The 144179-nt window shown below is 34.1% G+C and overlaps 1 protein-coding gene across 3 annotated transcripts; it reads right to left on the reverse strand.

Moving 5' to 3' along the window:
• Positions 1-5284: 5284 nt before the first annotated feature.
• Positions 5285-68753, reverse strand: Srfbp1 (serum response factor binding protein 1). Of its 3 annotated transcripts, none has more exons than XM_078048447.1 (9): positions 68585-68753; positions 47889-47977; positions 47068-47140; positions 42755-42799; positions 23229-23300; positions 16361-16442; positions 14955-15666; positions 6470-6510; positions 5285-5994 (listed from the first exon to the last, which is right to left on the reverse strand). In XM_078048447.1, exons 1-9 carry the CDS (start codon positions 68645-68647, stop codon positions 5810-5812), a joined length of 1362 nt encoding a protein of 453 aa, XP_077904573.1. In that variant the 5' UTR covers positions 68648-68753; the 3' UTR covers positions 5285-5809. The 3 variants fall into 3 exon arrangements, with proteins under 3 accessions (XP_077904573.1, XP_077904592.1, XP_077904584.1); XM_078048466.1 differs by lacking the exon at positions 68585-68753 and adding an exon at positions 54343-56124; XM_078048458.1 differs by lacking the exons at positions 42755-42799; positions 68585-68753 and adding exons at positions 50898-50975; positions 54343-56123.
• Positions 68754-144179: the final 75426 nt, after the last annotated feature.

The raw sequence follows: 144179 nt of genomic DNA on the forward strand, positions 1-144179 counted from the left end.
TAAGAAGAAATTGTTCTGGTACATGCAGTGAAGGGGAATTGAAAGCATTAATTCCAAATTGACCATATCACATAAATTCAGCCAAATATGAGTCTAACATACAACAAACTCCACTCCTGGTCCTGCACTTTGCTTTATTTGTTCAATGAGACTTGAGGTTTGGGGTATATGAGTAACCAAAATACCTAAATAAGATATACTTAGAGAAGGAAAAGTTTACTTTGGGCTCATGGTTTCAGAGATTCAGTACACGGTTGGCTGTCCCCATTTCTTTGGGCCCAAGGTGAGGCACAACATCATGGCAGAAGTGGGGGAAAACTCCTCAGTTCAAGGCAGTCAGAAAAGCTGAGAGCAAGGTGCTGGGGACAAAATGTAAACCCCACAGGCATAGCTCCAATGACCACTCCAGCTACACCCTACTTGCTCACAGTTACCACCCAGTATAGCTGTCCTTTCAAATCATTAGTCCATCAAATAGATTAACCCACTGCATAGGCTATAGCTCTCATAATCTAAACACGATCTTTCTGGTGACACTTCGTATCTTAGCCATAGAGTATGCATGATGCCAAGAGGTGATACAAAATGTAAGCTGGGATAATTACAGTTAATCTGAGAAAACTGAAAACCAAGAAGAGGCCGAAAGTTGTATAACCACCCATGATTTAGAAGATATTGTAGAATCAGAATGAAATATGCACTGTAAAATAGGCAGCAAAAAGTTTGGGCAGAATGGTGCTAATGACTTCCAAATAACCAATAGCTAGTTGATTGGTAGTGTATAATACAAAAAAAACCCTAGAATTTGACCTGCTGGGACAAAAAGTTTAACTGATCCAATAAAACTTCCCTTGATGGTGCAGGCCTAAGAGAGGAGGGGGATGTTTTGCAAAATATACAAATTCCTCCGGGAATCTACCCACTGAAAATAACCTTATGTCACAGGAAGGAAATCAAACACCATCACCCAGGAAGCAGGTGAAGATTCGCTCACTGTGCCCAGAGTATTAGTTAGGTTTTGTAACTGGAAGAGGAGTAAGAAACTTCTGAAAAAAAGACTTAAGGGAGGTTTAGCTGCCACAAAGAAAAGGGGTAGAATCGGTGAGAAGCTATGATCCAAAGATTCAGCCACAATTCTATATGTTTCAAAACTACAGAGAATGTTTTAAGCACCAAGAGCTCAAAAAATTCTTAACATGAGTTCTTTTCTGAGAAATCTGTTAGAAAACTAACTTCATCCAAACAAGACCAGGGATACTTTACAGAAATTTAGAATTTAACACTCTCAATCACAAATCTAATATTAAAACCAAGGTGGTGACAGGGTAGAATAACATGTGATAATGTTCTGTCATGTTAAATTATTATGATGAAGTAAAAATAATGCAACTAAAAATTGGAAAATGGAGGTGTTAAAAGGAAAGCTGACAAAATACATTAACTAATATTTAGGTGATAATAAAAAATGTCATTAAAAGTAGATAATTCAGATGCCAAATTTTGAAAAGAGGGGACTAAGGGCATTAAAAAAGGTACAAGCACAAAAACAACCATGAGAACAGAAATAGAAATCTTCCTATATACCAAATTAAAGATAAAATTTCAAAAAGGAAGCCCAACAAACACTTAGCCAGGAAGATGACAACTTCCCCTTAGCCTTCACATGTTGCTTGTGAAGCACCTTAAAGTCAGACAGCATCTGCTGAGCTCTTTCATGAGTTCAGCATCTTCTCAGCTCTTTCCTGAGTCTGTGCACAGTCCTATGAATCTGCAGTCATCTCTCTGATTCCAAGGACTATGTCTGAATTGTCAAAGTACCAATAGATATTAATTTCCCAGATTTTTATACACACACACATATAAATATATACGTGTATATATTTAATTGTTGATAGACCTCTATTTTTTATTTATTTATATGCAGTGCTGAGAAATGAACCCAGTGCCTCACACATGCCAGGCAAATGCACCACCACCAAGCCACAGCCTCAGAACCCCCAGATTTCCTTTTAAGCTTTTTGGTTAACTTAGGTTTTACCTCAATTATTATCTGCTGAGACGAAGTTGATGTTGCACAATTGCCACTAATTGTTTCTGAAAAGCTGTCTTAAGGAAAAGGGTTATCAATCTGAGCAAGCTTTAACTACTTCAAATAAGACAGCCTTGCAAGTGGTAGTCTTCCAGGACACAACCAAGCAGGTCAAAATAATGATAATTCTTAAGGAATGTGTCTTTGGAGAAATTCCAACTATTTCTTCCCCTCTGGTATCTGCCTTTTTTTTTTTCTTAAACTGATTCTGGGCTTTTATTTTCAAGGCCATAATGGAAGAAAGTAGGAAATAGAAATGTGACAAGGTAAGACACTGTTACAATCATTGTTTTTATAGAGAGATTCAGTCATTTTCCTGAATAAATACTCCTTGAATTGATGCAAGCCTTGGATTAATTTCTGAGTTCTGATCTAATAGTTTGGACAGTTTTCTTATTGCTTTTAAAGAGAGAAGAATTTTTGGATTTTCTTATTCTGCTATTCTGGCTGTTAATACTCTAGGTAACTGTCAAAGAGTTTTAAGATCAAGCTAGATGTGGCAGTACATGCCTGTAATCCCAGCTACTGGGGAGGTTAAGGAGGATAAATTGCAAATTTGAAGTAAATCTGGGTAATTTAGTAAGATTTTGTCTCAAAAATAAATAAAACTGGCTGAGGATGTAGCTAGTAGTTTTATAATGACTGACTAGCATGTACAAGGCCCTAGGTTCAATTTCCCAGGACCAAAAACCAAAACCAAACAAAACACCAATATGTTTTCAGGTTAAAGGAAAAACTCTAAACAAATACTGAACTTTGGCTAGTTGATTTCTCTTTTAAAGAGGAATCTGCTAGCAAGCAATTCTGAGATGGACTACTGTGTATTCAAGGGTTGAGTAAATATGTAAATATATTGCAGAAAATGAGGACTGGCTTTCTCACTGTTAGATTAAGGACTTACATGTCAAAAGGACAGAGGTGATAGTTGACAAAACTCCCGTTAGCCAAATTAAGTACAATATGAGTATCAAAATAAATAATGAAGGACTTCTATTTCTTATTAACTATGGAAAAACACCAAATTAAAGATAAAATTTCAAAAAGGAAGCCCAACAAACACTTAGCCAGGAAGGTGACAACGTCCCCTTAGCCTTTCTATATTAAACTAGAAAACTATAAAATATATGAAAAAATGTGTTTTAGACAATGGACGATGGGCAGCACAAGATAGCAGTTCTGAGAGAAGGAAAACAAATGAATCCAGTGCCACAAGTATATCAGCTGACTGTTTGAAGAGTTTCCAAACTACAGAGAAAAAAGAAAGAAACCCCAAAGAACTTGATGGCTTCACAGAATTGAAAAGAAGAGTTCAGGGTTTAGGCAGAACAATGTAATTGAAATTTATGAAGGCAAAGTATATTGCAGAAGAAGATGCCAAGAAAGAGAGGATGTGCTCCTGATATCTCTAGAGGGGTCCCCTCAAGTAAGTGGTAGAAAACTGATTTGTGCAATGAATGTGAAGAATCCACCAAAGTCAGAAGAAAACAAACAAATAAACAAAGACATTAGAAGGAAGTGAGGAGAACAATCCCAGGAGCTTATAAAAAGCTAGGAATAGTTTTCTGTGTACTTATTAAGCACAACAGAAACATTTCTCAATATACAAATTACCAGGGTAGAATTATTAAAAGGTAATGTTCCCAAATAAGTGGGGTCAAATGTGCCCCAGATTAGGGATTCTCAACCTCTGCATTGCTAAAATTTTGAGCTGGAAAGTTCTACCTTTTATGTACTATAGAAAGTTTAGCAGCATACGTGGCCTGTATTTATTAGATGTGGTATGTTCTCTTGCATCCCTACCCTCTGGTGACAACACAAACTATTTTCAGATGCTGCCAGATGTCCCCTAATGTCTGTTCTAGACCTCCTCAAAAAGGACAAATGTGATTTTAAGTAACTTCACCGCATTCCAGAAGAAAGATCCACAGTATTTTCCATGTAACAAAATCTAGCAGCCAACAAATGGAAAACTCTTCCCTCCAACTTTTCAGTTGGACCCTAATTCTTAGCTACTTCCAATGGGGTAAGAAGTTTTGGGCAGACTTGGCAGTCTGGAAGATAGTGCTCTCAACCTCACAGTTTATAAAAACTACAGTAGGCAGGCACAAAGACATTTTTCTTTTACTTATTTTTTGTCATTATAAAATTAAAATAAAAATTTAAAAGAAGTGAAATAATTTTTGCACTCAATAAAGTAAAAAAAAAATTCTTACATGATGTCTTAAATTCTATTGTTCTAGTTACCTAAATTCTTAAGCTTTTAAAATTGGAAGACATTACTCTTGAGACAAATAATTCAGGCTAACCAGATGATCTTCCCTGTCATTAAAAGCATTAACATGCAGGAAACATGGAATTTAGGCTTCAAGAAAATCTACCAAATCAGGTGAGGTGGCACATGCCTGTAATCTCAGTGATTTGGGAGGCTGAAACAAGAGGATTATAAGTTTGAGCACAACCTCAGCAACTTGGCAAGACCCTTAGCAATTTAACTTAGTGAGACCCTGCCTCTAAATAAAAAGGGCTAAGGATGTGGCTCAGTGGTAAAGTGCCCTTGGATTATATCCCCAGTACCAAAAAACCAAACCAAAACATTGAAGCATTATTTAGTTAAATAATAACCTTTCATTTCTTTCAGAGTAGCAAAAAGTGAAACATTTGAAGGAATATTTTAAATTATTTTCTTTTAAAATATCAGTACTGTAATGTACAAATTAGCCACTCTTAACTCTGCTCAGCCATAAGAAGAAATGCTCTTCCTTCTAGAATTTATTCTTATAAATTATAATCTACACCAGGTGGACGGAGCATGCTTATAATTCCAGCGGCTCGGGAGGCTGAGACAGAAGGACTGAGTTCTAAGCCAGCCTCAGCAATGATGAGGCACTAAGCAACCCTGTGAGACCCTGTCTCTAAATGAAATACAAAATAGGACTGGGGATGTGGCTCAGTGGTTGAGTGCCCCTGACTTCAATCTCTGGTACCAAAAAAGAAGAAGAAAAAAAAAGCTATTATAAGAGTAAATAAATAAATAGTATACATTCTTGATTTAATAGAAATATTTATATGAATATAAAAATGACCTTTGGTTTTGTTGCTACATTTAAACAATTTGCCTTAGTAACTAAAATATAACTTAAAAACCCCAAATTAATTCTGAAAAACTATTTTAGAACAGAAGTACATGACAAGTCATTAGTAATAAGTATAATAAAAAATTAATGTTTATTTATATAATTTATTTTTTGTACGTCCATAATAAAGTAACTACTTTTGTTTTGCTCAAAAGAATAACTTCTAACAAAATATTTTAAATAACTAAGAGGTTCTCAAATTTTTCCATTACTATTTTAAATATACCCTGACATTTATTTTCATGACAAAAAAAACAAACAAAAAAAAAGCTGAACCAGGGAAACATACTTCATGATATGAACAAATAAGAAATCCTAACATTACTATAATTCCCAAATTCTTTTACAGAAGAAATAATCCAAGGAGTATTATTAAAAATTAATTTAAGTGTGCACTTGATTTCTGAAAGATATATATAAACATAACTTGAACTCTCACTTAGCATTTCTATGACCCCTTCAATAAGACTTACTTAGATTTAATGTAAAATAAGTTATATTATTAAATTAAAAAAAAAATTCCCCCCAGGGGGTGGGAAAGACAGGAAAATAACTTTTAGATGGAAAGTCCAAAAAGAAGCACTGATCAATCATCAAATGTAATTTTTTTCCCCTGAAACACAGCAATTTTAGACTGTTGTTCTTTACGCCTCCTGCTTGCTTCCCAAGAAGGATGAAGAGGCAGGTGTAACTGTTGCTTTGTATTTGTAGGTCCTTTTGGTACATTCTTTTTAAATAGATTCTCAGTCTGAGGTTTGTTTTCCAGAAAATCTTGGAAAAGAAAGCAAAAATAATAAAAAAAAATTATTTTTAAATAGCATACATAAGAAACAGATATTTTTCCTTTATCAAACCATTTTTTAAAGGAGAAATTTTGCTTTATTTAAAGTCAATATTTCAGAATTAACTGAAGTCCAATTTGAAGTTAAAATTTTTCATATGAACAATTAATTTTGGAACATGGTTTCTAATCTTTGTAGACTGCTGTTTATTGAGTGTCTCCCAATAAATACTGTGCTGTCTTATTTAAATAGAAACACAGTCTTGCTAACATGGAAGGCTAAAACACAACAACAACAAAAACCCAATAAAATTAAAAATTATATAATTATAAGATGTTCGGTTTCCATTTATGTGGGTGCATAAATTCATTGAGGCCAGTAAGCAATTATAATTTTTCATTCTTCAACTTTGGTAAAGCACTGCTCATTTGCATTTTGGAAGTCAAGTAGACACTGATACATACCTGGGGTGGTTTTGCTCTTTGGAGCTTGTTCTCTATAATCCCTAAAAAAGAAACACATCATTATGATTTTTAAAAGATTTTTTTAAAGGATTTATTTAAATCCTCATGAGGACAACATAATAAAATGGATGATAAAACTTATGCATGGGACTATCATATTCAATTATCCCACAACAATCAATAAAAGAACCCAGGTTTTAGGTACATCAAAGGTTTGCAAGATTCCAACATAAATACAGATACATAAGGGATTTTTATGCTCTCTATCCTTATAGGCCCTTCAGTTTATAACTGAAAAATGTTCTAGTCTGGTTATCTTGCCTCTACTCTTGGGGCTATTTAAAGAATTCCAAGTCTTATTACAGGGAGAAATAAAACAAATATAAAAAAAATTAAGATTTATATTTTGTGGGAAGAGATAGTGATATGTTATTTTCAAACAAGAAAAAAATATACATTTTTGAGGCAGGACTGGGGTGTAAGTAAATATTAATTATTTTCAAGGGTCCAAAAGTGGTTGTGTGTCTGTTCAATATTCTTACTTCTTTGTAAAATTTTTATATCACATTTTCCTAATCTATTAAAGAATGATCTCTAACCTATAAATATACAAAAATAGTTTACTGAAGATAATAGTTACTGAACAAAGTAGCTATTATTGAAGCTAACTGAACTTTAAAATGTGAAGATATACTCTATCAGGTTAGAAAGATAAATGAATTTATTGATTTTTAACAGAACAGTTGTGAAAAGCAGGGATGAAGAAGACGCAGGGATGAAGAAGACGTCATCAAACAGAAAGTAGCTGGGGGCAACTGGTAGGGCAAGTGTTTCCCAACAGCACTACACAGTAAAATTAGTTTACAACGGCAGTCCTAGGCCTTCAAGAAAATCCACCAAGCCAGGTGAGGTGGCACATGCATGTAATCCCAGGGACTTGGGAGGCTGAAACAAGAAGATTGCAAGTTTGAGCACAGCCTCAGCAACTTAGCAATGCCCTTAGCAACTTTTTTTTTCTTTCTTTCTTTTTTTTGAGAGAGAGAGAGAGAGAGAATTTCTTTAATATTTATTCTTTAGTTATCGGCAGACACAACATCTTTGTTTTGTATGTGGTGCTGAGGTTCGAACCCGGGCCGCACACATGCCAGGGAAACGCACTACCGCTTGAGCCACATCCCCAGCCCGCCCTTAGCAACTTATTGAGACCCTGCCTCTAAATAAAAAATGAAAAGAGTTAAGGATATGGCTCAGTGGTAAAGTACCCCTGAGTTAAATCTCCAGTACCAAAACAAAACAAAACAAAACAAAACAAAACAGCAACAAACAACCCTCACCAAAAAAACCCCACAAACAACAAACCCCCCACCATATTCTTTTCAGAAAGTTCTATTTAAATAGAGAGAGAGATGTGCAACATTTTCAAAAGTTTTTCATGAAAGACTAAGTTCAAGTTTCAAAATCTTGATAACTGAATGAATTAGGTAGGCATATTATTTGGCTACAATGAGTTAGGTAGGCATATTATTTGGCTATAATATCTCATTTAATTTTAATGATGAAACTGGACAAATGTGGCATTGCCATGAGTATATCTATTTGTTACCCTATTATAAAAGCGAATCAAGTCTAAAAACAGGATGGATTGAACAAACTAAAATTATTCATGGGAGATGGTCTCTTCCCTCACTGTTATTTGATATTCATTATTATTTTTTAAGGTAAGGATTAGAATCCAGAAGATGGTGAAATAAAGGAAGATGTATCCCATGTTATGGCATGGCAGTAGATGTACAGCCTCTCAGCAAGGTCGCTGAAAGTGGGATTTCACTAAATTTTAATATTGTACACTCAAAGCCATTTAAAGGACTTAGAAATTTGGGTACAATAAATAAAGAAGAAAGAGTTCATCAAAGATAACCAGCAAGCGCTAGTGCAATTTCCCAAGACTAGCAGGGGGGAATCAAAGTCTTGGTACAGAGAAACCTGAGATAAAAAATGTTGCCTAGTCTTAACTGATCCAGAGGCTGCACTGCACATTGATACTCGAAAAGCACGTTATGTATCTTAACTGGACACAGAGAGATGAGGCAGAAGCCATCTGGGGTAAGTGTAGGGCTGCCGTGACTACTGGACCAGGGAGATCAGGAAAAAACAAAAAACTGCAGCCAGAATATCCTGGGAGGTGCCTATGGAGGGGCCTAGGCTGGGTGTAATAGAATATGAAACAGGCACAGAGTAGACTATATCTCGGGGGGATTCCATATGGAAGGGCAAATGGGAATCCAACTTGCTTTTCCTTTGTGTTGCTGAAGCAGGCTGATGCATTTGAGAGGGGTGATGGGGTGGGGTGGAGGGTCCTATGGGCGGTGATGAATACACTCAGGGTCTAAGCCCAGGAAGACCAGGCTCCTGGGAAGCAGTGAGTGAAGCATTGGCCCTCTGCCCCACGAGTGGATTTCTTGGGAGGCTTCTGAGAACCGGACCCAAAGAAGAGATCAGCTACTATCTAGCCCTAGGAGTGGGTTGATTCAGCCTCTCTAAAGCAGGGACCACCCAACAAAGCTCCTGAGGCCTGATTAGACCTCAGCCCCACCTGCTGGAACTCTTCTCACAGAATGCTGCAGAAGCAGAACCCTGGGAGTGCACCACTGTGAACTGGTCCAAATGGATAAAACTCCAAGTGTTAATACTTCCTAATCCATCCCACCTTAAACTGGTGAGAAGGGAAACTGAGTCTTGTATCAAACAGCGTCAATCTTTGTCCATTCCAACTAGCAGCACCTCAAAGAGCAATGCAAAAACAGGAAGGGATTAAAATCCCCTAACCCTTGCTCTATCAGTACATAACTCAAGAAGAATTAGACTGGTGGATGTATGCAGTGACCACCCAGTCTGGTCAACTATTTTGTCCACCTCAGTTAAGAAGGTTCCTTCATTTTAAAACATAAATAAAAAATTTTATATTATTTTTAAAATTCTTTCTGTGTATGTGTGAGTATATATGTGTGTGGAATTCTGGCTGTGCTGACTGCATAAGGAATATATAAACATACACTTATTTCTTTTTCTCTCATTTTTAATTGTAATTATTTTTCCTAGCATTATATTTTGAGGGTTTGGGTTTATTGGATTGTATATTTTTATTTGGTTTTGTATTGTTTGCATTTGTTTATTTCTCTTTCTTCTCCTGTTAACTGCCAAATTCTTTTGTTCTCTCTTTCCCAATACACTGCTGCCTCTATTTTTCCCTTCCTTCCGTATAAACGTCAGTTCCTACATGTCTTCTGAATTCTCTGTTCACTTTTGAAAATGTAGTCTTTACTAACTTCCTGACACATTTCCTTTTCCCCTAAATAACTATATTTCTGCCATCTTTCAGAACTAATTGGTCTATTTAATTCCTGTGCCTATCATTAATGGTCATATAATCATTACTACTGTGAATGATATAGTTGATACCTGCTATTTGCTGTAAAGCCAGTTCTAGTTCATGGTTGTTACCATTATTCTTTAATGGTGGCAAATTTAACAATGTATTGTTTGTTGTTTGCAATGACTGGTACTACTGTTTATTTTGCCCTGCTCTGTGAGGTGTTGGGAACCTAATGGGACATTTAAAGTTCAAAGGTATAAAGACTGCTGTTGAACTAAACATTCTCTCACATTACCCCAATTCAAGTGAGGAGACAAAAAGCCTCAAACCAACAACAAAGACCCAAGGAGGAACAATCAGAGAGGAAACTCAGGTCCCAGCATTTGGCATCTATGCATACATCAAAAACACAGATAAATCTCAGAACAAATAAAATAATTACACACTGAAGAACATGCCCAAAGGAAGAGGTAAAGAAATTGCCTCAGTCAATGCACCAGTCCAAGACTTCTGAAAACCTAAGAAAACAGGGAAACAAATCTTCCCCCAAATTTCATAATGCCTCAACAAAGGATCCCACTGATAATGAGGCAGACAAAGCCTACAGGTAGATTATAAAAAACTGATTATTGAAATGTTCAACAAATAAAAGAAGATCTAAGAAAGGAATTAGGAGAACAATTACAGAATATGAAAGACCATTTTAAAAAAGAAACAGAAACAGTAAAAAGAAACCAAGCAGAACTTCTAGAAATGAAAGTAAAAATTTGATTGAAGGCATCACTAACAGATGAGAAAACAGAACTTCAGCCCTTCTGAAGACAGAACTTCAAGACAGGGTATATGGTCTTGAGTAAAATAAAGGGGAAAAAGTTATAGAACATGACTAGAATATACAAGAAATTTGGGACAATTTTAAAAGACCAAACCTGAGACTCACTGGGATAGAAAAGAATATGGAGACACAAACTGAAGGCACAAAGAACATTTTCAATGAGATAGTTACAGAAAACCTTTCCCATATCAGAAATGAGATAAACATCCACATAAAGGAGGCTTACAGGACTCCAAATAAGAAGCTTACCAAGATATACCATAATCAAAATGCCTAATACAGAAAATAAGGAAAGAATATTAAAAGCTGCAAGAGAGAAACACCAGGCCACATTTAGAGGCAAACCAATAAGCCTCACTTTCAATTTCATAGCTCAGATGCTAAAATCAAGGAGGGCATGGAATGAGATATTCCAAACCCTAAAAGGAAACAACTGCCAGCAAAGTTACTATACCAAGCAAAGCTCAGTTTCAAATTAAAAGGGGGAAATAAAAACTTTCCATGACAAGAATAAACTAAAAGAATTCATGAGTACCAATCCAACTACAAAGAATACTTAGACAAACTGCAAAAAAGGACCTGAAAATCAATTTCCAAAGCTCCAAAACACAGAAAGTTCAATAGACAAATAATCCACTAAATGAGAATTAAAACAGGATAAAATATAGCAAAAAACCAACCAACCAAACAAACAAAAAAACAAAATGGAAGAAAATCACAAACACAAATCTACACTAATGCTGAAAGTTCATGATTTCAACTCTCCAAATAAAAGACACAGGTAGGAGAATGGATCAGAAAACAAGATCTAACAATAACAATATGCTGTCTATAAGAGACTCATCTTATAGGCAAAGACATCCACAGGCTGAAGGTACTAGGATGGCAACATATATTTCGTACATAAGGACCAAGAAAATAAGCAGGAACAGCTAGTCTCATAGGTGACAAAGTAGATTTCAGGCAAATATTAATTAGAAGAGACAAGAAGGCTACTATATCCTAGTCCTAATCAAGGGAATAACCAACAAGAAGATAATAGTACACATTTATGTCCCAAATGTCAACATACTCAATTACATGTCATTAAATCTACAAAGACCCCAATACAATACTGGGTGATTTCAACACACCCATCACCAACAGACAGGTCATTAAAACATAAAAATCAATACAGATATCTCCAACCTAAACAATATAAATCAAATGGACCTAATGAACCGCTACATAATATTCTACCCCCAAACAGCTGAATTCACCTTCTCAGCTGTACATGAAACTTTCTCCAAAATAGGTCACATCCTAGACCACAAAGCAAATCTTAGCAAAACAACAACATTAATCCCACGTATCCTATCAGATCATAATGAAATGAAGCAAGAGATCAACAGCAAGAAAAATAATAGAAACCACTTGGACACATGGAGATCAAACAACACTCATTTAAATGAAGACTAGATCAAAGAAGAAAGGAGACTAGAAATCAAAAATTCTCAGAAATGAATAAGTACATACATACAATGTATCAAAATCTCTGGGACAGTAGTGAAAGCAGCTCTAGGAGGAAAATTGATGGCACTGAGTGCTTACATTAAAAAAATTAAATCCCAAATAAGTAATTTTATGGTCCACTTCAAGTCCTTAGAAAAGGAAGAACAAAGTAATTTCCAAACCAGGAAAAGGCAGGAAATAATTAAAACCAGAGTAAAAATCAAATGAGTTGGTTCCTTAAAAATATGAACAAGATTGAGAAACTCTTAACCAAACTAACCAAAAGAAAGAGTGAGAAGAAGCAAATCAACAAAATCAGAGATGAAAACAGACTGTTTATCACCATAGACCCCTCTGAAATCCAAAGGATTATAAAAACCTATTTTGAAAATTTATACTACAATAAACTGGAAAATCTGGAAAGCACTGATCAATTTCAAGACACATATGACCTGCCCAAATTGAATCAGAAGATACAGAAAATCTAAACAGACCAATATTAAATAATAAAATTCAAAGAGAAATTAAAAGCCTTCCAAAAAAGCAAAGCCCAGGACCTGATGGATTCTCAGCTCAGTTCTACCAAACCTTTACAGAAGACCTAACACAAGTCTTTCTCAAATTATTCCATGAAAATGGGAGAGAACACTCCCAAATACATTATAATGAAGCCATTATAACCCTGATACCAAAACTATACAAGATGCAACAGGAAAGAATATTACAGATCAATGATGAACATAGATGCAAAATACTTAATAAAATATTAGCAAACTGCATTCAAAAACACATCAAAAAGATAATACATCATGATCAAGTTGTTTTCATTCCAGGGATGCAAGGTTGGTTCAATATATGCAAATTAATAAATGTAATTCATCACTTAAACAAATTATGGACAAAAATCACATGATCATCTCAATAGAGGCAGAAAGAGGCCTCTGAATGGTCAAAGAGGTCATACTACCAAAAGCAATACACAGATTCACTGCAATCCCCATAATATTCTTCATGGGATTAGAACAAACAATTCTTAATTGGAAGAGTAAGAGAATCAGAGTAGCCTAAGCAATAATAAGCAAAAAAGTGAAGCAGGAGGCATTACAGTACCTGATGTGAAATTATACTACATAGCTATTGTAACAAAAATCAGCATTGTAATGGCATCAAAATAGACATGAAGAACAATGGAATAGAATAGAAGACAAAGAGACAAATACACATACTTTTAGCCATCTTTTAAAAAATGGTGCTGGGAAAACAGGATAGATGTATGTATAAAAATGAAAACAGACCTCCCTCCCAACAAAACTCAAACTGAAATGGATGAAAAACTTAGGAATTCCATCAGAAACTTCACAACTGCTAGAAGAAAACATAGAGTGATCAACACTTCATCATGTAGGTGCTGGTACTAACTTCCTTAAGATCTCCAAAGTGCAAGAAATAAAACCAAGAATCACTAAGTGGGATGCCTTCAAATTAAAACATATTTGTACAGCAAAGGAAATGATTAAAAGAGCATGAGCGTGAAAAAAGAGCCTACAGAATGGGGGAAAAAATCTTGGCCAGCTACCACTTCCATAGGGGACTAATAACCAGAATATACAGAACTCAGAAAAGTTAATGCCAAAAAACCAAATAACTCAACCAATAAATGGACAAAGAATTGAACAGAAACTTCTCAAAAGAAGAAACACAAATGGACAACAAAATAAATGAAAAAATGTTTAACATCTACAGCAATCAGGAGAATGAAAATCAAAACTAATAAAATTTCATCTTATTGCAGTTCAGAATGTCAATGATCAAGAATAATAATAAGTGCTAGTGAGGTTGCGGGAAAAAGAAACATTTGTACATAGTTGGTGCAGATTAGCCTAACCACTCTGGAAAGCAGTATAGAGATTCCTCAAAAAACTAGGAACAGAATTACCATAAGACGCAACTATCGCACTTGGTATATTCCTAAAAGATCTAAAGTCAGCATATTACAGCTATACAGCCACCTCAATGTTTACAGATGCACAATAGCTAAATTATGGAATCAAACCAAATGCCCATTAATAGATGAATGAAGAAAGAAATTGGGATATATGTGTACACAAACACACACACACACACACTATGGAGTTATACTTAGCCATCAAAAAGAATGAAATTACAGGGGCTGGGGTTGTGGCTCAGAAGTAGAGTGCTTGCCTAGCATGCATGAGGCACTGGGCTCAATCCTCAGCACCACATAAAAATAAAATAATTTATTGGTGCACTAATCTGTGTCCACCTATAACTAAAAAATAAATATTAAAAAAAGAATGAAATTACAGTATTTGCTGGTAAATGGATAGAAGCAGAAAATATCATGCCAAGTGAAATAAGCCAAACTCAGAAACTCAACTGAATGTTTTCTCTCACATAAGGAAGTTAGAGCAAAACAAAGAGGAGGAGGAAGGAAGGATAGGCTAATACAAAGAACTAATCAAATACACTAATGGATGAGTGAAAGGAAGTCAAGTAGAGGAAGGAAAATGGGAGAGGGAAGGAGGGACAGGACAGAAAAGGGCGGTGGCTGGGTGTGTGTGTGTGTGTGTGTGTGTGTGTGTGTGCATGGCGGTGGCTGGGTGTGTGTGTGTGTGTGCATGTGTGTGCCATAAACTGATATCAATTTCCATGCATGTGTGAGTTTGTCAGGATGAACCCAACTACAATGTATAACTATAAAGTTCTAATTAAAAAAATAAAAAATAAGTACTAATAATTATTTCAGAATAAAAAAATAACCTTACCTTCTAGAGCTTTTAGATTCAGACAAAGAATGGAAAAACACTGATTCTAACTTCCTGGCTTCTGTACTTGGCTTGTTTTTGTCATTTCTTACATTCAAATGGGTTTCATGAGTCTCTTCCTTGGGTAAAAACTGGAGGGGTTTTTGTTCCTTAGCTGAAGAATGGCAACTACTTTCTTTCCTTCGTGTCCGCCTGGCTTTCCCAATGAAAAAGTCATCACCGCTATCACTATCCTCGGACATGGAAGACTGTTTGTAGAACCTTTCTTCTGTGCTGTCATCAAAATATACCTTTTCCTCTTCATGTAATTCTTCTTCGATATCACTGTTACCATCAACTGAGCTATCAGGCACCTTCATTATTTTTGTTTGATTTAATGTTTTCATTTTTGTTTCAGCAGGTGTGTGCTCAGGTTGACAAAGGACTACAGAATCCTCTCCCAAACGCTTTGACAGAGACTCTGTAATGTTTACTGCTTTGGATCCATGTTCTACCTTGGCTATTTTTTCCTTTGAATTATTTGTTGGTTTCTTTGCCTGTATTTTGGCTTCTTTCACTTTCTGCTCACTGGTGATAGTTTCTTCAGGCTGTAATTTCCTTGCATCATCATTTGAACACAAAGTATCTTTATAATGATTTTCTTCTGAAGTATTCTTTGATGAGTCAACTTTGGTAGCATTTTGTCTTGCATCTTTAAAGGCTTGCACAGCAGCTGCAAGAAAAACAGTACATGACTTATTTCAGCATTGAAACATATAAAACATCACTGTTTTAGGACAGAAATTCTTAAATTATTTGGAAACATTTAAGAGGAAAACTTGAATTTATAATTAAATATTTAAAATGAGATAATTAACAAAAAAATCTTTTGATTTCTTAAAAATATAACTCATGACAGGCTCAGATGCATCCATTTCTAAGCTGCCAAATAAAAGAAGAATCACCCTTTCTTCATATTTTGGAGTTACAAAGAACAGTAAAAATGTCACTGAATATAAATAAAGGAAAACGGCGACTTTAATTTCTGTATTCATAATGCATTAAATAATTTCAACTGTGCTTTCAAACAAAAATAAATCTCATCTAACCTGTGGCAAAAGTATTTAATTCTCTATATTTGATAATGCATTTAAATATTATGTGAAATGGCTAAATAAAAAATATTATGAGTTTAATCAGCATTTAGAACAGCAAATATATTCAACTTGATCATGTATATTTAAATGCACTGAATATAATATACATAATATGTATATTATATTAAAATTTAAGAAAAAACAGATTTAGTTTTTCTTCAGAATCAGATACTTTTTATATTTGCAGGTACCTTCCACATTTTTAAATATTTGAAAGGAACTCATGCTTATATTATAAAATACTCAAGAGTTAAATCATTTCATTCATACCTTTAAGCACATCTATTTTTTTCTTCAGAAGAGGGTGTACTGCTAGTCTGGCAACTGCTCTTTCAGATGCTGTAGAATCTGGCTGCAAATTGAAAAAAATACATATATGGGAATAAAATCAAATCTTTTAAAATTAGGAAACAATTTAGTTAATAATCAATAGATAACTTATCTATGCTAAAGGTATACATCATGCTGGCAAAAAATATTATTACTTTGGAACAATTAAAATAATAATGTAATCAATAAAAAGTACTATTTACTTATTATAATAATTATTTTTGGAACATGGACTGTTCCAGATAAATATCTGGAAATGTAGATAATGCAACAAATATCTGAAAATTGAATAAATTTTGGAAACAATGTTTTCAGAATTATACTCCTCATCAAATGTGAAATAGACACCTAGGAATTACCAAATATTATATATTTATATTTTGAAAGTGAGTATCACCACTGTATCCTTAGAATTTGAAACATTGCCTAATTTAAAGTCAACCTTGATAAAAATCTGATGATGACTGAATTTAAAAAGATCATACATATATTGTTGTTTTATTAATTTAGAAAATTCATACTATTGGTTAATTGCTTTAAATATCTTATGTGAACCAACAACTTCCAAATTACTACCTCCAATTCTAACATGAGCTCAGATTCATATATTTAACTACCTACTTGATTCATTTACTTGACATATCAAGACAAAACTCTTTGATTTTCTTTTCCAAATAAACCCCTTCTCCTATTGTTTCTACCATCTTATTGAACTTTCTATTTTTCTGAGTGCTCAGCCCTAAAACTAAGGATTCTTTCACCATATTTCTTCTTCCCTCACATCTCACAATAAATCCTTTAGCAAATCTTGTGGCTCTATCTGCAAAATATATCCAGAAGCAATCACCTCTCAACATTTTTACTCTTTCTGCCTTTGACAGAATCACCAGTATCTGAAGTGAACCAAGTTAATAAGCCCATAGTGAATTGGTCTTCTTTGGATTTTGCTCTCATAGATAATGCTTAAGCCATTTCATTGCAAACTCCTCTCTACCTGGAATGTTCTACTCACAAACACATAAATAGCTGTTCATTTCATTGTATTCAGGTTCACGTTCCAAAGCTATCTCAACTAGCAAAATATTTTCCATCACTATTTACTTCACAGAACTTAACACTGTATGCCATTGCAAATATATTCATACCTACGAAACATGGTGTAGATCTGGTGACTTAACAGTGTCTGCAAGAGCAGGTACTAAATAAACAAATCAAGCCAGTGATTAAATTTCATCATTATGTGAAACTAGAGCTACAAGCTTCAAATGTCTTTGTCCTAAAGTTATCCTTCATTGTTTTAGCCAAATATGTTGGCTTTTCTCTCCCAGTGATATAAACATATGAACACCTAAACAAAAGCAGGATAATGGCAGTTTAAAGTTATGTTCTCTTTGGAGTACTTAGCTGAATAATGTTAAGTCAAAAAACTTAACATTATTTTTTGGCCCCGCCCACGTGACTCAGCCAATCGGCCTCAAGAGCAGGTGTCAATCCTGTGCTAGGACAACCTGCTAATTGTCTCCTTAACTGAGGCTGAAGTGTCCCCACAAAATTCATGTCCACCTGGAAACTCAAAATGTGACCTTGATAAAAATATTTGCAAAGAAAATTAAAATGAGACTATAGTATAAAAAACCAGCTTTAGTGACAGCTGCTCTAAATCCAAGAAAGTTGAATCTTGTGTATCAAGGAAAAAAGGAAAAAACTTTTTAGCTTTTCAGTAAACATTAAGGTTTAAAATAAAAGCTCTGCTATAATAGACCTTTGTTGCCAAAGCCAATCAACATGTTAGAGAACTAAATGTGTATCCAGAATGGTGGCATTCTTTGAGATTTTTGCATTATAGAAACAGAAGAAGTGATATTTCGAATAGAAGAAGTAAATTTAATCTCAGGATTAATCCCAGAAGATTAAAACATAAAAACAAGAACAACAACAACAACAACAAAAAAAAAACAATTAATGCTGATAAATGTTATACATTTCCCAGGAAATTACCCTTCACATTATAAGGGAAAAGAGGACACTCCAGGAGAAGCTTTTACATTTGACTGCTTATTTCAATGTATTTCCCCTTTGAAACTAAGTTCACTTCAAAGATAATCTGTAATATTTGAATATCAGTGTCTTTAAAAAACAAGTAAGTTAGAAAGCACCTGTTCTCATTATGTAAATTAATCTCATACATTTTATATAAGAAATTCTAAGAATCCTAAAGAAATCTTAATTAAAATGTATTCATACCCGATTGCTCAAAAACTATTGCCACTCTCAAATCCCTGCTTTAACAAAGTGCTAACATCTTTGCTGAGCTGGGTATTTTTCTTTCTAGAGATAACTATATCTTTTCATGGTAGTTATAAAAGCTGTAGAATTGACTGTCTAGTGTAAACTTGGGGTATTATTTATTAATCATATTATTTTTAAATTTATTCAATTTTATTTCTCTGCCCCAGAAAATTGTCCCAGATGATAACTGTGATTTAGTAATATGATAGTAAATTCTTTTTTAAAAAACTGTCTCTACAGTATTATTTACAATTATATAATTATGTAAATGAAGGAGAGTTTTCTTCTAATTTCTTTTAAATGTTTCCCTCTATTATAGAATTATAATAGCATTAAAGTTAATAATCAAACATAATTTGTTTTCAGGATGCAACTTTGTGCGGGGGCTTACTTGGGGGAGAATATCAAATTAATAAAAAGGTAGAATGATTTGAAAAGAGGCATTGTGTTGTGTAATTCCAGAACTGCTACTCATGCTGTAGTCATCAAATTTGAACTGCACAGTCAAATGCAGCAGCAGTGAGTTCAGCCAACTAAGAACTTTGGGTCTGCAACTTATGTTTGCATATAAAATTGAGCAGTTAAGAAGAACTCTGAATACCACAACCTATGTTGTACAGTCACGTGTAATTTTTGTTTTAAAAGCAAAAGTTCATGATAACCTAAAAGTTGTTGAGAGCCATAGCCGAAGGGGCCCCAGCAAACTTCCAGCTGATTGGCTCCTTTGCAGTGATGCTCATTGGAGATGCTCATTGAGCTGTTTCCCTGCCCTTTCAGACTGCCAGCTGATGATTGGCTCACAGCAGCCCCAGCAACATCTAGCTGATTGGCTCCTCTGCGGTGATGCTCTTTGGGCTGTTTCCCTGCCCTTTCAGACCACAGAGCTGCTCATTGGGGGGACTTTTTTGGCCCCGCCCACGTGACTCAGCCAATCGGCCTCAAGAGCAGGAGGATTGTGGGAGGTGGAGAGAGGCTTGTGGGGAGCTGGTGGTAGGAGTTGGGCTCTGAGGGTTTTTCCTGAGGAGGTGTTTTGTTTGGCATGTGTGGTTCTAAAAATAGAGTTAGTTTCTTTTGACAAGTGGCTCCTGATTGTGCCAAGCCAGACTGCGGCACAAAGTACTTATTATTGTAATAATAAGTACTTTAAATGAGGACATAAAACATTCTGATGCTGTATGTATTTTAGCTCATTAGCTAATAATTGAGGAAAATGTGGCTTATATAGGAAAAGGAAAAGGTGTTAGCGTAAGACTTCTTGTAATAACTCTAAACCTGAGAAAACATTTTGTGTCTCTGGTCTATAAATGGACAATCCACTTATAATATGCAGTAGTACCCATGTCCTTAACATTGGCTAAAATTTCACTGTTGCATAGTTAGGAATATATTACTGCTTTAGAACAATGGGTTGAAATTAAATGGCTTCTGGAGTTCTTTTTAGTTATCAGCCTAGAAGGAAAAGGTCAAATTATGTTTGGGTATTAATTTATAGTTATTTGTTATATAAATTTATAATTATTATATATAATTATATATTATTATAACAAATTAAAACAATTAAAAATTATATAATAAATTAAAATAATGATAATTGAAGTTTTCACTGAATTGAAAATATTTAATCAAGGTATTCAGAAACATCAGAATTCATTGCAGAGAATCAATCTATCTCTCCTCTGTATATATATTTAACTACTAGTTATTTTTATTTATTCATATTTGTATTTTTGGGAGTAGGAAAAACAGTGCAGTTGGAAAAATTTCTTGACTTAAACATTAGTTTTTATAGACAGGAATGATTAAATTATCTGTTATTAAAAGACCAATAAAATATTATATTATACACTTTTTAAAATGTTTTTATGTCTTAGAAATGTCAATTTCATAAATTATATCAATAATTTAGATAACCTTAAATTATTTCTAAGTAAAAAAGGTACAATTTTATATGTTTCTTAAATTTTATTCTTTTTTAAAAATATTTATTTTTTAGTTGTCGTTAGACACAATACCTTTATTTTATTTACTTTTTTGTGGTGCGGAGGTTCAAACCCAGGGCCTCACATGTACTAGGCTAGCGCTCTAGGCTGAGCCACAACCCCAGCCCCTTTAATTTTATTTTTAAAACCTTGTTTATAGAAAGCCCTTCATTGAAATTTTTGAAGCTCAAATTCTAACAAGAGCTAAAGGTCAGACATTTTATTCATCAATTGACTAACAATCCAGAACTCAAAATCTCAAGCTTCTGAATTCAGTCTAATATTCCTAACAATTTTATTTTTTTCTAAAAAGACTGAAGATAACTTTCATTTGTGACTCAATCCAAATGCTTTTTAACACTAAATTGTGTGTCAAGAATCTTTCAAATCTTTCTGGAAAGAAATGAAATATAAATATTAAAAAAAAACTAGTGAAGCAAGTAGATACATATTTCTTCTTTTGGCAGAGTTTTGTGTCTGCTGTATTGAGATAATGTCTGCCTGCATCTTGATTGCCACCAGGAACTCACAAGAATGAGTAGGGCAATCTATCTTCTTTCCTTTCTCACTACCTCCTTCTTTAGTTTTACTAAGCCATTATTACATAAAGGCATTATCCTACATGTGAAGACACAAAATCCGTCTTTTTAGGCTCACAATGTTGCTCTAATTTAAAAAGCTAAGAAAAATACCCAAATGTCTTACCCAAGGCAGAATATGATAAATTTCATTTGAGAGAGAGAAATGTTGTGGAAATAAATAAAAGGAACATAAATAAGAGTGATACATATTATATTTAAAGAAAAAAATTTTGAAACTTAGCAGGCTACTGAGTAGACTCTAAGAACAAAAAGTTTTTACACCTGCATGAAAAAAAAACCTCATAATATTTGGAGGATGAAGGAAATCACAGTTTTCCTTATTTAAAATGGACACAATGTTTGCTATGGAAAATTCTCAGGAAATTGTGGTTTTTACACACCTCCACAGTTTCTTCCATTTCAAATAAATTACATAAAAAAGTGGAAAACACCTCATTTTTTAATGGAAAAATTTTATTTTGGCACATGGGTATTTATTGTGAGCACAAAAAGTATTTGGTATTCAACTTTGAAAATGTACCTCTGAATGTAAACAACAGTCTAAAAATATCTCCTAGGTGTAAAATTAATCCTTGGAAATGTTGCACACAACAAAGTGACTGCGGATTAACTGGCAGAGGTAAAATGCTAGTAAGAGTGCTTTTAATAATAAGGCGGGTGTATTTCAATTCCAGGTTTTCTTTAAAGATATAAACAACAAATTAATGGTGAAAATATATTAAGTCCTAATTCATCTTCCTTGGATCCTATTTCCTGGAGTGGACTAATCTCTAAATTTAAAGACTTCACATCACAGAATGTATATGTCCTATAGACAACTAAGGAAGAACAATCACCTTAAAAGAAAGTAAAACAACAATGAAAAAACTTGAAAATGAAGTTGAACTCATGTATTTATGAAGAATTCTAGATAAGCAGAGGCCAAGATGAGCCTTCCTCTAATAAGAAAAGAGCTTTAAAAAAAAAAGCTCTTTTAATAACCATAGGGAGACAATAATATGACAGGAAGAAATGAAGAAAATCAAGAGTACAAAGTATTGAAATGGAAAAGATTATTACTATGGATCTTGTCTTAGGAGATAGTGTTCTCTTTTAATTAAACATATGGTTGTATTTAAAACTAAGGCAATAAATGAATTGGCTTAAAATATGATGAACTGTAAGTAAAATTTAAACCATCCAAATACATCTAGATTTTACTTAGTTTTAAGCTAAATATTTAATTCTTGGCATTACTTATTGTACATGGTGTTTATACAAATAATACAGTATAACTGATTAATTTATAGTGTAAAATCAACAGGAGATAAAACGAAATGTAGGTTAGAGCAAAAATCAAATTAAAAAATGAAAAGCAGAGAGAAAAAAATTCAATTAATACAAAATCTGTTCTCAAGGTAAACTGTCTAGTATAGGTATTAGCAAAGTTGGTAGGAAAAAAAGGAGAAATAGTAAGGAAGAAGCAAGAGTGACACATCTAAACAGCAGTGACAAATCCAAATGGATAAAAGCACTGACTGTGCCACGTAATAGAGGAATAACCTTAATCAGCTCATTTAACTCACTTTTGAGCTCCACTGTCCTCATTTGTAAAAAGGGAAAAATAAAAGCTTTACAAGGTGGGTGCAGAAATTACATAAGATATTCATGAAAATGATTTATAAATTTAAAAAAATAGATTCTTACTTGTAACCAATAGGTTAATTATTCTACAAAACATGAAATGCTGTATTAAGGACTTTGCAAGTGTGACATTACAGCAAAGTGAAACAGTTAAATTCCCTTAAAAATCCTTTCAGTGGTGATACTGAAACTCAGTGAGAAAGACACCATATACTAATAGTTGATAGATCTTCTATTCAATGAATACATGACATGCAAAAGTAAGCATAAAATAAAGAGCTTTTCATAAACAAATGCCATCCACTACAGATATACCTTCTTGCAGATTTTTTCAAAGTCAATATCATCGCCAAGAGCAGATTTAGTTACCATATCAGGTTTTAATTCCTGTTGAAGAATAAAAAAACAAAAATTTCAGTTAGGAGTTTACATTTAAACAACCATTGTTATGATTTAAATTTCTTCCCATGTCTTGATTTAAGAAAGTTGACATTAATTAAAATCTTAATTTTTAGAAAAGAATAACTCTTACCACAGTAAGAAATTATCTTGCTACTAAGGAAGTCACAAGAAAACAATTTTAAGAGTTAATTTTCTTAAGAACAATATGCAAAGCAAATAAGAATAGTATTTTAACTTCAGAAAATGTTACATATTCCCTCAGTGACCTACTTCTTCCAGCTATAACCTACCAAGAGTTACCACCCATTTCAATCATGCAAGTGAATTAATGAGCTGACTAGGTTAAGGCTCTCATTAACTCAATCATTTTACCTCTAAAGTTTCTTTCTTTGTCTCATACATGAGCTTCTGAGGGACACCTCATATCTAAACCATAAAAGATGGGGTCAGAAAATACAAAATATATCATGCAATTAGGAAAAATTAGGAAGCAAGTATTGATAAGTTGTTCAAAAAAATTTAGACAAAGAAGAAAACAAGAAAAGAACACAAGACATGACTATATTATCTAGTATCAGATAAATACAGTAACTATTTGTATAAAGGAAAAACTATAGGAAATCAAGAAATAGAAATACTACTAACAAGAGACTTTGATACATCACTTGTAGCTCAAGAAAGGTCACAATATAAAAAAAATCAATAACTTGACAGTTATGTTACATAATAATGTTTCCATCAATGATGGACTACACACATAATAGTGATCCCAAAAGATTTTATTACTTAGCAGTGTCCCAACTATCTTTGTTTGTTTGCATTAAGTACATTCTAAGATGCTCTCATGATGACAAAATTTCCTAATGACCCACTTCTTGAAACATGTCCTCATAGTTAAGTACACATGACCATAATTAATAAGGTAGATCTGCATTATAAGGTAGATCTGACTTATGAATTTATTTAGAATATACTCTAATAACACAAATTAAATCTTCAAATGCATATGGAATATTCATAAAACTTTCAGTTAAAAAAAAAGAACTAATTAAAAAATGGACAAGTGATCTGAATAGACATTTTTAAATAGAAGAGTTAACAAATGGACAAACTTTAGGATTTGCAAATCAAACCATAATGAGATATTACTGTCTCCCTAGTTAGGTCTGTTATGACTTAGATAGGAGGTGTCCCCCAAGAGCGAAAGTGTGAGACAGTCCAAGAAAGTTTAAAGGTGAAACTTTAAATGATTGAGTTATGAGAGCCTTAATGTAATGAGTACATTAATCCACTGATATGAATTAACTGGGCAGTTATTGTGGGCAATTAGCATGTGACTAGAAGAAGTAGGTCAATGGGAGCATGCCTGTGGGGTTTACATTTTATTCCTCATGAGCAAAACTCTCTCTTCCTGATCATTATGTCCTGAGCTGCTTTCTTCTCCACACATTTTCACCCATGATGCTCTGCCTCACCTCAAACAGATCAGTCAAATCAGCCATCTATGGACTGAGACCTCTGAAAGTGCGAGCACCAAATAACTATTCTCTCCTCTAAAAATGTTCTGAACAGGTCTTTTGGTCACAGCAATGAAAAAGTTGACTTTTATAGAATAAGGTTTATCATTAAGAAGGAAAAATATAATAAATGGTGGTGAAGATGTGGAGATGGGGGATCTTTTATACAATCTCGGTGGAGACAAATTAGTACAGCTAATGAGTAAAACAGTTTGGAGATTCCTCAAAAAACTACAAACAGAACTATCATACGATCAAATAATCCAGTAATCCCATTACTGGGTATATCTCCAAAGGAAAAGCAATGGATATACTGAAGAGATGCCTATTCACCTACGTTTATTTCAACACTATGAGCAATGGCCAAACCCTGGAATCAACTAAGGTGTTCATCTACAGAAGAACAGATAGAAAATATGGCATTTTCTTTATGGAATATATTGCAGCAATAAAAAAAAATCTTATCATTTGTGGCAATAAGGATGAAACTAGAAGACATTAAATGAAACAGGCCAACTACAAAAAGTCAAATGCTGCATATACTCACCCACTCATGTATAAAAGTCAAAAAAGTTTATCTCAAAGAAGTTGAGAGTAGAACAGTGGTTACTAGAGACTGAGAACAACAGTAAGAAGGGAGAATAGAATGAGGTTGGATAACAAGTACCAAAATACATTTAAAGACAGGAGGAATTAGCTCTAGTGTTCCATAGCACATCAGACAGAAGAAGCTTTTTAACAATTTATTCTATATTTTAAAATAATGAGTAGAGCTCAAAGGGGCCCAACATAGGGAAATCATAAAAATTTAAGAAGGAAATGCTAACTAACCTGATTTTATCATTAACATTATATGCATGTCACATTGACAAAGTCCTCCATAAATATGTCCAATAAAACAAAATAATTTTGAATTAACTGGACTAATTATTGGTAATACACAATGTCACAAGACCTGTGAAGGGTCTGAAACTTTACCAAATTTGCAATCTAACATGTTATCCTGGTAGTATCATGGATGTTGGTAGAAGACACACGATTTGTGGATTAGAGACGAAAAGGCAGTTTAGTATCCATAGCAAAATACATTTAAAATACATAGCAGGACTCAGAGTACCCGTGTATTTTAAAATCTCAATCTTTTCTTCTTTTTGCAAACACCTAAACCCCCAGATACATGGTAGACATTAAATGCAACAAATTAACTCCATGCAATCTTTAGGAATATATTATTTCTATGATAGAATGTTAAGTGGAAAATATCTTCGTAGATTGAGGAAGGGAAAATTATCCTCTGTAGACATTAGTTTTGAGGCTTTCACAAGCCAACATGAACTAATTACAAAAACTCTACTTTTAGAACATAAATAACAATGTATTGGGCTGAACTGCTCCCCAGGATGCCTGCATCTGCATTCCAGAATCTGTGAGGAAAAAATTACCTTAAATGGAGAAAGGGACTTTGTGATATAACCAAATTAAGAGATAATCAGATTATTATCCTGGATTATCCAGGTAAACCCAATATAGTCAAAAGTTTCCTTAAAAGAGGGAAATAGTAAGGTCAGAGAGAAAATACAAAATCAAAAGCAGAAATCTTGAGAGGAGAGGGAAGGAAAAAAAGATATCTGAAAATGTTGAGTTGCTGGTCTTAAAAAATGGGTGAAGGAGACATGAGTCAAGAAATGCTTATGATCTTTAGAATCTGAAAAGGCAGGAAACAGATTCTCCCATACAGCCTACAGAAGAAATACATTCCAAAGTCACCTTGATTTCAAGACTTCTGACCTACAGAACTATATGATAATAAACCTGTATTGTTTTAAGCCATGAAATTTGTTTCTGCGGCACTAGTAAACTACTATGCATTATTCTACCAATCTTTATGTGATAAAATAAGTAATTTATCCTATACTTTTTGGATATGCACATCTACTACAAATCACAACAAAAAGTAGAAATCTAGTTTCATTCTTCTACATATGGATATCCAGTTTTCTCAGCACCATTTGTTAAAAAGGCTATCTTTTCGTGAATTTAAGCACCACTGTAGAGTGTCAAATGACTGTATCTATATGGATTTGTCTGTTTCTTCTATTTTATTCCATAGGTCTTCATGTCTGTCTTGATGCCAATACCATGCTGTTTTTGTTACTACAGCTCTGTAGTATAATTGGAGACCAGGTACTGTTCTGCTATCATAATCATTATTTTTTGTTCAATATTGCCTTGACTATTCTGGGTCTTTTATTTTTTTCATATAAAGCTTAAAACTGTTTTTTCTAGTTTCATGAAGAATGCTTTTGGTATTTTGATGGGTATTACACCGACTATGTGGATTGCTTTTAATAATATGGCAATTTTGACAATATTAATTCTGCCTATCCACAAGCATGGTAGGTCTTCCTATCTTCTAAGGTTTTCTTCAATTTCTTTCTTCAGGGTTCTATAATTTTTGTTGTAGTTATTTTACCTCCTTAGTTAGATTTATTCCCAAGCATTTTATTTATTTATTTATTTATTTGAGATTAATATGAATGGAATAGTTTTCCTTATTTCCTTCAACAGATTCTTTACTGGAGTATAGAAAAGCTATTTATTGTTATATGTTAACCTTGTAGCTTGCTACTTTCCTAAATTTATCAACTCAAGAATTTTCTAGTGAAATGTATGTATGTGTGTCTTCCAAGTATAGGATCATGTCATTGGCAAAGAGAAATAGTTTGAGTCCTTCTTTTCCTATTTGTATCCTTTTAATTTCTTTTTATTTTTCTAGAGTTTCGAGATTTATACTGAATATGAGTGGTAACAGTGGTCTTTCTTGTATCATCTCTAATTTTAGAGGAAATGCTTTGTTTCTTTCTGTTCAGTACAATGTTGGCTTGGGGTTGCTGTACGTTGTCTTCATGATATTGAGGGAAGTTCCTTCTATCCCTAGTTTCTTCAGTATTTTTAACATGAATGAGCACAGAATTTTATCCAAGACTTTTCTGCACCTATTGAGATTATGTGACTTTTGTCCTTAAATCTATCCATGCAGTAAAATACATTTATTGATGAAACATCCTTGCATCCCTGGGATAAAACTAACTTGATCATGGGTGCAATCTTGTTGTGTTTTTTAGTGCGGGCTGCTAATATTTTGTTAAGGATGCTTTGTGTCTATGTTTTTAAGGGATATTGGTCAGTAGTTTTCCTTTCTTGATGTATCTGGTTTTGATATCAGGGTGATAATGGTTCACAGAATAAATTTAAGAGTGTCCCCTCCTTTTCTATTTCATGGAAAAATTATAGGGGGACTGACATTAGTTCTTTAAAGGTTTGGTAGAACTCAGATGAGAACTCATCTGGTTTTGGGCTTTTCTTTGTTGGAAGGCTTTTTATTACTGCTTTCATAAAACTGATATTGATCTGTTCAGGTTTTTCAGATCCTCTTGGTTCAATCTAGGTGTTCTTACTACTTTGTCAGTGTCTTTTAGATTTTCCATATTTTTTGGAATATGTTTTCAAAAGAGTCCCTAATGCTCATCTGGATTTCTGAAATGTCTGTGGTGATTATCTCCCTCTAACGTTACTGATTTTGGGTCCTTTCTTTTGATTAGTTTGGCTAAAGATTTATTATCAATAATCATTTGTATTAATTCTCTAGCTCATTAATTTCAGCTCTGATCTTATTATATCCTGATTTCTACTGGTTTTGAAGTTAGTCTGCTCTTGCTTTTCTAGGGCCTTGAGATGTGACTTTAGTTATTTGGGATCTTTTATTTATTTATTTTTGTTAAGCATTAAATGCTATAAACTTATACTCTCAGAACTATCTTCATAGTGTCCTATAGATTTTGATATGTTGTCTCTCTCATTTGTTTCTAGCAATTTTAAAAATTCTTTCCTGATTCCTTCTATGAACCATTCCTCATTCAAAAGTGTATTTTTCAATCGCTTGTATTAAAATGGTTTGATTTTTTATCTTATTAATTTCAAGTTTTATTCTATTATGAACTGAGAGATGTAAGGGATTATAATGATTTCTTTGTATTTGCTAAGATTTGACTTCTATTCTAAGTAATAGCCTGTTTTGGAGAAGGTTTCATATGCAGCTAGGAAGAATATGAATTTGATGATTGATTGACAAAACATATTGTAGATTTCTATTAGGCCCATTTCTATTTAGGTCTATAGTATTTTGTAAGTTTGAAAGTATATTAGGTTTATGCCTGGATCACCCATCTGTTGGTGAGAGAGGTGAGCTCAAATCAGCCAGTATTATTGTATCGGGGTCTCAGTGTTTATACTAAGCAGGGTTTGTTTTATTTAAGTAGGTATTCAGCCATTTGGGGGATAAATATTTGCAATCCCTGTATCTTCTTGTTAGACAGTACCCTTCACAAGTATAAAATGACTTTCTTTGTCTCTTATAATCAATTTTGGTTTAAAGTCTACTTTGTCATATATGAGAGTAGCTACTCCTTGTTTTTGTTTTCCATATGCATGGTGTATTTTTTTTCCCCCATTCTTTCACCTTCAGCCTGTGAATGTCTTGGGGCTTGTAAGTATCTTATGAACATTTGTTTTTCAGTCCACTCTGAGTCTATCTTTTAAATGAATAGTTGGGATCATTTGCATTCAGTGTTATTATAGAGGTGATTTTTATTTCCTGCCATTTTGACTTATTTCTAATGTTTAATTCAGACTTGATTCTCCCTTGCTCACTACTTTTTTAGTGAGTTACAAACATTCACTGGCTCTAATGTTTGTTTTCCATGTATTGTACATGTAGTTTTAAGTATTTTTGGTAATGCATTCTGTATTTAGATTTTCATTTGATTTCCAAGGTTTGGATAATTTTCTGGTATTTCACTGCAAAGACCATGCATTCCTTTTATTTGTACCTTGCTAACTTCTTCTAAGCCAATGATTCATAATTTCTTCATGTTGTCCGAGACTTCTTGAATATTTTGGTCAAGGTCTCTTACCACTATTTTTTTATTGTTGACTTTGTTTACAAGATTATATATCTGTTTCAAGCTTGAAATTCTGTCTTTTATGTGGTCTAATCTATTGGTGATGCTTTCAATTGGGTTTTTATTTTGATTTATTGAGTCTTTCATTTCCTGTATTTCTCTTTGGTTGTTTTTCAGAATCTCTATCACTTTCTCAAAGCATTCTTTCACTTCCTGTATTTTTCTCTGGTTTGTTTTTAAGATCCACTTTTAGTTCACTGATCATTTCAACTCTCAATAAAGTCTTTACCCAGCATTTCCTCTACTAAGGTGTCAATAGAGTCCGCTGTTGAAGTGGTCTGAGCTATTTGGGGTATTTTGTTCCTTACTTTTCCATAATGTTTGTATTTATATCCATCTGCCGGGAGGATCATCTCTCCTTTTACAAGGGACTTTTTAGTGAGTTACTTTCTCTTTTAAAGTACCCCAGGCTGAGCAAATAGTTACATGTCAAAACTCCCACTCATCTTGTACCTGCTGCACCACTTTGAGAGATTATATTAATCCCCATGAACTATACTCACATTATAACAAGGCCCAATACTTTGAAAAACCTTATAATGTTCTCCACAATTTCTTTAACCAAGTATAAAATGGAAGTAATGTTCTCGTACAGACTGAGCAATTATGTATTAAGGTAGTAAAATTACTACTTAACTACATATAAGTTGAGGATGAAAAAAGAAGGAATAGACCAAAAGAATAAAAAAGACGAGAGAGAGAGAGAGAGAGAGAGAGAGAGAGAGAGAGAGAGAGAGAAAGAGAGAGAGAATTATGCAAATCTGAAATAAGAAGGAGTAAGGAATGCAAATGGAAACGAGAAACAAGGAGAGCTAGTATAAACCTGGTCTAGGAAAGGAATGATTTAAATAAATGCTTTAAAATATTGTAAGAAATATTCAATCGGGTTGAGGATTAGTATAGCAAATAAAAATACACTGATTTGATACGAAAGATAGTATCTGTGAGATCAAAACAGACATTAAGGTTATTTATGATATTCCATGATGGGCGATTTGAAGTGGGGAAATTTTTTACTGGGTTTTCCCAGTTTGGATTTCATCAGGATTAAGAATCTTTAGAGGATGCCCATTGCTCCTCAGCTGTACATCAGCACTCTTCTGATACATTTTAAGGCAGCCCATCCAATCTTTGCTGTCTCTAGGCACCTATGAGATTTCTGGTAGGTCATAGTAGTTATAGGCCTAATTGCCTATAACTTACAGGTTTCTCCTTGTGACAGACTAACAGTCTTGTGTGCCTTTCTGAAGAAAAGCTCTATGAACCCAGGGTTGTCAAATTCAATGTGGGCTCCCCTGTGTATATTTCAGAGTGTGAGGGGCGTGGTAGTCAAAGGCAGAAATGTGGTGAGGCTGAAGGGACACTGGGTGGTCAGTGACAGGTGCAGTGCTGCTTGCATTGATTTGTAGTGCACAGGCTGGTGGGCTTGAATCTGGGTATGTGGAATGGTGGCTGGTGTCTGTTGCGGTCACTAAGGTTCCCGAGAAAGCCACTGAAGTTGATAGCCAGCCCAAAGGCCCAAGTCTGCGTGCTCAGTGGCCACAGTATCTGCTGCTCATTTTCTGTTGAATGTAGGGGCACAGGGTTCATGTCTTTTGCTGACTGCTGTGAAATACAGATTACCAAAGTTCCTTCTACTGGGCCTAGTTGGCAAGAGCCCATGTCTAAATGGTTGGCAGCTATCTGCAACTGTAAGGACTGTGTGTACAAGCCATCTATGGGTGGTCTGGTCACTATTGTGGCACTGAAGTCTCCACCCTGGCGGTTGCAGATACCAGCAATTTTATATTTGGCGGGTGGGTGGGTGTATGGCAGGTTGTCAGCCTATTTTTGCCTGCTCAGGCAGCCAACAACACTCCCTGGAAATGACTTGTTCTCATATCAGCTCCATTTCACTCCCAGTCTCTGGCTTGGCAAGGGGATTTCTTTAACTTCAGCCAACAGATCCCTCTATAAGGGCTACTGGAATATCCCCTTTCAGAGGCATTCCATATGGCTTTGTTTCTAATCTGTAGATGGGTAGAAGCAGGACAGATTTAATTTCTTCTAGATAAGGCTAGCAATGTGTGGTCTCAAATGGATTCCCTGCCTGGCACAATTTCTGGCAACAATTTGGGCTGAAATGTGCAATCTTCTTCACTGTCTTTGTTTCTGCTATCCTGTTCTAATTTTTTTTTTTTCTTTCTAACTGATGTTAAGGAAGTAAGCTTGTGGGCTTTGCCTCTCCCTCTTTCTCTCTGTTACCCCCCAATCTTGTCAAGGTTCAGGGTCAAGAAATTCTTTTTTAAATTTTGTGCTCCAATAACCAAATTCCCAGGTCCTCAAAGTCTCAAGCTATCCAATATGGAGTTTTAGGGCATTTACTCTGCAATCCTCCTCTCTGATCAGCAGTTCTTTCACTGCTTTGACTCCAGGCTGTGGAGGAGTCAAGAGTTGCTGCTAAGTTAGTTTCCTAAGGATAGTTTTAAAGTGAGAAGTTTTAAAACAACTATCTTTATTATTCTAGGCTTCAAGATAAGTTTCAATAGGTTATAATTTGGGCTAGAAATTTTATTTCATTCACATTAGAAGAAAACAAATGCTCTTCAAATTGTTTATGAAGGTTGGTTATTACAGGAAAATTTAACAGGCTCTACCATATTATTGATATAAACTGTAGGGAATATCATGGGAATTGATTTTTCTAAGATTTGAGGAAATTTTCAATTTTAAAAGAATGCCTGGGATGATGAACAATTTCCTCTGACTGAGGCTGTAGTACTTTATCTGACAATGTATCAACTCCCTTCGTTATAAATGAAGAGTTTTCTACAAAAGTATTGGAAAGCAGGTAAAATCTCAAGTTTTGTAGATAAAACTAAAAAAGCCCTAATTATTTAAAAAATAGACTCTGAAAGACGTGGTAGTTAGAGGCTTCTAGCATCTGTCTAATTTGTTTCTATTAGTTAAGCTTTTAAATTAGGATTACCTAATCTAAAAGTTAAAATAAACAACTATATTTTTTCTTTAAAGTTAACATGCTTAAGAGTTAATATTCTGTTCACAAAACTGTAACAGGCTTTAGCTATCACATAATTCCAAGCCGGCCTGAGTTGTTCAAATTCTGTGCAAATTCTCTCTTCAGGATTGGCCTTTAGCTAGCTCCTGAAAGCTGATCTCTGAGTCCATGGGTTACAGGAGGCCTATCTGACTGAAGGAGTTTAATTAACAATGCATTTTAGGGGTGAATATGTCTTTGTTTTGGGAGGCTAGAGTATGACTGGCTGAGATCAATTGTATAGGAAATTAATTCATGCTTATGGGACTGGTTCCCAGTAAAAATCTTAGGCATGATGGCAACACATCGCACACATTGTCACATCACTGATGGGATTATGTCCACTCTGAGTCCACTGGGAGAAAGCTCTGGTTTTTCATGGACTTTGCTCACATACTTTCCCCTTTTGCTGATTTTAATTTGTATCCTTTGCACAGTAATAAACTGTGAGTATAAGAGTCTTTGCTGAGTCCTCTGAATATTATTACTGAATTACCAAACCTCAGAGTGATCTTGTGAACTCACCACCCACACATTTTATACAAAAGAAAATCATGACGACAGAAAATTGAAGAGATTCATTCAGAGCATCACAGCAGGGGTAGGATAAGAATTTTGGTTTTTGCCATATCCTGTTGCCAGTGATAATCAGAAATTGCTTTAATTCCTTCTATTAATCTAATGTTATTCAAGTAACTTAATTCCTTCCTAATTAATCTAATGTTATTCAAGTTTCCCACACTAAAGATTGTCATCTACTAATAGCAAGATCCATCAGAATTTCAGTTCCCAATTCTACTATGTGCTAGATGCTGTTTTATTAATTTATAAAACAATCAATTTAATTCAAATTAAGTAGTCCATTTTTTTGTTATTTGTTTATATCCATGTCTTTCTTCTGTCTACAGACATTTGTTTGAACATTCTAAAATACTGACTCAAAAATATATAACAGTATGGTGATTTTTCTGGTTCAGTGGGGAAGTATATGTTTCCAATTAAAACTATTTGTACCATACTGTGGGACACATTGGACATTACAAAAAGTAATATGGACATAGTAATAATGTTGACATTTTTAATTTCAAGGAGATCTTCAGGGTCTGGCTTTTAACTTAATAAAACATAAGAGATTTTTGTGTTTACAGCTAAATGGGATGTTTAGATTATGAGAGGTTAACTCCCACCACAAGAAAAAAGATGCTAAGTACGTATTGTACGTTTTTGGTATATTTGGAAATGAGTTAAATAATTTTTCTGAAATGACATGTGAGACAGATATTGACATCCCAATCTTTATGCTTTTCAAAAGACAGTCATTTCATTAAGGTTATTCTTCACTGACAACAAAAACCTTATTTACTAAATATTGTTATACTCTTTGTTAAATCAGCTCTATTAGATGAAACTTTAAGTTATACTCTACTATCATACCACCAAGGGATTTTTCCATATAAGTATCTGTTTTCTTCTTACCCATTTCTGGGTATGCTCTCCTGTGGATAATGGCATCTCCACCTGTAATGGTTTGGATATAAGGTGTCCCCCAAAAGAATGAATATTCAGAGATGAAATGACTAGATCATGAAACTATAACTTAATCAGTTCACCTTAGCTGAATGGACTACAGGAATGGAAACTGCACAATGATGGGGCATTGCTACAGAAAGTCAGTCAATGGGGTCATTTCCAGGAAGGGCTTATTTCCCAGTGGCCCCTTTCCCTTGCCTTCTTTGCCTCCTGGCTGCCTTGAGTAGAACTCAGCTCCTTCTCCACATTCTTTTGTTATGAAGTTCTACCTCACCATGGGCCCATATTGACTAGGGGAATGAACCACAGAAACCATAAGCAAAAATAACTTTTTCCTTCTCTAAGTTGTTCTTGTCAGGTGTTTTGATTAATGATGAAAAGAAGAGTAACATACCACTGTCTGCAGCTCAGATTAGAGAACTCAGAATCATCTGATACTATAAGCCTCTTTATTATGATTCTGTAATACTCCCATTTCTTTTCTGTTTTGTTCAATTTGTTTCTTCCTTTAAATTTATCCTACTCCTACATTCAGAACTTATATTATGAATTGTATGGATTATAATAATTTAACTGGTTTTCTGTCTCCAGAACCAGGAACTTTAAATAAGTCAAAAACCTTCAGATTGACATTCAAAATCTTTCATTACTGGCCAAATGTATCTTTTTTTTTTTTTTAAATGTTATACTTGTTCTAGGAAACTTGTACTCCATGCATTCACAATTTTATGCAGAATCATATACTTTGGCATACAAAACCTAAGACATTTTTCTTGAGCCAAAACAAGGTGTTCCTGAGATGACTAAAAGTGTGTGACCATTTCTGGCAAAGTACAAGATTAAATTATACCAGGTAAAAATGTGTGTTTCTTTTAAGACTCTAACACTAACTAAAATAATAATTTCAGTTTCTGGTCTAAAGTCACCATGAAATCTGGACAAGTAAGGATGAATAATAATACAGTGGATCTCCGAAAGATCTCTGTTCTGGATGTCTCTATATTATTGAATAGTTTTGGAATAATTTTTCATAATGGCATTGAGGACAATGGCCATCTTAATATTTTTACCAATGCATTTAAATCTATTAAAAGAGTTCAGAAATTCAAATTCTTAAAAAATGTATTCAAAGAGTGCTAATGCTAGGAATACTGATATTACATATTTTGTTTAATCACCACAGCAGAGAAATCAAACCAAAGCTGGCACATGCCTGTAATTCCAGTGGCTCAGGAGGCTGAGGCAGACGGATCACAAGGAATACTGGCAAATTCAAAGCTAGCCTCAGCAGTTTAGCAAGGGCCTCAGCAACTTAGTAAGACCTTGGCTGAAAAATAAAAAAGAGCTGGGGATATGGCTCAGTGGGTAAGCACCACTGGGTTCAATTCCAGATTTCTAACAAATCAAAACACATACATACACACACACACACACACACACACACACACACACACACACACACACACTGTTAATAATAGACTTAGTGCTACATATAAAGTAACTAGGGTAATCCGTGTTTAGTATTCTAATTTCTGTTTAGTTCTCAATGGAGGAAACAATTAAAAGATTTCCAATTTATTAGATGAGTTTTCTTAAATTGCATGAAATTCCCATTATGATATATACCCCTACACATGAATTCTCATTCCTATATACCCCATATTACAACAGAATTACTACTTAGAGATTGGTGAAAATTATTATAATGATTCATTCTAGTTTTGAAGAGTATGTGTGAGGGGGCGGTAAGTGTTGCCTTTTTATCACATAAAGCTAAAGAAACTTAAAAACAAGAAGGCACAAGGTGTGTTGACTATCATAGGTGGGCAGAAATGAGGTTAAGAAATAAAGTTAGTCAGAATGAAAGCAGTCAACTGATGAAAGAGCCATTAATATTCATTAAGAACTAGACCCAGGTTGGCAAACAAAAGGGATAATTTAAGTTCTTGAACAGGACAGTGATATAATAAAACAAAGTAAGTTTACTACTAGGAAATTTTACTGATGTCAGGTTTTTGCTGGCAGCCAGTTAAAGAATTACTAAATGTCTACAAATAGTACTGTCTCACTTTACTTCCAAGTTGAATTTCATGTCAGAAGTTGAGTCTTTATATTTTAAAAACTACACTTAATAATTTAAGTATAATTTATTTTCATCACTTTATGGAAATTACTATTTTAGTGGGCAAACCTAAAGGAATACTAGCATAATTCAATAGCACAAAGATTTGCTTTTCATTTAAAAATGGCAATTAATCAAGTATATACATAGCAAATAATTCTGTCAAGTCAAGCTTCAAAACCTTTTGGCTATGTAGTCCTCTCTCAACAGTAGAAATACCTTTTAGAAAACATGGGGAAATAATTTGTTTAATGCAAATGTTCAAACTCGATAACACTTTCTTATGTCAAATAAAAAAATTGAAACCATTCTTGGCACAGAAAATTACTTATTTCTATAGTCATTTTCAAAGAGAAAGGTAGAGAAAATCAGATCTAGCCATTATATTAGTCTGAAGACTACACAGAGAACACCTGTGTATTCTAAAGAATAAACCATAATATACAGAGTCCCCTTACCCCTCAACTTTCATTCTGGAGAAACCCTTCTAACAAAATGGCTGGTATTGGGGAGAATAAGTTATTATTTTTGAAATGGAATCTAATTATTTTAAAGGGGTATAATTCTGTGGCAAATTTATGAAGAGTAAATAAAATACCTGAAACCCCTTTATTTTCACAGGTCTTCTCAGGATAACATGTTAAGAATAAAAATAACAGGGGTCAAAGAAAATATATATTATTTGGTATCATGCATTGTATCAACTGCAGGGAGGGTAAAATTACAGCTTGATACAAACTTATAGCAGCCACATTTCTCCTAAAAAATTTTAACTACATATTTGCAAGCTTAGTTTTCCTTGTCCAACCCCAAAGATTTTAAAGAAAAAAGAAAACTCAACATCTTAAGTTTAATAATTACATAAGCTTATAGCACGTTTCTCCCTCCTCATTAAATCATCTAGAAACCCCATCAAAGGGCTAAAGAAAAATTACATTAGGTTACTGAGATAGTGTTTCTTCTTTTTTTTTTTTTTAATTTTTAGTTGTCAATGGACCTTTATTTTATTTATTTATATGCGGTGCTGAGAATCGAACCCAATGCCTCACATATACTAGGTAAGTGTCTGCCACTAAGCCATAACCCCAGTCTAATAGTGTTTCTTTATAATTTTGAATTCCAAACTAAGATACAGAAATATACTAAAAAGAATATAAAGATGTATTAAAAGAAGTAGTATTTAAGTGAAAGAACAAGAGACAGTTTTATAAAATCCACAAGAGCTCAGTCTGATATTAATATAGAAATATTAATACATGAATGTTAATTAATTTTAATTAAAAATATTAATTAATATTTATATAGAAATTATATTGTTATTTAATATTATTATTTTTTTATGAGAGAGGGGATAGAGAGAGAGAATTTTATATATATATATATATATATATATATATATATATATATATATATATATATATATATATATATTTTTTTTAGTTATTGGAGGACACATTTTTTTTTTGTTTGTATGTGGTGCTGAGGATCGAACCCGGGCCGCACGCATGCCAGGCGAGCGCGCTACCGCTTGAGCCACATCCCCAGCCCTTTATTTAATATTATTATGTAAAATTATATATAAAATTTTTTTAAATCCCATTTCCCCCTTAATACAATGGGGCCAATAAGAAACTTAAACTACCATGAAAATTAATGAGTTAATATATACAGCTCTAGTAAAGAGCTGGCATAGGAAAGAGGCTCAATAATTAATAATTAGAGCTCCTATTATGTTATTTATAGATGGTGCTCTAGATAAGACTAAGCTTCCTAGTATAATGAATAATAGAGAAGACTGATATGTGAAGCCTTGTATAAAACAGTATCCTATCCTTGCTAACAAGCTGGAATCAAAGATCAAGGAAGTTCTCTTGACTTGGAATATTGTATCTGATTTGTGGTTAAACTGTCAAAACTTTTCTATGAAGGTTTCCTTGATTATTATTGGAAACATTCTCTGCTCTTTTAAAAATTTCATAGCACCTATCATAACTTATGCTGGTCTAAAATTATGCAAACCAGACATCCCTTCTGTGATACAGTGAGCTTTTGCAGAGTAGGTATAATGAATCATATGACACACAGCTATACAAAAAGAAAGGTTTAATAAATGTCTGCTCAGCATATAAAAAACATTTAAGTCAGAAGGTGGATCTATAGGCTATGGCTTCTTCTACTTATTTCACCTCCAAACTCTTTTCCTTTTAACCAGTCCTTCTACTCTGTCTTCAGCAGATAACACCAGATGATTACTTAAAATTCTTTTGTGTGTCCATATTCTCTAAATAGCTTTTAAAATGTAACTCCACCTACTATTTTTAGCAAATACTTGAGCTTTTTACTTCTTTCATTCCATATTCTAGCTATGCCATTAACAAACTGAAGAAATACATGCTCAGCACTTGCTTTAGGCTACAACTAGTACACTAAGCATTGAAATAAAAGATATTTTAAAGATTTGATGTTTTAAAAATTTACAATGTGCTACATACTATAATGGAAATACAAGACACCAAATGACCTTCCAAATCAGGCCATGTACTTACAGAGCTGTATGCTTTGTTTATGAAGTGTTCTGTTTAATCAGAAAGCACTTTCCTAGGAATTTCATGTTTATTCCAGTTCTGACTTGGTGCCCTCCAGCTCTGTGCAGTCCACCCAAAGGTGTAAGAAATAAAATCAACTGATCCCTTCTCTAGGTTCCAACATAGTAAAAAAAGACTTGAATGCTTGTTTTTAATACAACGGTATGTTCTTTGAAAGAATAAATAGTTTAGAAGCATTTTTTAAAAGTTGTAGTTGGATTTTATATATTGTAGTTGTATTTATTGATTTTTATGTGGTGCTGAGGCTCGAACCCATGCCTTGCACATGCTAGGTCAGTGCTCTACCACTAAGCCACAGCCCCTGCCCCTGAAAAAATAAATAGAAATGCACTCACCAATACAGTAGGCTTTAAATTAAAATGTACTGAACCTGTGTATATGATATGGAATTTATAATAAATGTTCTGTAAATTCCTAATCTTTCATTTGTACTTTTTATTTTCTATTTTCGAATTCCATGACTAAACAGAAAATACATATAATCATTAATAAACTGTGATGCTATCTTAGATTATAATGAGCAGAACAACTATTATTAAATATGACCCACACTTCCAATTTCTATTTTAATACACTCAGGATCAAAAGAAATCAGGAAATTTGAAGTGAGGATTTCTCTTCCTACTCTACCCATATATAAAATGGAAATACCATGTAGAGTCTGGCTAGATTTTACAGAGGAAAAGGGGAGAATAAAAAAGACATGCAATTTTATTGGAAGTTGCTAAGAAGTATTAATTCTGAAAGCAATCATTTTCTTTTGAGTTGTTTTTATTTTATAATTAGTACCAATCAGAGAAATAGAAAAACCAAAACTTCATATTAAAGAAAAAGTGAAATACTGAGTTTCTCTTGTTATCATAAATATTAATTTTTAATACTGATATTATTTCTCACATATAGAAAAAACAAAAATACATGATTTTTTCCATTACAATAAAAATGTAACAATGTGGGCTGGGGTTGTAGTTCAGTGGCTGAGCACTTGCCTAGCATGTGTGAGACATTGGGTTTGATTCTCAGCACTGCATATAAATAAATAAAAATAAAGTTCTATCAACAACTAAAAAAAAAAAAAGTAAGATGTGTTCAAGTTAATGAGTGTAAATGTTTGAAAATAATTTCTACAATTAACCCAGAGTTGAGGTGACAAACAGCTGGCAAACAAAAATAAAACCCAGAACATTTTGTAAGACTTGATCTTATTCCTGCTTTTCTTTCCTTTAGAGCCCTTTGTCTCCCATTGTGTGTTTCCAACAAAATATGTTGTAATATTTACCTCTTTTTTCAAGCACCACATTATTTCATACTGGAATTATGATAGTAGTATTAGTTGTCCAAAAATTTTGAATAGTTAAGAACTGCCTTGGATACTTTCACAGTTATTAGGAAATATCCTGCCAAGGTTGCAAGTTCAAATTTCCAGAATTACAAAATTTAGAAAATCAAATCAAAACAATAAAAAAATTAAAAACATTAAATAATAAAACTCATGTGACACTCCTTTTTTCCCTACTTTTAAATCATGCTTACATATTCAGTAGTTTTTGAATTAGGGTTTATCCAAATGAAGCAATTCAAGATTCAGTTCTTTGTTAAAAAACTAGAGGTGTTATCACTCAGTAAATGGTACCAGCATTCTCATCAGTTCTGCAAATAAATGCCTGAAACTTGTCCTTTGTTTTCAAGTAGGAGTAATGAGGTTCAAAACAGGATGGATAGCGTTTATCTTTGCCACATCTTCTCTTATTAACACAAAAGAGTATTTTAAGGCCACCACAGATTTATCTTTATATAAACTTGACCTACAACAAAAATCATGACTCTTTTAATATATTAAAAATGCAACACAAGGGTTTAAGGAATATGACCTATTCAAAACACTTAAACCTGTAGGAACTACATGCTAGACAGCAAACTGGGATTTCAATGTGATGATCTGTTTTTGAATGTTGTTGCATGAGTGTGAGAACAGTATACACTGATCTTTTAAAACACCACTAAGATTTCCTGTTTATCCTTTCAAAGGTCACACGTAGAGTACAGAGGGCTATTAAACCAGAGCATCTTGCTCTACTTTAAGAAGCAAGGAAAAGTTCTGCCTTGTAAAATTAAATTAGAAGTTACTTGGCCTTAGGGCACTGGCTTAGGTGACTGTAAAATGTAGAGAATTTTTAGTGTGCCGTTTCTGGTACTTAACATTAAAAATATGAAAACGAAACCTTTCTTATGTACCATTAGTAATGTTCAACAATATTCTACTTAAGTCTAGAGATGGAAAATAACCTCACCATTATAAAAATACCAACACAGTTAAAAAAATTTTGCATTAAAAGTCACTCAGTCAGCTAGACATGTAGCATCCACCATGTATCAGACACATTACCAGGTATTGGGACAATAAACTTGAGTAAAATAATTCATTATCTTAATAAGTTATAAGTTGTAGGAATGGCATGAAAGCAGACCACATAGCAGAAATATGAAGGGTTATGTAGAGTGGATGGTTAATAGTTCTTTTGGAGAGAGAGTGGAGGTGCTGGAGAAAGTTTCCTAGAGCTAGATATGTGAAGAACTAGGTATTGAAGGATGAATAAGTATTGCTTCTGGTGGGAGAGGAATATTATGTTTAAAAAAATCTGATAACGGTCAAGGAGACATAAAAGAGATTCCTATGATTGAGATTCCACATAACTGGTATAAAAAGTATAGAGTAGGTAGAAGACAGAAAAGCAGCAGAGAGATAGCTAAAGCAGAGATTACAAAGGGTCTTGTATGCAAGGTGGGGGAAAACCCCATTTAGATTTGCATTTTAAGTAGAGTCACTGATTTTAGTATAGAACATGATTTGAAGAGGTGAGATGGGGCAGGAAGTTAAGAGTAAGAACCTGAATTAAGAAGCATTTTGTAGTATAAATTTATAAAAGTGAAAATGTTCAGTCAATAATTTTAACATATGTTGTTCTGTCTGAAAAAGGGTATATCCCTTTTAAAGCCCAGAAATAGTGAATAAGACTGCCTGTCCACACACCAACGTTTGTTCCAGTAATAGGTATTCTGATTCATATGAATACAACAGTCATTAAATTTTTTCATGATGTACATTCTTACAAATTATCCATAATCTAAGTTATCTACTTAGCAAATGCCCCACAAAAAAGATTATCAGTAACTGTATCAAGACAAAAGCAAACAATGGGAGAAAAGGGAAGTTAGAGAAAAATGTGACGGGATAAGGAGAACTAAATGAAAAGATTAAATAATCACGTAGATGGAGACATTCTTACTGGAAACTATACTACCTAACCTTATGGAGAAATACATTATTTGTTACCTCTCAGTGAAAACACTATCCTGAGCTGAAAATATTTATTCGGACCTTTAAAGTGACCAGTAAGTTTCATGAAATTATTTATTACTAGTTTCCATAAAGAATTAGAGGGAAATGATCTAAGTAAAAAGGGCATAATTATGAAAGAAACTTAGGGGTCATACTACTGACTTATAGATCCTGTGGCTAGAAAGGGCCCTGATGTGGGTATGCTTGAAGAGTACAGAAACTAAATGAAAAGCAAAAAATAAATAAATAAATAAAAAATACTACACCTCTTCCATATTTGGACCACTGTGTGTAGTTTTCAGGTTACAGACCTGAAGGAAGAAAATATGACTCAGGAAACAACTTAAGGTTTAATTAAATTGTTTTACAGATAAGAAACAGGATTTGGGGGCTAAAAGGAAGAAAAGCATGCCTGACCTACTTAGAACATATGAGCAAGAATAAAAAGTACTTTAGTTATGTAAGCACAGTTCTGTAAAGCAACTCAGACCATACAGAAACTTCTACCTAACAAACTTATAAATCACCACAATCTAATAATAAGTAAATATTTTGAATAAAATGATAGTGTTAATTTTGAAAATACACCTAATTCATCACTCCCTTCCTGAAAGTTTCTTCACTGGTTTTCTAATTACCATACCCTTTTGGGTTCTTTGTCCTTCTCTGGCTACACTTTCTTAAGTTTCCTTTACTTAAACAACTTCATCTACCTAAATATAAAATTTTAAATTGTTATGTCAGAACAAGAGACTAACAGATAATATGGTTAACTGCCCCCTACCCCCAATCCTGAAAACAACCATAAAACCTGGGCTTACAAAAACAAAGCTCTGCATGAAGGTACTAGAAAGTTAATGAAAGTAGACAGACTGAAGAGAAATCCAAACTTAGCATGAAGCAGGTAGCAAGCTATGCATAACCCCAATCACTCTTTGCTTCACTTGTAACTTTTAATTGTTTATATCCTAGAAACTTTTAGTAAAGTTGAATTCTAAGTAAGATTTCTAACAAGTCTGATTTAATAACAGAATTCTTTGTAATGTCTAACAAATAAAAGATAAAACTATCAAAATTAATGATACTTTTAAAATGATTACTTTAGTAGTGTAAGTGAACTAAATGGTAATTAATACATATAATTAACAAAATACTTAAAAAAATATATCTTTTACCCTATGAAGAATTTCATTTTAAGCCAGTGTGGGAAAAAAACACCAAAAACAGAGTATGTAAAATTACAGAAAGCAAAAAGAAAAAGGTCACTGATTTTTAAAAATGCATAACTTGAAATATCAGAAAAATCTAAATAATATATGATTTTACATAAAACTTCTACCAATCACAACCTAAGGTATTTTTCTTATTTGTGATCCACTAATTATACCCCCTCAAAAAAGAAGCATCAGGCAAATTGATCTGAAAAGCTGATGGAAGTATAAAAGGTGGTTTTAATAATCAAGCTGAGCACATAAGATTAAAACAAAAGGAAAAATAGTTTTAAAATAGAGACGTTCAACAGCAGGCAGAACAGTCTCACAGAAGAATACAGAAGTTCTCAATGTACAAGAATTCTCAACATAGGGAGAAGGAACAGACTCAGAATCATAAAAAAAAAAAAAGATAAAGGTAACTGTGTAAGCTTAGTTATGAAGAATTAAAGGATTTGAAACATAATTCACATCTTTGGGCCTTTTTTTTAAAAGAAGGTATCATATCATGTCATTAAATTATCTCATCCAATCTTTAGGAGAATGAGTCTAGATATTTTTTCAGGAGATGCAGTAAGGTGGTTAACTCCCATTTGACCCTGGGAGAGTTACTTACTTTTTCTAAGCTTCGGATTCTTATTCTGTAAGAATAGTATAATAATGATATCTAACTCATGAGACAGAGAATGTAAAACACAATGTCATGTTAGACACATAATAAAAGCTTCGTAAATGCTACTTATTGCCTTTATTATTGAATAAGTGACTTCTTACACTGTTTGAAATGTCATTTTATGTTTTAATTTCATCATCTACTTTTTCAACTAAATAACTTAGGGATTTGATAAGGGTTGATAAGCTAACTTTAGCTCCCAAAGAAAAAGAAACTGTTTCAGATGTCAGTTTTTATGTTGGTAACAAAGTTAAAAGTATGCATAATATTAGGCATCAAAGACTTGGGATTCATACATGATAGTCTATAAAATTAGAGCCTATGATTTTATAGCATCATAAAGATCAGGTCATTCATTTTTTTCTTGGCTAGAAAAAACAAACTCCCATTTCTAAAAATATATTGGGTTTTCTTCATGAGGATGTCATCTTGTAACAAAATACCCTGTTATCATAGAAAGCAAGTATAGGACAGTATGTCATGAATAAGACTATAAAAATCTAGTCGTGTATAAGCCAAGAAAAAAATTTCTCTGGAAAAATGAGTAAGCAGAGGTTTTCCTGCAAATTTAAAAGAGACTGTGAATTTAATGTTTTGTGACTATTTCTGTGATACTCACATAGAAAAACACTTCCTTAGAAAATTAAGAATAAGTGCCTTTCAATTAAGAAAAATTCTAACTGTATTTGCTTCTTTTAGAAAAGACCAATTTTCTAAATGTACCATTCAGAATGAAATTTGACAAGAAAAGCAAACCTATAGTCTTTCTGGTGCTACTTTTATTCTGCTTTTTATATTTAAATTTAATTCAGTGTTCAGAGAGCATTACAAAATAAGCTGAAGTCAGATTAGCCAACCCAGACCACCAACCCCCTACCACAAGCTCAAGGAGTATACATACTATATATTTTATGTCTTTAAAGAACATACTGGCTATGAATTTAGCTTGCTGGGTCAACAAGTTCAGAGTGGTCTTACATCTGAGGGCAAAAAAGAAAAACAACCTATGATAGTGACATAAAACCTTGTAAATAAATGAACTTTTAACACTGGATGTGATTTCCTCTGCTGATGAAACTTAAAAATAACAAAAACCAAGCTTTACATAAAGACCAAGTAGGACAACTTTCCTTTCTAATGAACTAAATCAAATTAATTATTGAGAGTTATAAAAGGGAAGTATTCTAATGATTAATGAGAAATCTTTTGTTCTCAAACTCTTCATACTCTGCATATAAACTTAATATTTATTGTTTTGTTTTCTACCACAAAATAAAATCATATAGTGGATTAAAAATTGAGTAATTTAGGACTACAAAATGAAAGATACTACAGGGAAAAACTTGGGTAGGCACCTTGTTTAAGAGAAAGTGGAAGACAGAGCTACTTTATCATATCCTCTCGCACTATCCTCAAAGTTAAAAATCTCCAAATATTTTTTTGTTTTAGGAATATTATGTAAAAAAAAGGTGTACCAAAAAAAAAAAGGCTAAATGATTCACAAAGTGAAAACAAATAATTAGAAGTCAAATACAATATCCCCCTGCCCCCAAATGACTACATAAAAGGAGATTATTACTTTGAGAAAGAAAAAAATATATCAAATGAATTACATGAATTTCCTGTAGGGAGTAAGGGGTAAATAATAGAAATAACCACATTCACACTGAAAAGTACTTCCAAAACCTGTTTTTATTCAGATTAACTGGATAACTTTATCCTACGCAATACTTTACCATCCTTTTAAAAGGAAGAAAGGGTGAGAAGCTTTGATAATCTAGCTCAATTAAAATACTGTTAGAGAATTCTCTTGCTTTTATCTAACTCAAACTTAGAAGTCATACCAAATTATAACAGTAACATACATACAAAATTACCCTGTAATTAAGATAATTGCTAGTACCAAATGTGTTTTTTAAGTTCTGCAATAAAACAGTCTCCCAGACATTTAATGGTATGTCATTTGGGAAATGAAAGTTTCTATAAATTAAGAGCATGAAGAAGACCTAAAAATTATGCTAGTGAAGAGTCTGGCTGGAAAAAAAAAAATGAATCACGTTGGACTAACAGTAATTTTATTTTAAGTTACTATAGAACTGAATAAAATGCTGACAGTACCACATAAAAAATTTATTGAGTTGGCAAAAGGCAAGGCATAATGTCAGCCACCAATATCACCATCCACATTCCCAAAGACCATGAACATTTTTTTATATTTTTTAATATTTATTTATTATTTATTTATTTATTTTCAGGTAGACACAAGATCTTTATTTTATTTTTATGTGGTGTTGAGGATCGAACCCAGTGCCTTCTGCATGCCAGGCGGGCACGCTACAACTTGAGCCACATCCCCAGCCCAGACCATCAACATTTTAATTCTAGAACTCAATTTAGATTATGTGCTTTAAGTGACACTAAAAATTAAGCCCTCACTCATGAGACATTATTAAGCATACATTAGTTTAGTTTGGTAGTTTTGACTTATATTATTCTAGCACTTTAAAAATTCAGGAAAAAAAAAAACTTGGAAAACACAAGATTAAACATATAATTTTCTAAATGTTCTCTATGCCTCACAAACAGACCTATATAAATAAGCTCTGAGGAATATTCAAATAAATTAATACTACACATATAGAAAATGTAGGTTGATAGGAAACACAGAAAAACACTTATATCCACAAGTCCTTACCTTCATGGCATGGATTTCTTCGAGTAATCGCTGTGCCCGTCTTTGGTTTTTTAATAGCGCATCTTCAGTACCCCTGCCAAAAATATAACTTGTAACCAGGGGAAGTATAAATTTTCATGATGTACCATAATGGAAAGTATTTTAATTTCTTTAAGAAAAGCATATTAAATCTCTAAATGACAAACACTCTATCTTCTATTCTGCTAACTCTTCTTTCTCCCAACATACCTGAATATTATAAACAAACTTAAGTATTTAAAACAGGCAAAAGAAGCATTGTCCTTGTGTTACATTAATGTTTGCCCATAAAATACTTTGTAACTAACATTAGTGATACAGAAAATACAAAATAGTCTCTTTTTAAAAAAAATTACATGGTATAACAGTAAGACAATAAATACTTCCAAGAGGAACAAAGGATTCCAAATTACTTAACATTCAAGAAAAAAGTGATATACAATCTTCATAACTACTTTAGGGTATTTCTAGATTTTTAAAACTTTTTCAACTTCTTAAAATGACTTCTAATAACATAAAACACATAATAACTCTAAGAAATTCCATTCTGAAGTCTAAAAGGAGAATTAAAAAAAAAATCAGAAGAATTCATCCTATGTCTTAAGCAAATATGGTCCAAATCACAGAAGGACATGCTAACACAACACATTCTATCTCAGTCATATCTCTACAAATAAAACAGTGATAAATGAGTAAGATATTGAATTATTTCTCTAGGTTTCACCCTCAAGTTTTGTAAACATCAAATAAAAACAAATTTTGACATTTTATTAGGCATAAGATCATCATTTCAAATGACTAACTTTTTTGATTTCAGTCTGGCAACACTCCTGACAAGTTTTCGGATAACCAAAACTCGGATTCTCTTCACTTCTTTTCTCATCTTCACAACCTTTAAGAAATAAAGTAAAAAAATTAAAAGACCCTTAATCTGGAACAAACATACTTTAAATCTTAATATTATAAACTTTACCACTTTAACCAAATTTTTATCTAATTATATTCAAAGTTTGATTAATTCACATTTCTTCCATAAATAGTGAAGGAATAAATAAACAGTCTAAAAATGTGTGTGAGGGCTTAAGAGAACACAAGGTATGAATTTTTAAGAAGGCAGAATATTCTCAGAAATTACAATTTTAATATCATACTTATATCTTCTAGGGCTTGGAACATAATAGATCATGAGTTCTCTGAGATAAGAGACTGGCATATTAATCATCTTTATATTCTTGTGGTTTAAAGCAAAACTAGAGAAAATCACCATGTGAAATAAGCCAGACTCAGAAAGTGAAGGGTTGAGTATTTTCTCTCATAAAAAGAAATAACAACAACAAAAAAGGGATCTCATAAAAGCAGAAGGAAGACCAAAAGAGTAGAGTAAAAGTGTTAAGAGGGAGGGAGGGAGGAGGATCACACAGGATAATACTGAGAAATCAAATCTACTAAATTATGAACTGTCCATGTATGAAAATATTGCCATGAATTCCATTTATATAGATATAATTATAATGCACTAATTAAAATCATGATAATAAGAATAAAAATAGAAGGGAGATTAGTAGATTAAGCAGATCAGGGAGAGGAAATAGGAGAAGGAAAGGGAAACTATCAGGGGATGAGGCTGATCAAAACTATGTGTATGTACAAATATGGCATAATGAATCCCACTACTGGGTATAATTATAATGAACCAATAAAAATAAATTTTAACTATGTAATACATAAAAAAATTAATGGTAGGAAATTGATTTAATAACTTTGAATTAGCAAAAGCAAACATAAAAATAATTTTATTTTAATATTTAGAAGGTATCTTTTGTTCTTATTCTTTAGTAATACATTATCTCAAACATAATTCTAAAAGAAATCCCCTAAACACAAAGGTATGTTTTGAGTAGGCACATACATACACATAGAGATACATACTTTAAGTCATCCCAGTAGAGAATGATAACAGAATGATAGTTCAAAGACATAAAATATTCTAGTCATGAAAAACGTTTTATAATAGTACAATATTCAGTATAGTAGCATGTTATTACTGAGTTTAAGAGTCACATCTATCCAGGAGGGGTGGCGTATGCCTGTAATCCCAGCAGCTCAGGAGGCTGAGCAGCAAGAAAACTGGGAGTTCAAAGGCAGCCTCAACATCTTAGTGAGGTCCTTAGCAAGACCCTGTCTCAAAATAAAAAAGAAAAAGGGGATGATGCAGCTCAGTTAAGTGCCCTCAGTTAAGCATACCCTAATACAAAAAAAAAAAAAAAAGAGAGAGAGACAGAGACAGATATATATATATATATAGAGAGAGAGAGAGAGTGTGTGTGTGTGTGACACACCCACACATCTTATAATTTCTCCTGAAATGGTCTTCCCTTTTTAAATTTTAGAATTACATAAAATTCAATTCCAGTATAGTCTTTGCTGTGATTCCTTTAATGACTTCTTCAGTTAAGCAATTACGTTCCCATCCCTAGGGTCCTTGTATACTTTATAGGTTCTGTTATTAAATCATCCATCTCACTGTACTGTCAATACTTGCTCAGACAGATGTCTTTTTTTCTAGATTATAAGTTCCCATTAGGCAGAAACCTTGCAATATAATATTTAAATACTGTTTTCTACCCCTTGCAAGAGTGCCTAAAATATTCAACTCCTCAAATTCTTCTTACAAAAATAACAAGATCAACATCACCCTGTTTTTTCAAGGCACTTGAATTTAGCTATGACACCTTCTCTTACTCTTCCAATTAATATCACCCCACCTTTGGCCCCACTCCTTATCTTTGAAGATAATTGTGAGTTTGTAACCAACTCACAACTTCTTTCCATACTGTTTTGCCATTATTCCAGGTAACATACCAGATATTTTTCCTATCAGTATCACATCCTCATTTTTTGACCTTTCCTTTTCTCATGACCTAATCTATTCCACCTCAGCCACCTACTTCCATGGCCACTTCTAAAACCACTAATTCAGGTCACAATGTGATCACAACTTTTGCTATTACTTTGTTTGTTCAACTCCACCTACCAGAGCCATCTTAAATTTATTAGGACCACTGGTTCACAAACCCTTAAACTTTCTTTTCAATGATTAATCCTTTTTAATTTTTCTGCTTTATTATCCAATCTAGGTAAATGATCTACATACATTTGCCAATACCTTAAACTTTTGTTTCCCTGGCAAATAAATCTTGAATGAAAACAACATTCTGAGTTCTTCATGACCTTACATGCACCATTCTATCTACCACAAATTTATCATAACTAACCTCAAATTGACCTTTATCTTTCCTACTTATCTCACTGAATTTTTTTTTCTGGTCAGTTCACTACAAAACTATTTTAAATATTTTCCATTTTAAACCTCTCCTAAAACCTCTGGTCTCTTTGCTCTCCTCTTTCAAGTTCAGAGAAAATAAGCATCATTTGGAAATCATCATCTTTCTATTACTATGAATAAGCACTTACTTACATTACCACTCTCCTTTATTAGTCAAGTTACAATATAAGCCCAAAACATATCTGAGGTTAAACTTTTAGCCACTTCTGGAGACTATCCTCTTCTGTCCTCCTAGAATCTTTATACTAGGGATTATTGATCTACTCTAGCACTGCCATTCTTCTCCTCTCAATGGATTTGTATTCCAATGTTTTTTTTAAAGTTGACTGCATCATTTTCATCAAAAAAGAACTACTGAAGGACTGCCCCTTTAATAAGACAAAGAAATCTCAGTGCCTAGTTCACCAGGACCACCCTTTCTCTAATTGCTAGTAGAGTTAAGCTTCTAGGAAATGTCCAAACTCACCAACTCCATTTCTGAAAGCCACACAAGTTCAGTATGATATTTATTCTCCTCAGTCCGTTTAGGACACTTCCAAAAATCCTAAAATCCAACAGGGATTTTTTTAGACTCCATTTCTCTTGAAATCTCAAGTGTTTGATATTCTTGGCCACTTCCTCCTTCTTCAGAATATTCTCCTCTTGGTTTCCATGACAGAAATCTCTTCTGGTTTTCTTCCTTCCTGTCTAGCCATACCACCTTGGTCTTCTTTGAAGACTTAACCAGTTCTACCCAACTATGAAATGTTAATAACTTCAAGGGACAGTTCTAGACCAATTCTTTTTTTTTTCATGCCATTAACATGTGATTCTATGTCTGAATATTGGTTTAATTTGCTACAAAGGTGATGCCAAAATTTTTACCTTCAGATATAATCTCCCCATTTAGCTCTAGACCCAAATGTGCAACTGGCTTGCTTGATACTTCTTTTTTGAGCATTCCCAGATCAGCTGAAATTCACAATGAAGCCCATGTCTTTATCCTTAACTGGATCCTTTCATGGTCTTTCATTATTTCAGAGATAGAAATCTCCCCTGCTTTTTTTTTTGGTACCAGGGATTGAACTTAGGGGCGCTCAACCACTGAGCCATATCCCTAGCCCTATTTTGTATTTTATTTAGAGACAGGGTCTCACTGAGTTACTTAGTGACTCCCTTTTACTGAGGATGGCTTTGAATTCATGATCTTCCTGCCTTAGCCTTTCAAGCTGCTGGGATTATAGGCATGTGCCATGGAGCCCCGCCAGGAAACCCTTTTAATGATAAACCTAAGGTTCATTATAGGTATCCTTCCCAAACTCTGCACAAAGAATCTACAATTAAGTCCTATTTATTTTATCTCCTAATGATCTTCCAAATTGTACCACCTTTTTGGTTTTTTCCATATTTGGCCTCTTGGCAATCTTATCTGAGTTACTGTACACCAATTCTTGCCCTTCTCCAGTCACTTATACATAATGTAGCCAGAATGAAATTAATTAACATAGATATGTCACACTTGAAATTCTCTTCAGTAGTTTCCAATTGATCTTAGCATGGACATAAGGGTATTCTTTTAGTTCATTGTCCACATCATGCTCACATTACCACAAAGCTTTTACATCTACCCTTTCCTCAAGAGGAAGAAAGATCTCTTTCTAGATTAGTTTAACATCTCTTTATCATGATCTGTCCTAACATGTCATTTTTGAGGGCACTTTTCTGGCTCCCCTGAGAGGGTAAAAAATTCCCTATAACAGAATTTAGGAATACCCAGACCCCTAGAACTTATCATGACCCTTAATATTTTTCTTTTAATCTTATTATGTTTAATGTGTCTTCACCTCTCAGGTAATATATTCCATGAAAGTCAAGTATCTGGTTTAATTCAACAATGCATCTTAATACTTAAAATAGCGCATGGTATATAATGTATGCTCAATAATATTTATTAAATAAAATACTCATCTGTCATTTACTATTTCAAATACATAATTATATATTTTTTATAATATATTAAAAGAACACAGTGTTAATCAGGCTTGCTTTCCCCTAAATATATGTGGGAAATGTTTTTTCAAAGTTAGATCTATTTAGTTAAAAAAAAAATCACATTTTACATAAATGAAAAGCATTTTAGACAAGGTTTAAATGAATCAGAGAAATGCTACATTTCCTAAGGTGAACTACAAGAGTTTTTAATATTCTTTTAAAAAAAGTCATCTATAAAATAAATCAATAAGTGATAGTTATGTGTTAAAACATAGTAAAAAATGTTTCTAACTGCTGAATTTTGGAGGTGGTTAAGATGATGATATATCGTTTACTAACTACTGTTAACCAAACTCAGAAAACTGCAGTTGCAGAGTTGATCCTTGGTTACATTCCAGTCATGGGAAAGCTAGTCTCCAATTTTAAAATTCCAATTTAAGAAGTACTATGTTTGTCATTTCTAGATAAGGAAATTCTAAAAGCAATGAGAATGCTTAATATACGTAGTTTCATGCCAATACATCACAAAAAAATGTTTCCTAACCTCACTTTCTCAGTACTTGTATACTTGTTGAGAAATTTGCAAAGTTTAGTGTATAAGAAATAAGTATATTTACTTTATATAAAAAATGGAATCAAAGTTTTATTTCTTTCACAAATGCCCACTCCAAATGCAGCTTTACTTTAGCAAAACTGATGAGTAATGGCCTTTTGAGTTAGGCTTTAAAGCTTGCCAATTTATTTATCACCCAGGAACTATGAAGTTGGTTGACAGAACCCAGAAGACAGCAGGCAGGCCTAGAACACTCAACCATGCCAGAAGGCCAGTACACTGCTTAAAAGCAGCACACTTGGCAAATTCTCTAGCCAAAAGCAAGCAGTGGTATCTGTTAGAATGATGAAAAAAATTATGGTGTTGTTTGGAAAGGAAAAAGGAATAAAATGAGCAAGGAGAAAATAGAGACATAGTGATGGAAATGAAATATGCTGTAAAGAAAAAAACAAAATCAAAGAAAAATGAAAGGTGTTTAGAGAGAGACAAGGAAGAAAAAACCTGTAGGCTATCACCAAGACTGATAAATTACACTGAGGAATGTCCAACAACAAGAGCATGCACTTTAGATAATCTATCAGTTCAGAAGAAAATTACTTAAAACTTACATTACAGAATGTACATTGCTAATGGTGATATAGCTCTTGGAACTTAGGCATATAGATGCCCTCAGAGTTAATCTGGTAAAACCTACAATTAGGGTAGCCTGGATCAATTTTTGGTTAAACAGTACAAAAATATGATCATAAACAAAGTGGAAACTTAATATGCCTGCTGGGAAATGACCACATGAGCAGAATAAAAAGTCAATTAATCCAAGATGGCGGGCCAGAGGGAAGCAGTAGCTCCATGACCTGGGTCTCAACTAGTGGGAATACTATTGCTCTGAGAGTGATAGAGGAACCCTACACAGCTGCTCTTGCGCAGAAATCACCAGTGCTGTGCCCCCATGCAGGGCTCCAGATCTCAGCATTAGAGCACGACTTAGGCTCCGACGCCCAGCTCCCGACTATTAACGTAGGGCTGGTAAGAGCCTTAGCAGGATCACTGCATCAGCACCTGCACAGAACTCCCAGAGGCTGCTCCACTCCCTCACAGGACACACAGCCCCTACCCACCCACAGGAACGTTGCCACTCCCCTGTGGACCCCCATCTACAAACGTGGGACTCCTCTGGTTGCCTCCATCTTGAAATTTGGCAGCTCCTGCCATATTCCCCTATTGTACAGTAGTAGTTTGCCTGCACCTGGGGACATCCTACAAGCTCTGAAGACAGCCCAAAGCAGTAACACTGCACACAACAAAGCTCATCTCTGAACACATTGGACAATGCCATCAACTGACTCCCCACATTCAAACTGATACCCTGGTGCTGGAAATGGCTCACCTCCATCTTTGGTCACCTTCCTCGCCATCTTTGGTGGGGGCAGCTCCCAGGTTGGAACTCCAGCTGGCCAGGTTTCCAAATCCCCCTCTTCCCAAAGACCCAGCACAGTGACTGCCCAAAACAAAACAGCTCTCGGTGGGACTGGTGCATAGTGCTACCAGGGTGCCGCCCATGAGAGCCAGGTGAGAGGTCCTTTAACTGGGAACTAGTAAGGGAGAGGGAGAGGGTCCAACAGTTTGGAGGTAAGAGAGATACCAGAAACTGGGAAATATTCAGGCAAGATAAGGTGATAAGACTGGGCACTCAAGTCATATGAGTGGACCCAAGAATTGACACTTGGGGTGCAGTCTCCCTACAGGGACTGGCAGGTGCTACACCTTACTTCCAGGTGCCCTGCACCAGAACTAACCTTCCCACCCTGGTTACCTTTACTAACCTTGAGGGTGGAGATAACAATAGACAACACACCTATTGGATAAGAAGGGAAGCAGGACAGATACTGATCTCCAATGCAAACAGTAACAATCCTGTTTTCTTCCTTTGAAATTTTTTCCTTCTCTTTTTCTTCTCCCCTCTATTTTCCTTTCATCACATCTCCAACATAGGTGAAACCAAGTACTTTTCATGAATTAGGATTTGAGGACTGGGACATCTGAATAGCATATTATAGTTGTGTTGTATATGCTGTTTTTTTTTCCTCTTCTTTCATTTTCCCTCTAATTTTTACTATTTTAACATCTTTTATTTCTTTTTACATATATGTTTGTTTTTACTCTACTGTCTTCCAACATACTTGTCTACCCCAAATTACATCCTGTCTATTCTCCTGCTACTAACTCTCTTCTTTAGATTTCTTCCTAAGATATACTAACTCTATATCTCACATCCTGCCTCCTCAGCATATCATCCTATACCTCACCCCCAGTTATTGTCCACCTTCAGAAACTGTAAACCCTTTTACAAACCTGATTATATTATAGATAATAATCGAATTCAACATTTCTGTACACTGTGACCAAATTGTAAATGTCTAAATAGCAATGAATTGTTTATAGGTGGTAATTGTTTATATTGGATCTGTTAACATTGTTCTTCCCCACAAAAGAGAGGTATTGGAACCCTATAGGAGCACTATAAGCCTATAGGGTAAAAATGATAATGCCTTGGATCCACAGCACTAGAAGGAAGGACATATGAGCAACATGAAAAGACAAATGAAGAAAGTGCCCCAAACAAATCAAGATACCACATTATTAGAATCTATGGTTATCACAGCAGAAGAGATGATAGAGGAGTTCAGGATGTACATGATTAAAATGTTCTGTGAATTAAAGGATGATATAAGAGAGCAAATACAGGCAGCAAAAAATCATTTCAACAAAGAGCAACATAAACAAATACAAGAAGCAAAAGATTACTTCAGTAGGGTGATAGAGGTTCTTAAACAAACAAACAAAAAATAAAAATCCTTGAAATGAAAGAAACAATTGAAGGCATCACCAATAGAGTAGACCACTCAGAAAAAAGGACCTCAGACAATGAAGACAAAATATATAATCTTGAAAAGAATGTAGACCACACAGTGAAAACGGTAAAAAAAAACCATGAGCAGAACATTCAAGAAATATGGGATAGCATAAAAAGACCACATTTAAGAGTTACTAGGCTAGAGGAAAGGCATAGAGTTCCAAACCAAAAGAATGAACAGTCTATTCAAAAGAAAAAATATCAGAAAACTTTCCAAACATAAAGAATGAATTAGAAAACCAAATTCAAGCACCTTTACAGGACACCAAATGTACAAAATCCCAACAGTTCCACACCGAGGCACATTATAATGAAGCAGGAGGAAAAGATTAACATTAAACAGAAACATGAGGTGGGAGGGAAAGGGAGAGAAAAGGGAAATTCCATGGAAATGGAAGGAGACCCTCATTGGTATACAAAATTACATATAAGAGGTTGTGAGGGAAATGGGAAAAAAAACAAGGAGAGAAATGAATTACAGTAGATGGGGTAAAGAGAGAAGATGGGAGGGGAGGGGAGGGGGGATAGTAGAGGATAGGAAAGGTAGCAGAATACAACAGTTACTAATATGGCATTATGTAAAAATGTGGATGTGTAACCGACGTGATTCTGCAATCTGTATTTGGGATAAAAATGGGAATTCATAACCCACTTGAATTTAATGTATGAAATATGACATGTCAAGAGCTTTGTAATGTTTTGAACAAACAATAAAAAAATTTTTAAAAAAAGAGAGAATATTAAAAGCCACAAGAAAAAAGAATCAGATTACATACAGGAGGAAACCAATTAGAGTAACTGCAGATCTTTTAACCCAGACCCTAAAAGCCAGAAGACCCTGGAACAACATCTATCAAATATCAAGCTCTGAAAGAAAATGGATGCCAACCAACCATCTTCATCCAGCAAAATTAAACTTTAGATTTGATGATGAAATAAAAACCTTCCATGATAAACAAAAATTAAAAGAATTTACAGCTAGAAAACCAGCACTACAAAATACCCTTGGCAAAATATCCCATGAAGAGGAAACGAAAAACAACAATGAAAATCAGCAGAGGAAGGTATTATACTTAAAAAATAATAATAATAATCAAAGGAGAAACCAAGTCAAGTTAAATAAAAAGAGTAAACAAAAATAGTGGGGAATACTAATCATGTCTCAATAATAACCTTGAATGTCAATGGTTTACACTCACCAATCAAAAGACATAGGTTAGCACACTGGATTAAAAAAAAAGAACCAACAATATGCTGCCTCCAGGAAACTCATGTGATAGGAAAACACATCCACTGACTGAAGGTGAAAGGCTGGGAAAAATCATAACACTCACATGCTATGCAGAAGCAAACAGGGTTTTCATCCTCATATGAAATAAAGTAGACTTCAAGCTAAAGTTAATCAAAAGGGATAAAGAAGGATATTTCATACTGCTCAAGGAAACCATACACCAACAAGACATAACAATTATAAATATTTATGCCCCAAATAATGGAGCGTCTATGTTCATAATACAAATTCTACTCAAGTTCAACAGTCAAATTGACCACAACACAATATTCTTGGGTGACTTTAACACACCTCTCTCACCACTGGATGGATCTTCCAAACAAAAGCTGAACAAAGAAACTATTGGACTAAACAATACAATCAATAACCTAAGACTTCAATGACATAGAATATTTCATCCTTCAACAAGAAAATATGTTTCCTTCTCAGCAGCACATGGATTCTTCTCCAAAATAGACCATATGCCACAAAGAACTCTTAGCAAATATAAAAAAGTAGAGATACTACCCTGCATTTTAACAGATCATAATGGAATAAAACTAGAAATCAATGATAAATTAAAAAATAAAAAAAAAGCTACTTAACACCTGCAGACTAAATAATATGCTACTGAATGAACAATGAGTTGCAAAAGACATCCAGGAGGAGATTTAAAAATTTTTAGAGGTGAATGAGAACACAGATACAACATATTGAAATCTCTGGGACACTATGAAGGTAGTACTAACAGGAGAGTTCATTGCATGGAGTTCATTTCATTTCTTAAAATAAGAAAAAGTCAACAAATTAATTACTTAACATTACATCTCAAAGTCCTAGAAAAAGAAAACAACATCAAAAGGAGTAGAAGGCAGAAAATAATTAAAATTGGAGCTAAAAATCAATGAAATTGAAACAAATGAAAAAATTGACAAAAAGTTGGTTCTTTGAAAACAATAAATAAATTTGACAGACCCTTACCTATGCTAACAAAGATAAGGAGAGATAAAACTCAAATTACTGACATGTGATGAAAAAGGTAATATCATGACAGACACTTCAGAAATACAGAAGATAATTAGAAATAATTCTGAAAACTTGTACTCCAATAAAATAGAAAATATTGAAGGCATTGACAAATTTCTTAAGTCATATGATTTGCCCAAATTGAATCAGTATGATATAGAAACCACCATCAGAAGCCTGCCAACCAAGAAAAGCCGTGGACTGGACGGATACACAGCCAAGTTCTATAAGACCTTTAAAGAAGAACTAACACCAATACTCTTCAATTTAATTTCAGAAAACAGAAAAAGAGGGAGCACTTCCAAATCCATACTACGAGGCCAATATCACCATGATTCCAAAACCAGGCAAAGATACTTCAAAGAATGAAAACTTCAACCCTGAAAGCTAAAAGATGCTGGAAGAAGATCCATATCTCTAAAGAACATTCTCAGTAAAATTCTGGCAAATCAAATATAAAACATTATCAAAAAGATAGTGTACCATTATCAAGTAGTATTCATTCCAGGGATGCAAGGTTGGTTCAACACATGGAAATCAATAAATATAATTTATCACATCAATAAACTCAAAGATAAGAATCATATAATCATCAAAAAGCATTCAACCAAATAAAGTACCCCTTCATGTTCAAAACACTAGAAAAATTAGGGATAACAGAAACATACTTCAACATAGTAAAGGCTATCTGTGCTAAGCCCCAGGCCAACATTCCCATTTTAAATGGAGAAAAATTGAAGGCACTCCTTCTAAAAACTGGAACAAGACAGGGATGCCCTCTTTTACCACATCGATTTAACATAGTTCCTGAAACACTGCCGAGAGCAATTAGACAAAAGAAATTAAAGGCACACAGATAGGAAAAGAATAACTCAAACTGGCACTATTTGTAGATGATATGATTCTATACCTAGAGGAACCAAAAAGTGCCACCAGAAAACTTCTAGAACTAGTAAATGAATTCAGCAAATTAGCAGGATATAAAATCAACACCATAAATCAAAGGCATTTCTGTATATCAGTGACAAATCCTCTGAGAGGGAAATGAGGAAAACTACCCCACAATAGCCTCAAAAAAAAAAAAAAAAAATAAATAAATAAAATACTTGGGAATCAATTTAATGAAAGAGGTGAAAGACCTATACAATGAAAAATACAGAACCCTAAAGAAATTAAAGACCTTAGAAAATGGAAAGATGTACCTTGCTCTTACATAGGCAGAATTAATATTGTCAAAATGACCATACTACAGCACTATACAGATTTAATGCACTATACAAATTTAATGAAAGTCCACTCAAAATCCCAATGACATTCCTCATAGAAATAGAAAAAGCAATCATAAAATTCATCTGGAAAAATAAGAGACCGAGAACAGCTAAAGCAATCTTTAGCAAAGAGAGTGAAGCAGATGGCATCTCAGTATAGCAGACCTTAAACTATACTACAGAGCAATATCAAAAACAGTATTGGCACCAAAACAAACTGGTAGACCAATGGTACAGAAAGAGAACACAGAGATTAACCCACATAATTACAATCATCTTATACTAGATAAAGGAACCAAAAATATACATTAAAAAAAAGACAGCCTCTTCAACAAATGGCGCTGGGAAAACTACAAATCCATATGCAACACAATGAAATTAAACCCCTATCTCTCACCATGCACAAAACTCAACCCAAAGTGGATCAAGGACCTAGGAATTAAACCAGAAAACCTGTGTGCAATAGAAGAAAAAGTAGGCCCCAATCTCTATCATGTGGGATTAGGCCCCAAGTTCCTTAAAAAGACTCCTCTGCCACAAGAATTAAAATCAAGAATCAATAAATGGGATGGATTCAAACTCAAAAGATTCTTCTCAGAAAAAGAAACAATCAGTGAGGTGAACAGAGCGCATACATCTTGGGAGCAAATTTTTACCCCTCACACATCAGATAGAGCACCAACCTCTAGAAATATGAAAAAATTAAAAAGCTAAATATCAAAACCCAAATAATCCAATCAATAAATAGGCCAGAGACCTGAGCAGACACTTCTCAGAAGATAATATACAGTCAATTAACAAATATAGCAAAAAAATGTTCATCATCTCTAGCAATTAGAGAAATGCAACTCAAAACTACTCTAAGATTTCATTTTACTCCATTCAGAATGGCAGCTTATTAAGAATATAAACAATAAGTGTTAGCGAGGATGTGGGGAAAAAGGCACACCATACATTGCCAGTGGGACTGTAAACTGGTGCAGTCAATATGGAAAGCAATATGGAGATTTGTTGGAAAACTGGTAATGGAACCACGGTTTGATCCACCTATCCCTCTCCTTATTCTATACCCCAAAGACTTAAAAACAGCATACTACAGGGACACAATCAAGACACCAATGTTTATAGCAGAACAATTCACAATAGCTAAACAATGGAACCAACCTAGATGCCCTTAAGTAGATTAATGGATTAAAAAAATGTGGTATATGTACACAATGGAGTATTACTGAGCAAAAAAAGAGAATATAATCATGGCATTTGCAGGTAAATGGATGGAGTTGGATAAGATAATACTAAGAGACCTTAGCCAATCCCAAAACCCAAATGCCAAATGTTTTCTCTGATATTAGGAGGCTAATTCATAGTGGGGTAGGGAGGAGGAGCATGAGAGGAATAAACAAACTCTAGATAGGGCAAAGGAGTTTGGGGGACGGTAGGGGGCATGGGCTTAGAAATGATGGTGGGATGAGATGGACATCATTATCCAAAGTACATGTATGAAGACACAAATGGTGTGAATATACTTTGTATACAATCAGAGATATGAAAAATTGTGCTCCAATATGAACTGTAATATGAACTGTAATGCATTCTGCTGTCATATATAACAAATTAGAATTAAAAATAAATTAATTTTTAATTAATTAATTGACTTTTTAATTTAAAAAGTCAATTCAAAGTTGGGCATGGTGGTGCTTGCCTGTGATCCCAGTGATTTGGGAGGCTGACGCATTAGGATTAAGATCCAAAGTTTGAGGTCTGCCTCAGCAATTTAGGGAGATTCTGAATCATTAATAAATAAATTAATTAATTAAAAGTCTGGGGATGTAGCTCAGAACCTGTGAGTTCAATCCCCGATACTAAAAGCAAAAATAAAAAGTCAATTGAAATGCAAGAAAAGGAACTATGAAGAGTCAAAACATGGCAATGCCGAACTCAAGGAAATTCCAAAGAATTCTCTGTTATGAGGCCTAAAAAAATCCAATATGTCATGTAGTAACTCAATTAGTAGAATAGTTGCATCATGGCTTAACAATGAATCATGCACCAAAACCCCCTTCTGTAGTGTAGTTCTACACTTCAACAAGCACATCCAGCTGATGATGTTCTGTAGTCAGGAAAATAATGTTTTACAATGTATTACTATTTTCATTACATATTTTTTAAAAATAAATTAGCTTTCTCATTTACAGAGTCTCATAAGCTTAAGTTTACTGTAAATATGCTTTTGAGAGAATGAGTTTTAATTTTGGAGTGACAATGATATTGAGCTTCTAACATATGAAGCTGTCAGCAGATTGGTCCATATGCAAATTTAAGTCCTTCGCACTGTCTCTAGGCTTGCCATCTGCTAGCCAATCAACCGGTAAGCTTCTACTGGTGATGTACTGACTACATTATGTATTTGGTTAACCTGTAAAAAAAAAAAACTCATGTTAGTTAGGAAAATCTGAGTATAGCTAGGTGTATTAGAATGCATTAAAACTTCTGGTTACCCATTACTTATGTATCAGACTGGCAATTTTCTTTTTTAAATGGCAATGCATATTGTTTATGAGGTTGTGAGGAAATAGTCATTGTCATGCATTGCTGGTAGAAATGCAAACTATATTTTCCTCCTAATGGAAAATTTGGCAATACTTAGCAAAAATCCTACTTCTTTTAATCTATCTAGAAGACATACATCCAACTATAGGAAAAGGTTAGCAGGAGTTTTCTCTGTGATATTCTTAAAAATGTTGCCCTAAGAGATAAAATATTATATAAAAGCATACAGCAAAATAGTATTTTAAGTTAATGCTAGAAATCTGCATGTATTGTCATGTAAAAACTCTAAAAATAATGTGTTTTGTGAAAAAAGAAACTTACAGAATGATGTACATGATACCAAATTTATGTAGTACAATTATCACATAAAGTTTGAAAGTACACCATACTGTATACTAAGTACAGGTAACTGTTACAAAATTATAAAATGTATACATCAAAACATACACCAAAAGAATAATAATTATTTCTCAAGTATAAAAGGTAAGTGGAATTAAACATTAAGACAGCTTAATACTAATAACTACTAAATTCAGCAATTGGATTATAAGGGCATTTATTTTAATATTTTTCATGTTTAAAGTATTTCATATTTAACACAATTTATTATAGTTTTAGGAAGAGGATTTTAATCTGGCCATTTGGACTGATAACATTGTTGAATTATACTTTTTATTTCTGATAAGCAACAATATATATATTAAAAAAACTAAACTTAGTAATTGTAACTTTATTATTGAGCATGTACTGCCACCTAGCCAAATTTACCAGAATCATTTAACAACCAAGCACAATCTGATTCTCTTCTTATGAATAGACTCTCATTTACTATTTCAGAATAAATTTTTTAAAAGTACTATGTATCCAATTACAACATATGAGTTTTGTAACTTTAGAAAAACATATAAACAGGGTTCTTTAAATTTTTTCACAAACATTTTCTTTTTTGTCATTTTAGTTTCTAAGTTCATATGCCTCCACTCACATTAAAGGGGTATATGTTCCAAGACCTGCAGAGGATTTGTGAAACTGTGGACAATATTTCTTCTACATGTAGCTACCTATGATAAGTTTGTATTCATTTTGATTTATAAATCAGACCCAGTAAGAGAATATGAAAATAACTAATAATAAAGTAGAACAATTATAACAACATGTAAAAATGTTGAACTTTATGGCTATTACTTAGTAAAACAAGGGTTATTTGAACACACTCAGTGTGATACTGTAACAATCTAATGACCAAAAGGACCATATGGGGTAGTATGTAGCCTAGGCAATTCAGCACAAAATTTCATCACTCTACTCATAACAGTTTGCAACTTTTTAAAATTTAGAAAGTATTTATTTCATGAATTTTACATTTAATATTTTCTGGTGTACAGTTGACCTCAGGCAATTTAAATCACAGCAAATAAAATCATTAATAAAAGTAAAATTACTATAAGAAATGGCAAGGAATTTTCTAATGAGTATATTGGTAATTTTCTATCAAAGAATAAAATAATGACAGTTTTCTACAAAGGCCAGTGATACTCCTATGAAATTAAAATACTACACCAAATCATTTCACTGCCTAATTCTGAGATGGGCCAAAGAAACAGATGAATAGAATTAATCCCATCTAGCTTGCAAATTCTTTATTCATTAAATGCTATAGCACTGTTGTTTCCGATTGTGCATCTTTCCTTCTCTAGTTCTTAAGGGGGAAAAAAAAGTCAACATTTGGAGTATTTTCCCCTCATTTGAACATTAAGTTGATATTAATTGTGCTGATGTATTTTAATTTTTCCAATGTATACTACCTGTAGATTAGTCCTATACTAGATGTTAGGGAAGTTGGTATAACAAAACAGTTAAATATTCTTTTTTTAAAATATATTTTTTCAGTTGTCCATGGACCTTTATATGTGGTGCTGAAAATCGAACCCAGTGCCTCACACATGCTAGGCAAATGCTTTACCACTGAGCTACAACCACATCCCCAAATATTCTCTTTTTGAAATCCATATAAAGTACTGAGGAAGATAAAACATTCCATAAATAATCATATTATACAGTACAAAGTGATGCTACAAAGTGACATAAAAAGATAAAAGCAAATTTTTACTTTTCCAGAATAAATGTATTTTAAGAATCTGGAGTGAATTATAAATTCAATTTTGTCCTTGAAACTTTTTATAACAATAGAATTATTAAGAGTAGTTGGCACTAGAAGTTAAAGTATAATTAGTGCCTTTGCAGTAGGCTTTAATTTACATAAAAGACACTTGGGAAATTTAATGTATTATAAAATTAGTCTGTCACATAACTTTTAAAAGAAAAAAATAGATTAAAAATTATGAAACAAGGATTCCTAAAAAACAAATCACAGCTATGATTACTAGTATATCCAAGATAAGAGATTTATAAGCCTTTCAACATTTGATAAAACCTTTGGATTCATTTTCCCATAGAAACAACAAATTTACATATAGTTTCAGGTAGTTATAGACCCTTGGAAATACATCATCAAATTCCCAAGAGATATTAAGACTAATTCAACAAAATAGGCACTGGGGATATGATGATGACTAAGAATTTAAAGCCAGGTGATAAAAATCTTTAATAAAGACACACACACACACAAAGTATTGCACACACTGCAAAGAAATGGTGGTATGAGAAATTATAAAAGGGGTAAATGAAAACCAAGAACAATTTCCCTGCAAAAGAAATAAATGAAATAAAACTAATGAGAAGAAAAGCAGTTTCAGATAAGACGATCAGCATGTGCAGAGAACCTGTAGAGGGGTATAAGAGGTAGCACAGAAAAGTCTGTGCAGTTAAAGTACAGATACTTCAAGGAAGAGGTATATAAGAGAAAGTGAATAGATTGCCTTTATTAAAAGCAACCTAGTGAGTTTTAAGCAAGAGAGTGGATGTGATGTGTTCTAAAGACAGTACTCAAACTGCAGTACGAGATCAGACTGAAGTCTGACAAGAGTCAAGTTAACTAGCTGTGGAAATAGTACAGTAATTCTGGTTGAAGAGATAATCTGGATAAGGACAGCAGTTGTGATGGAAAAAAAAATGAAAAGATTAGAATTAGTGAATTTGAGCTTTTTTTCCAAGTATATTTTGTTTCTTCTTCTTTTTGTTTTTTGCTTTGATGGGCTACTGTTATAGCAAGAATTGCTTTGCCCCATTGATGGATATCCCCTGTCCAAATGGGGTGTCCTGTCAGATCTTAAAAAAGGAGACTATTCCTGTCCCCAAGTCATAAATTAACAGTACTGGAACCTAATGCCACATCCTTTGTGACCAACAGCCTCCATCCTCTGTGGGCAAAAGGGGATGAATAGTAGGGCAGAGGCCAAGTTCTCTTTGCCCATTTTTCTACAGCTCAAATAGTTTTTTGGGGATATTTTTTCACCCCATCTTAGGGTTAGTGTCCTTGAACAAACAATTAGATGATCTGCAGTCGAAGATCTGCCTGGGGCCAGCTGAAAAAAACAGTGCTGGCAGTGTTGCTTTAACCTTTTCTTCTGGTATCCTGCTATCCTCACACACACACCGTCTGGCATCTTCAACTCAGTTCCTGATTGTTCAGACCCCTTATCATGCAACTGCATAAATGACTGTACATACAGAATCTCTTCCATATACTTTACCCCTGACAGACCAGCTTCAACTGCAAAATTATATAATAATCCAGAAAAAACATTCAAAATTTAGATTGTATTACAGTAAAACATCTTTCTCTTAGGTAGGCTTATACCTATAAGTGGCCCATTCAGCCAAGATCTCTTCTCTCTCTAGACTACTGGTAAGATCAACCCAGCATGGCCCATGTCTTAAAGGGCCAGCAGCAGATACAAAAAACAAAAAAACAAAAAACAAAAACAAAAACAGAGAGACAGACAACTAGACAGGCTCTTCAAAATTTTAAATTGACCAGCCAAGATCTTTACCAAGAGGCTACCTATAGAATCAATGAAGTACTGGGCATGTCTTAAAAGGGCCAGTAACATACAAAAAAAAAAAAAAAAAAAAAAAAACACCACCAAAACACAGACAACCAAAGGGAATTCCCAAACCCAAGGTCAAGAACCTAGGAGACATCAGAAGGGAGAAAATATACCTAGGTTCTTGATTCCTGCTTAACCATGATCCCTAACATGAAGTGGCATCACAGATGTTCCCACAAAGAGGAAGCAGAGGTGTGAAACCAAGGGTCTCTGCATGCATGGTGAGGGATTTACCAGATGGCCAAGGATGTCACAACTTTACTGAGTTCAGTTTACATTTTCTCAAAATGAACCAGGATGGAACAACCTGTACCATTCAGGGAGAGAAGGTGGGATTTCCCTGAAACTCTTTTTTGTTTCAGAAGCTGCTGGGTTAGTGCCTCAGTCCCTCCCTTTAATCACAGGAATAGCTCTTCTGGTTGGAACCTAAAGCAAATTACCATCTCATAACTCTCTACAATTGGCTCTCAACAAGTTTGCCAGTCAACTTGCATCCTTAGCATTGGAGTAGGGTTTCTTGGAAAGCCAGGCCTGCCCAAGAAAGCTGGAACAGGGAATGCTCTTAGGTCCGACCTGGGGTGCCAAATTTGTTACTAAAAGCTCAGTTCTTGTTTCCATTGTCAATCCAATAAGGAGGAAAAGTTCTGAGAAAAAGGTGGTTCATTGATTTGCTAGCAAAGGAGAATCACAGGGGACTCCTGTCCCAGAGACTGTGATTCAAACATAATTTCTTTCTGGAGAAATTGCCCATTTTCTACGATAGTTTCTCTTAATTTCCATGAGCTGTTTTAGAGAAATAGCATTAGTTTTTTATCTGCCATATCTGGTGTATTTTTTTTCTAACTAGTTTTGCTCTTTTCTTTGGTATGTTTTCCAGTTTTTATGTAATAAATCTATATAGTCATATGGCATAACTAAATTTTAATGGGCTATGTATATGATGGTGGTTATATTATTTACTGATAATGATATTATAGCTGTCTTAGTTTGTGACTCTGTTCACAAAAGGACAAAATCACCTAATGACATTTCATAGAACTGTTCCTATCATTAAGCAATGCATGACTGCATTTGCTTTTTTAAATTTTTCCTCGTTAATTTTAAATAACATCATCTCCACTTTTTTTCTGTCCTTTTTATCTTCTTCATATTGGAACACATAAAAATTTTAGTGTGGGACACACATACTTCCTGATTTGATAAATTCATTTAGTCATCCAGCATGCAGTCATAAAACATACATGTTGTAGAGAATATATATATATATATATATAAAAAAGAAACAGGTGTTTCCAGAATAGAAATCATTCTGATTGCAAAAGGAATACACACCTCAATCCAAACTAAGTTTAATGATCTAATTTTAACTATTTTCAGAAGGCCTGGAAGTTAGCTAAATGAAAAATAGCCTTTTGCGCCTAGGATTCCCTGTCATTACCACTAACACAGTCAAAACCTGACATGAAGCTAACTAGTATTTCCTGTGAATTCCCAAGGCCATCTTAATGATTTCGGATTTTTACATCTCAGTAGTAACCTACAGAAAATAACCTACCAACTGTTTTCTATCACAAATCACTAGTTTCATTTACCCTCTTCAGTATATTCTATACTCTGCCTACTGAAATCAAGACTCAATCTGACAATAAAGCAAAAACATAATTTTAGTTTTATCTTCTACTTCATCCCACAAGTTCCTCAGTGAAGCCTTTTCTATCCCAGTAGGGTTTCCTAGTACCATCCTTTCCCAGCTTGTACTAGTCCCTCTGCCTGGAATGCTTTCTACCTTCAGTGCCTGCAATTCCTTTATAAGAGCCTCAAACATCAAGCACAGATATCACTATATGACTTCTTTCTTTGGAACTTTTCTGCTCTACTCATTTTTGGGGGACACTAATTATACTGTATCATAAGTGGATATTTCTTACGCATTTCTTCCTGATACGGGTTAACAGAAAATCTAAGGTATATTTTACACAACTCTGCAATCTGAACAGTGAATTGTCCTTAACAGATACATATCCACAGAATAAGGGGATAAAGACTACTTTTGCTGTATATAGCTGTGAGGTCCTCATTTGATCCTTGCTTTTCGAGCTTATTTTAAGTGGCAGACTTGATAACCAGGTGACATTAATGCATTATGGTGGAGGGGGTAGTGAGAACAAATGCAGGATCAGATTAAAGAACGAACAAGAGAAGGGAAATGGAGGATAGCCAAGTACAAATAACTCGTCCTTAAGGTTTGGCTGTAAATGGAATGGACAGAAAAATGACGAAGAAGTAATGAACTAACCGTCCATGGTCTCATTAAATATCAGTAATTTTTTATGAAAAGCTACAGTTCTTAATCTTTCCCTTCATTTTCGACCGTAAATAAAAAGCAGGTAATGAGTACAGAGAGTTTATTAAGGATCAGGCATTGTGCTGACACTTCTAGAAATTGGGAAGGGGAGTTCCTGGAAACCCGCGTGGGTCCATCAAGAGGCCGCATCCTTCACCCCGGTTACCTGCCCGTCGAAAAGACGCAGAATAGCTGGTTTTGAGAGCACCAATATTGGCCCCACTGGTTCTCAGCCCTCGGCGCTCACCTCGTTGTTGAGGTTCAGAGACCCCGGCGGCGCCATAGTAGTAGGTCCAGACGGAGAATCCATGGCTATCTGCACGTGAATTCCGCCGGTCACACCGCGGCTGTGTTGCTACGCCCCTCAACCTCAGGCTCTTCCGCCCTACGCTGTTCCGCATCTCCCGGAACTGACGACTGGAGAAAAGCGACGCGATGCAGGGCGGGGGAGGAGCAGAACTGAGGGAGAGCAACTTCCGGCTCGCAGTGTGACGCGGCGGAATTGCGTGTTTCTATGGAAACGGGGAGCGGGTGGGTAGCCTGAGGGAGTTCGACTCCTGAGGTTCCCCAAAGCGCTTGTTTTTCATGACCTTGCTTTGATTATGCCTCCTAGTTCTTAATCAAAGGTCGTTAGTGCCTTGTTTTTTGTTTCCTAGTGTGTGTGTGTGTGTGTGTGTGTGTGTGTGTGTGAAAGCTTTAGTGACAAGGTCAAGTAGTTGTGTGACCGAGTTTTTGCTCCGATTTTTTTTTCAGCATATGTGAAGATTTATGCGCGCTGAACAAACACGTTTTATGAGAATCGCACAGCTTTTCATTCCCATGTTTTTGAGGCGTAGATATGTTATGAACATTCTCAGAGGTTTACATAAAAGCAAATTGAAGTAAATTGAACATTTGAAGCAAAGCCAGAATACAGATTTTCTACAGCCTGTGAGAAAGTCCGTTTTGAAGTGTTGATCTCCAGGCAAAGAAAACATAATTGAGATTTTTAAGTCTGAATTAGATAATAGATAATTAGTTATTAATTATGAATTAGATAGTTATTAATTAACATTTTAATGTTGACAGTTAAAATGAGTCAAATCACTTTACATGATTTAGCATCAAAATCGTCACAGAAACCCAATGAGATAGGAATTGATGTTCTTATTTCACAGGTATGGAAACAGACCTTAGAGAAGACAAGTGTGTTGTTCAGTCATCTGCTGGAACGGTTTACTGCTACAAGACTTAAGGTACCACAACATAGTGTGTGAGGTCCAACGTAAAATGAAAATACAGAACCCTCATTCAAAAAGCTCAAAAATTGTTCTCCCACACTATCTGAACTTATCATGCTGTTTATTTAAAATGACCGTCCCTCAAGTGCAAGACTAGTGAGGTATCAGTGCAGACCCTTAAAGATGCCGGAGATCCCTGCTCCAAGATTTGGACACTGTGCTCAAGCAAGGTGGCAACTGTGGCTATGTGGGGACCTGGGAGCAGGAAGGTTGGGACTGGACAGGACAGTACATAACACAAAGAGTGAGAGCCCTTAGTATATGTTCCTTTTTTCCCCCACTAGGTTTCACTTACTAAACTGAAATTCATATATGTAATTATTAATTTCAAAATGATGACCAAAGCATGCTTAACCATGGCCCACATCTAAGCATTTGTCCATGTGACATAGTACTGTCCAGAGTCACTTCTCCTAATTTCTCTTGACTAGCTTAGACTTGTATTTGGATTTTATATTCTCTTTTTTTTTTTTTTTTGGACCTGGGCACAAGTGTTTAACTGCTGAATTCCTGTTTGCATGAAATCAGTTTTACTATATCATACACTGAATTTTGATTGTCTTTCTTTATTAAAGCTGAATTTCTGGTGTGTAGGAGCATTTTCAGCATCATGTGGGTAGTAGAAACATCACTTTTAAATACATGGAAAAAAATAATGAAGAGAAATGTAGAGCTTTAAGGAAATTATGTCTTCTATTTTGGGATAGCAATGTATTATGATCTTGTAATGCTTTGGAAGGTATATTTTAATATAAAATTCATCTGTAGATCTTAAAGGCTTTGTATCTAATTCTCATGACCATCTCAACACCTCATTTCTCTAGCCACCAGAGTTTACTGAGGCTCAGTACTTTTTTTCTCCATTGCTTAGCCCATGCTCTCTCATTTGCATATTATGCTCCTCACAGCCTACTTTTGTGAAAACCACTTTGGAGACCAGGCTAAATTCCTTCTATCCGTTTAAGAATTCTTTTCATAGCCTCCTCAAAAAGTTCATTTTTCTCACCATCAATTTTTATAGTGTTTATAATTGTCTACCTTAATTTGAAATTTCCTGTGAACTGTCATTTTTAAATATTAGAATTAAGTACTCAGCAGTCTTAAATCCTCCATTTTTGCAGAGACTTTTCTTTTTCCATTTTCACAATATCCATGTAAAATTATTTGTTTCATATATATACCACTTCAAAATCAATACATCTTACTTTAATGCAACAATATAAAAATTGTTTGGTTTGTTTATAAAGGTGATTTTACTAACCTGCTCTCTTAAAGCTATGCACATTTCCTCTAGTAATAATAATAATTACTTAATGAGACTACAAATTTTTCTTGAAAACAACACATCAAACCTTCTCACCCTTTTATTCCTAAAAGGATGACTGGGCTCAATTAATTATATAAGGCTTACGAAATGACAAAGTTCTTATCATTAAAAGAAACTTGTTTGAGACCTTTTATTCTTTAGAACAGTGGTCCAATTAGTGGAACTAAGGATCCACAAATACATTCACTAGAGACTTACATTTTTCCACTTCTGGTTCTTCAAGAGCTTCTCAAATTCCTCTGTATTAGTGTGTTTGGGCTGGTATAACAAAGTACCACAAATTGGGTAGTTTATACAACAAAAATTTAGTTTTTTACAGTTCTGGAGTCTAGAAATCCAAGATTAAGTAGCAACTCAAATAGGCATATAATGATATGATACTGTGGTTTTAATTTACATTTCCCTAATAACTAACAGTTAATTTCTGGTGAAGGATCTCTTCTTGACTTACAGATGGCTGCCTTCTCTTTATGGTTATATCCTCACAAGGCTTTTTCCTCTGTGCACATGTAGAGAGAGAAATCTCTAATATGTCTGCCTGTTCTTATAAAGACAACAATTCCCACAACTATGAGCTCATTTAAAATAATTACATCATTAAAGACTTTATCTCCAAATCATGTCACATTGGGAGACAGGGCTTCAACATATGAATTTGAGTGGAGGCACAATTCAGTCTAATATACTTACATTTTTTTGAGAATCCTTCCATATTACCTCAAAGAAAATAATCTTCTTCTCATTTTAATGCCTTATTGCTGCTATTTCTGTCATTTTTTTATTTCCATAATTAGTAGTCATCCATTAATGGATCACAACTAAACATGGTTGTTTATCAATCATAATAGAATTAAAAAATAGATTCATTTTTGGACAAGTGATTTGTCAAAATTGTGAAGGGAATTCAATGGGGAAAAGATTTTCTTTTCAACGAATTATGACTGAACAATTGAATATCTATGTGAAAAACAAAAAACTACTTTGACTTGTACATCATGCCACATGAAAAAGCAATATAAGATGGTTCATACATGTAGGTTTGAAACCTAAAGTTCTAGAAGATAATGTTGGAAAAAACTTTGACTTTTGGTTATGCAAAGGTTTCTTGGATATATAAAATCAAAAGCATAATCCATATAAAAATATATTGATAAATAGCACCTAATCAGTAATAAAACTTCTATCTCTCATTAGACAGTATTAAGAAAGTAAAAAAGAGAAACAATACATGGAGAGAGAATTTTTACAAATTGCATATTTTATAAAGGATTTTTATCTAGAATACACTAAGAAGCTCTAGAATCAATAAGGAAACAAACAATCCAATAAAAAAGCAAAACAATATTAGCAAATACTACACTTAAAAAGATATTTGGAGAGCTGAGTGTGGTGGCACATGCCTGTATTCTTAGAAACTTGGGAGGCTGAAGTAGAAAGATCACAAGTTTGAGATCAGTCTCAACAACTTAGCGAGACCCATAGCAACTTAGCAAATAAAAAGTAAAAAAATAAAGGGCTGGAAATTTGGCTCAGTTGTTGAGTCCCTTGATTTAATCTCCAGTACCAATAAATAAATTAATTAACTAATTAAAAACAAAAGGTATGTGGATAGCAAATGAAAATATTCAAAACCATTAGTCATCAGGGAAGTGCAATTAAAAACATAGTGTCATACCATTATACACCTAGTAGAGTATAAAATTAAGTCTTATCATACCAAGTGCTAGCTAGGATATGAAGGGCCTAGAACCCTCTTCAGTCACTAGTGGTGGGGTAAAGTGGTACAGCCATGTTAGAAATAGTCTGGCAAGTTTTTAAGAATTTATGCATCCACCAGCCATACGATGTAAGATTTTTTTCTTCAATCAATAGAAAAATGGAATTAGGTATCCTTTCAAAGAATTGTGTATTAATCCTCAGAGCAACTTTATTTGGAGCAGTTAAAATATAAAAACAATCTAAAATTCCATTCAACAGGGATATACCATGGCACATGTGCAAGCATGCACACAAACACAAAATACAACACCACTCGACAATAAAAAAGAATGATATATACTGCAACATGGGTAGATTTTAAAATAGTTATGCTAAGTGAGAGAATCCAGACAAAAAGAATATATACTGTTCCATTTATGTAAAACTCAATTATATTAAGTCTAGGAAATGCAAACTACTGTGAAGTAGGAAAAAAAGATCAATGATTGTTTGAGGAAGTATTAGAGAATGGTTGGACATGTAGAAAGGAGAAATGACAAAGAATCCTGAAGAAAGTTTTGGAGTGGATTAACATGTCCATGATTTTGTTTTTGGTAAGTGTATACATATGTCAAACATTAGTTTTGTGCAGCAACCTCATTAAAACTTAAATATTCCTACTATTAAATCAACAGTTCTACTTTTAGCACAAAACTATAGTAATACTGCTACAAGTCAATGATGTATATGTAAAACTGTTATCTAAATGTAATTAAAATAGATGAAATCTATCCATCTATGCAGAATGATCAGGATAAGGACCTATTAAAAAGAATATTGACTCTTTGTTTACTGGAATGGATGAATTTGTGTATTTTTTAATAAATAAGTCAAGTGGAACTATACTGGAGTACGCTATTATGTATGTTTGGAAGAAGAATATGTGATATGACATATTCTTCTTTCAAACAAATGTTATGACTCTACTTTTGTACAACCAGAGACATGAAAAATTGTGATCTATATGTGTAACATGATTTGAGTTGCATTCTGCTGTCATATATAACAAATTAGAATAAACAAAAAAAGAATATGTGTACACACAGAGAGCACATTTACTTGCTTGTGTAGAATCTTTGTTATTTTGAGGGTAAATCAGTGGCTGTGGCATATGTGTGAAGTGCTTCTACCAAGTTTCTTGTCTACTTTGAGTTTTGTGCTGTGTAATACTACTTTTTTCATCAGAATTTAAAACATATTATTGTGATTTTTGTTGCAACCATGAGTGAAATATGTTCTATTTTAACTTATTATTACCAGTACAGACAACTATGATTTTTTGGCATACTTGTTATTTTTTTCTAGTATTTTTCTTTGAGAGGAAGGGATTCTTTTTAAAATGTGCAGAAAGAAGTATCACCCAAAAGATAACCTCTATTTCTCAGTGCTTATGACACTTTATTTGTATTATTATTTTTTCTAGAACTTCCAAAACAATGTTAAAAACAATGTTTTCATGTTTGTTCTTGATGTGGCTGTAAATAAATTCAAAATGATACCATTTGAAATGATATTTGATATTTGTTATAATGAATAGTTTAGTCAGGAAGTTTTATTTTCCTAGATGTTTTCTCTGAGCAAATGGTTACTAAATTTTCTCATTTACATTTTCAATTTTGATTGCTTCAATGAAGTTTTTTCCCTTTAAGGTATTTTCCCATAAATATTCTAATTCTATTGAAGCTGCTAGAAATTATGGACTTTTACCAAGAAAGTGGTTGTAACTCTACACCTTTCTCTTTTACTTGAATTTTTGGGTGAAAGAGAAGTTACTATTGATAATTCTGTCATTTTTCTTAAGCATATTCTTTACAGCTTTCAGTACTTGAACAGTTACTAGTAATTTAATTTACAACAGGTTACAATATGATAAAAGTATCTCTCTCATCCATAAATCAGTCCAGTGGAATGAATTTTTCATCCTTGTTGTGCACTTTCAATCCTCTATCCCCAGGGTGGCAGTGTTGTTTTGTGAATTGCACATTGGTCAGAAATTGTAAAGTGAAGAAAGCAACCCAAACGATGGCATGTGATAGAGCATTTTCTGAATAAAAGGAAGGAAAATGGATGGCTCTTCCAGGTCTTATACTTCTTTAATGCTTAAGGTTCCAAATTTTAAGTAACAAAACAATAGTACAATTTTTAAGTGAAACACTATAGGACTTATTTCTAATTCGATTTTTTTATATTTATATTTGAGAATGCAACTAGCTAATATATTAGAAACAGGCAATTAGCAAGTGATTAAGCTAATAAATACTAAATCAATCCTCTAACCTTTTTTTGCCTACACTTCATATTAATTTTAATGGAGGTAAATATATACTGATTAGGTATATTACTTTATACCATCTAGGAAACTTTAACACATTCTATTTTAGGGTTTGTAAATCTTAATATTGAAATAACCAAGCTGGGTGTAGTGACACACACTGTAATGGCAGTGGCTCCAGAGCTGAGGCAGGAGATTTGGGAGTTCAAAGACAGCCTTAGCAACTTAGGCCCTAAGCAACCCAGGGAGACGAGGTCTCTAAATAAAATGTAAGAAACACTGGGCATGTGGCTTAGTAGATAGGTACTCCAGGAGTACCTATCTACTAAGAGAGAGAGAGAGAGAGAGAGAGAAAAGAAATAGCCAGTGTCATATATTCATGTTTTATAAAGTTTGAAGTGATGAAAGTAACACTTATCATTTCAGAGTTTGGGCCAAGATCTTTGACTTTGGAATTAAATCAATAACAAATTCCAATTATAACTCTTCTTTTAAAATATATTTTTATAGTTATAGTTGGACACAGTACCTTTATTTTATTTATTTTTAGGCGGTGGTAAGGATTGTATCCAGGGCTAGGTGAACACTCTACTGCTGAGCCACAACCTCAGCCCTCCAATTCTAGCTTATAATAGCTACACGCCCCTTAAGAAAATTATGTAGTTTCTCTATGCCAAGATTTATTTGTGAGAATGATAATTAATATTTTGTAATAATTAAATGAAAACACAGCAAATATCTTTTGATGAATATTTACCTCTTGGTAGTTTAAATTGTTAGTATTTTAATTTTTGTGTTTGATATTTATAGGCATGCTATATATGAGGAATTTATGTCTTATAAATAACAAACGTACCTAAGGTCATGGAAATAAGAGAGGTGGTTCAAGTCTCTTGACATAAAATTATTGGTTGCAGTTCTATAACAGTGCTTTGATATGAATATATATGTTATGTCAATAATTTGTAATCACCATTCCATTCTTTACCATTTGCCTAATTATTTATTGATTATTCAACAATTAGTGAACCAGTGTACTTTATAAATCCCTTCATACATGTGATTTATTTGTCAGATAACCAAGATAGGCTCATGATTATTTCAACAAAGCTTATAATTTAAAGCAAAGTTCAGAAAACATTTAAACTAAGTTTAGGTTTATTTTTAATATAGTGATTTTCTTTGATTCATTTCAGTAAATATTTTTTAGCATTTGTTTTACAAAACTATACTGGGTTCAATAGGATATAAAAAATGATAAAGACATTATTGAGTAATTCTAACACCGAAATAGATTGCACTAAAATGCTATAGTAGTATAAAGTACTAATGGAGTATTATAGAGGAATGAGAGAACAATTTGACTAGAAGGCTTCATAGAGGAGGCTGGATTTGAGTTCAGTCTTGAAGGAAGAGTAGCCCCTCAATAGCAAGCTTTGGAATAAGGATAAATTACTAGCAGGATAAATTAATTAAATGAAAAACAGGTAGTAAAAGTGTATCATACATAGAATAATGATTCTAAAGTAATCTAAAGATTCTAAAGGACTTTTCACAAATACTTAAATGTTTCCCAAAACATTGTTAGGTATAGAAACTAATTTTTAAATTTTTTCTTAAATATTTATTTCTCATATATTCCTACTGAAAATAGCAGTTCTCTTATTTATTGACATTTTTGAAAAAAATGAATTCAATCTTTTTGATAAAAACAAAATTCATGAATCTTATTAAAATGGCAGACATGTATCTCAAAGTACCTTGGGATTTATGGATTTGTAAATGACTAAGGAATCTTTAATGAAGTTTTTGCTGCATTTTATTTAATCACCAAAGGTGGAAATTTGGGAGAGACTGAGTTGATAGTGTAAAAGCCTGTTCAGAAAAAAAAAATTAAATTTGAACCTGACCATCAAGGAACAAGGATTTTATAACAAATCTGTTGGGCCAGCTGTCCATCTAAACCAAGAAAGAGAGGCAGGAAGGATAGCCTAGCAGCTAGCAGGTCACTGACCTATTCCTTATGGGAATTCAATGTTGTTTCTCTAGTCAGGAGTAGAGTTAGAAAAAGAATCTCTGCTATTTTGTTCAATTTCTAGTCATGCATTATCTACTTTGTCATTTTTCAGCTATTCAGTGCTATACTGAGACAACTTTCCCTAACTCCACTGAAACTCTGCTTGTTAAAGTCACCAGTGACTATTTAGTTACAGAACTGAATTTTAGACTGTTCTAGGTATAAAATTATCATCTTGGTCATTTGCCAGGAATGAATAACATAAAAATGTTGGTTGATCTAGTGACCCTCTTTCTCTTCTGTCTTTCCATGTGTCTCATTGTCTAATCTAGAAAGCTTGCCTGATAGTAGGGTGCCACATACTATACTTTTTTCATACCTAGTCTCTATTACGTTGACATTATTGATTCTACAAAGAATTATCCAGCTCCATGTCAGTAGGCACTAAGGTTCAAAATCCCTGACTTATGCTCATGTCTATAATAATAGTCTGTTCTATGTGAAAAAAAATTTGTGTTTTTTTCATAATACATTTTGTTGGTATAGAAGATGTATCATATAATTTACAAATAGTGCTAAAATATAATATTCTTCACTATGAATTTATAGAGCAAATTGATTCTCATAGAATGATTTCATTGATTTTTCCTAAGTTCTTAATTCTTATCCAAGATATAGTTTCAGCTGATGAATGAGTATACCTCTGAAATATATATTATTTGATATTTTCATTTCTATTTATGAGTAAAAAAGTGAAAATAATAAATATGTTGAAACTTTATTTGTTCCTAAATTATTTTAGCAATGATTTTATCTGATGTGGGGAATCACAAATCAATCAGAGTGAGGCCAAATTGTTGAGAGAGCCTATGGTTAGGCTTCAATTAGATCAGCTATATTGATTTCCTGAGTGAACCAGTATAGAAAGAGCCAGGCTTCCAAATTTATGCTAAATTCAAGAAGGGATTGCAGAGCTGGAAACTAGAGTCAAAGGGAAGAATGTCTAAGGCTTCATAGGACCTAGTTTGAAGGGTGTTGGTATTCTTACTGTGGAAATAGATGGGGAAGTGTTCCCCTCATGAGCAAACTCCCAGGGGTAACTGGCACCCTGATTGCAATGCCCACCCTTGGGTGTGAGAAGCTCTGTGTTTGTATTAACCTGCACCTTATCTCAGTTAGCTAGCACTCAAGGTTAAAGGAATACTGGTTAGAGTGTAGTCAGGTGTGATGGGTAATATGTAACCTTTTTTGAGTTAATAAACTCAGCAGGAAGGAGGAGCAGACACCACTTCTCCTTCACTTCTTCACTTCATTCCTCTCCACTCCACCTCTGTCTGCCTACTTATACCTTGTGTCTATGTTTGTGTCTGTTCTTTTGTGAGCCTCCTCACAGGCTTTCTCCACAGGTGTTGCTTCACAGAGGGGGGCAGTTCAATGGTAAAGTCAAAGGGCCTAAAATAATTGGTTTAAAATGTTGGAGAATCCAACTATTTAATAAGTGCCATTGAATCATTTACAAAAGACTAGAACAAAGGGAAGTTTTGCAGAGAAGAAATTCTAAAATTCTGCAGTATTCCTCCTTAAATTATTCCTGAGCTGCCCTAATTAATTTCAGACTTTGTAGAGGTGGTTAGTTATTTTTGTTTGATTATATCCTTTAAAATGCTCTCTATAAATATGGCATTTGCTGGTAGATGGATGGAACCGAGACCATCATGCTAAGTAAAATAAGCCAATACCCCCCAAAACAGAAGCCCTATGTTCTCTCTGATATGTGGATACTCACTCAAAATAGACCAGGGGGAAAGCGGGGAGTGAAGGCTCACCAGAATGGACAAGAGGGAGTAAGGGGAAAGAGAGGGGATGTGATAGGGAAAGACAGTGGAATGAACCAGACATAATATTCCCATGTTCATATTTGAATACACGGCCAGTGTAACTCCATGTATGTACAACCACAAGAATAAAAAATTATACTACATATATGTATGATATGTCAAAATATACTGTCATGTATAACTAAAAAGAACAAATAAAAATATTTGAAGTGGGGTAGCCTCTGGGGGTAGGGAACTGGGTGCCTGAGTAACAGTGATTTTATTTAATTATATATGCTTGTTTATCTTTTATAATTTGAACCATGAGAATGTCTTGCTGACTCATCAAAAATAAAAGTATCAAAAAATCTCTGAAAAATATATAAATAAAATGTTCTCTATTTTTCCATTTTTAATTGGTTCATTATAGTTGTACATACTGGTACATATTCTTTTTAATTTTTTATTTTTAGTTATACATGACAGTAGAATGTATTTTGTATGTAGTATAACTTTTCATTCTTGTGGTTGTACATGACATGGAGTTACACTGGTCCTGTATTCATATATGAACATAGGAATGTTATGTCCCATTAATTCTATTGTCTTTCTCATTCCCATTTCCCAACCCCATACTGCATGTCCAATCTGGTGAACTTCCATTTCTCCCTTCCCCCAACCTATTGTGACTCAACATCCACATATCAGAACATTTGGCCTCTGTTTTTTTGGGATTGGCTTATTTTACTTAGCATCATAGTCTCTAATTCCATCCATTTGCCAGCAAATGCCTTAATTTCGTTCTTCTTTATGGCATACACCACATTTTCTTTATCCATTCATCTGTTAAAGGGCATATGGGTTGGTTCCATAGCTTAGCTATTATGAATTGAGCTGTTATAAACATTGATATGGCTGCATCATTGTAAGTATGCTGATTTTAAGTCCTTTGGGTATATGCTGAGGAGTAAGATAACTGGATCAAATGGTGAACCAATTCAAGTTTTCTGAGGAATCTCTATACTGCTTTTCAGAGTGACTATACAACTTTGCAGTTCTGTCAGAAATGTATGTGTACCCTTTGTCCCATATCCTTGCCAACATTTATTACTCTATTCTTGGTAACTATTATTCTGACTGGAGTGAGATGAAATCTCAGTGTAGTTTTAAATTTGCATTTCTCTAATTGCTAGTGATGTTGAACATTTTTCCATATATTTGTTGATCAATTATATTTTTCCTTCTGTGAAGTATGTGTTCAATTCCTTTTCCCATTCATTGATTGGGTTATTTTTTTTGGTGTTAAGTATTTTGAGTTATATAAATAACTGTTATATAAATATCCTAGAGATTAATTCTCTGAGGTGCAGGTGGCACAAATTTTCTCCCATTCTGTAGGCTCTCTCTTTATGTTCTTGGTTGTTTCTTTTGGTGTGAAGAAGCTTTTTATTTGTTACCATCTCATTTATTGATTCTTGATTTTACTTCTGGTGCTTTAGGAGTCTTGTTGAGGAATTCATCTCCTAAGCCAACATGATGGAGATTTGGGCCTGCTTTTTCTTCTAGTAGGTACAGGGTCTCTGTTTTAGTGTCTAGGTCCTTGGTCCACTTTGAACTCAGTTTTGTGCAGGGTAAGAGATAGAGTCTAATTTCATTTTGCTACATATGGGTTTCCAGAGGCTATCTTTTCACCAATGTATGTTTATGTTGTATACTCTTATATTCACACAATATGAGAATATAATTTGGCCAATATAATTCTACAGTATTTCTCCTTTCTTTCTTCTCCCTCCCCATTGCCCCATTCTGTACTCATTTCATGAGATTCCTCTACCACCTTTCTTTTCCTTTTTCTTCCCCAGTTTCCACATGAGAGAAAACATATAACACTTGACCTTCTGAATTTGATTTCTTTCACTTAATATAATGTTCTCAAGTTCCATCCATGTTCCTGCAAATTACATAGTTTCATTCTTATTTGTGACTGAATAAAATTAAATTCTGTATATATACCACATTTTCTTTATTCTTTCATCTATTGATACCTAAGGTGGTTTCATAGTTTGGCTATTGTGAATTATGCTGTTATAACATGGGCATGCATGAATAGTATCCTGACTTTAATTCTTCAGGATAAGTACCAAAGAATAGTATAGCTGGGTAATATGGTGGTTCTATTCCTAGTCTTTTGAGGAGCCTCCATATTGATTCCTGTAGTGGTTGTACTAATTTATATCTCTACCAATGGTGTAGAAGTGTTTCTTTTTTTCACATTCTCTCCAGAAAAATGCTCTATATATTTTTAGCAGAATGGAAATCAGTTTTAAATGGAGTTGATACAATATTTATTATTTGGTTGATATAGGAGACAATTTAATAATGCATAAATTAAGCAATCATAATTTTCTTGTAAGAAATCCTAGCTGGAAGGATAATAATTGCTTGATAACAGTATATATTTCTCATGACACCAAGTTCCTTCTTTATTTTCAACATTAATGCAGCCCCATTAATACATGCTTCAAGTGAACTGTAAGTGAATGAAGCTGCTAAAATTCCATCTTAGAATTGCCTTGATTGTTAATATCTTGTCTATAGTTTAGAAATAATTATACATATTTTAGCAAACATTCTGGCATTACTATAAAAAGACTAATAAATAAATTGCAATAAAATAAAATAAAAGCCCTGCAAATTGGATGCAAGGGAGCAATTGAATGAATAAGCTTCATTTCAGTGAAAATAGCAATGTTGAACAGCTGAAACAAAATTAAATAGAAATCATGAAAAATTTTTTGTACTGGCGATTGAACTCAGCACTCAATCTCTGAGTCACATTTCCAACCCTATTTTGTATTTTATTTAAATAAAGGGTCTTACTGAGTTGTGTGGCACCTTACTTTTGCTGAGGCTGGCTCTGAACTCATAATCCTCCTCCCTCAGCCTCCAGAGCCACTAGGATTAAAGGCATGTTCCACTGCATCCGGCTTAAAATATGTTTTGATTATATTTTACAGTATAACATTAAATTGTTTTTATGTCCACCCATTCTACATTTCTGTATCTAAGTAGTAGTAGGAAAAATTGACCATGAACTAGTTGAGATTATGAATTAATATCTATAATAATTTTGGGTCAGACAAAAGAAACTCAATGCTAGATTTTTACATTTTAATTTTACATTATTTATAATAGAGATTTTTGCAAGATATCTTCCCTAATTTGAAGAAACCTATCTTTCTCTTTGAAATAAATGGAACATTATTTTTCAGTTTTCAGAGTGTGAACTTCTAATATCCATATTGTCATATTTAACATGAGAAAACCTCATTATTACTCTTTTTGAATTTAGAAGTTAATATAAATGTTGTGGTTCCATATTCTTAGTGAAAAATTATCTCTACATAGGTCCACTAATCACAGAAATTACCACCTCAGGGTATTAGAATATAATACCAAATATAAAAATGCGATTATGAAATAATTTGTAACTTTGAAAAAGGAAAATGTTTCCTATGATCATGTATATTTACTAGGGTTTGAATCTATTTTTCTTTTGCTTTATATTGATATTTTCTTAATGGTATAGCTACTAGTACCAAATCCAAAGGAATAAGGTTACCCCTGCTGGTAGAATAAAGGAACTGTGAGAGTTACTAGGTTTATGTATGTAAACGTATTAGAATCACTTCTGCATGGGCTCTCTCTTGTCCAGTGAGGAGGTCCACGGAATAGAGTAAAGGACAGTGTTGCTGTGGAGTCACGAATCAAGACCTCCAGAGACCAAGCTGGAAGTAGGTCTGATTTTATTGCGTAGTTATTATACACACACACACACACACACACACACACACACACACACACACGCACATTGAGGCAGTAGTAGTTAAGCAGATTATAGGCAGCCACCAAAACAATTTCTTGCCAACTGTCCTTGCAGCAACCAATCAAGGAGCAGCCATGGAGCAAGTGCTATGACTGCAACACATAGTTCTATGCCCAGGGCTATGCCTATGGGGTGAGTGATTTGCCACTCATGCATCTAGCACAAGGAGAGTAGTTTGTCACTCAGGTGCCCTTAATGTATGCCACCTATGCAGTACCCCATGCACTTGTCCCCACAACTTCAAGCTTTGTTGGACTCCACTCTGTTGTTATGCTAAAAGCTATGCTTCCAGTTTTGTGGATACCATGAATTACTAGGCTTTTACAATAGTAACCAGTTTATAATTATAGTGTTATAGCTCTTAAAAGTATTATTAAGTGAAAATATATTGAAATAATAATCAAATCTACACTTTCCTAGCTACTTTTACATTTCAGCTGATATTGAGTGTGTTACTTTTTTTTTAAGTGAGAAAGTAGTATAATATATTCCTGGTATAAATCTCTCTTGATTTCCATGCTTCTCTCCTTCTATTTTTCATTACTTTAATGTAATGTAGATAGGCAAGGAATGATCAGATTTTTGTTCAATATGTAAAACTGCTAAAATGTATTTCATACCCCAACAATATAATCTAGAGTTTTACTAGACAAGTTTACACAGATATTCCTCCTTGTGTCATAAAGGCAATTTGCATTATCTCCCCTATTCTAAGTCCTCTCAATTCATATTACTTCTGTAGGATTGACTTCAAGATTATTCCACAAACCTGATAGTGATGCGAATTTTTCCCTTTTATCTCAGCTTTCACACCAATTACTGAAGACTTAGTCATATTTCCTAAACATATCTCATATCTCTTCAGGCCACTCTATCCCTCCTGTCATGTTTCTGTCTGAGCTGTTCATCATCTTTCACTTGCCCTTGGGATGATCTTGTTGGCTGGCCTTTCTGCTTAAAAAATGGAACCAGGAAATTCAAGATAAATGCTATTATTAAGAGTAATTGTTGTATCATATGTGATCATATTACATTCCTTAAAGAACTCTTCAACAGTTTCCCACTGCTTACAAGATAAATTTTAAACCCCTTTATTGTAACACTTTCCTTCACCATATAGCATCATCTATTCCCAGCCCTCCATTTTGTCTTATTTGAATTTATTTTTTAATTGATATATAGAAGATAAAAGTTCTACATATTAGGGCTGGGGTTGTAGCTCAGTGGTAGAGTGCTTGCCTCACATGTGTGAGGCAATGGGTTCAATCCTCAGCGCCACATAAAAATAAATAAATAAATAATAAGAGTATTGTGTCCATGTGTCCATCTACAACTAAAAAAAAATTGTACAGATTAATGTGATACCATGATATATGACATACATATATGCATTGGATAATGTTTAAATCAGTTTAAACATATTTATCTCCTTAAGCATTGGTCATTTTTTTTTATCATGAAACCCTTCAAAATCCTTGCTTCTAGCTTTCTAAAATGTACAGTACATTTTTGTTATGTATAGTTTTCTTACTGTGGAACAGTATACCAGGGCTTCTTGATCCTGTTACTTAGTACTCGTCAATCATCCTTTCTTCATCTTTCCCTCATCCTTACATTTTATTCCTTAATGTTGAGAACCTACTAGTTGGAAAGCCCTTTCCCTGTCTGATAAATATTTACTCTTTGACCTGCTTCTGTCAAGATTCTCCTCTTTCCTTTCATCATTCAGACCTTTTTCACCCCATATGGTCTATGAGACCCCTGGGACTATTCTCATCAGAACTTTTATGTCTATTTATTTTATTTTTCACAGGAAGTCCAGGACTCTTATACATATATAGCTTGTATACAACTGTATCTGACTCCATTTTACACCTTTATGCCCAGTTTTGTTCCCTAAACTCTTTAAGTACACTCATGGGAATTTGTGATTTGTACTTAATCTATATCTTCAAACGTTTTAATAAAAGCATTTCCATTATCTTTGTACTCTAACCAAATGGAAGTACCCTTATCACGCTATTGTTCATATTGCTTTCTCAGAAAGTCATTACTTTTTCTCCCGTGGTCCTTATGCTCCTGATGCTCCTGAGACTGGAATTGAAATAAATGTCATTTTTGTTTCCTTGTTCTGTCAACATTCTCCCTCTCTCCTTCTAAAAGTATCTGGCGTTGAAGATTCTGACACCAGTTTCTGTCACTTCTTATTCTGTTTTTTTTTTTTTTTTTTTAATGATGGTGCTGGGTATTGAACCCAGGGCTTTGTGCATGTTAGGCAAGCACTCTATTAACTGAGCTATTTCCCCAGCCCCCACTTCTTATTATTGATTCTTTTAATTGAACCATGGTCAGACTCTCAGCTCTTGAATATAAATGTCACTTATTGTTACTATCTCTACTACAATAAGTATAAAATTTGATTATTTTAATATTCATATGGATTTAAGTAAAGAAACATTACAGTTCCCTGGCTTATTTTCTCAAGTCCTTAGTTTTCCTCCATATACTATATATTTTCACTCTCCAACAGCCAACTGATCTTCATATTTTTTCTTATTCATAATTTTGTTTTAAAATGTTTTCCAACATACATAAACATTTTTATAATTTTTAGAGATAAGCATATACATATGCATATTATCTACCATATGGATTCTATCAATATTTTCATTATATCTGCTTTACTACATTATCTGTTCACTATCAAACCACCTACATTTCTATCTATTGTACATTTGTCCCTTTATCATCAATCCATCTTATCTTGAGTGCATTTCAAAGTAGATTCAGACATCAGTAAGCTTTTCCTTTTATATCTCTGAATGAACAAAATAAAGTACATATGTTAATACTTGATCATAATAATAGTAATTCACTCTGATATATAAAAACATATAATTGTATTTCATATCATTATAAGCTTTTATTTATATGCATAATTATATGAATATTATAATATGTATTCTCTCTGAGTATACACACACAACCCTACACACATATATATGTATATAACTATTTTGTATGCCTGACTTACCATTGGAGTATGGTCCTCATGAAGGTGTATACAATGCTCCACTTGTATTTGTATACCCAGTGGCTAGCCTAGGAGCTTGTAGTAGAGAATAAATAAATGCTAATTGAATGAATGTGGGGATCTTCTCATAATAGCATTAATCTAGTTAATTCAGATTATAGAATCATTCCCACTAGATCACTCAAATCCAAAATTAAGTTACTTCCACAAATCATAGAGAATAGTGTCAGGATATCATTATACTTAGATTGAGTTTATAGACAAGGCAGTCTTTTCCTGAGATCTTTTCTTATATTTTACTATATTCTAAAGAAGTTAAAAAAATTGGAATTTCCTACATCAGCAGAAAGCATAATGCTTAATTGTTTATTTAGAAGAGCAAACACTATTTTGGTAGTCACATTTATTTTCTATTATTGTTAAATATATAATATTGTTATTATGTTCTATATATTACTTTAGCATGCTGAGAATAATCTTGGTTATAGTCTCTTAATACAAAATTACTTTTAGATGATGTTGTACCCTTGAACTTAGATAAACAAACTGTATTGTGTATTGTAGAGAGATACCAATAAGGAATAAAATGTACATATCAAATCCTGTTAGGTTAAATGGGTCAGATATTTAATAAACTGATGTGACCCCATAGCTTTTAGACATGTGTGTTGATTTTCCCATGGTTGCTTATTGTATAAGTGGTATGGGTACCATCATGTTAATAAGAAAATTAGGACTGTGAAATATCCATTCTTCCAATGATATAATTGGATGTCTTATCCCTTCTGCTGATATTCAGTGTAGTTTCTGAACAGATACAAAGAAAGGAGATGCTTTAATGGAATGACACCATTCTAAACAAGAAGTATGTACAAATAGGAAAGTTATATGATAACACCTTTTAAGACAGAAATGTGATCATTAACCATCTGTTTCATAATCAGCTTGTGGAGTACACCTGGTATTGCAATATTGCCTCTCCAAATTGTTTATACATACATTTTAAAAACATAAAGTGAATACACTTAGTGTATGGATTGAGAGACTAAATGTCCAGATGGTTTCCTTCAATATTTTTTCAGTTTCATCATTATATTTCTTAAGCTTTCTCAGTAAGCATGTATAACTGTCATCATTAAAGAGTATGTTAATTAAATGAGAGTTCAAAGAACCCAGGTAAGTGGTCGTCATCAGTTTGGTTTTGTAAGTTAACTATAATATCGTTGCTACTGAGTCACTCCTTTCTATTAAAATGAAAGAAAATGGAACATCACTAGAATTCTTATTTTAATCTTGAAGTATATAGTTTGTTCATTGAGGTAAAATAGCAAAGCTTAAATGCTGAATTGATGTATAGCAGTCACTGGTTTCAGATGGGTAAAAATTTAGTCTATATTTAGAAGCATCTTTATTTTTTATTGTCATAGACATCTCCTGTCAGCATTTTTACTCCTTTTTGTCTTGTTATTTTTGTTTTTCTAAGGAGAGACAGACTGTTTCCATTGGACTCTTATAATAATACTTAAAACCAACATTTATATGTTTATTGTCTTATTGGTTGTTGTTGACAATATGGACAGACATCCAGGATTCATAGTAGAGGTGTAATACTCTAGTATTCTAATAATTTTGGGAGAAATTTAGTGATATATATTAAAATGTGCAATGTTATACCTTTTGTTTATGTCAAGAACAACTTTGTTTCTAGATACACTTTATAAGGGTATGCACACACACACATATTCAGTTTATGTGTAGGTAATCTATTCTGATTTGTTTTCAAATTGTGAAAAACTGTAAATAATTTTGCCTAAAAAAGGACAAGTTAAAAAGAATGTTTCTCTTATGCTCATCTTTTTTATAAAAGGAACCCAAACTATATAATGCTTATAATTGCCTAAATAAAAAATTTGCACTGATAGCAGGGAATTTTAATAGTCATTCCTAAAGATAGATTAGATTAATATCATAGCCTCAAATACTAGATTTTAATAGAATTGTATGAATTTACTATTCCCCAAATATAGAATACATAAAATAACACAAAAATAATTCTCAAAATCCTTTTTACACCTTGGAGTAAATCTTAACAAATATAAAAAATTGTTAACCTGAAGTAAAACACATTTTCTGATCACAATGTTATTATATGTCAATCGTCAAAAAAATCATACAACTAGAAAAATGCATCACTAAGTCTTTTGTGTTCAAAAGGATTTTTTATAAATATAAATTGTTCATGATTTGAATAATTGTACTTGCATCATTTATCAAAACATGTAGTTGTGGCTAACGCAGAATGCTCAAAATGTTTATGACAAATATAAACAAGAAGTATTGAAGGAAAAATGAAATAGACTTTAACTCAGTAGACTAAAAATGAATGCAAGGAAATAGACTTCTACCCAAATTAGGAGGAATTTATAACTAAACTTTATTTAACAAAAAAATAAATAAAAAATATTTAAAATACAAATAAAGATCACAGAAGATTTCATTAGAAATTCTATTATTATTTCCTTGAAAGTAATTAAAAGAATCTTTGATAATGATTGAGAAGAAAGCAGAAAACACAAATAACTTCTTCAGTAGTCTATGTATATAAATTAAAGATTAATATATAACATTAGGCAATATAGATACAGAGGTAATTCAAATTTATCTAAACACTTTATTACATCTACACGAAATGGCAAATTTCTGTGCTTATGTAATTGTTCAAAATCATGTAAGAAGGAAAATGTATAGATTAATGAACTATTGATATGTGTGGGAGAGATCATCAGGATGGGAAGATATAATTAATCACTTTCCTTTACCTCAATAATTATTTAAAAAATGGTAAATAGAGATTTTAGGGTGTGGCTCAATGGAAAAGTGCTTAGTGTCTGTCTTAACATGTGTAAGGCTCTGGGTTGTATTCCCTGCCCTACAAAAAAAAAAAAAAAAATTGAAAGGGAGAGATAAGGAAAAGATTTTTAAAATGGTAGATTAGAAAAAGTTGCTTTCCTGATTGTTCCATGGCATGAAACTGAGAATTCAGACATGAGTTTCTCAGCAAGATGAAAAGGGGGAAATTTCTGGGAATTAATTCCGGACATTCAAACCAGAGTGGGGACTTAGGTGATTTGCTATAACAATAAAAGAAGAAACCCCAGTACTGCTACTGCAGGTAGTGGCACAAGCAGATGCAATCTCCTCTGTTCTAAAATAGTGCAGAGACACAGCAATCAAAGGAACCTGTATTTTTAGGAGGTGTGAGGGCTGTCTGCATATGGAGAGACCAGAGATCTGACACTGCCCACCTAAGTTGAAAGGTGTCATGCACAATGTTTTTTTTTTTTTTTTAAAGTGATAGGGTGTGACTGGAGGGGGTGGGAATTGGGGCGTGGCTTTGGTGTATCTACTTACATGCATCTGGAGAGTGGAGTCTTTTTTTTTTTTTTTGAGAGTGAGAGAGGGGGACAGAGAGAGAGAGAATTTTAACATTTATTTATTTTTTCTTAGTCCTCGGTGGACACAACATCTTCTTTTGTATGTGGTGCTGAGGATCGAACAGGGGCCGCACGCAAGCTAGGCGAGCGTGCTACCGCTTGAGCCACATCCCCAGCCCCCACAATATTCTTAATAGAGAAAGAAGCCTCTTGTCTCCTGGCTGCCAGGGAAATCAGAGGAAGGAACCATTTTACAGCTCTAGCATAAGGGACTAGCTGCTGGGGGAATTGAATACTGACAACTGTGCCCAACTCGAAATAAAGGTCTGGCAACCCACATTGCACTGCAGAGTTGTGCCTAACTGACTAGGAGAACAATCAAACATGGAAAGGAGTTTAAATAAGGAATACTGGTTGGGGAAACGCACCCAGCTTCCCTCTTCCCCCTCTAGACCAGCTGCTTGAAAGATCAGCTGGGAGAGACAGGCCCAGCCAGGAATTTGAAAGAGAGGTGTAGGAATTGGTTGAATTTGATGTCTTAACCCAGGAATACAAAACACACAAAGTTCACAAGTGACTGAAGGGAACAAGGATTGGCCCCTCTACCAGAAAACTGAAACCCACGGACTTTTCCTGGGGGACAGTCTCCCGTGTTGTCCAACAAGCCAGAAAGTGCATTGATTTAAAATTTTAAATTGAACAACTTCATGGAAGAAAATGGAGGCTACCTAAGTCTAAATACTGCCCCCAGGAGTCCCACCTATAGGATTTCCCTTTCACACTCTAGCAATCCCACCTAACACACCTGAGAAACAAAGCTGAGAATCTTTTGAACTCCAATGGAAAATTTAAGTTAAATTCTTTAACTTTTCATTAAGATCCACTTTTTTTGTTTGTTTTTTTTCTTTCTGTCCAATTGTGACCTGAATGGTTCAAGAACACTTATACATATTCATACCTGTTTCTTTTTTCGAAGTCCTAGCATTTTTTGAAGGCAGTTTTTTTTTAAAATCAATATTTTCAGGATTAAGATGTTTGACTAGACTATATCAGGTTTGTTCTTGTACATTTTTATTTTTTTACCAATTTGTAAATTTCTAATTTACACACTTTTTTCTCTCACTTATCTGTTTCTCTTGATTCTCTTTCTTTTCCTCTTCTAAAAGCCTATCTTTATTGTAATCTCATTTAGTCTTCCTTTATTTTTTACTTCTATTTTCTGTTCTCTTTCCTGATAATCATCACATTTTCCATTACTTTTTTTTCTATACTTGCTCACCACTTAAAACTGTAAACATTTACGAAAAATTACTTTTTTTTTTTTACCATGGGCAATAATTGATAATATCATTTCTGTTTAATGTGCCAATTAACAGATGCCAAAGCAGAAATTATTGACGTAATGCTGTAAATTGTTTGCATTGGTTGTTATTATTGTCTGTCTCCCTCCAAACTGTGATTTAGTGGAAAGTTTCAGGGACACTATAAGTTCACAGGGTAGAAATTCTGCTGCCTCAAAACCATACTGAAAAGTGGGAAGACCCACAAACACCATGAAAAAGTGAAGGAAGAAATCACCACCAACAAACCAAAATAATTCAATAACAGAATCCATCAACTCCAGAATAGAAGAAATTTCAGATAAATAGTTTAGAACTTTCATAGTTAAATTGATCTGCAAAGTAAAAGATGATGTAAGCAGTGACTTTAGGGAAAATACAGGAAATGCATGATCACTTTAATAAAGGGAGATTCTGAAAAAAAAAACACTTGAAAGAATCAATAAACCAAATAAAAAATTCACTGGAAAATATCAACAGCAGACTATATTAGAGTTTCAGCTAATGAAGACAAAATGATCTTGAAAATAAAGTTTGCCATGGAGAAAAGATGGTAAGAAACAATGAATAGAATTTCTGAGGAATATGGGAAAACATGAAGGGCAAACATCAGACTAATCAGAATGGATGAAGGCTCAAAGATACAAAGGAAAGGAATGCACAATCTTGTCAAAGAAATAAAATCTGAACCTTGGAAAATCAAATACTAGAGATGTAGCCACATCAATGTTTATAGCAATTCAATTTACAATAGCTAAACTATGGAACCAACCTAGGTGCCCTTCACCAGATGAATAAAGAAAATGTGGTATATGTACACAAGGGAATGTTACTCATTCTTAAAGAAGAATGAAATTATGGCATTTGCCAGTAAATGCATGGAACTAGAGAATATCATGTTAAGTGAAATAAGCCAACCCCCCAAAACCAAAGGCCAAATGTTTTCTCTAGATGCTAATTCACAATAAGTTGAGAGGGGGGCTAGGAAAGAATAGAGGTACTTTGGATTAGTCAGAGGGGAGTGAAGAGAGGGGTGTGGGTATGGGGGAAGGAAGGATAGTAGAATGAATTGGACATATTATCCTATGTACTTACATGATTACATGACTGGTGTTGATTTTACACCATGTACAACCAGAAGAATGAGAATTTATACTTCATGTGTGTGTGTGTGTGTGTGTGTGTGTGTGTGTGTGTGTGTGTGTGAGAGAGAGAGAGAGAGAGAGAGAGAGAGAGAGAGAGAGAGAGAGAGAGAGAATGCATTCTACTGTCATGTATAACTAATTAGAACAAATAAAAGATAAAATAGAACTCGATAAGCATTTTATTCAAAATTTAAATATGGAGGGGCTGGAGGAGAGAGTTGAATCCAAATTTGGTAAGGTAATTTTTAGCTAAATTTTTCTTGTTTTCTTAAGATTTTATTTAACATGAGTCGATTCTGCAAATAGCCAACTAATTTTTGAAAATTAAAGATGGGAACATAAACAATGCTGTTAGAGCTCATTATGTTCCAGGCATAATATCAAAAGACTCATCAGTATTATGCTATTCAATTCTTGCAAAAACCCTTTCAAGAAGTTATTAGTAGTTGCATTTTGGAGATGAGGAAACATATTAACTGTATTCAAATAGTGATCCTCAGTTACTAAGTTGTACAGCCAGGTTTTTTTGGATTCAAAAACTTCCTCACTATCTTCTTGTCCAACCATGATATTTCTGTTTTGTAAAAATAGAAGTTGTATGTTTTTTTCAAAGATTGACAGGTTCAGTAAAATGCACCCATATTTAAAGTGTAGAAACTATTCCAGTTAATTTTAAGGAAAATTTATTGTATTTATGAAAACATTTATGAAAATAATGAATCAATAAAAGCAATAGGGAGTAAATGGCTTATATGTGAAAGAGTCAATTTTTAAATTTTTTTTCATGTGGAAGACTATATATAATATATATTTTGTAATAATGTATTATATAGTATACATACATATCATTTTATTTTGTTGACTACTGTATCCAAGTAGATTGTCCTATTTAAGTGAAATACCACTTAAATAGTATATTTGCTGGTTATAGTTATATACACGAGTCATGACTTTATTATTAACTGTATCATAAATTGGTATTCTAATTATGTCTGAAAATGGTATATGTGATTTTATAAAGTAAAATAGAAATTTACATGCTTATATAATATGAATATTTTGGGAAGTACAAATTGACATACTTCAATTAATGGAATTTGAATGAGAAAGAAAAGAATCAAGTGAGCATAAGAATCAGTACCTCCAAAATTGAATGCTATAGAATCCAGATTAAGGTAAAGTGTAAATCAGGTGTTTTTGAGAGTGGTCAAGAAAGTATGTAGAGTAGCTTTCTATCAGAAATCTGCGTATATGAGTACCTAATTAGACTCTGGAAAAGAACTCATGCTTAAAGGAGAAAAAGCCAGAAATAACAAGCATGACATACTCATAAAACCTCAAGGATAGAAGAGGGAAATGCTGAGCATCCTAACTAGAAATATCAATAAATATGAAAATGTTATCCCACAACTTTGTAACATATAAGAACACATGTAGCAAATGATTCTTAATTTTATAAAATAGCTTTATGGAAACAAATAGAGACACCACCTTGAAAACATTAGTACATTAATATCAAAGGCCCCAGTTAAGACTTCAGTGTCTGGGAGAAATAACAATGGCACCCAGTGGATGCTGAGCAACATTCTGTTTGTTGCCCAGTCCACCTGTAGTGAGAGGAAGGCTCAGTGGTAGAAGTTATGTAGAAATATGTCAGGAAATAACTGACTAGACTCATATCTGGGCACTTGTGAGATATAACAAAAGGATATTTGCTGGAGAAAGCTATACCAAAGTAAAGAGCAATATAATGTAACTTTTTTTACTTACTGGCTGATTAGATATGGGAAATAATGAAACTAGATTAAATAATTGGAGAAACACACACACATGCATATATACACCCATGAATATACACACATAATCATATTATATATAAAATCTTTCCAGTGTGTACACATTTTATATAATTTAAAATATTAAAAAAATTAAAAATATTAATATTTGCCAATTTCTTGTTTGTGGTCAAATTTTAGGATTATGATGATTTGTTATTTCAAAGAGCAATATCAAGGGAACACAGCATCAAATGTGCCCTTTCTTGATCTGCTTTTCAGTCCATACATATTTTTAGAAACAAAAAAATAATAAACTGGTTCTCTCTGAGAAGTATATTCTCCTTAGATTAGTATATCTAGCAATGTATATTTTTCAAACTTAGTATAGTAAAAATATCAAGAAAAATTCATACCTAACTTCTCTTGTTATGTCAGGCATATTCCTGACTTTAGGTCCCTTTTAGGTCCCTTTTCTTTAAGCATGTACTTTAGAAAATATTTAATTATAAACCATTTTGTAACTCCTTTAAGGTATAAATCTTTTAAAAGGGCTCCTGACAGTTTTACAACCCAGGATTATCTTTCTCAGGGATGTGGGAATCATCTTAATATATAATCAAGGAAATGAGTCTTACTATCCCTCAGTACCTGTAGAAGGATAGTAAACCTAAGTTCTACAGAATGCCTGGCACAAGTTGACAATTCTCATTCTACTTTAAAAAAATTGTTTCAATTAGTTATATGTGGCAGTAGAATGCATTTATGCACTTTGATATACACAGATGGGGAATAATTTTTCATTTTTCTGATGTGTACATGTGGTACATGTTGTAGAACCACATTGGTCATGTAGTCATATATAACTGACTAGACTCATATCTGAGCACTTGTGAGATATCCCAATATGTGTGTGTGTGTGTGTGTGTGTGTAAACACACACATATACATACATATGTATATACACATATATATATGTAAAATAATAATGTCTGTTTTATTCTACTATCCTTCATATCTCCACATCCCCTCCCATCCCTTCGCTTCCTCTACCTAATCTAAGGTAACTATTCTTCTCTAGTATCCCCTCTCCTTAGTGTGAATTAGTACCCACATATTAGAGAAAACATTCAGCCTTTGGTTTCTTGGGATTGGCTTATTTTGCTTAGCATGATATTCTCCAACCTCATCCATTTACTGGCAAATGCCATAATTTCATTCTTATTTAAGACTAAGTTATAGTCCACTGAAAAAAATATATATATATTGAATATATATTCAATATATATATATAATATATATTCAATATATATATTAAGAAAATTTGATATATATACATTGAATATATATTCAATGTATATATATTCAATGTATATATATATATATATATCAAATTTTCTTTATCTATTCATCTATTTGAAGGGCATCTAACTTGGTGTCATAGTTTACCTATTGTGAATTGAGCTGCGATAAACATTGATGTGGCTGTATCACTGTAGTATGCTGATTTTAATTCCTTTGTGTATAAACCGAGGAGTGGGATAGCTGGGTCAAATAATAGCTCAATTCCAAGTTTTCTGAGGAATCTCCATACTGCTTTCCATAGTGGTTGAACTCTCCAAACCTTCTTTAAATTGAAGGTGAGCTCCAACTGAGTTCTGGCCTCTTCATATTGCAATAGGCTTAAATTCTTCCTCATCTACCTGTCTACTGCAATGTTAATTTTGATGCCTGCTAAATTACAGACTTTGAATATTATTTATATATATTTAAGTTAGCATTTATGAGGATTTAAAATCATTATAATGAAGTTCTACCTATGTTTTTTCAAAACTTTTGTTTTTGACTAATTTCCTATCTTTCAATGAGGTATACCTAATGTGCCCGCTTGTTCTCTCTCACTACCTTTCCTCTTCCCTCTTTCTTGCCCCTTATCTCCTAGTAGATAAATACTAAGAAAGGAGAATAAGTATTGCTAATTTCTCAAATTGTTGTCATTTCTTTTAAAAAGTTCTTTGTTGTATGGGGAGGTATTAGGTAAATAAGGTAAAACATATTTTAAAAAATAATACACAAATTTAATTGTCCATGTTACACTTCCTTCCCAGCTGCCAAATTACATTAAGAACTAGTTTCATCACTACTAAATGTGTTACAGGGATGCTGAGGCCTTCCACAAAACTGAGGCAGCACAAATTCTTGCATCCGAATTCTTGCAAACAGGCCAGAAATATTTCAGACATGTCCTCACAGTAATAGGCATGAGTTTACTAGAAGGAATAGAAAAGTGGAAAAGTAGACACTCTCAAGGAAGAGGGTGGGTTCCCTTAGGAGTGGGAGAGTGTACTGCCCTTTAGTTTTATCTGGGGTCCCAGGGAAATTTCCAGTCAGATCCATCATTGACTTTTGGCCAACAGCAGGATGATGACAGATTTCAAATCCCCATTGCCAGCCACGACAACTCTAGGACACTTTGGCCCATGCTTTCCAGTTCTAATTAGAAACTTTTTAAATAGATTTTATAGTTAGGAAGAATTTTCCTTATCTCTTTGAGTTCTGGTGATCTGGTCTGTGTAAGGGTCACAAAAGTTCTCTTTGGAGTAACTTGTTTTCCTCTTATCAGTATTATGACATTATTTTGGGCCTTCATTTCTCCTGCAGATAATTGTTAGTTTCTTGAGGAATGTAACATATACTACAACTTAAGCCATGCAAGGCTGTAGGTAAATTGTGTTTTAAAAGTGAAAGCGTGATGAGGTCAACACAGTGAGCCCATTTTGTAGAATTTTTCCTTTAACTTTATGTTTCTCCCAATCACTTCTATCTGTTCCCTATCAAAAGGAAGTATATTAAGATGAATAAAATTATCCAAAGATAAACTAATAACAAAATGTTTTAAAACACATTGTTTCCTAAAGAAGTTGGAAATACTGGGCTGGGGATGTGACTCAAGTGGTAGCGCACTCGCCTGGCATGCGTGCGGCCCGGGTTCAATCCTCAGCACCACATACAAACAAAGATGTTATGTCCGACGAAAACTAGAAAATAAACGTTAAAAAATTATCTCTCTCTCTCTCTCTTTAAAAAAAATAATTTGGAAATACTAAACATTAAACTTTAAAATACTAAAGGAAAATGTATTTCTTCTAATAATTTTGAAAAATATTGTATATTGTATTACCAACATAAAGATTCAGTCAACTTGCACATTATTTTTTTATAAAATTTGAGCATTATTCTATATCTGTGAGAGTGTTTAAGTAAATAATTCCAAATTTCTTTTTCTAATGATTTTTTCTAATGGGTTTATTATTTTTTCCCAAAACTCATTTATTATAAAGAGCTAAATATACATACATATGATTAAAAACAATATTTTTTTATGACCTTTAGTTCACATGCAAAAAAGTACTGAGTATGCTTTTTACACTAATGCCTGGATTTTATGCTAGGAAATTTGATGTACATGAATACATCAAGATTCCTTTTATTTATCTTTAATATTTACCTGAATTTTTTTCTTTTTTCTTTTTTGGACAGGATTTAGCTCTTTCCTACTATTAAAGACTCTTATTAGTTTCCATTTCTCCCAAAGCAAAACCCAATAACTTTAAATTGGTATTCAGTCTTTCCTCCTCTCCTCCATCCCACTTGATAATACATGCTTCTTATAAAGAAAGTACAATTTTTTCTTTAGTATTACAAATATTGATTTCTCTGCCTATAATGCTCTCCCAATCTCATCTCCACCAAACAGTTTTTGAATTCTTTAAACCCAGCGTAAACACTGTTGTGTCCAGGGTAAAACAGTGTTAAATATCTATCTTAACCTTCTTCTTTTGGAAAAGTCTCCCTTACAGAGACTGGGAAACTAAAACATGCATTTTTTAGATTCTTTTGCAGCTATGCTTGCAAGGGACTTGGGGTATATCAGTCACTTATACACTAAAGTTTAGAAGACTGTAAAAAGCGTATATTTTATTTCTGCTACTGTTTTCAAGGGCACACATCAGAGGAGCATTATTTTTCTTAGGGAAATATTAGCAACAGTTCTAGTTGGTTTCAGGGCTGCACAGGTATGGGGCATTTGATCCGTTGGCACAAATGATGGCAGGTATTTAATGGCACCAATGCTGAGTGCTGTAAAGGTTTATTTCTGTCTGCTTCCTAACTGCAGAAACAGCAACTCAGTTTGATTCCTAGCAGCTGTTGCTAAAACCTCTGAATCTGGAAGATTTCTTGTCATTGAAAAGGATGTTGTTCCTCAGTTACTCAGGTAGGTCTTTTGTGTGAATTTGGGGGCTATTCCTAAAAGTCCAGATTAACATATTTCTTCAGCTTTCCTAAATAGTTAGTATACAACTTAAATCAACAGTAATCAATGCTCTTTGTGTTTAAGCTAATCAGAGTATATTCTCTTCTCTGCAACTGGATTCTGACCATTAAAAATGCCATATCCTTTATGAATTTTCTCTAATATCCTGGGCCTTTAGCTCTTTTCTTGAAACACCTTGTACACACAGTAGCACTTATTACATTCTGTTTTTATACCTACTCCCTACAGTAAAATTTTACCACAGATTGACACTTGTTCCATCTGTAATTTTCAAAAGCAAAATTTTTTCATGTGCATGTATTGTGCTGTCTTTTCTTTGAGAGGTATCCCTTCTTTTGAATTCAACTGACTTCCTTATGACTTACTTCTCTGGTGTGCATGTAAGGTTCATTCTTTCCTTTCTTTCTTTCTTTCTTTCTTTCTTTCTTTCTTTCTTTCTTTCTTTCTTTCTTTCTTTCTTTCTTTTTTTCTTTCTTTCTTTCTTTCTTTTTTTTTGCTTCTTAGAGGAAAACAAAATTTTTTCTTACATAATGACCACTCTGGCTACATAAGGTTAAAAATTGGCTCTTTGAAAAGGACCACAGTCCGGGTCCTTCTACAGAAGCCTATTTAAGGATCTCCAGTAGAAAGAGAGTTGTATTGGATTTCCAATTGTAAGACCATTTGTAGCTTGGTCATCTCATACATCAGGGCAGTTCTGAGGTACATGATGGGGTTGGCAGGTAACCTTCAAAGAATCCTAGATTAGCCCCCAAAGATGAGACTGGATTTTCAGCATCTGCTGCTGTAGTGTTGAAGCAGACCTCAGCCACCAGCTGGTGCCTTCTTTCCAGGATCTTGTCTCATGAATTCGACGAATGAAATCTGAAGATGAGGAGGAATGAATGTAAAAAAGTAGAATTTATTGAAGTGAGAAGAAAAGAAACAGATGTCCCACAGGGCAAGAAGGGACTCAATAGGGATTGCGCTCTGTTTTTTTTTTTTCCCCTACATTCATGTAGAAAAAAAGTCACTTTGGGATCCAGATCAGAATATAGTATAGAATTAATTTAAGAAAATTATATCAATCACCACTAAATGTTTTAACACTATCTTCAACAAGAATTAGTAGCATTCTAAACTTAACTAACTGTATTTTACTTGAGAGAGACAAGAATTTAGAAAAAAAGAGATAAAAGTGATACATATGTTTATGGTATAGATGATGTTGATGATTCATAAGTACATTCTTATCACCAAGCACTTCAAGTTGTATTCATGAATAGATTGTGTTGACGGACTCACAAGCATGTTCTTATCCCCAAACACTTCAAGTTGTATTCATTAAATATACCTAGTTTTTAAATTTCAATTATATATGTAAATAAAATAGTTCAAAATAAATACAGACATGTATATTTCTACAAACTCTATAGATTTATATTAGAACAGTCCATAGGCTGATAAGAATCCAGAGGTCCTACATACTGGTGCCTATTAGCTAAATATATTATATGTGAAAATGGAAATTAAAAGTTATATTTAATATGCTTCTTCTTCAGGAAGGAAGGGTTTTTTTTAAGAGAGAGAGGGGGGAGAGAGAGAATATTTTTTAATATTTATTTGTCAGTTTTTGGTGGACACAACATCTTTATTTTATTTTATGTGGTGCTGAAGATCGAACTCAGAGCCCCGCGCATGCCAGGCGAACGCACAACAGCTTGAGCCACATCCCCAGCCCCCAGAAGGAAGTCTTTTCTGCTATTCTTTTTTTAAAAAATATTTATTATTTTTAGTTTTTTTTAAGAGAGATAGAGAGAATTTTAATATTTATTTTTTTAGTTTTCAGCAGACACAACATCTTTGTTTGTATGTGGTGCTGAGGATCGAACCTGGGCCGCATGCATGCCAGGCGAGCATGCTACCACTTGATCCACATCCCCAGCCCTCTGCTATTCTTTAATAAAGCCTTCCACTTTCCAATCTACACTTGCCTGGGTGTGCTTCTCTGGTGTTATACTTCAGCATTCAGAGAAGCAAGGACTCATCACCAGTAAACAGTGGTAACAACATTTCTATTGACTACTTTGGATAATTTTGATGTTATACTTTATGTTTATTGAATTTTAAATATCTCTATTATTTTTCTCATTGCATCCATATACTACATAATAGTGTCTTTTTTATTTTCCAAGCTTCTTCTTTGTTGTGTTATGATTTTATTTTATTTTGTTTGGAGATGTTGGTACATGTGAAACATGTTGTTAGTACAAAATAACAGAGCTGGGTGCAAACTTCATGGATCACTCAGTCTTTATTCAGTGATGAAATCATGCATCTGTTGGATCTACTTTTCTTGTGGAAAATAAGCCAGTGGCCAAAGGGAAAGTCTGTGCTTATATAGATGACACTAACAGGTGACTTAATTATTGACAGAGCATGTCAGTTTGAGGACTCAGAAAACAGGTTTGTGAGAATTTGAAATTTGTTTCTACTGGGCAATATTTTAACTTGGAGAAGAATGAAGGGTCTTGGGTCAGCAACCAGTACTTATCTCTTTCCCTCCAGGGTCCCAGTGTACTGTCACTGGGAAAAGATTTATTTTGAGAAGGATCAATGTTTTGTCTTCCTCCCAGAGTCTGCCATAGGCTTCATAAATATTTCCTTCCCAGGGACTGCCTTGTCACTGGATGATGTTTTCTTCCTTTCTAGGGATAGTCTTATCACTGGGAAAGAATGTATTGGGAAAGAATCAATGTTATCAATGTGTTGCCTTCTTCCTCATTCCCTCCTCCCAGGCCACATTATTTTGGGGTTTCTCATTTTCCATATCTGTAAAGGACGATGGAAAAGCTCCGTAAACTCAACAAGCCAAAACAACCGTTTACCTGTCTGAGATTTTATTAGCAGGACCAAAGCAACCATTCGCAGAAGCGAAGAGGGTGGGGGGGGGGGAGAGGAGAGGGAGGAGAGGGAGGAAGAGAGAGTAAAAGAGTAAGAGAACGAACACAACAGGTTATTGATATTTATGGGCTTAACACAGGATGAGGAGGAGCAGGGCGAGTGAGCTGTTACTCCTTCATTGGCTGAGAGTTCCCACTATTTCAGGGATTGGAGTTGCGTTATTCAAAGTTCTCGCCATTCACATGGATTGGAGGTGATGGTTCGTGCGCCATACAGTGTGTCATGGACTTGAGCTCCCGGAAGAGAAGCGCTCCGGGCGCCATCTTTACCAATACTCCTGAGTTCCTGGAAGAGAAGCACTCTGGGCGCCATCTTTACCAACAGTATCTACTACATATAATCCATGAAATTTCTTGAAATACTCTTATCTTGGGCTGGGGTTGTGGCTCAATTGGTAGTGTGCTTGCCTGGCATGCGTGCAGCCCGGGTTCGATCCTTAGCACCACATACAAAGATGTTGTGTCTGCCGAAAACTAAAAAATAAATATTAAAAAATTCTCTCTCTCTCTCTCTTTCTCTTAAAAAAAAAAGAAATACTCTTATCTTTGTACAGAATTGATTTTGTAGATAATTAACTAAAAATATTTATAATTAGCTGGGTATGATAGCACACACCTGTAATCCCAGCTCCTTAAGTGACTAAGATAAAAGGATTGCAAATTTGAGGCCAGCCTGATGAACTTTCCAGTCAGCATTTTTGCTGCTGTGACCAAGTTAAATTTAAATTATATTTTAAAATAAACCTGTTTTTATTTCTATCTTCCACTACTTGTAGAAGTTCATCTTTAAAACTTATCTGGTAAAACTGAATGCTGTAGGTGGCACTTCTTTGGTTTAGTAAAACAAAATTAACATTCATGCATTGATTTGTGATAGATGGCAAAATCAGACCTAGTTGTAAAATGTAATTATAAGAACACTATTATGAAAAATTAGAGCCTGGGGAAAGAGTGAGTTTCCTTTCCCTTTCTGTCAGTCCTTCTTCAAAAAACCTAATTAACCTTAGGCCCCTACATTTGGGATTTGTAAATAACTTCCTCCAGGAATATAACTACTCCCCTTTGAAGTGTAAATGCCTCTGTGCAGGCTTTGAGCCCAAGGCTAGAGATTTATCTCAGGCCTGTGAGAAGAGCCAGTTTTTCCCCTTATCACTGACTCTGTAAACATACTTCTCCCTAAACCTGCCCTACCTCCCACACAGCCTTCAATCATGGAGACTAGAAATTTTTTGGCACCAGATATCCTATAAATGTTGTGAAACACTGGGGCTGGGGGCTCAGAATTGAGTTTGATCTCCTCTGGGCCCACCAACTTAAAAATAAAGTTTGAGTTCTCCCACTCTCCAAGTGCTGTTTACTGTTTCTTGAGCAGTCTGATTCTCACAGCAGATTCATCTTTTGGCTTCTGAGGTATATATATTCTCTTACTCTATGAAAGTCCTTCATACAGTTTATGAGAGGAAAAAATCTAACTGTCTGAATTGTCTTGATACATACAGGTTAATATAATTTTATATTCCATATTGGAAATAAAAGCTAAAAGAAATATTTGTACCAAGGATTGAACTTGATAGTGCTTAACCACACAGCCACTTACCCAGCCCTTTTTATTATTTATTCTGAAGCAGGATCTTGCTGAGTTGACTGGGCCTCTCTAAATGCTTAAGACCTCAGGCTTCTCCCTAACTCAAACTTCGGATCCTCCTGCCTCAGCTTCCCAAATAGTGGTATTACAGGCATAAGCCATCATGCTAGGGCTAAAATAAATCTTAATAATCAATTAAACTAACTCCTTATATAGCAAGAAAAGACAGAGTAGTCCAGAATATGAAACCACAAATAATTCACTCTTTATAGGCAAAAATCAAGGACACAGATGTTCTTCCTCTTTTTAAAAATTTTTTGATGGACACATAATATTTTTAAGTGTTTTTGGGTCCAGGATGATGTTTTGATTCAAGTGTGTATTATATTTGGTATTTCCATTACCTAAAATGTTATCATTTTTATGGTGAATACTTTTTGAATCATCTGTTCTATTTTAAGATATAAAATCATTGTTATTACTACATTCACTCATCCTATGACATCATTTTCTTGCCAGGCCTCAAACCACTTAAAATCTCTATGACTGATATTAGTAAAATAAACAGCAAATACACCCTCACAATCTTAATAGGAATTATAGCTGATTGTAAAATGAAATTCCTAATCAATTTAACTTAATGTCATATTTTACTTAAATATTATCTATCTTTCAGTATCAAGATTGATTAGTAAAAAAGGAAGGAACTGAAAGATGAAAGCTATTCTTGTTTGACAATATCAGTAAGACATGAAAGAAACAATTCTGGAATTCATGACAGTCCAAAACTATAATTTTTGGTCCCATTTATTATTTTTTTTAATCAAAATCAATATTTTTTACTGGGTTTTTAAATTGGTTCTTTTTAGTTCTGCATCACAGTAGAATTCATTTTGATAAAATTGTATAAGCATTTAATATATCTTCTTCTAGATAGGACCCCATTCTTATGGATGTACATGATGGTGGGATTCTCTATGGTGTCTTCATTTAAGTACATAGGTAAATTATTTCAGATTCATTCCACTATCTTTCTTTTTCCTATATCCCATCCCTTCTCTTCATTTCCCTTTGTCTAATCTACTGAATATCTATTCTTTCTCTCTTCCTCTTAATTGTGGGTTAGCTTCCACACATCAGCTAAAACATTCAACTTTTGGTTTTGGAGGATTGGCTTATTTTACTTCCTTCCTGTTTTGATGTCTATACCATGCTGGTTTTGTTACTATAGCTCTTTATAACTTAAGCTCTGGTTTGGTAATGTCTTTCACTTTGTTTTTCTTGCTAAGAATTGCTTTAAGTCCATTTTATCAGATGTTAAAATAGAAGCCCCAACTTTTTTATGGGATCCATGTGAATGATATATATTTTTTCCTAATCTTTCACCTTCACTCTGTGGATATCATTGCCTTTAAGTGAGTCTCTTCAAGGCAGCATATTGTTGGATCTTATTTTTTAATCCAGCCTGCCAGCCTGTGTCTTTTGATTGATAAGTTTAGGCCATTAACATTCAGTGTTATTATTGAAAGATTATTTTTATTTCCTGTCATTTTTATTTATTTCTAGTTTTTGAGTGGAATTAGATTTCCCTTTGCTTGACTATTCTTCTAATGTAGTTTCTCCATCTGCTGGTTTTAATTTATTCTCCATTTCTTTTTCATGAAATATTTTATTTTGTAGTGAAGGCTTTCTAGTTGTGAATTCAATTAACTTTTATTTATAATGAAAGGCTTTTATTCCATTATCAATTCTGAAGTTTAGTTCAGAGCTTGGTATATATTTTTCCTAGACCTCATATCTTTGAAGTTTGGGGCTGAGAAATTAGATGAGATCTAGATTGGTTTCCCTCTAAATATGATTTTTTTTTCCTGGAAGCCTTTAAAATTCTATCCTTACTCTCTAAGTTAGACATTTTCATAATAATGTGACATGGTATGGGTCTGTAATAATTTTGCGTATTTGTAGTCCTGTGTTCTTCCTTTTTTTTGATTTTCTATTTCATTTTTAGGTTTGGGAAATTTTTTGATATTATTTTTTGAAAAGATTGTACATTATTTTAGTTTGTTCTTCAGAGCCTTCATCTATTCTTATGAATCTTAGATTTGGCCTTTTAATATTATTACATATTTCTGAAATTTCTGTTTATGGCCTCTTAACATGTTTTCTATATGGTCAATTCTATTTTCAAGATTATGTATTTTGTCTTCTTTTCTCTTCCAAATAATCTAGTGTATTGGTGATATTTTCCACTGAATTTTAATTTTAATGGTATATTGATACCTTCATTTAAAGGATTCCCACTTAATTCTTATTCAAGATCTCTATTTCCTTATGTAAGTGTTCTTTTCTTTCTTGTATTTTCTCTCTGATTTTACATCTTACATCATCTTTTATCTCATTGATCAGTTTGATTATGAAATTTCTAAATTCCTCCTTGTGATACTTCCTGTAATGTGGTATCAGTGGAGTCTGTTGTTGAGGCATTCTGAAGCAGTATTTCTGAAGAAAAAAGGGAGAAAGAGAAATAAGGGGAACAGAATAGTGAAGAAGAATATAACAACAACAACAACAAATATCAAATATACTAACCAAAAAATCTTATGTAAACAATATATAGCAGTAAACAGTACTTGGTTCTTATTATGATTTCTACAATGTTATTTGTCACAATAAACAGAATTGGTGGGATCAGCAATTTCCATTAGTAAAAATAGTAATAATGAATTAGGTATAATACAAAAATCTAATAATAGGAGTTATCTTTTACTTCCATAGTAATTATTATTACTACAGTGTTTTGGTGGGGCCTGGCATTATATATACCAATTAGTACTAAGAGATGTTATAAATAGAATTAATTAAAAGGAAAGATGAAGGGATAGGAGGGTAAAAGAGGGTTTGTGATTTCAATAGGTGAATATGGAAAATGCAAAAGTGAAGTAGGATGGGATAGTTGTTCAGAGTGATGAGAAAAAACAAGTACAAACTTTAAAGAAGAGTAAAAGAAAGAATAATCAAATTTGGATTTTAGGAAGAGAAAAGGGAGAAAGAGAAATAAGGGGAACAGAATAGTGAAAAAGACAATAACAACAACAACAACAACAAAATCAAAATCAAAATATACTAATCAAAAACCCTAACCCTCAACAATAGAGTAAGGAAAAATGGCTAACTTTAAAAAAATGCTATAAATGAGAAAACAGAAACAAATATGTATATGCATAAATATCGGTGAATAATAGACATTTATACATATACATACTAGGAAAAAAAACCCAAAAACAAGTCTGCGTCCAACTGTCAACAGTCTTTCTTCTGTTTCTTCCTGAGGTATGTACTGGGCACAAGAATAGGGGCCATGGGTTGCCAACTCCTTTTTATTGAGTTGCTCACCATAATGCCAGATGGAGTTCAAACACCTGGGCTTCCTTTCTCCACAGTAAGATGAAGTTTGGGATGGGGAATACTGTTAGCTCCTTTTCCCAGGTGAATTGGCAGCTGGGTTCCATGAGATAAGTGTAGGTGGAGCTCTTTGGGGCAGGCTGAGGTCTAGGCAGACCCTAGGTGCTTTATTGTACAGCAATAAAGATATTAAATCCATTTAGAGCCTAGCAGATACCTAACTATGCTGGGAGACTGTACTGGTCCCACACTGCTTTTTTTTTTTTTTTTGCTCCTAAGTTTTGTCTCTCTCAGCCTCTCCTGATCTAACCCAGAGTGCAAACACCTACCTATTCAGGTTCCCAACCCACTACAGCTGGTTCTGTGTTCTTTCCTGTCTCCTAGGTGCAATCTCTAAGTGCAGACATGTTGGCCCTTTCAGATTTTTTACCTACTCCAGACTTTGGTAGGTACCCAAGCAAGATACACCCTCCTGTTTACATTACTGACTTGCTGCAGCTGGTTCTGTGCTGCTGGCCTCAAAATGGGGAGGGTGCCAGATTCTCCCCAGCCTCTCTGACTTGTTTTCCTCTGCATGCAAAATACTCTCTGTGCCTAATATTTTCTAAATCTTGCTAGGCTTAGACTAGTTCACATGGTTAATTTCTGACTGTTCTGTATATTGGAGTCAGCACCATTTTTCTGCATCCAAGTTCTCAGTTCCCTTATATGCTGCCACAGTGAAATTCAGCTCAAGATGGTTCCTGCCTTGGCACACTGTGGACTACCATTAAACATGGGGCATCAATCATGTGCCAATTTAATGTGTCCATTAGCCTCTGGATTGACTTAGGGCAGGCTGACTCTCCTATCTCATGATTTTCCACACTAACACTGTCTGTTGTAGTTCCCAACTTTTTCCATTTTTGTGTGTTAATTCCATTGCTTTGCCAAGCAACTTAGCTTTAGTTTTGTCCCCTTTCTTATTTAATGATCCCCAAATTTCTGAGACTCTAAGGCACTTTGGCTATCCAGCATTGAGTGTTACTCCCTGCAACAAAGGTACGTGGGAGACAGGCAGGACCAGCCTGTTGTCTCCAAGGGGCTGAGTGAAAGGGTAAGGGTCGACGGCCCAGAACCCACCCCAAGATTGGAAAGACACCACTGAGTTGGGAGTTGTGTCAGCCACGAAGGCGCAGCAGATCTTAGCTTTATTGTGTCAGGAACAAGGTTATATAGTGATATAAGGAGGGAGTAAGAAGAGAAAGTAGCAAGAACCAATAGCTATCACTAAGGGCCTAGGCAGATTTCAGGTTAAACCATTAGGTGGGGCTAAAATCAAAAGCCTGCGCGCACCAATCCAGCCAGGTCACATATATGGAAATGCTCTAGAAGAGCCCATGAGGCCACCTCAGCCAACACCCAATAATGGCCACAGTCTCAAAGGAGGTAAAAGGTTCCAACAATTGAGTTTTAGTGAAATCCTTTTCACCTACCTTGCAAAGAAGCAGTATTCCTGATGCTTGAATCCAGAGTTGCAAATCTTCAAGAAATGTTGCTTACCTCTAGTCTGCCATCCTCTGCCCTCCTCTTACTATAGTTTTGACTTGCATTTCCCTGATTGCTAAAGGTATTGGAATTTAAAATTATTTTTTCTGTTCATTGACCATTTATATTTCTTCTTTTGACAAATTTGTGTTTTGTTTATTTGTACATTTATTGACTTGGTTATTTTTAGTGTTTTTTTTTAAGTTCTTTATATACTCTAGATAATAATCCTTTGCCCATGAAGAAGCTGGCAAAGATTGTCTTCCATTCTATAGGCTGAATCCTTAAATTCTTGCTTAATTTGCTGTGTAAAAAGTCTTTTAATTTGGTGCCATCCTATTTACTAAATTGTTGTGTTATTTCCTGAGATTTAGGAATTCTGTTGAGGAAGACATTGCTGGACACACACAGATCTAAGTGTTTCCTTCTATGTTTTCTTCATCAATTGCAAAGATGATGGTCTAATTTCCAAGTTTTAATACATTTTGAGTTGACGTTGTGCAGGGTGAGAGATAGTGATATAGTTTTATTCTTCCACATAAGGATATTCAGTTTTATCAGCACCATTTGTTAAAAAGGCAGTCTTCCTCTAACATACATATTTCTGTCAGACACCTTTAAAGAAGAAATAATTCCAGTGCTCCTTAAATTATTTAATGAAATAGGATAGGAGACAACACTAACTCATTTTATAAAACCAGTAGCAGCCACTTATCAAAGAGCAATAAGAACACATCCAGGAGAAGAAAACTACAGACCAATATCTTTGATAAAGATATATACAAAAAAATCTTAATACAGTATTAGTAATTCACATTCAAAAATACCTTAAGGAGATTATACACCATTATCAAATTGATTTCATTCTAGGGAGTAAAGGATGGTTCAACATATTCAAATAAAAATGTAATATGTTACATCAATAGAACCAAGAACAAAAATTCCATGATCATTTCAATAGATTCATAAAAGGTCTACAACAAAATTTGCCAACCATTCACAGAAGAATCTAGGGATAGAAGGAATTTAACTGGACATTATAAGGACTATAAATGAAAAAAATCAAAGCCAACATAATACTGTGAATTGGGGAAAAGTGAAAACATTTTCTCTAAAATCAGGAACAAGACTCTTATTTAACTTGAAATTTTATCCAGAGAAGAGAAATTAGGCAAGAGAAGGAAATTTAAAATATATAAATATAAAAATATTAGTGTTTGCAGATGATATAATCTGAAAATTACCCCAAAGCTTCTAGAGGTGATAAACAAATCCACCAAATTAGCAGGATACAAAATTAACATACAAAAATCAATTGCTTTTTTTATAAAACAATAATGAATCTTTTGAAAAATAAATGAGAAAACAATCCATTCACTATAACTAAAAAACAAAACAAAAAACTAGGAATAAGTATAACAAAATAGGTGAAGGACTTACTTAATGAACTTACAGAATACTAAGAAATGAAGTAAAATGAAATAGAAGACACTAGAATATGGAAAGACCTCTCATCTTCTTGGATAGGCAGAATTAATATTGGTGAAATAGTCATATTAACAAAAGTGATCAATTCAATGTTCTTCCAAAATACCAATGGTATTAATCAGAGATCTAGAAAAAAGAGTTGTAAAATTCATAAGGAAAACTGAGACCCAGAATTGTCAAAGTAATTCTGATCAGAAAAAGCAATGCTGAAGTCATCACAGTTCCTGATTTCAAATTATAGTACCTTAGTATAATAACTCAAACAGCATGATCCTGGCATAAAAATAGACATAGATACCAATGAAATAGTATAGAAGACAGATAAATCCACAGAGGTATATTCATCTAATCCTTGACAAAGGCATCAGGTAATATTTATTGAACTGGTAAATGGGAAGAGAATAAACTTCATAGAAAAAAATATACAAACAGAAGATATGTAATCATAGTAATGATATGAATATATTTAGGGAAGAAAAATGATAGATCCATAATAAGCAAAGTATTCTGATTGACTCAAATCAAGCTTTGAAAAAAAATAGGGAATGCAAGTGAACAGAATGAAAGAAAGAAAAATCTGTGTATTTGTCCAGGCAAATATACATACAAGTTGTATAGGAAAATATTGCCATGGAGTAGTTAGAGGATGGATCCTCATCCTCATAATGTAAAATTAAAGGTAACCTCCAAATCAATAAATATCTACAAAAGCATATTATCTGGATATATAGCAGTGTCAGGAAAATGAAAAGATAAGAAAAGAATTATTTGTATTTAATTATAAGCCTTACAATATTATTTTTACAGTAGTATATAATAATTTGGATTATTATAATTTACTTTGATGAAAATAAAAGTAAATTATTATAATGAAAGTATGAAGTAATATGGATTGGATGCCCCTCTATCCAGAAATAGTAATGGGTAAGGGGAAAGTTATATGAAATAACAGCATTCAAAACAACAGGCAGTGAAATTAGTGATTCTTCAGAGATAGCTCAAAGTTGGGCTGGGGTTGTGGCCCAGCAGTAGAGATTTCGCCTAGCGTATGTGAGGCCCTAGGTTCGATTCTCAGCACCACATTAAAAAAATAAAAAGAAAGGCATTGGGTCTACCTATAACTAAAAAAGAAGAAAAAAGAAATTGAATGCAGTAAGTTCTAAAATGGCCTTATCCTCTTGCCTGCAGTAGGTTTCAAGACCAAGGTAAAGGTAGGTGTTATGATTTAGATATGATGTGGCCTCAAAAGCTCATATGTATGACAATGCAAGAAAGTAGAGGTGGACCTGCGTGGAACCCAGGCTCAGGGTAGGCCCGGGTCTATTCCACCACTAGCAGATACCCACTGAAGCTCAGGCTTTGGCACAGGATCGCCCTTCTCTGACCAGGAGATGCCCACCAGAGATCAGGCCCAGCCTAGGTCCACCTACAACAACCTCCAGGGAACCCAGACCCAGGATATGTCCAAGTTTACCAATCCCTTCCACCTGGGAGCCCAGGCCTAACCCACTTCAATCTTGGGACACTGCAGACATCTCTATAGCCTTCCCCACACAGTAGCCTCTACCTTTTGTGAATGAACAGGGCCTAGAATCAGCTGCATCTTGGAGAAGGCATCCCAAAGACAGTGTAAGGCTTACATTTCAGCCCCATGTGTGAAAGACGTTGCAACCATCTTGGGGCACCTCCACTGCTATTTTAAGATACCTCCACTATTGCTGCCACCACTTTTAGTTGCAGTAGAATACATTGAGGGACACCTTCAGGGTCTGGAAGCCCAAAATCAAGGTGAGATACAGATAATCTGCAAGGATACTATAAGATTATAGGGTAGAAACCCTAATATCTCAGATCTACACTGCATAAAAAGGAAGACACATAGGCAACATGGAAAAATAAGGTAAGAAACTGCCCCCAATTAACCAGGATACTACAATAAGAGAACCCATAGACAGTGAAGTTGAAGAAATATCAGAGAAGGAGTTCAGAATGATCATAATTAAAATTATTCATGAATTAAAGAATGGCCTCAATGAGCAATTACAGGCAAAATTGATCACTCTAACAAAAAGATAAGAGAGCAAATACAGGTAGCAAAAGATTACTTCAAGAAAGAGAGACTCTGAAAAAAAAATCAGAAATCCTTGAAATGTAGGAAACAATGAACCAAATAAAAAACTCAATAGAAAGCATCACCAACAAATTGCATTATGTGGAAGACAAAACGTCAAAGATAATGATGACAAAGTATACAATCTATAAAATAAAGTTGACCACACAGTGAAGATAGTAAGAAACCATGAACATAATATCCAACAATTATGGGATAGCATCAAAAAACCAAATCTAAAAGTTACTGGGATAGAGGAAGCTACAGAGTTTAAAACCGAAGGAATCCACAATCTCTTCAATGAGATAATATCAGAAAATTTCCTAAGCATGAAGAATGAATTGGAAAACCAAATATAAGAGGCTTAAAGGGGGCCAAATGTTCAAAATTACAGCAGATCTACACCAAGGCACATTATAATGAAAATGCCTAGCATACAGAATAAGGGTAGAATCTTAAAAGCTGCAAGAAAGAGGAATCAGATCACATATAGGGGGAGACCAATTTGTATATCAGCAGATTTTTCAACCCAGACCTCAAAGCCAGGAGATCATGGAACAACATATACCAAGCTCTGAAAGAAAATGGATGCCAACCAAAAATCTTATACCCGGCAAAATTAAGCTTCAGATTTGTGATGAAATTAAATCTTTCCATGGTAAACAAAAGTTAAAAGAATTTACAACGAGAAAGCCTGCACAACAGAATATCCTTGGCAAAATATTTCATAAAGAGGAAATGAAAAACAATGATGAAAATCATCAGAAGGAGGTATTACACTAAGGAAAAACTAATCAAAGGAGAAACCAAGACAAATAAAATACCAAAAAAAAAAACTTGCTGTGAATACAAATCATGTCTCAATAATGACCCTGAATGTTAAGGGCCTAAACTCACCAATCAAAAGATAGACTAGTAGATTGGATTAAAACAGAAAAAAGACTCAACAATATCCAACAATATGCTGCCTCCAAGAGACTCATAAGAAAAGACATCCAGGGGATTCCCAAGATGGCCGCGAATAGAGTGCATCACACCCCATGTACCGCGCCACTGCGCGGGTGAATAACAAGTTAGAATGACAAAAAACTATCTTGTTAGGAACTTACAGCAAAATGGGGGTGCACCGAAACCTAGAGGAAGGATTTCCAACACCGACGTCCGGTAATTGAGTCTCATACATGAGCCAACTGTGTGACCAGAGATCTGGGCTGACTGATCCGCGTGGCCTGCACCGAGGCTATAAACGGCAGCGAGCCGCCGAGAAGTGACCAGCAAGCAGGGAGAAACTTTGCTGCTGATTCTGTGGAATCCTGCTGCCTGACCACTCACGGAGCCCCTGGCTGAGTTCGGGATTTCAGATGGGGAAGGAAGCGGTACAGTTCTATCCCCCACAACGGAAACTCCACCAAGGAAACCAGCGGCCACCATCTTGGAGAGCTGAAGTAACCACCATCACTCTCCAACAGATTGCAACAATAAAACAGGTGTGTGTTACTCAGCTCATCTCCCATACAGTGGGGAATTCGCATAATATCTCTCCTAGGCTCTCCGGGGGAGGGATTATCAGAGCAAGCCTGCATAAAGACTCGGGGAAAACTAGAGACACCCAACCTTCAACTCCCCCTCCCATCAGCGGGGAAAACGAAACCTGTATGGCCAGCAGGGGGGGAGGGGCAAGCGGAAAAAATCAGAACAGTAGAGTGCCGGGGTTCTCAATAGCCACCCTCCACACCCAACAAATGGGAGGCCCAGAGTACAGTTTGAACTGCCAAGAGGCATTACTCAGGGGAAATCTGGTCTAGCAGGAGAAACCAGGACTAGCAGGAGAAACCAGGACTAGCAGGAGAAACCAGGGGACTAGAGGCCAGGCCCTTGCGACTGGGTAGCTGGCAAAACTCCACCCGCTGCCAGCGCAACTGGGTGGCTGGAGTCTGCCCCCCGCTGGCGACCGACCGTGCGACTGGGCGGCTAGAGATTGCCCGCCCACCAGCGACAGCCGGCCCATTGCTCCTGCGACTGGGTGGCTAGAGATCTCCCGCCTACCAGCGACAGCCGGCCCGTTGCCACTGCGACTGGGCAGCTAGAGACCGCACACCTGCCGGCTGTCCGCACGACTGGGCAGCTGGAGACTGCCCGCTCGCCTGCGACCGACCGTGTGACTGGATAGCTAGAGATCGCCCGCCTGCCGGCAACAGCCAGCCCGCTGCCTGTGCGACTAGGCGGATGAAGACCGCACGCCCACCAGCGACCGATTATCTGCCCCCTGCCTGCGCGCCTGGGCGGCTGGAGACCGCCCGCCCGCTGGCGTCCGGGAGCTGAAACCAACCAGAGACAGTCCAGTCCCACCCCCATTCGGACACCCTGGCAAGGAGCCTGGGCCCACCATAGCAGAGAGGTGACATCACTGGAGCTCAGCTGTCGAAATTCCTTCCCAGTGGAATCCACTTTAGCAGGCATAGAATACCAACACAAAGGAGAGACAACAGAGATATAAAAAACCAAAACAAATTTATACAAGAGAGCAGAAACACAGCAATCAAATAGAGCTGGAAAGTAGCATGAACATCATGAAAAAACAAGGGAAAAAAGGAGTACAAAAAATGCAGGACAACTTAAATCTACAGGAGGACCTAGAAGCATCAGAAACATGGATAGGGAAAGAACTCAAGGCATACCTAACTCAGATGGAAAGGAATATTAGAGAAGACATGAGACAGCAAGTCCAAGCAATAAAAGTATATTTTGAAAATGAATTAAACAAACAAATTCAAATGGCAAAGAACGAGCTTTACCAGGAGATAGAGATCTTAAAAAAAAGTCAAAGAGTAATCCTACAAATGCAGGAAACTATAAACCAAATTAAAAACTCAAACGAGAATATTACAAATAGACTAGATCAAGTAGAAGTCAGAACATCAGATAATGAAGACAAAGTTTATCAACTTGAAAAGAATATAATCAACACAGAAAAGATACTTAAATCCCATGAGCAATCTATTCAAGAGATATGGGATGTGTCATAAAAAAACCAAATTTGAGAGTCATTGGGATAGAAGAAGGCATAGAGAATTAAACCAAAGGAATGGACAACCTATTAAATGAAATAGTTCTAGAAAACTTCCCAGAGATGAAAGATGGAATGGATTCCCAAATCCTGGAAGCTTACAGGACCCCAAACATTCAAAACTGTAATAGACCAACTCCAAGTCATATAATAATGAAGATAGCCAACATACAGAACAAGGAGAGAATATTAAAAGCTACGAGAGAAAGGAGGCAGATTACATTCAGGGGTAAAACAATTAGGTTAACGACTGATTTATCATCATAGACTTTGAAAGCGAGAAGATCCAGGAACAATGTATTTCAAATGCTGAAAAATAATGGATTCCAACCAAGAATACTGTATCCAGCAAAATTAAACTTCAGATTTGACAATGAAATTAAAATCTTTCACGATAAACAAAAGCTAAAAGAATTTGCAGCCAGAAAACCAGCACTGCAAAGCATTTTGAGCAAAATACTACAAGAAGAGGAATTAAAAAATAGTGCCCAAAACTAACAGAATGAGGTATCTCAGTAAAGGGGGAGGAAAATAACCAAAAAGTAAAAACTAGCCAAACTAAAATAAATAAATAAATAAACATGACTGGAAGTACAAATCATATTTCAATTGTAACCTTAAATGTTAATGGCCTAATCTCACCAATCAAGAGACATAGGCTAGTAACCTGGATTAAAAAATCAAATCCAACAATATGCTGCCTTCAGGAGACTCATATGGTAGGAAAAGACATACACAGGCTGAAGGTAAAAGGTTGGGAAAAATCATACCACTCACATGGCCCTCGAAAGCAAGCAGGCATGGCCATACTCATATCGTTTAAAATCAACTTCAAACCTAAGTTAATCAAAAGGGATAAAGAAGGACACTATATACTGTTAAAAGGAACCATCCACCAACAAGACATAACAATTATCAATTTGTATGCACCAAACAATGGAGCTGCAACGTTCATAAAACAAACTCTCCTCAAGTTCAAGAGTCAAATAGACTACAACACAATAATTATGGGTGACTTCAACACACCGCTCTCACCATTAGACAGATCCTCTAGACAAAAGCTGAATAAAGAAACTATAGAACTCAATAGCACAATAAATAACCTAGACTTAACTGACATGTATAGAATATATCAACCATCATCAAGTGGATACACGTTCTTCTCAGCAGCACATGGATCCTACTCAAAGATAGACCATATATTATGCCATAGGGCAACTCTTAGTAAATATAAAGGCATGGAGATAATACCATGCACCATATATGATCATAATGGAATGAAACTGGAAATCAATGATAAAAGAAGGAAGAAAAAATCATACATCACATGGAAAATGAACAATATGTTACATAATGATCAATGGGTTACAGAAGACATAAAGGAGGAGATAAAAAAATTCTTAGAGACAAATGACAATACAGACACAACATACTGGAATCTATGGGACACAATGAAAGCAGTTTTAAGAGGGAAATTCATTTCTTGGAGTTCTTTCCTCAAAAAAAAAAAGAAAAAGAAAAAAGAAAAAAACAACAAATAAATGAACTCACACTATACCTCAAAAACCTAGAAAAGGAAGAGCAAAACAACAGCAAATGTAGTAGAAGACAAGAAATCAATGAAAGAAAAAGAAAAAATCAACGAAATTGAAACAAAAAAAAACATTGAAAAAATTGAAAAAACTAAAAGTTGGTTCTTTGAAAAAATAAATAAGATCGACAGGCCCTTAGCCATGCTAACGAAGAGGAGAAGAGAGAGAACTCAAATTACTAACATACGGGATGAAAAAGGCAATATCACAACAGACACTACAGAAATACAGAAGATAATTAGAAAGTATTTTGAAACCCTATATTCTAATAAAATAGAAAACAGTGAAGATATCAATAAATTTCTTAAGTTATACGATCTGCCCAGATTGAGTCAGGAAGACACACACAATTTAAACAGATCAATAACAAAGGAAGAAATTGAAGAAGCCATCAAAAGACTACCAACCAAAAAAAGCCCTGAACTGGATGGGTATACAGCGGAGTTTTACAAAACCTTCAAAGAAGAATTAATACCAATACTTTTCAAGCTATTTCAAGAAATAAAAAAAGAAGGAGTTCTTCCAAATTCATTCTCTGAGGCCAACTTCACCCTGATCCCGAAACCAGACTAAGACACTTCAAAGAAAGAAAACTACAGACCAATATCTCTAATGAACTTGAATGCAAAAATTCTCAATAAAATCCTGGCGAATCGAATACAAAAGCATATCAAAAAAATTGTACACCATGATCAAGTAGGATTCATCCTTGGGATGCAAGGATGAATATATACGGAAATCAATAAATACTATTCACCACATCAATAGACTTAAAGACATGAACCATATGATCATCTCGATAGATGCAGAAAAAGCATTTGACAAAGTACAGCATCCGTTTATGTTCAAAACACTAGAAAATCTAGGGATAACAGGAACTTACCTCAACATTGTAAAAGCTATATATGCTAAACCTCAGGCTAACATCATCCTAAATGGAGAAAAACTGAAGGCATTACCTCTAAAATCTGGAACAAGACAGGGATGTCCTCTATCACCACTTCTATTCAATTTAGTTCTTGAAATATTAGCCAGAGCAATTAGACAAAAGAAATTAAAGGCATAAAAATAGGAAAAGAAGAACTTAAATTATCGCTATTTGCGGATGACATGATAATATATATAACAGACCCAAAAGTGTCTACAAAGAAACTGCTAGAGTTAATAAATGAATTTAGCAAAGTGGCAGGATATAAAATCAACACGAATAAATCAAAGGCATTCCTGTATATTAGCGACAAATCTTCTGAAATGGAAATGAGGACAACCACCTCATTCACAATATCCTCAAAAATAAAATAAAATACTTGGGAATCAACCTAACAAAAAAGGTGAAAGATTTATACAATGAAAACTACAGAACCCTAAAGAGAGTGACAGAAGATCTTAGAAGATGGAAAAATGTACCCTGTTCATGGATAGGCAGAACTAACATCATCAAAATGGCGATATTACCCAAAGTTCTCTACAGGTTTAATGCAATGCCAATTAAAATCCCAACGGCATTTCTTGTAGAAATAGTTAAAACAATCATGAAATTCATATGGAAAAACAAAAGACCCAGAATAGCAAAAGCAATTCTAAGCAGGAAGTGTGAATCTGGAGGTATAGCGATACCAGATTTCAAACTGTACTACAAAGCAAGAATAACAAAAACAGCGTGGTACTGGTACCAAAACAGGCAGGTGGACCAATGGTACAGAATAGAGGACACAGAAACCAACCCACAAAATTATAACTTTCTTATATTTGATAAAGGGGCTAAAAGCATGCAATGGAGGAAGGATAGCATCTTCAACAAATGGTGCTGGGAAAATTGGAAATCCATATGCAACAAAATGAAACTGAATCCCTTTCTCTCGCCATGCACAAAAGTTAACTCAAAATGGATCAAGGAGCTAGATATCAAATCAGAGACACTGCGTCTGATAGAAGAAAAAGTTGGCTACGATCTACATACTGTGGGGATGGGCTCCAAATTCCTTAATAGGACACCCATAGCCCAAGAGTTAATAACAAGAATAAATAAATGGGACTTACTTAAACTAAAAAGTTTTTTCTCAGCAAGAGAAACAATAAGAGAGGTAAATAGAGAGCCTACATCCTGGGAACAAATTTTTACCCCTCACACTTCAGATAGAGCCCTAATATCCAGAATATACAAAGAACTCAAAAAATTAAACAATAAGATAACAACCCAATCAACAAATGGGCCAAGGACCTGAACAGACACTTCACAGAGAAGGACATACAATCAATCAACAAGTACATGAAAAAATGTTCACCATCGCTAGCAGTCAGAGAAATGCAAATCAAAACCACCCTAAGATACCATCTCACTCCAGTAAGATTGGCAGTCATTATGAAGTCAAACAACAATAAGTGTTGGCAAGGATGTGGGGAAAAGGGCACACTTGTACACTGCTGGTGGGACTGCAAATTGGTAAGGCCAATTTGGAAATCAGTATGGAATTACCTGGAAAAGCTGGGAATGGATCCACCCTTTGACCCAGCTATCGCCCTCCTCAGACTATTCCCTGAGGATCTTAAAAGAGCGTACTATAGGGATACTGCCACATCAATGATCATAGCGGCACAATTCACAATAGCTAGACTGTGGAACCAACCTAGATGCCCTTCAATAGATGAATGGATAAAAAAAATGTGGCATCTATACACAATGCAGCACTAAAAAATGACAAAATCATAGAATTTGCAGGGAAATGGATGGCATTATAGCAGATTATGCTAAGGGAAGCTAGCCAAGCCCTAAAAAACAAATGCCAAATGTCTTCTTTGACATAAAGAGAACAGAACAGGGAGGAAGAGCAGGAGGAAAAGTTTAACATTAAACAAAGACAAGTGGGGGGAGAGAAAGGGAGAGAGAAGGGCAAGCATATGGAAATGTTAGGAGACCCTCAGTGTTACACAAAATTACATAGAAGAGGTTGTGAGGGGGAAGGGGGGGAACAAGGGAGAGAATTGAACAACAGCAGATGAGGTAGAGAGGGAAGATGGGAGGGGAGGGGAGGGGGGATAGTAGGGGATAGGAAAGGTAGCAGAATACAACAGTCACTAATATGCCATTATGTAAAAATGTGAGTGTGTAACCAATGTGATTCTGCAATTCGTATTTGGGGTAAAAATGGGAGTTCATAACCCAATTGAGTCAAATGTATGAAAGATGATATATCATGAGCTTTGTAATGTTTTGAACAACCAATAAAAAAAAATATTAAAAAAAGAAAGAAAAGACATCCACAGATTGAAGGTGAAAAGTTGGGAAAACTCATACACTTCACATGGGCTGCAGAAGCAACCAGGGGTTTCCATCTTCATATCAAATAAAGTAGACTTCAAGCTCAATTTAATCAAAAGGGATAAAGAAGGACACTACATACTACTCAAGGGAACCATACACCAACAAGACATAACAATTATAAATATATATATCTCAAACAATGGAGCTCTACGTTCATCAAACAAACTCTTCTTAAGTTCAATAGTCAAATAGACCACAATACAATAATTCTGGGTAAGTTAACACACCCCTTTCACCACTAGATAGATCATCCTAACAAAAGCTGAACAAAGAAACTATAGAACTCAACAATACAATCAATAGCTTAGACTTAACTGAAATATATAGAATATTTTATCCTTCAATGAATGAATACATATTCTCAGCAGCACATGGATCCTTCTCTGAAGTAGACCATATATTATGCCACAAAGTAACTCTTAGCAAATACAAAAAAGTAGAGATACTACCCTGCATTCTATCAGATCATAATGGAATGAAACTAGAAAACAATGATAAAATAAAAAATAAAAGCTACTCAAACACCTAAAGACTAAATAATATGCTGGTGAATGAACAATGGGTTGCAAAAGACATCAAGGAGGAGATTAAAACTTTTTAAAGGTCAATGAGAACACTGATAAAACATTTAAATCTCTGGGACTCTATGAAGGCATTACTAACAGGAGTTCATTCCTTAATAGAAGAAAAACTCAACAAATAAATGACCTAGCATTTACATCTCAAAGACCTAGAAAAAGAAGAACAAACCAACACCAAAATATTAGAAAAAAGGAAATAATTAAAATCATAGCTGGAATCAATGAAATTGAAACAATAGAAATAATTGAAAAAAATGACAAGACCAGAAGTTGGTTCTTTGAAGGAAATATCACAGCAGACACTTCAGAAATACAGAAAATAATTAGAAATTATTTTGAAAACTTGTACTCCAATAAAATAGAAATATTGAAGGCATTTACAAATTTCTAGTTATATGATTTGCCCAGATTGAATCAGGATGATATACACAGTTTAAACACGTTAATTTCAGGCAATGAAATAAAAGGTGCTATCAGAAGCCTACCAACCAAGAAAAGCCAGGTGAATACACAGATGAGTCCTATAAGACCTTTAAAGAAGAACTAATACCAATACTCTTCAATACATTTCAGGAAATAGAAAAGGATGGAGCACTTCCAAACTCATTCTATGTGGCCAATAACACCCTGATTCCAAAACCAGGCAAAGACACATCAAAAAAAAAAAAAGAAAACTTCAGACCAATATCTCTAATGAACATAGATGCAAAAATTCTCAATAAAATTCTGGCAAATTTAATACAAAAATAATATCAAAAAGATAGTGCTCCATGATTAAGTGGGGTTTATCCCAGGGATGCAAGGTTGGATCACCATATGGAAATCAATAAATGTAATTCATCACATCAATAAACTCAGAGATAAGAAACATGTGATTATCTCAATAGATGCAGAAAAAGCATTCAACAAAATACAGCACCCGTTCATATTCAAAACACTAGAAAAACTATGGATAACAGAAACATATTTTAACATCATAAAAGGTATCTATGCTAAACCCCAGTCCAAAATCATTCTAAATGGAGAAAAATTGAAAGCATTCCCTCTAAAGACTGGAACAAGATAGAGATGCCCTCTTTCACCACTTCTATTTAACATAGTTCTTGAAACACTGGCCAGAGCAATTAGACAGACAAAAGAAATTAAAGGGGTACAGATTGGAAAAGAAGAACTTAAATTAGTACTATTTGCCAATGATAATATTCTATACTTAGAAGACCCAAAAATCCCACTAGAAAACTTCAAGAACTCATAAATGAATTCAGTGAAGTATCAGGATATAAAATCAACACCCGTAAATCAAAGGCATTTCTGTATATCAGTGACAAATCCTCTGAAAGGGAAATGTGAAAAACTATCCCATTTACTATATCCTCAAAAAAATAAAATAAAATAAAAAATAAAATTCTTGGGAATCAACTTAATGAAAGAGGTGAAAGACCTCTACAATGAAAACTATAGAACTCTAAAGAAAGAAATTAAACAACACCTTAGAAGATGGAAAGGTCTACCTTGCTTTTGGATAGGTATTATTAATATTGTCAAAATGACCATACTACCAAAAGCACTATGCAGGTTTAATGTAATTCCAATCAAAATCCCAATGACATTCCTCATCACAGAAATAGAACCAGCAGTCATAAAAATTCACCTGGAAAAATAATAGATCCAGAATAGCTAAAGCAATCCTTAGCAAGAAGAGTGAAACAGGTAGCATCAGTATACCGACCTTAAGCTATACTACAGAGCAATAGTTCTAAAACAACATGTTATTGGCACTAAAATAGACTTATAGACCAATGGTACAGAATAGAGGACACAGAGACAAAACCACATAACTACATTTATCTTATATTAGACAAAGGTGCCAAAAATATACATTGGAGAAAAGATAGCCTCTTCAACAAATGGTGCTGGGAAAACTGGAATCCATATTGCAAGAAAATGAAATTAAACTCCTATCTCTCAACTCACAAAACTCAACTCAAAGTGGATCAAGGACCTAAAAATTAAACCAGAGACACTGTGCCTAATAGAAAAAAAGTAGGCCCAAATCTCCATCATGTCAGATTAGGCCCTGACTTCCTTAATAAGACTCCTATAGTTCAAGAATTAAAATCAAGAATCAATAAATGGGATGGATTCAAACTCAAAAGCTTTTTCTCAGCAAACAAAACAATCAGTGAAGTGAAAAGAGAGCCTACATTTTGGAAGCAAATTCTTAACCACTTGCTCATCAGATAGAGCACTACTCTTTAGGGTATATAAAGAACTCAAAAATCTTAACCAAAAAAACAAATAACCCAATCAATAAATGGGCCAAGAAACTGAACAGAGACTTCTTAAAAGATGATATACAATCAATCAACAAATATATGAAAAAATGTTCAGTATCTCTAGCAATTAGAGAAGTACAAATCATCTCACTCCAGTCAGAATGGCAGCTAATAAAAATACAAATAACAATAAATGCCGGCAAGGATGTGTGGAAATAGGCACTCTCATACATTGCTGGTGGGACTGCAAATTAGTGCAACTAATATGGAAACCAGTATAGAGATTCTGTGGGAAACTGGGAATGGAACCACCATTTGACCCAGCTATCCCACTCCTCAGTGTATACCCAAAGGATTTAAAAACAGTATACTACAGGGACACAGCTACATCAATGTTGATAGCAGCACAATTCACAATAGCTAAACTGTGGAACCAAACTAGATGCTCTTCAGTTTTTGAGTGGATAATGAAAATGTGGTATATTTACACAGTGGAATACTATTCAGCATTAAAAGAGAATAAAATCATAGCATTTGCAGGTAAATGGATGGAGTTGGAGAATATAATATTAAGTGAAGTTAGCCAATCCCAAAACACCAAATACCAAATATTTCCTCTGATGTAGATGCTGATTCATAGTGGGGTTCGATGTAGAGCATGGGTGGATTAGATGAACTCTAGATAGAGCAAAAGGGAGGGAGGGGAAAGGGGGTGGGGTAGGAAAGATGGTAGAATGAAGGGGGCATAATTACCCTAAGTATAAGTATGAAGACATGAATGGTGTGACTCTACTTTGTGTAAAATCAGAGATATGAATAATTGTGCTCTATATGTGTAATATGAATTTTAATGCATTCTGCTGTCATACATGACAAATGAAAATACTAAAAAAAAGAAAGAGTAGAGGTGAAATGATTGGGTTGTCAGAGTTTTAGCCTAATCAGTATGTTAATCCCCTGATAGGTGTTAATGATGGTAACTGTAAGCAGATAGGGTATGGCTGGGGAAGTGCCTTTGGTGTTTATATTTTGTCAATGATAAAGGGAGTGGGCTCTCTCTGCTTCCTGGTGGCCATGTCCTGAGATACTTTGCTCCATCACAGTCCTCTGTCATGATGTTCTGCCTTATCGTGGGCCTACAGCAGTGCAGTTGGCCATCTATGAACTGAGACCTCTAAAACCGTGAGACTCAAATAAACTTTGCCTCCTCTAAAATTGTTCTTTTGAGGTCTTTTGGTCACACCAATGAAAAAGATGATAGAAACAGTAGGGAAAACCTACTAGAGCTGGCAGGACTCACTGAGTTGAGGAGATAATGTTGGGAGTCCAAGAAATGTAAAGAACCTAGGATTTGAAAGGCATGGTGACAAAAAAAAATGTTACACATAGATATTTAGGAAATCAAATGATAGAGCCATAGTAAACAAAGAATCCTGATAGACTCAAATCAAGACTTAAAAAAAAATAGAGAATGTAAGTCCTCAATAACTGCACAATGAAAATCTGTAGAGGGTCTCACTCAAACATTTAATTGAATATATGGGAGGAAATAGGGTCCTGGAAGAAATAGAAGCAATGGTGTCTATAGTTCATAATGGCTGTGAAAAATATCTTATCTGATTTCCAGGGAAGAAAACTTATAAATGACTAGGCACTGATTAGAATACCAAGAATTGTCTTGCCTAAATTGAGGAATGAAGAAATTTAATCCTAAAATCCTGGAACGAATGTGGCATTAAGCCCACCCAAGAAAGTTCAAAGCCCAGACCAAAAGGATCAGAATGCTTCTAGGTAACTTGATCATGTACTATGAAAAGTCTTTATAATATGTAAACAGTAATTTAAAATCCATTATCTAAAAAATTTAAATGCATGATTCATAACTCTAAACAAAAATTGAAAGCACATAGAGAAAAAATATATAACCTATATTAACCATAGTTATAATCGAATTAAGAAACCAGAGAGCTAATTAATTAGTAGTCAGAAATATAAAAATATTTATCATGATTTTATTTCATATGTTAAAGAAATTAAGCAAAACACTGAGTATGTTAAATAGAAACCTGTGTTTAAAAAAACAAAAATTCTATTTTTGGAAAAGAAAAACTAAAAATACATGGGATTAGATTTACTAAAAATGGAACATAGTTTAAAAAAAGATAGTAAACTTGAAGACATAGCAAAAGATTCAATGTATAATGTAATGAAGAAAGTAAAATACAAAAAATAACTAAAGTAATTCAAGGAGCCAAGTATATACGTAAGAATAGCATTCAATAGATGAATATCATGCATGAAGCATAGACCAATATCATTTGGTTAGTTTTGTCCATGAATCTCACTATTTTGTATAACTATGACGAACCAATAAAAAAAATAGTAGTGCTCAAATGATAATAAGCTAAAGTGGAGGTGAAAATGTATTTGAAGAAGTAATGGTGAAAAATTTTATATGAATATATGAATATAAGAAGCTAAATGTTCTGTAATCACAAGAAACATGAAGACAATTGCATCAAGACACATCATAATCAAATTTCTTATCTCTTTTGATGAATAGAAGAAATAATGGCAACAGGAAAAAAAGTGACATGTACAGAGAGATAAGGACAAAGATGAAAGCAGTCTTTTTGTAAGCAATTATGCAAAGCAGAAGACAGCTGAGCAGTAGCTTTAAAATACTTAGAAAACTTATCAGAGTCTAGGTTGCTTTACCATGAAGAACAATAACACCTATGGTGAGTGACTTGATGTAAATCTCATCACTGTTGAATAGCAGGAAACCTGTGAAATTGACCAACATCCTTGTTAGTGAATAGAAAAACATCTAAAAAGAACCAATACAAATATTTAAAAAGAAAAACTCAGCAGTTGTTACACATCAGATGTTAACCAAAGATGATTTCTCAAAAATTTACCTGGCCCAATTCTGAAAGAAAGTGCTTCTGCTGGTCTCCATTAAGAAAAACTCCTGAAATGCTCAAAAATGAAGAGTTCCTGAGTTTCACTTTAGGACATTATTTCATAAAAAGCCAAAGTTGGCTGCAAAAAAAAAAAAATAGGCCAAACAGTTTCAATGTAGAAAAAGAAATATTTTCGAAGTAAAAACAAAATGTGGCACAATGGCACACACTTGTAATCACAGCAGCTCAGGAGGCTGAGGCAGGAGGATCACAATTTCAAAGCCAGTCTCAGTAAAATAGAGACACTAAGCAACTCACTGAGACCCTATCTCTAAATAAAATACAAAAGATGGCTGGGATGTGGCTCAGTGGTGCCCCTGAGTTCAATCCCCAGTACCCTGGTAGCAAAACAAAACAAAACAAAAAATATGTTTTCCATGTCACATACATTGACATTTCTATGTCACATACATTGGTATGATGTATACTCAAAAAGCAAGTATTGCTAGGCACATGCCTATAATCCCAGGAGTTTGGGGGCTGAGGCAGGAGGATTGCAAGTTCAAAGCCAACCTTAGTAACTTAGCAAGGCCCTGAGGAACTTAAGGAGAATCTGTCTCAAAATTAAACATAATAAAGAGCTGGAGATATGGCTCAGTGGTTACATGCTCCTGAGTTAAATCCCTGGTACCAATATAAACAAACAAATATTTTTTTTAAAAAAAGCAAGTATTATTTCAGAGAAAACTAGCTGGCCATCTAGGGTGTACTTTTGAAAAGGAGAAAAATGGTGAAATATAAATGCATCTGAAGGAAATTTAGTTTCAAACTTGGTGGTGTTGCTTAGCATACCACTAATATATATAATATCTGCTAAGAAATGCATAAACTTTTAGGTTATAATTTTAAAATACTCATTATCATTAAAGATAATGAATCAATGCTGGGAGAGTGGTAGTTGTGTTACTTTATAATCATAAAGCACAGGAGTTTTCTAATTATGACTCACAATGTAGAAGTAATAAATAAAAAGACTATAAAGTATACTTGACAATTTGAAAAAAAAAATCTGTAATGTTGTATGTAATGCCAGGAAGCCACCAGTTCTTCCTAAGAGAAAAATATAAGGCAATCCCAACACAAATACCAACATAATACTTTTGTTTTGCTGGAGTTAGATAAGTTAATTCTAAAGTTCACATGGGAGTATTAATAAGGAACAATAGCAAAGATATTCCTGGGGTGAATAAGATGGAGCAACAACAAAAGGAGCCTGATATAATATAAACATAAAGCCTTTATATATATATCTAAACATAAAGCCTTTATATATTAGACAGTGTTGTAATGGCACTGGGAGATAACAAAATAGCAATGGACTAAAACATGTAATCAGGTACATGTGGAATTTAGCATATAATAAAGATAATGAATCAATGCTGGGAGAGTGGTAGTTGTGTTACTTTATAATCATAAAGCACAGGAGTTTTCTAATTATGACTCACAATGTAGAAGTAATAAATAAAAAGACTATAAAGTCAGCTCTGGGAAATTGAAATACTTCTGTTTAGAGTAGTATAATCATAATTAAAGTCAATAGGCAAACATAAAACTTGGGAATAAACCTGAGAAAATCGGGCAACAGTACTTACAGTTTACAAAAAGCAAACACAATGGCCCTGAAACAGATGAAAGTATAGTCTATCTTCTGAAGAAGATCAGTTATCCATATTCAGAGATGTACTTATCTATTTGACCTTTCAGGATAGAAATATGAAAATTACAAATATGAGATAACTTATACATGTTTGTTGAAATTTTCAATACAAAGGAATTTACAATATCAACAGACAACTGAATCAATGTTGATAATTGACCTCTTGGCTAAAATCGAGGAAAATCATTCACATGTTCTGTTGAACAGAGAGTCATGCTAGCTGGAATCTAGAGAAACTTCAGTCCCTGCTTCTAAATCCCAACTCCCAGTCCTATAGGAGAACCAACCAGTTATCACCTAACAGTCCTTTCAAGTTACTAAGCCACAAATGAATTAATCCACTATTGAGGTTGTAATGTTGTCATCTCACCTCTGAATATTGCTGAATTGAACTTTGAAGGGAGACATTTCAAATCCAAATCATTATAGGAACACATATTTCTAAAATTTCTATCTTCAGTCAGAAATTTCTGTCTACAATAGAAAAAAGTATGCAATATTAACATAATAAAAGGTTTAAACATAAACAACATTGTAATATAGAAACTTATGTAGGTGGAATCAATTTTGAACATGTAAAAATCATTATAGAGCTATCTTTGCCTAAGTATATTTCACAGATAATTGTCTGTATTTAAGTCATTCTGAGGTAGCCATTATACAATGTAGTAGATTTTAAAAACTATACTTTATACTGTGCTATTAGTTACACTAAAATTAAGGAAGAAAGAAAACAAGCATGAGAAAGATTTTATGTCTCAGAAAGGCATGTGTATACATACAGTTTTATAGCTAAATCAGAAAATTCAAGGTTAATAAACCCCATAGTAATATTGTAATTATTCGTCATCATATTGTAAAAAAAAGAATAATAAAGATAATTTCCAAAAATGATATTAATTGCATAAAATTTTTATTTCACTGTATCCTTGGTAAAATTCATCATGGACCTTATCATTATATATCCATTTTCAGAAAATAAGAAGCTTTCCTTCAGACACTAAAGATCAGTTAGTACAGGATAAAGTTAATATATATGTAGAATTTTATTTAATAATGAATGAGACTTCCAAACCTAATTTTTTTCATATATAATTAGTTTCAAATGAGCTGTATTAAAATTGAAACTGAAGAAAAAGTATTTCAAGCATCTATTTTGTACCAAGTCCCTGACTAACTCATTTCACATGTGCAACTTGGATTCAATAAAGCATTGTAAAGGCTTTGAAATTTGACCTGACATATATACCATCACCTATATTAAACCATATAATATTCTCTGAACTTAGCAAGACAGATCACATGCAAACAGATAAACATTCACTATAAGATTTTCACAGCATAAACATCTACATCGTTATATTAAAAATACTCCAACATATTGGCATAAGCACCAACTTTCTTAACAAGAAGACCCTTAAAGCTAAGAAATGGAACTAAGAATCAATAAATGGGACAGCATTAAATGTAAAAGCTTCTTAGAGCAAAGGTAACAATTAAGAGCATGAAGGTAGAGCCTATAGAATGGGAGAAAATTTTTGCCAGCTACTCCTCTGACAGAGGATTAATGTTCAGAATTAATGCCAGAATTAAAACAAACAAACAAACAGTCTAACACCAAAAATAAACAAATAATCAATAAGTGGGCAAAATAACTAAATAGACATTTCTTAAAAGAAGAAATACAAATAGTCAACAAATATATAAAAATTGTTCAACATCCCTAGTAATCAGGGAAATGCAAATCAAAATCTCTGTGAGATTTCATCTTACTCCAGTTAGAATGGCAATCATCAGGAATACAATTAATAACCAATGCTGATAATAATGTGAGAGAAAAGGGTACACTCATTCATTGTTGATTAAACCTCAATTTAGTACAATCAAGTTGTATGGAGATCCCTTAAAACAGAAGGAATGGAAGCACCATATGACTCACTGCCCCACTCCTTGGTATATATCAAAAAGAACTAAAATCATCTTACTGTAGTGATAGAGGCAAATCAACATTTATAGCAGAGCAATTCACAATAGCTAAGTTATGGATCCAGCCCAGGTACCTGTTAACAGGTGAAGATGGATCAACAAAATGTGGTATATATGCACAATAGAGTCTTAGCCATAAAGAAGAATGAAATAGTGGCATTTGCTGATAAATGGAGGAAGTAAGAGAACATCATACAAAATGAAATAAGTGATATTCAGATGGTCAAAGTCAATGGTTTTATCTTTCATGCTGAAACTAGAAGAAAATAAGGGAGAAAATGTGGAGGCGACCCCAAAAATATAGAAGGGAAAACAATGGAATATAGAAAGGGAATAGAGGGGGAAGGAGGAGAGATGGGAAAATGGAGGAACTACAGAGTGAAAATGACCAATTATGCTATGAACATGTATGAATATACTATAGAGAATTTCACTTTTATGTATATATATGAAGCACCAATTTAAAAGCAATAAATAAATAGAAGAAAGGACAATAGAACAGAGGTAGAAAAGGAGAAAAAGGAAGTACTGGAGGCTAAAATGAAGCAAATTATATTTTATGCATATAATTATGTCAAAATGAATCCCAGTATTATGTATAAGATACTGAATTAATAAAATCATTTAAAATAAACAAAATATTTATGTGGAAATATTAAAGAATTTAAACAATATTATGTTTAAGTATACTGAACTAAAATCATTTAAAAATAAATAAAATTTATATAGACATATTGAAGAATTAAAATAGCTAAAACAATATTAAAAAGGAAACACTCAGTTGGAGGTATTATAATACCATATTTTAGACTTATTAATTACATACAATAGTCAATATAGTATAAAATGGCAGAGAGATGAAGATATATATATATATATATATATCAGTAGAAAAGAGTAGGAAACCCAGAAATACATGCACACAAATGCATTTATTTTTTACTGAGGTTACAAAAGCAATTCAATGAAGGAAGACTAGACTCTTTTATTGGTGCTGGAAAACAGTTGAACCATGTAGTGGCTATAAATAAGTAAACTCATAAACAACTTATACAAAAATTAAGTCCAAATGTATGTTAAGTATAAAAGCAAAATATAAAGCTATGTAATTGTTATAAGTGAACATAGTATAAAATCTTTAGATCTACAATTAGACAGTAAGTTCTTAGATATGACATTAACCTTACTATCTGTAGTAGAAACCAATGATGTATTGGTTTCCTGAAAATTGAAAACATTTTCTTTGTCCAAGACCTTGTTAAAAGGATGAAAAGGTGATCAATCATTTGGGAAAAATATTTGCCTATTACATTTCTAATAAATAACTCATACCCAGAACACATAAAGTATTCCTATGCAATAAGAAAACAATATAATTTCAAAATGAGCAAAAGATTTAAAAATATATTTTATAAAAGAAGATATATAGATCATGAATAATCAATGAAAAGACATTAATAAAATGCTAATTAAAAATTTGAGATACCACTGCATAACTAATAAAATTAATGAAAATGTAAACAAATATCCAAACCATGAAATGTTAGTGAGGAGGCAGGGAAATTATTTCTCACATTTGTGAGAATATAAAATACAAAGGCAGCAAACAATGAAAATCTTCCTGAGTATTTTTTAAGAAATTAAATATGCACTTGACATATAGCCAAACAATGAAACTTGTTCATCCTACATAATATAATGAACTTATGTTTCATAAAAATCTGTACATTTATGTCATAGAATCATTGTAATCATCAATAACTTGTAATGAATCAAATGCTCCAGATGCCTCTGTGTAATGTTAAAATGTTTATATTTTTTTTATGACATGTGAAATATTATTTAGCAGTAAAAGGAATAAGGTATTTGGATTCACAACACCTTGTATGTATCTTACTGAAGTTATGTTTTGTTGAAAAGACAATCTCAACATATTCATATAGCAAGTGATTCTGTTTATATTGCATTTCGAAAGTGAAAATAAGCTGAAGAATTGATAAATGGTTACTAGAGTTTGGGAAGAGACAAAAAGGTATGACTCTAAGAATGTCATGAGGGAATTCCTGTATGGTGACAAGACAATTCTGCATCCTGCTTTCAGTAGTGAATACGCAAATGTATACAGGTGATATTATATCATAGATTATATACAATAACATATACAAAGTAAGTGGGTGAAATCAAGAAAAGGCTACCTAATTAGTTTGTGGCATTGTTCTAATCAACTCCTTTTTTGATAATTATGGATTATAATTATATTGGGGGAAGCTAGTCATGGATATATGAAACTTCTCTGGATTGTTTTGACAATTTTTGTGAGTCTATAAATTAAAATTAAAATGTTGTTTCCAAAGTTGAGCAAATCTCAACTAAGAATTAACTAAAAAATAAAAGATTAAAAATTATGCCCAGACATATCAAAATCAAACTGCTAAAAATCAAAGGTAAACAGTCTTAAAGTTAAAAATATGTTAAAAATTTATTGAGTAATTATTTCTACTACATATTGTATGAGATATTTTTACCTGTGTCTTATTACCATGACAAAATAGTATCATTTCAAATACTATAGTTTTCATTTTCAAGACAAGACAACTGACTCAGAATAGAAATGTGCTTAATGACAGGAAGGGATTTAAGCCCACAGGTGGCTATATTGAATTCTAATCATTTTGTTTTTATTTCTAAATATTCCTAATTCTCCATAATTGATCAAGGGCATATTATGTCCAATGAGCTTAAGTATATCTCTTATTGTTTCAGTATAGAGTCTAATGAATAAAATGTACACCTACTTTACGGTATTCATCATATAAAATTATAAGTATGGAAAAAATTACCTTGTTACATCGGGTAAAAAACAATGGTAACTAACTGAGGCTAACTGAGAGAAAAGAAAACTTTACTTTTAGAGGAGAGTTAATGAAACACAGCAATTAAGTATTTTTAAAAGAGAAACTGAAGTAAGGTCAGCTTCAAATGATCATAGACTCTACTTAGAATTCCAAATAAAAAATAACTCACTACTAACCACCACATTCTCTGACACTTCTGTTTCAATGTTCCAAGCTATCAGCATACATATATGTTTACCTCTAGATCAATTCTAAAACCAGGTAGTGAAGTAAGTTAAATAAACCAAGTATTTCTCACTTGGTTTATTTAACTTACTTGTTCTCACATGGGGTGGGAAGGTAGAAACTTCTCAGTGAAGGAAAAAGTACTAGGCAGATGAAAACAAAAGCAACTCCAATTCATTTTTTGGTGCCTTTGAGCTTGTGCCCACACAGGCACATAGACTTCATACAAATATATCCACAGAGAATGATAGCATATTGAAAAACTGAATGTTTCAAAATAAATAATATTTACATGCATAGTTGTTTCAACTATAATTCTGCAGCTTCAGCATTAATGATTTAAAAAATGTAACATTTACAACTTTTGGAGAATGTCACTTGGAAAACAGATGTATTAGATCCTCTGCAGCTGCTCCAAATTAACCCTGGTAAGGAAGTGGTGCCCAGTTCTTAAGAGGAATATACAGGAGAGTAATGAGGAATCTCAGGAACACTAGGGACCTATCACCCAGTGCAAAGACTTTCCTGCCACTGTTAGGCTCCCTCAGGGGTTAGAAGACTCTAAAATAGTTCTGTGATTGCCTTTTATAGAAAACTATAGAAGGAGAGATCTGAGTACTGTGGGAAGCCAACTTTAATGCCTAGGGCTATAAGAAGTTGAACACAAGATTGATGAAAAGTTGATATGACTTTTGGGGAATAGAGGGCTAATAACAGAGGACTTTAAAGGATATTCTGATTTCACTTCTCACTTAGAGTTTGAATTCTGTCTCCTCGTATTTCTTTTTTTAATATTTTTTAGTTATACATGGGCACAATATCTTTATTTTGTTTATTTATTTTTATGTGATGCTGAGGATCAAACCCAGGGTCTCACACATGAGAGGTGAGTGTTCTACCCATGAGCCACAACCCCAGCCCCTTATATTTCTTTATTTCATTTTTTTTAGGCTTGAACATCTGGCTATGAAGATCTGGTACATTTATAAAAGATCAGCCTTGCCTTGCTGCTGTAGGAGTTAGAAATTTTGCTGTCCTCAGGTCAGACTGTAGCATGCTTGATGTGATCATTTAAAATCTTCAGGCCAGTGGCCCTATGTTGCTGTGAGAAAAGCTAAACACAGGAGGGAATCCATTCAGCAAGGAAGGCAGCTTTCCTTAATGGACTGAAAAGTTCTCAGCCAATTTCCAAATTTCTGCCAGATGAGAAAATTCTAGACAATTTCCAGTTTTCATTCTGTCTATGACTTTTGAAATATTTTTGAAAAAAATATTTTTGAAAGATAATTCTTTCATTTATCCAATAACTAAAAAATAACATAATCTCAGTTATCGCAGTGTGAAGCTAGCTTTGCAAAGTCTTTGCAGTTTTGTCCCTGTTTATCTCTTCTTTGCTAGTTGCTTAGAACCACACTTTATACTGGGACAAAAAGAAAAAAATATGAGAATCATGAAATTTCATAAAAGGTTATGAAGGACCTCCAGGAAGAAAACCACATAAAAAATTGTCAAAAATGGTTCACAACAGAAGGGCAGTCTTTATTTTCCCCTTCCCCACTGACACCTTTGAGTTTAAATTTCTAGTACATACCATGGAAAACTTTTCCCAGGAGGCAAATCAAAAAGCATTAATTAGTTTATTGCAGGCTTTTGAATAGTGGAAAATTTTGCAGAGTCTCCTCCCAGGCATGAAAAGCATAAAAGGAGACAAGGAATCTCTATCCCAACCCAGAAGGGCATGCATATCAATCCTTCCTCAGAGGCAAGGCTGTCTCTTCCTTGTCCTATGCCTCTTGGGAAGAACCCAGGCTAAAGAACAAACCTAGAGGAGGGGTAAGACAAGATAATACAAATGGAAGAAATGATTTACAGTAGAAGGGGTAGAGAGAGAAAAGGGGAGGGGAGGGGAGGGGAGGGGGGATAGTAGAGAATAGGACTGACAGCAGAATACATCAGACACTAGAAAGGCAATATGTCAATCAATGGAAGGGTAACTGATGTGATACAGCAATCTGTATACGGGGTAAAGTTGGGAGTTCATAACCCACTTGAATCAAACTGTGAAATATGATGTATTAAGAACTGTGTAAGGTTTTGAATGACCAACAATAATAAAAAAAAAAGAACAAACCTAGAGGGGCTGTGATCCTCATTACTCTTGATTTGTCTAGGGATGGTGGGCTCAATCTTCTCTGTTTTGCTGAACTAGACAGGTCTTTGTTCTGCCTTCAGAAGTCATATATAGGACACATCCTTACTTTGTCCTTAGAAAGTATGCACTTATTGTATGTATTTTTTGAAGGAAATTTCTCACCTTAGGAAGTATTTCTGGAGAAGTTTCCTGCTATGGGCCCTACATTTTCTTACAACTCCAAATTTTGGGGTATAGACCTATCTCTGGAATCTTATCTCTTATAGAGTTCAGAGCACTGCAGTTTCAACTTCAAATAAGTCTCCGTCTTCTCTACTCCACTGAGAAGATGACACACTGGTATTCATTGTTCTTTCATTTGCCTGAAGACATTTTTGTTCTTTCACTTAGTGTGGTCTATCTTCTCTTTCCTTCTGCGAACAATTACTAAAAGTAGTTTTTTCTACACTTTTGGTGATGTTATATTGGTGGTGGTTTGCTTGTGGTGGTGGCATTTGTGAATAAACATAGGTATAATGTCAATTTAGAAAGTGAAGTTCTAGAAGTCTAATTTACTTTCTCTTTTTAAAGGCTGAAAATAATATGTTTATTCACATGAGGATATCCTCATGTTTCAATATTTTTCCTTATTTGGTTTGAAGTCATTACCTTGATTTTTCTCTTCTACCATCTTTCCTTTTTTCTTTTTTTCCTTCTGCTCCTTAGGAAGATGAACACAAGAAAGAAATATGGCAACTAAAGCCCTTTTTGACCACATGTTCCATATGATCTTGAAGGATATCCAAGCTGGAAAAGACTCAGCAACAACCCACACACCTAAAGGTGCAGTATTCATGGCCACAGCCATTCTGATGTTTTGTCACTGTAACTCCCCTCCAGAGACTGAAGCTCTGCCAGGCTGTCAGCCTCCTCCCTTTCCTCTTGGGCTGCTGAACTCACTATCAGTTGGGAGCTCTTTAGTAAACACATGAGAGGGGTTTACCTTTTCAGGGATCTTTTCAAGAAAGAAAATTGTTTCTATTTATTTCTTTGAGGGAGACTTCATATATGTGTGTGTGTGTGTGTGTGTGTGTGTGTGTGTGTGTAGCTGTGTCTGTATATGAAGATGTACTTATGTATATCTGAAGACAGGGACAAAGGTATAGAAGTAAATATGGATAGATGATTGGTAGCTAGCTAGTTAAAGATAAGAATTCTTTGAGAGTTCTCTAGGAACTGGGCAAGATGCTGTTAATTATTCAACTTCACCTCTCCTCTACCCCATATCTACTCTGTGAATGAGCTTGTCTGCAGAGATGGCACAGAAGATGTGTTCTGAATCTGAGTCTTCTGTTGTATGTCTGTAGCCTTGGTCCATCCCAGAAGGTACACACTGTGGAGTGGATTAATCAAAGTCTTAAGATTCCAGAAGATGAGAGAGAATCAAATAGATGGCATTATTTTGCATTAAGCATTATTGAAAAATACCATGTGCAATAACACACATGGTACTTGTCCACAGGAAGATTATATTCTAGGTATATGAAAATATATTTTGGAATTATATATCTTGGTGGGGGAGCATGACCCAGAATTAGCATGTGTGGTTTTATGCAGAGACACAAAATGTTTCCTGGCACGCGGAAGGTGTCATATAATTTGTCATCTAATATGAAGAATAAATTTGGTACAGGTGTATAGGTAAAATGCTTTGGCTTTTCACCTATAGATTACCATATAATAGTTCTGCATATTCCTCAAAGAGTTAAAATTAGTGAGAAAGAACACAGTGACTTAATCCTCTTGCTCACTGCAACATCTTCCAAAGATTTGCTCTTATGATTCCTGTTGCCAGAGCTGTGCAACATCAAGGGCTTGTGAGTAGTAGTGGATACTGAGCTTCAATAGGAGGCTCCACTGGGGTCTCTGCAACTGGCTCCAGGCTGCACCTCTAGCACTGGTCCAAGCTTTCTCTGGGGTGCCTACTTACACTCATCTGGCACAGCTCTCACTTCACCCTCTCAGTAGTGGCACCTTTCTCAGACCCATACAGTGTCTCCTACCCATTCAGCATTCTAAGTTATTCATCTCTACTCGTCACACTCAGAGTTGATCTTGGAACATTCCCAACTTAAAGCATACATTCTGGGTGGTGGATTTTTTCCTAGCATAATTTGTGTCCTTGCAAATCAACTTTATGATTCAAAATATATTATGAAAATCCCTATTTTTGCTTATTTCTTATTTTCTTTTCATCTGTATTTCTAATGGAAAAGTTCAAACCATCAAATTCACAAGTTTTATTTAATAGCAAATTCTAATTCTTGATAAAATAACTCAAACATTTTTTTGCTTCAAAATTTATAATTTTACAAGGGAATTTTTATTCTAAAATGTATTTTTTTAGTTGTAGATGGACATAATAATTTTTATTTATTTATTTATTTTTATTTGGTGCTGAGGATTGAACCCAGTGCCTCATACATGCTAGGCAAGCACTCTACCACTGAGCTATAACTCCAATCTTTAATTTTTTAAAATATCACTAGAGCATGTCTAATGCTTAATTTTGCTATAGAGATGGCAGAATTTAGTGTGTGGTATAATTTTTGCTGTGAATATGCCATGTTACTGTCATCTGGCCTATGTCTCTTTCTCTATCTCATATATACATTTATAATTCACATATGTTTATAAATTATAATATTTATATATTTATAAATATATATTTATATATGTATATAATTTTGCCATATTTATTAGTGAGTGTAGGGCTAAGATTCCCTTGTGTAGAAATATAGTGTGAGTATAATATCTCTGGATGACACTGCAGCACAGTTTGCTATATGTATAGGTATTTATTCTTCCATGAACTGTGTGAACTATAGTACTATAGTGTTGAAGGACAAATAGTTATATAATGGCTATTTGGTTTATATGAGACTGTGAACTCAGTAATTTTGTAAGATTTGTAATGACAACCAAAATGTTATAGAATGGCTGTGTGTGACATTATGTGAGATTCTAGATGTGGGCTATGTTAAAGGGACTAAGGAGCTTAGAAGCAAATCATCATGAAAATTTTATGCAATATTAATTGAAATACAGAGTTCTACCAATGTAGGATTATTTTTGTGAGTTCAAAAATATGGCTTGAAGTTAGGAGAGAGCAGATTTCAGTAATGCCTTCACTATGGAATGAGAATAGGAAGGTTTAGAGTGAGTGTCTGTATGTATCTGAGAGCATGAGAAAATGGGAGTAAGGAATAGAGAATGAAGGAATTAGTATTTATAGAGATAAACTTGAACATACCATACTAAGACTAGTTGGATGAGATGGAATAAAATTTCATGTTTGCTTATGGGTATAGGAGATTGTAAATGACCAGAGTTGGAGGACCCTATTCAAATCTGTTCCCCTTCCTTACCCATGAGGAGATATTAGTAAGGAACTTCACGAACCCTTCCTTCTGGATGGCAAAAAGAAAATCAATGATTCCTCTTAAATTCTTCAGTCTAATACATTTCTGATTGTCAGATAACTGCCACAATTACCAGTAGAGTTCAACTTCTCAGGTTTAGGCTGAGTGAGTCTTTTCCTTTGTTTTTGATAAAACTGTCATTTCTTTAGCTCTCATTCTTTTCCAAAATACCCTGTTCTTGAACTTGTAGACACTTCTTGTTTTTCAGATTTCCCTTGAACCTTGAGGTTTTGTTTTATAGATGGAGCAAGCATGTCCCAGAGGAAAAATAGAAGACATTGTGTTTTTGCTGTGATCTGGGCTTGAGGTGATTTACTTTATGGATGTACACAGGAGCACATACAAATATAATGAGAACAGTGTACAACAGTAAATGTAATGAAAATGTATACAAATAGTCACATTTGTATCCCTCCTTCTCTCTATTCACCCTCATATCCAGTTAAGCATCTTCACTTATGAGTATTCTTTTTTTAATATTTATTTTTTAGTTCTAAGTGGACACAATATCTTTATTTTGTTTTTATGTGGTGCTAAGAATTGAACCCAGTGCATCACACATGCTAGGCGAGCGCACTACCACTTGAGCCACATCCCCAGCCCCACTTTATGAGTATTCTTGATCTTCAAGAATAAGTAGGAGAAATATTTTGAACTAAAAATATTTTTTTCTTATTTCTGAGGTATTTGAACAGACTATGTATGACTCTTACATTCTTATATTTTTGTTAAAATTTTTAATGGAAATTAAAGTGTTTTCACAATATTTCATTTACTAAGTCAAAAATGATTGCTCACTATGTGCCAAAGATTCACATGCAATACAGTTTATTTCAGGGGAAGCTCCAAAATATTTAACAATTTATAATTTCCAGTTATTCATGGCTAAACAATGTGTATATATTTTTCATTATGAAGCTAGTTGCAGTGCATACATCTATTTACTGTGCTGTCACATAGGGTGAAATCAATGTATTTAAATATTTATTATCTGACCATACATATGTCGTTGTGTTTGAAATATTTCATGATAATTGTAGAGGTTCAATGATATTCCTCCTAGCTGTTCATATCTTGATTCCTAAATTCATAAATGTTATGTTAATAAATGTTAATAAATATTATTAATTAAGTATCTTACATTGAAATTAGTCTGGGTTTTATGAGTGGATCCTAAGTATAGTCCTAAGGATACTAGTAAGAAGTTGGGCAGAAGGTAAAGGAAGGCAAAGAGATGTGATAATTATGTAAGAGGCCAAGAGCAGGAAAGAAGGAAAAATCGAAAAAAGGAAAAAGTTATGAAAAAGGTGTGTTATTCATAAGCAAGAAACATAAGAACTTTCTCATTGTGACTCAACAGCCAGAGTAGTAAATAAAAGGCTCATAAAGTCAGCTCTAGGAAATGGAAACACTTCTGTTTAGAAGACTATAACCATTATCAATGACAATAAGCAAACAAACAACTTGGGAATTAACCTGAGAAAATTTGGAAAAAGATACAGGTTACCACAAAGCAAACATAAATGGTCCTAAAATGTATGAAAGTATATTATATCTTACTAAGATTTTTAATAATTAAAACAACAGGTTTTTAACACTTCTGTGATTGGCAAAAATCTCAAAATTTGACAATATTTCTTATTGTGAGACTGATAAAATAAGTTATTACAGGTATCATTGGTGGGAATGCCTAATAGAACAACTTCTGAAGGTCAATTGCCCATAGCCATTATAGTCAAAGCGCTTATGTATTTGACTTTCCAGGATAGCAATCTGGAAATATACATTTATGAATATGAGATAACATAAAGAAGATTGTTGAAATTTATGAAATATATCAAATATAAAAACTTTGTAATGTCAACATATAATAAAATCAATGCTGATAATTGGCCTACCCATCTCTTCCTGCTAAAATCAAGCAAAATCATTCACATTTTCTGTTAACTGGAATCTAAAGAAAAACATCAGTCCCTGCTTCTAAATTCTAACCCCCAGTCTTATCTACTCATACAAAAGAGAACGAATATCTTATTGGTTTTTTTATGCACTTCTAGTTCATTAAATCACACATTTTCTCCCTATAATACATTAGAATGCAGGAAATAGGAACATTGGTAGCTGACCTTTTTGTCCCTCTTAGCCCTCCTTTTTCCAACACTACATTCCACTATTTGAATAGCAGAATCTATGTGCCCGTCTAAGTGTGTTAGGAGCTGTTCCTTATGCTACTTTATCTTTCTTCCTAAAATGGTATTCAGTCTCTCTTCCATAGATGAAATGATAATGACTGCAGCTTATGAGTAAAAGTGATATTGAGGTGACTGCATTATTTATTTATTTATTTATTTATTTTTTAAAATAGAACTGAGAATTTTGTTCAGTGGTTTATTTATTTATTTTTTTAAAGAGAGAGTGAGAGAGGAGAGAGAGAGAGACAGAGAGAGAGAGAGAGAGAGAGAGAGAGAGAGAGAGAGAGAGAGAGAGAATTTTTAATATTTATTTTTTAGTTCTCGGCGGACACAACATCTTTGTTGGTATGTGGTGCTGAAGATCGATCCCGGGCCGCACGCATGCCAGGCGAGCGCGCTACCGCTTGAGCCACATCCCCAGCCCAGCATTATTTATTTAATGTTTTAAAAATTTACTTGCAGTGTACACACTTTGAGAAACATTAGAACAATTAGTACAATTACATTCAAGAGGGACAGAGTACTTACTGCCTTTGTTTAGCATAAGAATGACAATATCAAAGAATAAAGAAGGGGAACAGAGTCTAGTCCTTTTTCCCTATCTTTCTGCAGAATGAGTAATCAATCCTTGATTTCTAAGGCAATGGGTTATAATTGTAACTATTACAAAAGTTACCATAGTAGCTTTCACTCCACAATAATTGGGCTGTTATCAGAAAAACTATCTTTCCTATAAATGTGGAGAAGGTTAGAATTTGGAGTTTTATTGGAATATCCTTTATTTCTAACTTTGACTTTGAAATGAAGAGAATATCAGACATAGTAGGTCCATTCAATAACAAATAATTTTACTTAACAATTCTCATCACAAAAAAAAATGCTCAAATACATTTTGGAAAAGAGGTTGATACACTCTACTGTTATAGAGGTTGATAAAAAAATTACTCTTTAGAATTTGCAGAAAGGATTTAAATGCTGACAATCTGGTAAAGGAGAAACTCCTTTCTTATACAAACCATGTGATGAGTTGCTGTGAGATAAACAAAATACAGAATATATCTCATTCAGTGAGCAAGGCAGTTGCTCACTGATTAGGGAAATTTCTGTTTTCATTCTGTGACTTTTGAAATATTGAAGACAAGTGTTTGAAGACAACTCTTTGATTTGTTCATTAAGTAATAATGACACTCTCAGTTATTTAGTGTGAAACTAGCTTTTTAAAGTCTTTGCAGGTTTGTCCATGTTTATCTCCTTTCTGCTGGTCACTTCAAATTAGATATTCTATGATAGAACAAAAAGAATAAGATGTTAGAATTAAGAAGTTTTGTAACAGGTTATGAAGGACCTCTGGGATGAAAACCATGTGCAAAGTTGTTAGAAATTTTCCAGGACAGAAGGGCAAGCCTCCACTACTCATTTTCCATTGATACTTGACACCTTTGAGATTATAGTCTTCATTCCTGGTTGCTGGGAAACCAGGAAAACCTAGGATAATCATGGAAAACTTTTCCAAGGGGGGAATATAAAAGACATGATTCCACTCATTGAAGGTTTCTGAGTTGTTGAAACTCCAGTACAGTCTCCTCCCAGGCATGAAAATTACAAAAAGGAGACCAGGAATTTCAGTCACAGCCACGATGGGCCTGCACTTCAACCCTTCCTCAGGGACAAATGCTGTCTCATCTTCTTGATGGTGGTGATGCTGGTGCTATTGATGATTGTGCTATTGGTGGTGCCATTGTTTGTAGTGATAGTTGTTTGGTGGTGATGGTGCTCTTGATGATGGTGCTGTTGCCAACACTAATGATGTGGTTGTGGTGATGGTGCTGTTTATTGTAGTGCTGTTAAAGATCATCATTTTTTGGTTGTGGTGGTAATGATGGTGGTGGTGCTGGTACTATTGACAATGGTGATGGTGGTGGTACTTGTGTTGTTGATGATAATGTTGGTGATATTGATTGTTGTGATTTGTTTGCTTTATTGTGGTGATGGTGGTGGTACTATTGATGGTGAAGCTGAGAAAGTCTGTTTATTTACATGAGTTTGACCTCATGTTGGATTACATTTTTTTTCTTTTTGTTACCAGCTCTCTTTGTCTTTTTTTCTCCTTCTTCCCATACTTCTCTCCTTTCCGGTCCTTCTTACTTCTCAACCAGTCAAAGGCAAGACAGAAGGCAGCTAAAGCTCTCCTTCACAGCTTGCTGCACATAATGCTAAAGAACTTCCAAGGTGTGGAAGATTTGGCAGCAGCCCATACATCTTTAGCCACTATCATGGGCCAGAAGCTATTATGATGTTCTGTACATGAAATTCTACTCCACAGGCAGAAGCTCTGCTGAGCTGTCAGTCTTCTCTGTTATCTCTTGGACTAAATCATCAAAGCGGAGATCACTCTCAGACAGGAATTCTTTTCTGGGTAAGTTAGATTTTATTCTGAAAAGATTATCTCAGGAAACACAAACATTTGTATTCTTGGCTTTCTGTAGGGCTAGTAGTGGGCTGTTCTCCATTTCTGCATCTTCTAAGACAACCACACTGCTTTTCACTCAAATATGCATGTAGTAAACTTTCATGACTTTTTTCCTTTTCATATCCATTGAGGGATATACACAGCTTATTGGCCAAGTGAATTGGAAATTGGTCATGTGTAAAGGATGAGGAATACTTCAATATTTCCAAATTTTTACTAGAGGCATTCCAGAGGTTCTAAGTTATGTAGCACATCAATGTAATTCATTGATTGCTAGGGAAAACATTTCAAATAAAAGGAAATAAGATATCCATAGCTTCCCTATGTGGCACGTGAAATGGGGCTGTGTGTCATTTCTGTGATTTTCAGAATTCTCTGTATAGTATGGGTCATCTAAGGTGTTTATTTGGTGCGCCTGTGTGGAAAATAAGATTATGGAAAGGTTTGTGGTACATAAGTAGTGATTACTTCTTGTGCTGGCAAAAGGGGATGGCAGTGTGTGTGTGTGTGTGTGTGTGTGTGTGTGTGTGTGTGTGTGTGTGATATTTGTGTGTGTATGTGTGTGTATGTTTAATGTACATATGAGCAGGTATAAGTCTATGAAGGGTTCAAACCATTGTCTTCCATGGAGTTTGGGTGAGAAATTCAGTAATCAAAGTGCTTTATTTTCACAATATATGACTTTTCTACAATTTTAAGATATTGATCTATCATGATGAGTTAAAAGAAGTGGGCCTGAGAGTATGTGAAGAATTTAGTGGATTCAAATGTAAAGCAGTAAACCTAAGAATAGTTGTGTATAGAAATGAAGGTGTGTATGTAATGCAAATACAGAATGGAAAAAAATGGAAATATAGAAGAGTTATTGTACGAGTGAATAAGTAAAAGGAAGGAGAAATGGAGCTATATTTAGTATGATGGAATGTAACATGAATGTGTAAGTTTGAATTTGTGTCATCTGAAGAGGAAGTTTCTGATCAAATTTCCATACACATCTCAACAATGTCCTGTCTCACTGCTACCTTGTTGTTTATATGGAGGTTTGTGCAGAGGAACTTTGTCCTATTTTGAAGGCATATTCCCCATTTGTCTTTCCCAACAGGCCTCAGTTTTAGTCCCTCTTCAATGATTCCCTTTCCTATATTCAAAAGGATGTGAAGTGAGCAAGGGTTGGACTAGCAACTCAGCTATATCTCCTACCTGAGTCAGATCCCACTCTTGTGTTTGCCTTACTGTGTTCATCAGTAGTTACAAAGTGTCCTGGAATGGGAGACATAAAAGAAATAGTCTGAAGCAGATGAATTCTCCCCTATTGCCCCTGTCCAGGCTGGGAGCACACTATATGATATGGAAGCAACATCTTTGAAACTTCTGTAATACTCAAAAATGAAATAACAACAACACTGAGATGTGAGTAATTTGGGTTTTGAATCATTCAAAAATAGATATGTTCAGTGAATGTATAATTTCAGGCATCTTTACCATAAAACTTCCTCTCACACTAATTAGTTGATTTTCCCATTGAAATTCCAAAATAAAAGTAAACAACAGTTGTTAAAATTGTGTGTGATAGATGTCCCTGGGGTTAGAAATCTTGTTTTTTATATTTTTGGAAATATATGCAGAATACTGGAAACTATACCACAAATAAAATATGACTTGCAATCAGTGTATTTCAGGTATTATTATTATTATTATTATTGGCTAAATTTCCTCATAAGAAATTATGCAGATAAAGGATATAGAGTAAAAATTATGTCAATTAAGGATATAGAGTATAAATTTTATGAAGAACTATTTATATTGACATCTATCTATCTATTTATCTACCTACCTACCTAGATATATGTATCCAAGGCCAGAAGCCATTCAGATGTTCCGGCCCTGGGAATCAGGGGTAGAAATTCAGGTGAGATGTCAGGCATTTTTACCATAAAACTTTCTCTCACACTAATTACGTGATTTTCCCATTGAAATCCCAAAATAAAAGTAAACAAAAGTTATTCAAATTGTGTGTGGTAGATGTCCTGGGTTCAGATATCTTGTTTTTTAATATTTTGGGAAATATATGCATATTGGAAACCACACCATAAATAAAATATGACTTTCTCTTGGGTTACTCTGTCAAAGCTGAACTCACTGCTGGGAGTTCTTCTGTAGATATGTGGGAGAGGTTTTACTCTTGGGATATTCTCAGGAAAGGCAATTGTTTGCATTCTTGCTCTTAGAGGTGGTGGGGGGCTATCCTCCTACTTTTATATCTCATAAGACAGCCATTCTCCCTTTCTTTAAAATATGTATGAAAAAACTTTCACAACTCTTTCCTTCTTCATATGCACTGAGTATATATGGAGCTCATTGTGCAAGAGCATTTGAAATTTGGCATGTGGAAAGGAGCAGGGAGTCCCTAATTTCTTTAAATTCTGTACTAGAGTATCTCAGAAAGTAAAATACATGGAACACATTGATGAAATTTATTTATTTCAACAATAATGAGATAAGATAGAAAAAGTATTTGGCAAAATACAGCATCCATTCATGTTCAAAAACTAGAAAAACTGGAAT

Source organism: Ictidomys tridecemlineatus, chromosome 1 (genome assembly GCF_052094955.1).
Source record: "Ictidomys tridecemlineatus isolate mIctTri1 chromosome 1, mIctTri1.hap1, whole genome shotgun sequence".
NCBI classification, from domain to species: domain Eukaryota; kingdom Metazoa; phylum Chordata; class Mammalia; order Rodentia; family Sciuridae; genus Ictidomys; species Ictidomys tridecemlineatus.

Excerpts from the sequence above, each read along its gene's own strand:
- Srfbp1 (XM_078048447.1), bottom strand. The coding sequence starts at position 68,647 with ATGGATTCTCCGTCTGGACCTACTACTATGGCGCCGCCGGGGTCTCTG. Across the intron at positions 16,443-23,228 it reads TTGAAAAAATCTGCAAGAAG|CCAGATTCTACAGCATCTGA; the intron begins GTATATCTGTAG and ends TTCAATTTGCAG. Across the intron at positions 5,995-6,469 it reads AAAGAGCAAAACCACCCCAG|ATTTTCTGGAAAACAAACCT; the intron begins GTATGTATCAGT and ends TTCTTTTCCAAG.